The 143,059-nt window shown below is 46.0% G+C and overlaps 3 protein-coding genes, 3 long non-coding RNA genes and 1 pseudogene across 14 annotated transcripts in view; 4 read left to right on the top strand and 3 right to left on the bottom strand.

Annotated features, from left to right (window-relative positions):
* The window catches only part of LOC105740246, a 13,951-nt gene extending 52 nt beyond the window's left edge, over positions 1-13,899 (top strand). The window contains exons 1-3 of the long non-coding RNA XR_001116269.2: positions 1-49; positions 4,124-4,554; positions 12,989-13,899. The exon at positions 1-49 is cut by the window's left edge and continues 52 nt beyond it. This is a non-coding gene — a long non-coding RNA (uncharacterized LOC105740246). The remainder of the gene's footprint in view (positions 50-4,123; positions 4,555-12,988) is intronic.
* Positions 13,900-18,626: 4,727 nt separating this feature from the next.
* LOC100583085 lies at positions 18,627-19,292 on the top strand (annotated as a pseudogene). Its single transcript, XR_004031501.1, has one exon. The product of XR_004031501.1 is annotated as a tubulin beta chain-like (transcript).
* A 12,096-nt stretch (positions 19,293-31,388) lies between these two features.
* Positions 31,389-40,720, bottom strand: LOC115836338. Of its 2 annotated transcripts, none has more exons than XR_004031335.1 (3): positions 40,358-40,720; positions 39,849-39,932; positions 31,389-31,428 (listed from the first exon to the last, which is right to left on the bottom strand). It is a non-coding gene; the product is annotated as an uncharacterized LOC115836338 (long non-coding RNA). The 2 variants fall into 2 exon arrangements; XR_004031336.1 differs by having other exon boundaries at positions 40,593-40,720.
* Positions 40,721-40,776: 56 nt separating this feature from the next.
* On the top strand, positions 40,777-44,975 carry TUBB2A (tubulin beta 2A class IIa). Its single transcript, XM_003272203.4, has 4 exons — positions 40,777-40,938; positions 42,199-42,307; positions 42,616-42,726; positions 43,720-44,975. The coding sequence occupies exons 1-4, from the start codon at positions 40,882-40,884 to the stop codon at positions 44,778-44,780; spliced, it is 1,338 nt and encodes a 445-aa protein (XP_003272251.1). The 5' UTR covers positions 40,777-40,881; the 3' UTR covers positions 44,781-44,975.
* A 901-nt stretch (positions 44,976-45,876) lies between these two features.
* BPHL (biphenyl hydrolase like) lies at positions 45,877-82,815 on the bottom strand. 3 transcript variants are annotated; one of them, XM_004088721.3, is made up of 7 exons: positions 82,629-82,815; positions 76,755-76,858; positions 73,273-73,439; positions 71,498-71,651; positions 60,078-60,209; positions 57,056-57,179; positions 45,877-46,422 (listed from the first exon to the last, which is right to left on the bottom strand). In XM_004088721.3, the coding sequence occupies exons 1-7, from the start codon at positions 82,739-82,741 to the stop codon at positions 46,335-46,337; spliced, it is 882 nt and encodes a 293-aa protein (XP_004088769.2). In that variant the 5' UTR covers positions 82,742-82,815; the 3' UTR covers positions 45,877-46,334. The 3 variants fall into 3 exon arrangements, with proteins under 3 accessions (XP_004088769.2, XP_030673107.1, XP_030673106.1); XM_030817247.1 differs by lacking the exon at positions 82,629-82,815 and adding an exon at positions 81,962-82,085; XM_030817246.1 differs by lacking the exon at positions 60,078-60,209 and having other exon boundaries at positions 46,095-46,422.
* Positions 82,816-82,903: 88 nt separating this feature from the next.
* On the top strand, positions 82,904-118,507 carry LOC115836337. Its single transcript, XR_004031334.1, has 3 exons — positions 82,904-83,006; positions 94,865-95,059; positions 118,423-118,507. It is a non-coding gene; the product is annotated as an uncharacterized LOC115836337 (long non-coding RNA).
* On the bottom strand, positions 86,211-134,564 carry RIPK1 (receptor interacting serine/threonine kinase 1). Of its 5 annotated transcripts, none has more exons than XM_030817244.1 (12): positions 134,376-134,468; positions 121,672-121,894; positions 120,611-120,767; positions 117,285-117,422; positions 115,745-115,858; positions 115,045-115,273; positions 112,808-112,957; positions 108,588-108,664; positions 97,350-97,440; positions 95,605-96,174; positions 90,439-90,591; positions 87,349-88,340 (listed from the first exon to the last, which is right to left on the bottom strand). In XM_030817244.1, the coding sequence occupies exons 6-12, from the start codon at positions 115,241-115,243 to the stop codon at positions 88,054-88,056; spliced, it is 1,527 nt and encodes a 508-aa protein (XP_030673104.1). In that variant the 5' UTR covers positions 115,244-115,273; positions 115,745-115,858; positions 117,285-117,422; positions 120,611-120,767; positions 121,672-121,894; positions 134,376-134,468; the 3' UTR covers positions 87,349-88,053. The 5 variants fall into 5 exon arrangements, with proteins under 5 accessions (XP_003272250.2, XP_030673104.1, XP_030673105.1 ...); XM_030817245.1 differs by lacking the exon at positions 134,376-134,468 and adding an exon at positions 129,757-129,931; XM_003272202.3 differs by lacking the exons at positions 115,745-115,858; positions 134,376-134,468 and adding an exon at positions 129,757-130,383 and having other exon boundaries at positions 86,211-88,340.
* Positions 134,565-143,059: the final 8,495 nt, after the last annotated feature.

Raw genomic sequence — 143,059 nt, 5'->3', positions numbered from 1 at the left:
AGTTCCCTGAGGCCTCTCCAGCCATGCTTCCTGTACAGCCTTCGGAACTGTGACTCAATTAAACCTCCTTTCTTCATAAATTACCCAGTCTCAGGTAGTTATTTACAGCAATCCCAGAACAGACTAATACAACCATACATAATATGACTGGCCACCGACATTTCCAAGCTGTTCTTTGCATATAATATTGCCGGGAAAAATGGCTTTCAGCAACACCCATGAGCTTGAATGTCATTAATATTTATTTCGGAAGAGAGCTGCTCATAAAAGCAAAGTGCCTTTCAGCTTCTCAGTAAAGTATAGAGGCAATGCTTCGGTTGGGTGGAGATCAAATTGTTAAAGGCGTTAAGGGAGTGGGCTGCCGTGACCCTCATTTCCCTCGCTTGCTTAGTCCTTCAACCTAGACCTGTCTCTTGCAACAGGGAAAGGAGAGCAAGTTCTTTAAGTCTCTGTGGCCCTCTGCAGAGACCATCACAGGACGGAGCACAATAAGCAAAGAAGCCACACCAAGATGAATAGACCTTGTGACCCAGAGTCATGCCGGCCCTGGGCCTTGTCCTGGCCAGTCCCAGGGCCGGGGACCGGCGGACTCTGCAGAGCCCTTTGCCTATCAGGGGAGTGGATGGGTTGCTCAGATCCTGGCATTTCTCGAGGGGCACAGGCTCATGTGAACAAGGAGGAGTACTCACTCCTTGCTGTGAGAACAAAAAGCCTGGGAGAAAAGGAAAAGGCAGGGGAGTGAATAAAAATAGAAACAGGCTCAGTGCTCTGACAGGCAAGATCCTCAATGAATCGGGCCCTTCAGTGAGTGGAAATATCTCATTTGAACTAGAATCCCACGGATAAGCTTTGGGGCTGTTTTCGCCACATTAACGCCCTGACAAAGGCCTGCACTATTGTTGATGCAGGAAATGAGAGGCGCTGGCTGGATTCCCCCTTCCTCCCTATTTATGCAGACGGTCCTGGAGGCTGTGTGGTGGTTACCTAGGAAACAGCTTGGATGTGAAACTTCAGAAAATGTGCTGTCAGGCAGCAGGGGATGCGATTGCTGATTTTTTGCAGGCATTGTGTGATGCCAGGCCATTTTATTAACCCCTCTGAACCAGCTTCCTCACATGTAAGCAGGAGATAATATCTACGTCTCTCTCTGTGTGTGTGTGTGTGTGTGTGTAGCACCATAGCTGGTTGTAGAACCCAGAAGACGTTATGTAGATGTTTTTCCCTTCTCTTCTACCCACCTCACAAGCTTGCTGCACTTAACAGGCACCACTGAATAAATAGGATATAGATATGATATAGAAACAGCTTTGGCAATGAATGAGAAGTTAATTGAATTTGTGTAACTGGAATTACATTTAAAGTGTAATAAGTAAGTTCCTTATATGGTGATAGATGATCAATCTTTTGTAAATTGAAAAGTCATTTAAGATACAAATACTTCTAATTTGTCACTTTGGTAAGCTTAAAAATTTTTAAATGCAGGCCGGGTGCCGTGGCTCACGCCTGTAATCCCAGCACTTTGGGAGGCCAAGGTGGGCAGATCACGAGGTCAGGAGATCGATACCATCCTGGCTAACACGGTGAAACCCCGTCTCTAAAAATTAAAAAAAAAAAAAAAAAAAAAAAAAAAAAAAAGTTAGCTGGGTGTGGTCGCGGGCGCCTTTAGTCCCCAGCTACTCGTGAGGCTGAGGCAGGAGAATGGCGTGAACCCGGGAGGTGGAACTTGCAGTGAGCTGAGATCGCACCACTGCACTCCAGCCTGGGCCACAGAATGAGACTCCATCTCAAAAGAGAAAAAAGTTAAATGTGATAGTCTGGATGTTCTTTGAATAAGCACAGCCACACAGTAAGGGTTGAGGGGCCTTATAACAAGCACCCCTTTTGGAGTTGAGACCCAAAAGAGAGATGGGTGTGGGAGTCAGATCTAGCAATAGCGAAATGCCTGCATAATCGCTGATGAAATCCATGTTACCGACTTGTGCAGCAACAATAGGCCTTTCAATGTCACCCTCCTACCCCCGAACCAGAGAGACTTCACAATCTCCCCACAGACAGTGCTGGGTGACTGTGGCCACTGCCGGCCTCAGCACTGAGCTCCCTGATCCGGCTTTTGCTGCACGGCACGGGAGCCCCAAGCACACGCTGTCTGCCAGCCAGACACCTGTCTCCCCGTGGTGAGAGTCAGAAGTATAACTAGAGGTTGTTGACCAAGTGAGCATTAAAGACTTCAAAGAAGTCAAAACTAGAAGCTTCCAGTTTAACAAAGCAAATGTTACATGGACCACAGACTCCCCCTTCATATTCTCCCAGCTGCTGGGAGTTGGGGCCACTGCTGGCCCTCAGAGAGCCCCTCTCTTAGAGTCATCTTCAGCTAAAGTGAGCAGCCCACCCACAGTCACAGCCCCTCCTCGGGGACGGCTTAGTGCAAGTGCTGGGCACTGGGGGATAGTACAAAGGGTTAGTTCCCTTGCCTCAGTTCGGGGCAACTCTGAGGGTCATCTGAGCTCCAGAGATACTTGGGACAGACCGAGACAGTTCCTGGGAATGCACCACCTGACTCCTGGCATCCCCAGTCTTCCATTCTTCATTCTCTGACATGCTTCACATGCAAATCTCCTTCTGAGTCTGTTTCCCCAGGAACCAAACTGAGACAATTCATTTTAAAGTAACTACATCATATGTGCAGATTATAAGAAGGTGATGGACTTCATCACATAGAATTGTATCTGGAAACTCATGTTCTTTGGTCATTTTTCTTGATACACGATCATGTTTCTCATTTTTAAAAATCATTCTCGGCCGGTTGCGGTGACTCATGCCTGTCATCCCAGCACTTTGGGATGCCAAGGCAGATGGATCACCTGAGGTCAGGAGTTCGAGACCAGCCTGGCCAACATGATGAAACCCCGCCTCTACTAAAAATACAAAATACATTAGCCGGGCATGGTGGCAGGCGCCTGTCATCCCAGCTACTTGGGAGGCTGAGGCTCAGGAGAATTGCTTGAACCCTGGAGGCAGAGGTTGTAGTGAGCCGAGATCACGCCATTGCACTCCAGCCTGGGCAACAAGAGCCAAAACTCTGTCTTAAAAAAAAAAAGAAAAACTATTCTCTGCAGAATTCCTGTCTATCCAATGTTGGACCTCCAGCCCAGTTCTCATTTTCTTTTTTTTTTTTTTGAAACAGAGTCTTGCTCTGTTGCCCAGGCTAGACTACAGTGCCATGATCTCAGCTCACTGCAACCTCCACCTCCCAGGTTCAAGTGATTCTCGTGCCTCAGCCTCCCTAGTGGCTGGGATTACAGGCGTGCACCACCATGCCCGGCTAAGTTTTTGTATTTTTAGTAGAGAAGGGGATTCACCATATTAGTCAGGCTGGTCTCGAACTCCTGACCTTAGGTGATCCACCCGCCTTGACCTCCCAAAGTGCTGGGATTACAGGCGTGAGCCACTGCGCCCGGCCAGTCCTCATTTTCTTATCAGTTCTTTCCTGTTTTCCATCTCCTTCTGTTCTTACTGCACTTTCTAGGAGACTCACTTGACCTATTTTCCAAGGTCTCCATGTGTTCCCTTGTGTTTTTATATAGTTCTCAAGAACTTTTCTTTATTCTCCAAATTTTATTTTTTACATCTTCCTATTCTTATTTCATGGATTCTCTATCATCTCTTATCTGAGGAAATTCATGAGGTTTTCAAAGATGTTTTCCTCCCCCTACATAATTTCCTCTATGTTTCCGTTTTTACCTCTGTTTGCTTGTTTGGGTATATAGATATATTTATTTATTTATTTATTTTTTTGAGATGGAATCTCTCTGTTGCCCAGGCTGCAGTGCAATGGTACGGTCTTGGCTCACTGTAACTTCCACCTCCCAGGTTCAAGCAATTCTCCTGCCTCAGCCTCCTGAGTAGCAGGGACTACAGGCACATGCCACCACACCCGACTTATTTTTGTATTTTTAGTAGAGATAGAGTTTCACCCTGTTGGCCAGATTGGTCTGCCCTACGATGTCAGGCTCTGTTTGTTCTGTTTCTGGAGAATCCTGACTGATGCCTACACCTTTGAAAGGTGACTCTGCCACTTTGTCAGTCAAGAGCTGGAGCCTGCTTCCCTATCTCTTCAACCTAGGTTTGACCGCATGATTTGCTTTGGCAGATGGAACATTAGCAGCTGGGGACCTTTCTGCCACCACAAAAGCCTAGATTATCCTGATGGACGATGGAAGACACATGGCCGTTGTTCCAGCTGACATCAAGCCAACCACTGGATGAGACAGGGAGGCTCCCATAGAACACAAAGGCCCAAATGAACTGGCCTGGAGCAGAGAAACTGCTCAGCCAAACTGCAAAGCTGTGATTAACAAAGGCTTCATCTTAATCCACCAAATCTTGGGGTGGTTTGTTACACAGCAAACACTGACTGATATAGTCATTGTCATTAGGTCTTTCTTGAGCTGATCATATTCCCCAGAGTAGAATAAGCCAATATCCTGCTCCTTGTTCCTGGCTGCCAGCACTGTAAGAGCTGAGGGGAAGGCTGGGGTTTTCAGCACTCAATATGTAAGTATTCCCTTCATTTTCCAAGCAAGTTAGGGCAATTTATGAAGCTTTAGAGGGCACACGGTGTCCACATAGAAGACTGCCCTCATGTCTGACATCACGTACAAGTTTGGAGGGTTCCCAAACCACCCTCAGCGTCAACAATTTGCTAGAAGGACTCACATAACTCACTGAACGCTGTTGTACTCACAGTTATGGTTTATTGCAGGGAACAGAACACGGCTTAAAATCAGCCAAGGGAGGAGACGCATGAGGTGGAGACAAAGAGGGGCCCAAATGCAAAGGTTCAGGTTGTCCTTTCCCGGTGGAGTCCTGCACACTGTTAACTCTGCCCTCACCGGCTTTGATGTGTGACAACGTGCCCAGAGCATCACCAACCAGGAAAGCCCACCTGAGCCTTTGGGGCCCAGCATTTTTTTCCGGGCTTAACCACACATCACCCACATGGCTGGCCTTTACTGCTTAGCCCCTCCTGGAGGCAAGGCTGATACCTTTTATCTCCAGTCCCTGGGAGATTGGAACTGATGTTATGTGGCACAAAGCATGTGTCGTGAATCACATTGTTAGGCTGTCTGGTGGCCAATCCCCCCAAAGCAAAGACACTCCAGTTAGTCAGGACATTCCAGGGGCCTAGAGATCACCTCCTAGGTGCCAACGGCAAAGGCTGGACCTCTCTTTGGGCAAAATCAATTTTTCACTACATAAGCTACCCTCTGGCATTTGGCCAAGGCTTTCTTATACAGCAAAACAATCGTCTTTGTTTAGGCATCTATAGTTAGTGTAGTGTTTATTAGACAGATAGAGCAATAGTGGGCAACTCGTCTGTCCTATAAAGCCATTACATACATTTTCATATTTTTATACTGTTAATAATTTGATATTACTCTTTTCCTCCCTTGATCTGCTGTTATTTGTACGTTCTGATAAATTTATACTGAGTTATTTAGCATAGAAATTAGGTAATAGTCAGCTAAACCCAGTTCTTCCTCAGGTCAGCCATTTTATTACAACCTGAAGAGGTTTTAACTCAATCTCTCAATATATTTGATCATCAATATCAGCATTATTCTAAGACTTGTTTATATAAGGTAGTTGACTCTTATTGGTAGCAAGGCCAGTGTTACACCACATCACAGTATGGTAACCCAAAAAATAGAAGCCAAAAGATATCACCACATTACCAGAGTCCTACTTCGTCATTATCAATTACTCCAGTTTCATCATATGACCAAAATGTCCATCAATCATCAATCAAATGACCACCAATCATTATATCATATGACCAAAATGTCTCCCGAATGCTAACACTCAGGTTTGCAGACTTTCATTCGACATGGTCAGGTTCCAAAAGCACATGCAGTCTCAGCAATCCATAGCTCCACCTTTTCAGGCATCAGGTATATAACTGTGGTAAGAGACGGTATCAGCCAGGAGCGGTGACTCACATCTATAATTCCAGCGCTTTGGGAGGCCAGTGGGCAGATCACTCGAGGTCAGGAGTTCGAGACCAGTCTGGCCAACATGGTGAAACCCCATCTCTACTAATAATACAAAAATTAGCCAGGCATGGTGGTGCATGCCTGTAATCCCAACTACTTGGGAGGGTGAGGCAGGAGAATCGCTTGAATCCAGGAGACAGAGGTTACAGTGACCCGCGATCACACCCTTGTACTCTAGCCTAGGCAACAAGAGTGAAACTCTGTCTAAAAAAAAACAAAACAAACAAAAAAAGAGACAATATCACCTCTCGCTCAGAGTCTTTCTTGAAGCGCCAATGTAAATATCAGATCTCCCTCATGGCATAAACCATTTATTCATCCCTTTGCTCTTAGCTGCCTTTCCCCTTCTCTCTATCATTTTATTTTTACCAGTGTTTCCATCTTTGGAAAGGATGTTAGGTTTGGCCGCTATGCTGGTATAGACTGCCAGAAGCAAGCACGGTGAATCAAGGACTTCTGCCTCAGTCGTTTCCCACTCATATAGCATAGAGGCACACAGGCACAGAACTAGTGCGCTCTCCCAACAACCAGGTAACACAGCTGCATTCAACGCTAACCCCAATTTTGCCAGACAGGGTGAAGGCACAGCTCACACCATCAGGCCCCCAGGAATTCTGACACAAAGCTTTAAAGGCCTGGTTCTAGCTTCTTGCTTAGGGATCATCCCTCCTTCTGGCACCTACCATTGCTGCCATGATCCTGCAGCCGCTGCATGAGGTAGGAAAAACGGAAGGTGAAGTGACATAGGGAAGAACTGTGTAGTCACATTAGCATCCCCCCATCCCTGCCTCCCCAGATCCCACAGAAAAGTCGAGGACTGTGGCCGGTGTGCACTCCCTTGGGCCCCTCTTGTGGAGTGTGTGCGTGAAGGCGTGTAAGCCAGCCCTTCCTGCCTTTATCACCCTGTTTTAGACAACACACATTTCAATTGCCTGTTCCACTTCTCTATCAAACTTTTATTCTGAGGGTTAAAGTGTGTTCCAAAGAAATGTAATTGCCTGATTGGTCCATCCTGCCTTCTGACCAGAAAAGCCAATGCATTGAGAACAGCAGGTTTCTTTCAATAGAAAAAGTTTAACGGCCGGGTGCAGTGGCTCACACCTGTAATCCCAGCACTTAGGGAGGCCGAGGCAGGCGGATCACCTGAGGTCAAGAGTTCAAGACCAGCCTGGCCAACACGGTGAAATCCCGTCTCTACTAAAAATACAAAAAAATTAGCCAGGCGTGGTGGCGGGTGCCTGTAATCCCAGTTACTCAGGAGGCTGAGGCAGGAGAATCGCTTGAACCTGGGAAGCAGAGGTTGCAGTAAGCCAAGATCGTGCCACTGCACTCCAGCCTGGGCGACAGAGCGAGACTCCATCTCAAAAAAAATAAACAAATAAACAAAAGTTTTAACTATCACAAGGCTGGCCAAGAGGAAAGAGTTGACTACTCAAATCACTCTCCTCAGAAATTCAGAGACTAGGGCTTTTAAAGGAGAATTTGGCAGCGAGGGTGCTAGGGAACGGGGAATGCTGATTGCTTGGGTTGAGGATAAAATCACGGGGTTGAAGCTGTCTTCCTACTGTTCTCGAGTTCCTTGGTGGGATCGCAAAACTAGTTCAGCCAGTTTCCCATTCTGGGTGGTGCCAGCTGGTTCATCAGGATGCAGTTTTGAACACCAGTTTTGGGTTTGACAATAGTGATGTTATCTATAGGAGCAGTTGGGGAGGTTATGACTCTTATGCCCTCTAGAACAATGGCTGGTTATTGTTTCACTATGCCTACATCTTAGCAGAGTTCAGACCCCTTCCTAATCTTAATCCGCGGCCTTTCATAGTGTTAAAAAAGCAATTTGATCTTTGAATAAGGAAGGGTGTAGTTTTAGGAAAGGGCTACTATCATGCTTACATTAAGGTTAACCCATGAACTAAATTCCTCTCTAGGTTAGCTTAGCCCATGCCCAGGATTGAACAGACAGCTTAGAGCTTAAGAGGCCAGACAGAGTCAGCTATGCCAGGTTTCTCTGTCATAATTTTGCAAATACAGCTTGAGTGATTAACTGGTATAAATTGGGGCAATATTTTCAATTCTAGTCCTTTTGTGGTAACACCTGCATCTACCACTGCTCAACACCCAGTCCAGAGCCAGTGCCTGTTCTGGTCAAGACCCGTTTGTAGACGCCAGGGGCTTGTGTCCTGAATTGGTGGGCTCTTGGTCTACACTGACTTCAAGAAAAACTGCACAACCTCGCAGCGAGTGTTCCATCTCTTAGGGTGGCATGTCTGGGGTTTGTTCCTTCTGATGTTAGGATGTGTTTGGAGTTTCATTCCTTCTGGTGGGTTCAGGGTTTACGCCAGCTCAGAAGTGAAGCTGCGGACCTTGCAGGTGAGCATTACAGCTCTTAAAGCAGCGCATCTGGAGTTGTTCGTTCCTCCTGGTGGGTTCGTGGTTCTCGCTGGCTTCAAGAATGAAGTTGCTGACTTTCACAGTGAGTGTTAGCAGCTTATGAAGGCAGATGTGAAGCCAGCGAGCGAGGAGCAGCAACACTTAGCGCAAACAGCAAAAGAACAAAGTCACCACCATGTGGAAGGGGATACAATCGGGTTGCCGCTGTTGGCTTGGGCAGCCTGCTTTTATTCTCTTATCTGGCCCCACCCACATCCTGCTGATTGCTAGAGCCGAGTGGTCTGTTTTGACAGGGCACTGATTGGTGCGTTTACAATCCCTGAGCTACACATAAAGGTTCTCCACGTCCCCACCAGATTAGCTAGATACAGAGTGTGGATTGGTGCATTGACAAACCCTGAGCTAGACACAGGGCACTGATTGGTGTGTTTACAAACCTTGAGCTAGATACAGAGTGCCCATTGGTGTATTTACAATCCCTGAGCTAGACACAAAGGTTTTCCACCTTCCCACCAGATTCAGGAGCCCAGCTGGCCTCACTCAGTGGATCCCGCACCAGGGCGGCAGGTGGAGCTGCCCGCCAGTCCCGCGCCGTGATCCGTACTCCTCAGCCCCTGGGCGGTGGATGGGACCGGGAGCCACGGAGCAGGGGGCGGCGCTCGTCGGGGAAGCTTGGGCTGCACAGGAGCCCATGGAGCGGCGGGTGGGGGGAGGCTCAGGCATGGCGGGCTGCAGGTCCTGAGCCCTGCCTCGCGGGAAGGCAGCTAAGGCCCGGCGGGAAATTGAAATTGAGCACAGCAGCTGCTGGCCCAGGTGCTAAGCCCCTCACTGCCCCGGGCCGGTAGGGCCCGCCGGCTGCTCTGAGTGCAGGGTCCGCCGAGCCCACGCCCACCCGGAACTCGCGCTGGCCCGCAAGCACCGCGCGCAGCCCCGGTTCCCGCCCGCACCTCTTCCTCCACATCTCCCTGCAAGCCTAGGGAGCCGGCTCTGGCCTTGGCCAGCCCAGAAAGGGGCTCCCACAGTGCAGCGGCGGGCTGAAGGGCTCCCCAAGTGCCACCAAAGTGGGAGCCCAGGCAGAGGAGGCACCGAGAGCGAGTGAGGGCTGCCAGCATGCTGTCACCGCTCAGGGCCATCAGCATCAGACCAACTTGGCAGCTCCATGTAGGGCCTTGCCCTGGAGAATCTGCCCCACCACCATCCGCATCCCTGTTTCTCTTGCTGGTTGGCTGAGCAGCTGGTATTGTGTGCCTCAGAGAGCACAAGAGGAACATGTGTGGATTCAGCCATGTCTACACTGCAGCATCCCCACTACCCCCATCCACGCCTTCCATAAACCCAGATGGCCACCCAAGCAAGTGCACAGAATACCCACTTGCCAATTCCAACCACTTTCTCATCCCGGAAGGGCATTCTGATGGGCACTGACATGTCCTACTTCAACGTAGCCCTCAAATTCTCATAGTGATTTCCACAGGGCTGTGCCCCATATGGGCATCCCTTTAAGAGGCCAGCTTTCCATTGCCACCTGGCTTAGTCTATGGCCAGGCCATTGGCTACTGCCCATGAGTCGGCAAAAACTCAAACAGAGGGGCAAACAGCATGCATCTCAGCCCACTGAGCTGATTTGTTGGTACCTTTTTCAGTCAGAATGGCGCCTTCCAAATAGGATGCTATCTGCTCACATTGGAACTGCCATCCATAAACCAAGTAGCTCTTTGTTGATCAATAAAAGTTGTTAAGTTGTTTATAGGGTAACACTTAACTGGTTATACGGCCCAGCAGCTCCTCGGGTGGTTCCAAGTCAATGCTAGGGGAGAAGAGGCTCCTTGCTCGCAAGTGCCTCCTCCTTGCATTCCCCTGGTACCATGGTCCTGTATAAACCAATTCCATTTTACTACGGAGCTTTTCTGAGCACTCTTTTCTCCATTAGAGTGTTTCTCTGACATTGTCTAAGACATTCTGAATATTTCAGGTTTTAAGATCAGTTTATGTCCTTCGGTCATAGGGCAGCTTCAATTAATGTCCAGTAGAAGGTTAGTAACTCATTGCCTTTTGAATGGAATTTTCCTAGTCCAAAATCCCAGTAGTCATCACTGGGTGGCTCTCAGAGGCTACTGCCATAAGTTCCAACCTGCCCTCCGCACAGGCACATTGCACAGATAATCTGTCCCCGTCATTACTCTAGTAAAATTAACAACCTGCATAGGCTCAGGTAATTTTCTTGATTCCTATTTTTGGCATGTTCAGCCAATATTGGCTGAAGGGTAGATTTACATGCTTAATGTCTTGTAGTACTAGGTGAGGGAAGCAGTCCCCAGTCAGACTCAATATCCATGTGCTTAATAAACTCAGGTAAAGGAGATACCACCACTTCACATAAAGTCCGTTCAGACTTTCCAAATTTCATCCAAACTTTCACTTAATTTCTTCAATATTTCATTCCCATATCCTCTCAATCTAACTGTAGCCCCTTAGAACTTGAACAGCTTTTTGGAATCACAGTGCATGGGCCTCCTGTGTCAAGGAGTCCTAGAAATATCTTCTCTCCACCTGCTGACCATTTACCCACATGCACGCATATACCCTCAGTTCCCCAGCTGAAGATGGGGCTAAGGGACTCAGGCCCTTTTGTCAATCTTCATCCTGATTAGATTGTGAGACCATTGTCTCAATGATTGAAAATCAGGTTTCTCATTGTCATCCTTGCTTGCTGGCTTTTAAAATTTCTCCAAACTATGAAGCAGAGTTTGTTTAAAGTGAATAAAGCAGATTTATTTAAAGCCCTTCACAGCCGGGCACGGTGGCTCATGCCTATAATCCCTGCACTTCGGGAGGCCGAGACAGGCAGATCACCTGAGGTCAAGAGCTCAAGACCAGCCTGGTCAACATGGTGAAACCCCGTCTCTACTAAAAATACAAAAATTAGCCAAGCATGGTGGCGGGTGCCTGTAATTCCAGCTACTTGGGAGGCTGAGGCAGAAGAATCGCTTGAATCTGGGAGGCAGAGGTTGCAGTGAGCCAAGATCACGCCACTGCACTCCAGCCTGGTTGACAGAGCAAGACTCTGTCTCAAAAAAAAAAAAAAAAAAAAAAAAAAAATCTTCACTGCTGGGGGATAAGCGGGGGCTCCCATCAGTCCCTACAGTTTCTGAGAGTGCTGCATTAAGGCTTTTGTCTTCACTCCATCAAGGTCTGCTGTATTCATCCCATTAATAACCACTGAAAGATTTCTGCCCTGCTGGGATGAGTCCTTTGACTTTCTCCTCTGTCCTTCCCCCATTGCCCTGCACATCTTAGCTATTGGTTGCATCTGCTTAACTGTTCCCTCTGGTAGCAGCACTGACGTTAGTGGCTCTAGCTTGGGCCCACCTGAATACAAGCTTAGAACAGCCTCAGGATCCATCCCAATACTCTTACTTTTATTTTAGTTATTACAGATAACAATAACCAAGAGATTGGTACTAGCTTGTTCCTTGTTACTTTTCATTTCCTTATTTATCCAGTACCAACTCCTCAGAATTGGAGCCATTATTTCTGAATTCCTTTGGTAACTTCTGCCTCCAGCAACTAACTGCAGGACAACACCATTTCCGTACCACTAGCAACCCTGTGGCCATCCAGTAATCAAAGGCTCATTACTTCCAACCATTTAATCACCCCCAGCCCTTTCCTCCTTCTTCCTCTCAAATCACATGTTTCAGCGAGTCAGGGTGGGGCTAGTGAATCCCACCTATGACACCAACTGTGAAGTGTTTTGGCGACCTGTAATGTCAGAGGGAACAGTCACTAAGACCACTGTTGCTTCTGAAACCAATTGCAAATACAAGGGTCTCCAAGATCACCCTTAGGTTTGATAATTTACTAGAAGGAGTCACAGAACTTAACTGAAATCTGTTATACTTACAGTAATGATTTTTCTTTTACATGGAAAGGATACAAATCAAAACCAGCCAAGGGAAAAGTGCCTACAGTGACGTCCAGGGGAGTCAAATGTAGTTTTTTTTTGTGGAGTCAGGGCATATTACTTTCCCAATATCAACATACGACGACACACATGGAGTGTTACTGACCAGTGAAGCTCACGTAAGCTTTGTTGTTCAGCGTTTACTGTGGTTTGGGTGCATGTTTGTGTATGTCCTGGACTCCGCATCCGAACTCCATCACTTTCACAGGCAGCTACCCCTGCAACCCCTCTTGATTCCAGGGGTGCACGCTACAGGCATGGCCTACCCTCAGGAGGACTGACCCAGAGAGAAGTGTTCTCAGGCATTGGAAGTGGCTTCTGGGCAATCTGAGAACGACATTCAAGAACCATAATATTTGGAACGTGGTCCAGAACAGGAATGCAAGCTTTGAGTGAACATGACCTCTTTGATCTACAAATTGTCTCCTATGGGAAGGGGGCTGGACAGGAAAGGAAAAAGCATGCCTGCTGGTTGGAATAGATCCTGTTATTTAGCTAATCCTCTTTGTGCTTTTCAAATCTTTAATTAGCCCACCTTCTCTTCTTAACTACTACTAGATTATCACTGATTTAAGTTTTTCAGGCACTAGACAATACAAAAGATCTACAAAAACTTTACATCTACAAGCCAAGGCACAGAATATCAGCCCCAGAAAGAGACTGTGACCTTCCTTCCTCATCAGGATCCCAAGAAGCCATAGAACAAGAGGCTAAGAGGTTGGAAGGACACTGGAAAGGCTTCATGCTGCTGTAGGTCGCGGACAGACAAGCTTTGTGTCTGGAGCTGCTGCTAGTGGGCCACTCAGTAAGTTCACCCAGGCTCCCACATTCTCCATGCTCTGTTTCAGGAAACAACCAGAACTGTGGACAATCTTACCAAAGATGCTAACATCATCACCAGAGAATTAAAGAAATCCAGTGAGTGGCCCACAACAATTGGCCGGCATAGGACATGATCCTAGCTTCCCACAGGGCACTTGGGATTGTGCAATCAGAAGTGACTGATGTGCATATGTTTCCACAGACCTCTCTGATGTCTATGCCATCACCAAAAATATTCAGACTGCAAACCAGGAAATGCATTGAATTGCCACTATTGTCCTTATACTTCTGTTTAAGGACACTCCAGGCCCAACGTCTCAAGGCCTTTTAGGCTAGCTTCCTTCAAACCTCAAATCTCGGTTTCTGTCTAATTTAACCTTTAACCCTTTTCCCATTTGCCCTGAGAACACTTGCCGGCAGCACTTCTGGCTGCAGCATTTACCCAAAGATACCTTTGCCAGGAAAGACCTTGCTTTTATTATTACTTTTGCATTTCTCTAGCATATTGACATTGGAAACAGAAGACATCATTCTATTTATAGCATTCTGTTTTTAGTGGTGGTAGTTCCATTTACAAAATATAGTAATTCTTGATCGCTGAAAATGTCAGAGCCTAGAAAACACAGCATTCCTATGCGTGATGTTAACATCATTAAATAGCTGTTGGCCAAAGACTCATGTGATGAATACAGTTTTTCTAAAATAAATGGCTCAGATGATTCAGATGATTCTGATATTAGGTCTGTTTAGAAATAAAACTTCAAAAACAGTTTTTATATTTTACCTCCACATTGAAAATCAGTCAGATTTGCTTTGGCCTCAAAGAATGTGTTTATGTAAAATTAAATGAGCACTAGCAGCCAGCTGTACTTTTTTTTCCTAAATGGGAAAAGGGTTAATAATTATTATTTTAATCATATGCTAGGTATACCTCTCTTGAATGCTTATCTCTAAGACTCTCTAACACCTGTCATTCTAGAACACAGTCAGCAGATGACACAGCCAGATCTTCCGGGCCATTGAGAACACGAAGGCCAGCGCACCCCTGAGACCTCATTGAATCCGCCTCAACCTTACAGTGAAGGCTATTCCATCCCTAATGGCATTGAATACAGTGAAAGTTATTCCATCCCCAGTAGCATCGAATACAGTGAAGGTTATTCCATCCCCAGTAGCATTGAATACAGTGAAGGTTATTCCATCCCTAATAGCATCGAATACAGTGAAGGCTATTCCATCCCCAGTAGCATAGAATACAGTGAAGGTTATTCCATCCCAATAGCATCGAATACAGTGAAGGTTATTCCATCCCCAGTAGCATCGAATACAGTGAAGGCTATTCCATCCCCAGTAGCATCGAATACAGTGAAGGCTATTCCATCCCCAGTAGCATCGAATACAGTGAAGGTATCCATCCCCATAGCATTAATACAGTGAAGGTATCCATCCCCAGTAGCATTGAATACAGTGAAGGCTATTCCATCCCCAGTAGCATTGAATACAGTGAAGGTTATTCCATCCCCAATAGCATTGAATACAGTGAAGGTTATTCCATCCCTAGTAGCACTGAATACAGTGAAGGTTATTCCATCCCTAGTAGCACTGAATACAGTGAAGCTTATTCCATCCCTAATAACATTGAAGGACAGATTTTGTCTGTCGGAAACAGTGAGAGAATAACCACGGGCTCACAGTTGCCAATTTTTTACCAACGACTTTGGCTTGACCAAACTTCAATTTGGCTTTTACCCATAAATCCCTAAATGTTGCCTTTCACGCAAGCACTCAGAGGCGCACTGTCTTCCTGAAAGGCTCAGTTGCACAATCAGCTGAGTACAGAGAAAAATATTTCCTGTCCAAGAGACCTGATTTTGCCACCTGTCTACCCATCCACTTGCCCTCCTCCATAACAAAGCTTCTGCAAGTCCTGCTTACCCCACCCTACTAAAGAAAAGCTTTATCTAGTTGATTTTGGATACACACAGGTTAATAAAACCAGAGCATTCTCTTTATTTCAATAGGCTATTTGGTTAGTTTTTTTCTTTTTTTTTTTCTTTTCTTTTTTTTTTTTTTTTTTGAGACAGAGTTCACTCTTGTTGCCCAGGCTGCAGTGCAATGGCGCCATCTCGGCTCACCACAATCTCCGCCTCCTGGGTTCAAGTGATTCTCCTGCCTCAGCCTCTCGAGTAGCTGGGATTACAAGCATGCACCACCACACTCAGCTAATTTTGTATTTTTAGTAGAGACGGGGTTTCTCCATGTTGGTCAGGCTGGTCTCAAACTCCCAACCTCAGGTGATCTGCCTGCCTTGGCCTCCCAAAATGCTGGGATTACAGGCGTGACCCACCGCGCCCACCCTAGTTTCTTTTTATTTAAGTCTGGATTTCCTTTTTTTTAAGAGACAGGGTCTCACCGTGTTGCCCAGGCTAGATTTGAACTCCTGGGCTCAAGCAACTCTCCCACCTCACCCTCCTGAAGAGTTGCAAGTCTAGTCAGGTGCCATCGCTCCCACCTTGGATTTGTATTTATCTGACCATTGGGTCATCTGACACCCACAGGTGAGGGTGGCAGATAAATTGCCCTGCTCACGCCCTGTCTAGACACGATGACATACACCATGATGCTCTTGCTGCCCATCCCCAAGGCAGCAGGTGACAGCACTGGGTGGGGGCTATAATTACATTACCAACCTCAGCAGGGGAGGCAGCAGCGGGTCTGGTGCATGGGTGGGGGTGGGCACCTGTACAAGGACGTGGTCTCTTTGAGAACCACCATGTTGCCCACCCAACTCCCTCACCCCCTCCCTACTGCAAATTCACAATGGAGCCAGCGCCCTCACAATGGCCAGCTCCCTTCGCTGCCGCCCAGGAACCCTCTCAGTCCCTCCGGTGGTCAGTGCCAGCATGTAGATCGGTGGCTGAAACCTGCATTGTTGCAGGGGTGCCTGGGGTCTGTATCAAGAGAGCTTGATCCTTGGAGGCAACCATAGGTGGGTCCCCTGTCCTTGGTCCTGCCACGACCCATCAATCATCCTGGATGCAATGGCATTCAGCCCTGCCTGGAGTGACAGAGCCTCCTTGTATCCCTGTCCCACCTCCCCACCCTCTCCCTAGAAGGACTTCTACTGTGTCCCCTCCTCCTCCAGGGCCCCTCCCAACCTTTCAGTCTATCCTCATAATATGGCCGATGCTCTGCGGATTTTCAAGGCCCTCAGCAGCGGCTGCTGCAGGAAATAGGGGGTGCAGCTCTTTGCTCTCTCTCTAGCATTTACTGACCACAAAAGCCCCTGTTCCAAGGACACGGGAGGAGGACAAGGACATCCTTAGTGACATTCAGGATGCCGGGCCATGGTGTGGTTCCTTTTTCATTTCAGTTTTGGGAGGTCATCAGCGATAAGCATGGGATCGACCCCACAGGCAGTTACCATGGAGACAGTGACTTGCAGCTGGAGAGAATCAACGTGTACTACAATGAGGCTGCTGGTGTGGGATGTGTGTGCCCAGGAATCCTTGCTTTCCATGATGTGGGAGATGAAACGTCCTAGGAACATGCACGTGACAAACGCATGCTCCTCACATATTCATTTCAAATGCCAACTGCTGGAAAAACATGCTTTATGCTTTCCTAAGATTCCTGCCTGTTTTCGCGCTCTGTTGCCCAGGCTGGAGTGCAGTGGCACGATCTCGGCTCACTGCAAGCTCCGCCTCCCGGGTTCACGCCATTCTCCTGCCTCAGCCTCCCGAGTAGCTGTGACTACAGGTGCCCGCCACCATGCCCAGCTAATTTTTTGTATTTTTAGTAGAGACGGAGTTTCACCATGTTAGCCAGGATGGTCTCGATCTCCTGACCTTGTGATCTGCCCACCTTGGCCTCCCAAAGTGCTGGGATTATAGGCGTGAGCCACTGCGCCCAGCCAGGACCTCCTTTTTCTTAAAATCAGAAAACCTCCTCTTTTCCTTTTGTCTCAGATACTGGAATTGAATGCTGCTCTGACTCCCTCCCCGAGCCAGGTCTAAGTCAGTTCTCATCCCAGCAGGTAACAAATATGTACCTCGGGCCATCCTGGTGGATCTGGAGCCTGGAACTACGGACTCCGTCAGGTCTGGACCCTTTGGCCAGATCTTCAGGCCAGACAACTTCGTGTTCCGTATGTAGTCATGATCACTGGGAACTGGCCAAATGACACACCTTCTTCCTAACAGCCCTGCAAAGCACAGTTCTTAGTGTTCAGTGCCAAGGCGACACTGTCCACGGCAGCCCTGAGTCCTGGCCTAGCTCCATGCAGTCCATGGGCGGTCATGGCTCACAGATCAACGCCAGCCTGCAGAGGGCTGCTGCAGCCCTCCCATTGCAGAGCAGCCTCAGACTGGAAGGAAGAAAGAGCAAGGAAAAGCTTCAAGCCAGGCTTCACAGGCTATAGGCAACTTGAAAGGACTTCAAAGAGCCAGGGGCCTTGGGAGGCCAAGGTGGATGGATCACGAGGTCAGGAGATCGAGACCATCCTGCCTAACACGGTGAAACCCTGTCTCTACTAAAAATACAAAAAATTAGCTGGGTGTGGTGGCGAGCGCCTGTAGTCCCAGCTACTCGGGAGGCTGAGGCAGGAGAATGGCGTGAACCCAGGAGGCGGAGCTTACAGTGAGCTGAGATCGTGCCACTGCGCCACTGCACTCCAGTCTGGGCAACAGAGCGAGACTCTGTCTCAAAAATAAATAAATAAATAAAGAGCCAGGGGCCAAAAGCACAGGTTATGACCAGAGCTAGACAGATGCTGAGGCCACCTTCTCTCCTGGTCACACTGCCTTCACCTTGCCTGTTTAATTGTACTAGAGTATAAAGGGAATGCCTCTTAAAAATGTATGTATTTCAAAACCAATTAAGTTTTCTAACCCTATCCTCTTCCTCAGTCAACGGCCTCAGATTTGCTAAACTTACTTCTAACTTTACTATGATCCCGAAGGTTTTTGAGGGTCACTCACGTAGAAAAATACTTCTGGCCAGGTGCGGTGGCTCACACCTGTAATCCCAGCACCTTGGGAGGCCGAGGTGGGTGAATCACCTGAGGTTAGGAGTTTGGGACCAGCCTGGCCAACATGGTGAAACCCTGTCTCTACTAACAATATAAAAATTAGCTGGGCATGGTGGCAGGTGCCTGTAATCCCAGCTACTAGGGAGGCCGAGGCAGGAGAATTGCTTGAACCTGGGAGGCAGAGGTTGCAGGGAGCTGAGATGGAGATGCTGCACTCCAGCCTAGGTGACAGAGCACGACTCCATCTCAAAAAAACAAAAAAGAAAAAGAAAAATATTTCTTTAGGTAAAAGAAGAGTATTCAAAAGAGAAGAGTCTGCCAGTCTAAGACCAGTCCTACCTTCTCTTCCATAGTCAAAATGACAGATTTTGAAATTCCTTATGTTTTAGTGTCTAATGTTCACTTTCCCTCCGGCAGGCCAGAGCGGAGCCGGGAATAACTGGGCCAAGGGCCACTACACAGAGGGAGCCGAGCTGGTCGACTCGGTCCTGGATGTGGTGAGGAAGGAGTCAGAGAGCTGTGACTGTCTCCAGGGCTTCCAGCTGACCCACTCTCTGGGGGGCGGCACGGGGTCCGGGATGGGCACCCTGCTCATCAGCAAGATCCGGGAAGAGTACCCAGACCGCATCATGAACACCTTCAGCGTCATGCCCTCACCCAAGGTGTCAGACACGGTGGTGGAGCCCTACAACGCCACCCTCTCTGTCCACCAGCTGGTGGAAAACACAGATGAAACCTACTCCATTGATAATGAGGCCCTGTATGACATCTGCTTCCGCACCCTGAAGCTGACCACCCCCACCTACGGGGACCTCAACCACCTGGTGTCGGCCACCATGAGCGGGGTCACCACCTGCCTGCGCTTCCCGGGCCAGCTGAACGCAGACCTGCGCAAGCTGGCGGTGAACATGGTGCCCTTCCCCCGCCTGCACTTCTTCATGCCGGGCTTCGCGCCCCTGACCAGCAGTATCAGGCGCTCATGGTGCCCAAGCTCACCCAGCAGATGACCTGCCCTTGCCTAGCATCCATACACTAAAAGGAGAGGGGCAGGGAAAGTGAAATATTTTTCAGCAGCTGCACAAAGAACCGGGACAGCTTCCTGTGAGTCACCAGTGTGATGAGGCTCTCCAGCGGTGACGTAATCAGACCTGCATCGTCCCAGCCTTCAGACAAGAACAACTAAATGAGTGAGAGCATCTCTGGCCTTTGCATTCAGCTCTGAATCCAGTGCCTCTCTAGATTACAAAGTATTTAAAATCCTGCTTCATGGTGGGTCCAGTGAGGGACTGGAAATGCTTAGCTAGTGAGGAGAGCACTGCTGCTGCATGCAAATGACAGGAATCTGAATGGTAGCCGCAGAAGACAGACATGTTAACTAAGGGGACACAGCAGGGCCAAAGGCTGAAGGCCACTGTCAGTAGATACAAGGACTTTCCCATCAAAATTCTTTGTAGCAGACACTGTTGGACCCACCCTGTGCCTTTGGCCGTTGTTTTTCTCAGACCTGCTGATGGCTTCTTACTGAAAAAAACTGTGACCTGCCCCAGGGCTCATTTGTGCAGCAAGGTAAACCTCTTTCTGGAGGCTAAATAGCCAGCTCCCCTCCACTCAGGTGGGGCAACGCAGAGTGAAGCTCTGCCTTGTCTCTGACAGATGCCCCTGGGTTGAACTCTTGCCACCTGCAGCAGTAACCTGTTCTGAGGCAGCCCCTTGGCTTCCTTCTCTTTCCTGGCTCTGTACCCCACAGCACTTCAGCGCTTCCCAGGACAGACACTGCCCTCTTCAACTTCCACTCAAATCCTAGCCTCAGGGTGTGCTTTGGGGCACATGACCTATGTCACCCATCAAAGAAGAAATCGTGTACTAGTTTGCTATTGTAACAGGTTACCACAAAGTCAAGCAGCTTAACACACCACGATCACCTTACAGTTTCCGTTGGTCGGGAGTCCAGCAGGGCTGGGAGGGCTGCACTTATCAGGAGCTCAGGGGCTTCTCCCATGCTTGCTCACGTGCTCAGCAGGGGCCAGGTCCTCACGGTGATAGGCGGAGGTTCCTGTTTTCTTGCTGGCCTTTGACCAGAGGCTGCTTCCTGCTCCTGGGGGCTGCCTTCTGTTCCCTGCCACATGGCCCTCTCCATAGCAGGCTAGCTGATCCTTCAAGGTCATCAGGAGGGGGTCTCTACTGCTTCCAAACTCGAATATCCTCTCTGTCAATGGGTGGAGAAATCCTCTTCTTCAAAAGGGCTCATGTGATTAGGGGAGGCCAATGAGATCATCTCTCTATCTTAAGGTCAACTGACTTGGAAACTTAACTGCACCTGCAAAATCCTGTCACAGCAGTACCTAGATTTATGCTTGATTGAACAACTGGGAAAAGGTGAGTGTTGTCAAACAAAAATAAAATTCTAAGGCTCCCCAACCATCTGAATAGAACCCTTGTCTCAGCCAAGGTCATTCAAAGTTAACCTGAAAAACTCATTCAGGTAATGATGGGAAGTGGGAGCTGGACATGTCTCTGCATTCCCTCCTCCCTTTAGGAATTGCTGAGAGAACAGACTCTTAAAGTCTGATGAGAAACATTTACAATCTATTCTCTCTGAAGCCTGCTACCTGAAGGCTTCATCTGCATGATAAAACCTTGGTCTCCACAACCCCTTATCATAACCCAGGCATTCCTTTCTATTGATAACTCTTTCAACCAATCGTCAGTCAGAAAATCTTTGAATCTATCTATGACTTGAAAGCCCCTCTCCCTCCAGTTGTCCTACCCTTCCAGACCAAACCAATGTATATCTTACATGAATTGATTGACGCCTTTTGTGTCCCTAAAATGTATAAAAGCAAACTGGACCCTGACCACCTTGGCACATGTTCTCAAGACCTCCTGAGGACGGTATCATAGGCCATTAGTCACTCATATTTGGCTCAGAATAAACCTCTTTGAATATTTTACAGAGTTTGACTCATTTTGCCAACAGTATATACCACGAGCCAGGTGAATCTTGGGCTACCTTAGAGTCCTGCCTACCCCAGAGTGGAAACAGTACAGCCTCTGGAACAAGATGAACCTGTGTTCCTAAAGTCAGTCTTTTTTTTACTTCCTAGTTGTATGGTCTTGGGCAAGGATTTTAATCTCTCTGAGCCATAACTTCTTTGTCCAAAAAATGGTGATCATGGTGCCACTTCAGAAGGCCATTATGAGGATTAAATGAAATGCACATGTAAATTATTTGTCACATATGTGTGCAATCACTGGCTCTGTGGGGGCACTTTGTCAAGGGAGGTGTTCAGGGATAGGCTATATCACTTCCTGTCAGGGATTCTGCAAAGAGAAACCATGATAATCTTGGACTATCTTTTAATTTTTTTTTTTTTTTTTTTTTGAGACTGCGTCTCGATCTGTTGCCCAGGCTGGAGTGCAGTGGTGCGATCTCAGCTCATGGCAAGCTCTGCCTCCCGGGTTCAACCATTCTCCTGACTCAGCCTCCCGAGTAGCTGGGACTACAGGCACCCGCCACCATGCCTGGCTAATTTTTGTATTTTTAGGGGAGACGGGGTTTCACTGTGTTAGCCGGGATGGTCTCGATCTTCTGACCTCATGATCCACCCGCCTCGGCCTTCCAAAGTGCTGGGATTACAGGCGTGAGCCACCACACCCAGCTGGAATATCTTTTAATTTTTAAATATACAACCTTTGGGTTTTTTACAACGAGGAAAAGTCTGTGGCTCCATGTAAACATTCTTGAAGGAGCTTTTCATCAGAAAAAGGCCTTCATTGACTGGTATTAAATTATTTCCTTGGGGCTAGGTGCAGTGGCTCACACCTGTAATCCTAGCACTTTGGGAGACTGAGACAGGAGGATTACTTGAGCTCAGGAGTTTGCGACTGGCCTGGGCAACATAGTGAGTAAAATGTTCTTGTATTGATTCGAACCCCAAGAGTGCGCCAACAGACAACACGAGGCGGTGTGGAGCCACACACTGTTTTAATGAGTGTCTGGGTGGAGGCGGGCTGAGGCCTAAAACGCCGTCAGCACCAAATGAGGACAGGGCAGGGGTTTTATAGTCTCTTTTAAACAGGAAGTGCGTCAGTCTGATGTAACTGCTACGTGGTAACCGCATAGCCTCTCTCTCTCGGTCTTCAGGGGATACGGGTCTTCCGGCCAGCTCTCTTCCTGCTTCTGCTATCTTGCTGACACACGCTGCTTGGCACAAGGGGCCTTGCACCTTGGGATGGGCCTGAGAAGGGAGGAGTTCTTCATTCCCTTAAGCTTTCAGGCCCCAGGGAGTATCTTTCAGTGAGACGTCGTCTCTACAAAAACTAAAAATGAAAATATTGGCCAGTTGTAGTGGCTTGCATCTATAATCCCAGGTACTTGGGAGGCTGAGGCAGGAGGATCACTTGAGCCCGGGAGTTCAAAGTTGCAGTAATCCATGATCATGCCACCACACTCCTTCCTCGATAACACAGCAGGGCATTGTCTCTTAAAAAAAAAAAGTATATAAGCTGGGCGCAGTGGCTTACGCCTGTAATCCCAGCACTTTGGGAGGCTGAGGTGGGCGGATCATCTGAGGTCAGGAGTTCAAGACCAGCCTGGCCAACATGGTGAAACTCCGTCTGTACTAAAAATACAAAATTAGCCGGGCGTGGTGGTGCATGCCTGTAATCCCAGCTACTCCGCAGGCTGAGGCAGGAGAATTGCTTGAACCCACTTTCACTCGTGTTTGTGTGAAGAGACCACCAAACAGGCTTTGTGTGAGCAACAAGGCTGTTTATTTCCCCCGGGTGCAGGTGGGCTGTGTCCCAAAAGAGAGTCAGCAAAGGGAGATAGGGGTGGGGCCGTTTTATAGGATTTGGGTAGGTAAAGGAAAATTACAGTCAAAGGGGGTTGTTCTCTGGCGGGCAGGAGTGGGGGTCACAAGGTGCTCAGTAGGGGAGCTTTTGAGCCAGGATGAGCCAGGAGAAGGAATTTCACAAGACAATGTCATCAGTTAAGGCAGGAACAGGCCATTTTCACTTCTTTTGTGGTGGAACGTCATCAGTTAAGGCAGGAACGGGCCATCTGGATGTGTACGTGCAGGTCACGGGATATGATGGCTTAGCTTGGGCTCAGAGGCCTGACATTCCTGTCTTCTTATATTAATAAGAAAAATAAAATGAAATAGTGGCAAAGTGTTGGGGTGGTGAAAATTTTGGGGGGTGGTATGGAGAGATAATGGGCGATGTTTCTCAGGGCTGGGATTAGGGGCGGCGTGGGAACCTAGAGTGGGAGAGATTAAGCTGAAGGAAGATTTTGTGGTAAGGGGTGATATTGTGGGGTTGTTAGAAGAAACATTTGTCGTATAGAATTATTGGTGATGGCCTGGATACGGTTTTGTATGAACTGAAAAAAGAACGGAATAAGACAAGGAGAAAAACAGGTATTAAAGGACTAAGAATTGGGAGGACCCTGGACATCCAATTAGAGAGTGCCTAAGGAGGTTCAGCATAGCCCTGCCAGCAAAGATTATTTATTTACTTTAAAAGGGAGTTAAGAATGGTGTTTGGGGATAGCACCAGGAGATATCAGCTGTGATGGCTTGGAGAAACAGTGAAAACTGGCAGTGTAAACAAGAGCAGGGCATTTATGAGTAGTTGAGAATGGTGAATAGGAGTATGACTAGACAGAAGATAGTAGGGATGACAAGTTTTTTGGGGCACAGTCCAAGTTGGTCTGGTGTCTGGAATGAGACTGGGGCCTAATAAAAAGGAGCGTCTATACAGGAGCTTAAATGTGCTGTACCCTGTAGCATTCTGAGGACAGGTCTGACTTCTGAGAAGGGCAAGTGGTAAAAGTATTGTCCAGTCCTTTTTAAGTTGGTGGCTGAGCTTGGTGAGTTGTTTTTAAAAGACTATTAGTCCGTTCTACCTTTCCTGAAGATTGAGGACGGTAAGGGATACAAAGGTTTCACTGAATACTAAGAGCCTGAAAAACTGCTTGGGTGATTTGACTAATAAAGGCTGGTCCGTTATCAGACTGTATAGAGGTGGGAAGGCCAAACTGAGGAATTATGTCTGACAGAAGGCAGGTGGCCTTCTCAGACCCTGTGGGAAAGACTTCTACCTATCCAGTGAAAGTATCTACCCAGACCAAGAGGTATTTTAGTTTTCTGACTCAGGGCATGCAAGTAAAGTCAATTTGCCAGTCCTGGGCAGGGGCAAATCCCCGAGCTTGATGTATAGGAAAGGGAGGGGGCCTGAATAATCCCTGAGGGGTAGTAGAATAGCAGATGGAACAGAGAAGTGATTTCCTTGAGGCTAGATTTCCATGATGGAAAGGAAAATGAGAGGTTCTAAGAGATGGGCTAGCAGCTTGTAACCTACATGGAAGAGGTTATGAAATGACGATAGAATAGAATGGGCCTGTGAGGCTGAAAGGAGATATTTTCCTTGAGTCTAAGAACCATTTGCCTTGTATGGGAAGAAATTGATAGGTGGAAGTTTCAGCGGGGGAGTAAGGAGTGACTGATGTGAAGGAGAAAAACTGGCCATGACGGACAGAAGTTGGAACGGTAGTTGCTTGTCTAGCCACCTTATCAGCATTAAGCGTTCATCTAGAGCAATGGGAGTTTGTGTCCGAAATTGGTGGGTTCTCGGTCTCATTGCATTCAAGAATGAAGCCGCGGACCCTTGCGGTGAGCGTTACAGCTCTTAAGGTGGCGTAGCTAGAGTTTCTTCCTTCCGGTGGGTTCACGGACTCACTGGCTCAGGAGTGAAGCTACAGACCTTCATGATGAGTGTTACAGCTCTTAAGGTAGCCTTAAGGTAGCACGTCTGGAGTTGTTCATTTCTTCCGGGGGCTCGTGATCTCACTGGCTTCAGGAGCCAAGCTGCAGACTTTCACGATATTACAGCTCATCAAAGCAGTATGGACCCAAAAAATGAACAGCAGCAAGATTTATTGCAAAAGAGGAAAGAACAAAGCTTCCGCGGTGTGGGAGGGAACCCGAGCGGGTTGCCACTGCTGGCGCGGCAGCCTGCTTTTATTCTCTTATATGGCCCCACCCACATCTTACTGATTGGTAGAGCCAGTGGTCTGTTTTGACAGGGCGCTGATTGGTGCATTTACAATCCCTGAGCTTGACACAAAGGTTCTCCACGTCCCCATCAGATCAGTTAGAAACAGAGTGTCGACACAAAGGTTCTCCAAGGCCACACTAAAGTAGCTAGATACAGTGTCGATTGGTGCATTCACAAACCCTGAGCTAGACACAGGGTGCTGATTGGTGTGTTTACAAACCTTGAGCTAGATACAGAGTGCTGATTGGTGTATTTACAATCCCTGGGCTAGACATAAAGGTTCTCCATGTCCCCGCCAGACTCAGGAGCCCAGCTGGCTTCACCCAGTGGATCCTGCACCGGGACTGCAGGTGGAGCTGCCTGCCAGTCCCGTGCCCTTCATCCGCAGTCCTGAGCCCTTGGGTGGTCGATGGGACTGGGTGCTGTGGAACAGGGGGTGGTGTTCATCGGGGAGGCTCGGGCCGCACAGGAGCCCATGGAGGGGGTGGGAGGCTCAGGCATGGCGGGCTGCAGGTCCCGAGCCCTGCCCCGCGGGAAGGCAGCTAAGCCCTGGTGAGAAATCGACAGCACCAGTGGGCTGGCACTGCTGGGGGACCAGTACCCCCTCCGCAGCCGCTGGCCCGGGCGCTAAGCCCCTCACTGCCCAGGGCTGGAAGGGCCGGCTGGCTGCTCTGAGTGCGGGGCCTGCCAAGCCCACGTCCACCCAGAACTCCAGCTGGCCCGCAAGCGCGGCGCGCAGCCCCGGTTCCTGCTTGCGCCTTTCCCTCCACATCTCCCTGCAAGCTGAGGGAGCCGGCTCCGGCCTTGGCCAGCCCAGAAAGGGGTTCTCACAGTGCAGTGGTGGGCTGAAGGGCTCCTCAAGTGCTGCCAAAGTGGGAGCCCAGGCAGAGGAGGCCCCGAGAGCGAGCGAGGGCTGTGAGGACTGCCAGCATGCTGTCACCTCTCAATCTGACGCCTTTTGATGCCCCTTGCAGTGAATGACTCCAGCTTCTTTTGGAAGTAAAGTGGCCTTGAGCAGAGTTTTTACTAAAGAGGCATTAATGTGGCTGGGCGCGGTGGCTCACGCTTGTAATCCCAGCACTTTGGGAGGCCGAGGCGGGCGGATCACGAGGTCAGGAGATCGAGACCACGGTGAAACCCCGTCTCTACTAACAATACAAAAAACTAGCCGGGCGTGGTGGCAGGCGCCTGTAGTCCCAGCTACTCGGAGAGGCTGAGGCAGGAGAATGGCGTGAACCCGGGAGGCGGAGCTTGCAGTGAGCCGAGATCGCGCCACTGCACTCCAGCCTGGGCGACAGAGCGAGACTCTGTCTCAAAAAAAAAAAAAAAAAAAGAGGCATTAATGATGCAGGACCCTTGCATACTGAGGAAACCTCTTTCAGCCCATATAACCGCATGGTGGTGCAGAATATGGAAGGCAAATTTAGAGTCAGTATAATTATTGACGTGTAGTCCCTTTGCAAGAGTGAGGGCCTGAGTTAAGGCAACTAGTTCGACTTGCTGAGAGGCAGTGGAGGGGGGCAGAGCGGTAGCCTCAATGATAGATGTGGAAGATACTATTGCATAGCCTGCCTTTGCTGGTGAGTGGCGATTAGGCCTGGTGGAAGTGCCATCAATAAACCAAATGTGATCAGGGTGAGGAACAGGGAAGAAGGAAATACGAGGAAATGGGCTGAATGTCAGGTGGATCAGAGAGGCAGTCATGAGGGTCAGGTGTGGTATCTGGAATAATGTGGGAGGCCGGATTGAAGTCCAGGCTAGGAACAATGGTAATTGTGGGAGACTCAACAGAGTGAGTATAGCTGAAGGAGCCGGGGAGCAGAAAGTATATGGTCAGGTGTGAGGAAGAAAATAGATTTTGGAAGTTATGAGAGCTGTAGAGAGTGAGGTGAGCATAGTTTGTGATTTTGAGGGCCTCTAAAAGTATTAGGGCGGCAGCAGCTGCTGCATGGAGACATGATGGCCAGCCTAAAACAGTGAGGTCAAGTTGTTTGGATAAAAAGGCTGCAGGACGCGATCCCAGTCCTTGTGTAAGAATTCCGACTGCACAGCCCTGCACTTAGGCTCTGTGTAATGAAAAGGGCTGGGATGAGTCAGGGAGAGCTAGAGCGGGGGCAGTCTCTAAAGCTGTCTTCAAGGAACGGAAAGAGGAGTGGGGAAAGGATTTAGGATCCATGGGGTCAACTAGATTTCCTTTTGTGAGTTTATATAATGGTTTTGTTAGGATGGCAAAACCAGGTATCCAAAGTCGCAAGTATCCAAGCATGCCTAGAAAGGAAAGGAGTTGTTGTTTTGTAGAAGGTATTGGGGTTTGAGAGATCAGTTGGACATGATTGGCAGGGAGAGCATGTGTGTTTTTATGAAGAATTATGCCAAGGTAGGTAACGGATGGAGAAGAAATTTGAGCTTTGGAGGGGGATACCCAGTATCCTTTGGAAAATAAATGCTGAAGGAGCAGAAGGGTGTCTTGTTGAGAAGATTCAAAGGAGGGGCTACAAAGTAGAAGGCCATCAATATATTGAATAAGGTGAGAAGAGGAGGGGTGGAAAGAAAGTAAATCATGAGAAAGAGCTTGGCTGAAGTAATGAAGGCTGTCCCTGAAACCTTGCGGCAGCACAACCCAGGTAAGCTGCTGGGACTGATGGGTGCCAGGGTCAGTCCAGGTGAAAGCAAAGAGAGGCTGGGACGAGGGGTGTAGGGGAATAGTGAAAAAAGCATCTTTAAGATCAAGAATGGAATAGTGAGTTGTGGAGGAAGGTATTGAGGACAAAAGAGTGTACAGGTTGGGCACCACGGGGTGGATAGGCAAAACAATTTGGTTGATAAGGCGCAGATCCTGAAGTAATCCATAAGACTTGTCCGGTTTTTGGACAGGTAAAATGGGGGAATTGTAAGGAGAGTTTATAGGTTTTAGAAGCCCATGATGTAACAGGCGAACGATAACAGGCTTTAATCCTTTTAAAACGTGCTGTGGGATGGGATATTGGCATTGAGCAGGGTAAGGGTGATTAGGTTTGAATGGGATGGTAATGGGCATGTGATTGGTTGCCAGGGAGGGAGTAGAGATGTCCTATACTTGTGGGTTAAGGTCAGGGGATACGAGAGAAAGACGCAAAGGAGGCTTTGGGTTAGGAAGAAGGGCGGCAAAGAGATGTGGCTGTAGTCCAGGAATAGTGAGGGAAACAGATAATTTGGTTAAAATATCTCAGCCTAATAAGGGAACTGGGCAGGTGGGGATAACTAAAAAAGAGTGCATAAAAGAATATTGTCCAAGTCGGCACCAGAATGGGGGAGTTTTAAGGGGTTTTGAACTTGGCCGTCAATACCCACAACAGTTACGGGGGCAAGGGAAATAGGCCCTTGAAAAGAAGGTAATGTGGAGTGGGTAGCCCCCGTATTGATTAAACAGGGGATGGACTTACCCTCTACTGTGAGAGTTACCTGAAGCTTGGCATCCGTGATGGTCCAGGGGGCTTCCGAGGTGATCAGGCAGCGTCAATCTTCAGCCGCTAAGCTGAGCAGATCTAGGAAGGAGTCAGTCAGACAGCCTTGGGCTAGAGCTTTAGGGGCTCTAGGAGAAGCTGCTGGATGAGCTGGGCAGTCTGATTTCCAGTGGGTCCCTGCACAGATGGCTTGGGAGGAATCCTGGGCTGTGGGCATTCCTTGGCCTAGTGGCCAGATTTCTGGCACTTGAAGCAAGATCCTAATGGAGGAAGTCTTGTCGGAATGCTTGACTGCTGTAGCTTAGGCGTGTGCAGCTTAGGCATTTTGAAGTCCTTGTGTGCTGGAGGTGTGGCTGGGTTTTGTCTCACAGCAGAGGCAAGTAATTGTAACTCAGAAATGCATTGCCGTCTGGCTGCCTTCTCTCTATTATTGTACACCTTGAAGGCAAGGTTGATTAATTCCTGTTGTGGGTTTGAGGGCCAGATTCTAATTTTTGAAGTTTTTTCTTAATGTCGGGAGTGGATTGGGTGATAAAATGCATATTAAGAATAAGGCAGCCTTCTGGCCCTTCCGGGTCTAGGGCGGTAGAGCGTCTAAGGGTTGCTGCAAAGCAGGCCATGAACTGGGCTGGGTTTTTGTCTTTACCTTGGGTAGTTTCTTTAAGCTTGTCATAATTAACAGCTTTGTAAGCTACCTTTTTAAGCCCTTCAACTAGGCAGGAAATAATGTAATCTCGCCTAGCTATACGTGGGGAATCTGCCTGGTAGTTCCATTGGGGATCCTCTCGGGGAACCGCTGTAATGCCTTCCTGGAGGTCTGGCTCATGAAGCCGGCGGTTATCAGTGTGAGACTGGGCTAGAGAAAAAGCTCTTTCCCGTTCATCTGGGGAGAGGGTAGAAGTCAGGATGACATTTAAGTCACTTAGGTTAAATTGTAGGACAGAGTTAGATATTGGAATTCCTGTATATATTTAGTGGGGTCTGATGGGAAATAGCCTAATGCTGACTGATCTGAGAGATCTGATAGAGAAAAAGGTACGTGTACCCTGACTATGCCTTCAGCTCCAGCCACTTCTTTAAGAGGAAATTGTTGGGCAGGTGGGAAAGAGCTAGTCACCGAACTAAACTGTAAGCCAGACTGGGTGTGAGGAGGGGAGGTGATAGAAGGATTATAGGGTGGAAGAGTGGAGGCTGAGGAAGAATTGGGACTTAGCTCAGCCTGGCGACAAACAGCCTGGGGAGGAGGGGAGAGGTCAGATGAGTATGTAGAAAAGGAAGACTGGAAAGACTCAGCGACACTTGGGGTTGGGACTGAGGGGACAGGCGGGAGAGAAAGGAGGATTTGGGAGGAATCGCACTGGGAACAGAGACTAGGGAGGGAACGAAGTGTGAAAAATGCCTGGATGTAAGCCACCTCGGACCATTTGCCCATTTTTCGACAAAAATTATTTAGGTCTTGTAGGATGGAGAACTCGAAAGTACCGTTTTCTGGCCATTTAGAGCCATTGTCAAGTTTGTATTGGGGCCAAGCGGTGTTGCAGAAGAAGGGGTAGAGACACAGAGAGAAGGGGTCGGGGGGTTCTTGCCCTCCAGAAAAGCAGAGTAAGGGTAGAGACACGGGGAGAAAGCGTTGGGGGGTTCTTGCCCTCCAGAAAAGTGGAGAAAGTGTAGAGACATGGAGAGAAGGGGTCGGGGGGTTCTTGCCCCCCAGAAAAGCAGTACTTACCACTAAGGGTGAAGGAACAAGGCAGGCATCCCTGCATGGTCAGACACCTCTGAAACGTGGGTGAATAATCAGGCAGCCATCCCCATGTGATTAAACACCAAGGGAAGACTGTCTTCCCAAGTCCGTGACTGGTGCCAGAGTTTCAGGTTCACGGATAAAATGTGTCTCCTTTGTCTCTACCAGAAAAGGAAAGGAACTGAAATTAAGAGAAGGGAGAGATTGAAGTGTGGCACCAAGATTGAAATAGAAAGAGGTTAAGAGATAGTGAGAGAGGTTGGAGAAGAGAGTAAAGAGAGGCCGCTTACTTGATTTAAAATTGGTGAGATGTTCCTTGGGCTGGTCAGTCTGAGGACCTGAGGTCATAGGTGGATCTTTCTCACGGAGCAAAGAGCAGGAAGACAGGGGATTGATCTCCTAAGGGAGGTCCCCCAATCCGAGTCACAGCACCAAAATTTCACTCACGTTGGTGTGAAGAGACCATCAAACAGGCTTTGTGTGAGCAACAAAGCTGTTTATTTCACCTGGGTGCAGGCGGGTTGAGTCTGAAAAAAGGCGGGGAGAGTCAGCAAAGGGAGATAGGGGTGGGGCCGTTTTATAGAATTTGGGTAGCTAAAGGAAAATTACAGTAAAGGGGGGGGTTCTCTGGCTGGCAGGGGTGGGAGTCACAAGGTACTCAGTAGGGGAGCTTTTGAGCCAGGATGAGCCAGGAGAAGGAATTTCACAAGATAATGTCATCAGTTAAGGCAGGAACAGGCCATTTTCACTTCTTTTGTGGTGGAATGTCATCAGTTAAGGCAGGAACGGGCCATCTGGATGTGTACGTGCAGGTCACAGGGGATATGATGGCTTAGCTTGGGCTCAGAGTCCTGACACCCAGGAGGTGGAGGTTGCAGTGAGTTGAGATTGAGCCATTGCACTCCCGCCTGGGCAACAAGAGTGAAACTCTGCCTAAAAAAAAAAAAAAAAAAAAAAATTATGTCCTTAGAGTACAGAATTTAAGGGGGTGGAGCCTGTTTGCCCAAAATGGTGGGAGGATAATGAGAGGCATAAAAGAACTCTAAATCAAAGAAAATGACCAAGGTGAGTCTCAATCATTTTAGAGGTTTATTTTGCCAAGGTTGAAGACTCAGTCAGGGAGAATAAAGAACACAAAACCATGGGAACATCTGTGATCTGCGCTTTTTCCAAAAAGGGTCTGGAGACGTCAATATTTAACAGAGAAAGAGTGGCAGTGGGGGAAAGAGGAAAGAAAAAATGGGCGGGTAGATAAAAGGAGAGCAGTTGCATTCTTTTGAGACTTTGATCAGCTTTCACAGAATGCACATTTTACATGTGAAAGGAGGAGGTAGAAGGCCAGTCAATTATGCATTTGTCTCAGTGAATCTGCAGTTTTACATTAGATAAAGTAATCACAGAGTACAGGAAGCAGCCAAACATGCATTTGTCTCTAGTGAGCGGAGGGAGGATCTAGTCCTGTCTTTGTCCTTTACCTATGAAGATGAGCTGTGGATTTACATTGTCAGGGTGAAATTCAACAGAACTGTTATAGGCTAAAGATCTAGGGACCTACAAGGAATTTCATCATGGGCAAATCATGTGGAAGGTCCCCTAGGGAGGTCTGTGGCCTTCTATCTTTGTAGCTATCTGCTTAGGAACAAAAGGAAGGCAGTCTTTGCATGACTCAGTTCTCAAGCTTTTCCCTTTGACTTAATGAGTTTGGGGCCCTGAGATTTTTATTTTCCTTTCGCAGAACAAAAAGGAGATGTAACCACCCTTACAATGTCACTGAGGACTAGTTCTGGATTGGTAAGCTAAGTTTACAACTGCAGGTAGCTACAGTGGAAATTTCTTTCTCAGGCTGGGCTCAGAGTAGCAGCAACCTGGGTTTCTCTGAGTCAGCCCTGCAGGGCAGAGGTCTCCTTGTAACCTACCTCTGACATATACATCCTAGCCTCTTCGTCCTGCTTCCCCATCAAGGCCTTTCAGCCAGATCTGAGATTGTGTCACAGATTCTGATTCTTGCATTAATCTCTGGTCATTTTTAGCAGCTCGTTTGTTGACTCAGCTCCAGAGCCGTTCAGCCTCTGTCCTCACTCCCTCTTCCCATCCTTAGCCTGGGCTTTCCCCACCATGGATGGCCTCAGCCTATGCTGTTTTCAGCTTCATTTCTCCAACGTCAGTGTGATATTGTGAAGTATATGTTCAACCTTGTTTTTTGGCGTACAGCTCCTAAAATCCTTAAAATCTCCAAAGTGATGTCTTTTTTATGCTAATGAGTCAGCTGGTGGCTGGCAGCCCCTAGGTAGCTTCAGGATGGGGCTGGCACTGGAAAGACCAAGGCATGATTAGAGGGTTGGGACTTTCAGCCCCATTCCCTAACCTCCCTGGAGAGGAGAGGGCCTGAAGGTTAAGTTGATCACCAGTGGTTAATGATTCCCAAGGAGGAGACCCTGGAATCCCGGATTTATAGCCAGTTGGTCAGAGGCACAGGTAAGACAGCCTGGCACTTGCAATTGGCATCTGAAGGTGGTGGGGAGAGCCTGGGGGACTGAGCCCTCAGCCTGTGGGATCTGACATTATCTGCTGGTAGATGGTGTCAGAATGGAATGGAAGTTGAGGACACCCAGCTGGTGTCTACGGCAGAATTGATTTCCTGCTTGGTGTATGGGGAAACACCCCTACACGTTGGGTCACAGAAGTCTTCTGTGTTGGCTGTTGTGCTGTGAGAACCGAGGAAAAACAATTTGTGTTTTTTCACTCACAGAGTCAGTATTGGCCTCTCAATGAGATTCATAATGCCTCATTAATTACAAAACTATCCAACCCTAAATGGCGTCTGTAAATTATGTCAGTATACAAGTATTCATGAGTTAACAAATTTTGAATTTTGAAAGACCAAGTACATAGAAATATCCAGTTGCATATTGCCTCTCTATTCTATCATGCACCCTAACTCTCCCCTCTTCCCCTAACCCATGTACAGCAACCAAGCTGCTCTTGGCCTGTGAGCCCCCTGAGGCTCAACGAGGGGAATAACTGCCCACAACCCCTGACCACATACCCGATTTCCTCCCAAGGAAACTGGGCACTCAAGGAGCACCTCCCCTTCCCCTTTCCAAATTAGCTGCTCTGTTAAATCGCCCTCAGAGGGTGTTTCTCCTGCATATTTGTCTCCATTTTCCTTAATCTCCTTCTTTCAGTTATTAAAAAAATTCTGGGTGGGCGCAGTGGCTCACACCTGTAATCCCAGTACTTTGGAAGGCTGAGGCGGGCAGATCATTTGAGGTCAGGAGTTTGAGACCAGCCTGGCCAACATGGTGAAACCCTGTCTCTACTAAAAATACAAAAATTAGCCCAGCATGTTGGCAGGCGCCTATAGTCCCAGCTACTTGGGAGGCTGGAGCAGGAGAATAGCTTGAACCCGGGAGGCGGAGGTTGCAATGAGCTGAGATCGAGCCATTGTGCCAGCCTGGGGGTCACAGTGAGACTCGGTCTCAAACAAAATTCTACTCATTTCTTGATAACCAGAAAATGATACTAAAAGTGGGTGATGCATGGAGCCAGCTCCAGCTCTGGAGGTCACTGGGACTCTTTTAGAGGAACTGTCCCATATCGTATTAAATATGTTTCATTTTCTATTTCAACTTTTTACATTAATTATAATTTATACATTACAATATAAAAGTTGAGTTGTCTTTGACTAATTGACATGATATATTCTGTAGACAAATAAACATTCATTTTACTATTGCAATTTTCCTTTTATTTTGGAGTCATCACTCCCCCTATACCCCCACATCCCAACCCTGATCTCAAACGTTTTCTTAGGTCTGGAAAACTAATTAGCACTGTGCTTGTGGTGACTAATGGTAAAACTGACCATGCCGGGCAAACTTTAGGTAGTGGAAGTAACAAATGTTCTTCCTTATTAAGAAGAGACACAGAATATATACACTAGCAGCACTTCATTAGCTGCCAGCCATTGGTGGCATTTCATTAACACTAGCAACAAAATGTGGTGGCATGAAAAAGTAAATTTAACAAAATTAGCCCATCCCCATTCAAATGTTCCCTGTTGTTATTTTTGTACTACAGGGCTGTTAGGCGGAGGCGGAGGTTGCAGTGAGCCCAAATCGCGCCACTGCACTCCAGCCTGGTGTCAGACCAAGACCCCATCTCAAAAAAAAAAAAGTACTTCGATATTCTCTTATAGCTACAAAAAATAAAAGGCAAGTCCTATTTTGAGCGCATTTCCCGCCTAGTATTTCATGAATTTGTGGGGTTGGTTGTTGCTCCCGCTGCAAAGGCCGTCCGATCTTGAGACAGAGGATCAGGCGGTGCCGGCGACAGGCAAGGAGGGGCGGTGGCGGCCTCCAGGCGGAACCCGGGTCTTAGGGCGGGGCGGGGCGGCAAGGGCCTCCAGGGGGCGCAGCTTCGCCCTCCCTCTGCGCCGCGGCCCCGGGACCCCAGTGCCTCTCCCGCCCGCAGGAGGCCCCGCCCCGCCGCGCCGCGCTCTCACCGCGGGGAGGGGGCGAAGCTCAGCCTTTCCCGAGCTACCGTTTGACTAGAGCGTGAAACGGAGCGGGTCGCGCGCCCGGGCGCTCCAGAAGGAAGGAGAAGGCAGCGTGGCGGCCCCACCGCGAGTCCCTGGCAGCCCAGACCTGGCGGAGGGTGAAGAAGCCTGGGTCCAGAACTAGGTGGTCAGGAGTCAGGTAGTAGGAAGCCACGGAGCCGGCTCTCCCGGGTGCCTCGCGCCGCCCAGCGCCCTCTGCCCTGGAAAGTGCAGAGGGGCCCTGGACCTGCAGACTCTCGGCGTCTGGGTGGGGGCAAGAGCGTTCCGATGGCGCCTCGGCTCGCGCTTAGCGATCCTGCGCTCGCTCACTCTGCTGCGCCAGCCTCGGGATTAGGGGCGAGGAGTGCAGTGCGGAGCTGTGTGCAGAAGAGCGTGCGGCCAGGACACCGCAGTCTCACCGCACCGGAGCCTCGCAAGTGGCGCTGGAGTTGAGTCCGGATTCAAGAAGAGCTCCAGGGAGGGAGGGGAAGGAGGGAGAAAAAAAGGGAGGGGCGGGGGAGGACGGGATTAACCAGTTATAATAGCTAGTATTTATATAACCTGTGGGGCAGGTGGTATTGTAAGTGCTTTCACATATTCATTCAGTCTTTATCACAACCCCAGGAAGCGGGTACTATTATTTCTGTCACTTTACAGATGAGGCAACTAAGGCAGAGAGGTTAAGTAACTTGCCGAGGTCACGCAGCTAGGAAGTGACAGAGTGAGGATTAGCACCCAGTCCATCAACTCTAGGGCCTGTGCTCTTCAACAGTCAGGGAACGCGGCAGGAGGGCACTGAGTCCTCTAAATGGCCTTAGTCATGGGAAGCAGAGATGAATTTGCTCTATAGATAATTCAGTGTGGTCTGGACGCCTCAGATTGTGGGGAGAATGATAGTTGGGAGTAGGTTACATATTTTTGAGAATTTGTGAGATTATGTTTAAGTCATAGCAGAAGAAGATATAGTATTTCTTCATAATGTTGAAGGCAAAAAAAAAAAGTTATAAAGGAACAAAAACACCTAAACAGCCCATGAATAGGAAAAACAAAAAGGAATATAATACATCAAGCATTTAAAAAAATCTCCAGAACAGTGGATACACTTGTGCTCTTTAGTACTTTCTAAGTGTTTCTAATTTTATAATCAGAAAATATGTATATAAGATATGAGGCCGGGCGCGGTGGCTCACGCTTGTAATCCCAGCACTTTGGGAGGCCGAGGCGGGCGGATCACGAGGTCAGGAGATCGAGACCACGGTGAAACCCCGTCTCTACTAAAAATACAGAAAAAACATTAGCCGGGCGTGGTGGCGGGCGCCTGTAGTCCCAGCTACTCGGGAGGCTGAGGCAGGAGAATGGCGTGAACCCGGGAGGCAGAGCTTGCAGTGAGCCGAGATGGCGCCACTGCACTCCAGCCTGGGCGACAGAGCGAGACTCCGTCTCAAAAAAAAAAAAAAAGATATATGTATATATAATTGCTGTGTACATTGTATGTATTTAAAAAAAATTGGGGGGGGTATAGCTTAATGAGAATTTGACATCAAGAATACCATCTTTGAAACCAGCCTGGCCAACATGGCGAAACCCTGTCTGTACTAAAAATACAAAAATTAACCAGGCATGGTGGTGCACGCCTGTAATCCCAGGTACTCAGGAGGCTTAAGTGGGAGGATCGCTTGAGCCTGGGAGGCAGAAGTTGCAATGAGCCAAGATCATGCCACTGCACTCCAGCCTGGTCGAGACTCCGTTTCAAAAAAAAAAAAAAATGACATCTTCAGTTTTGAAAGGCCCCAGATCAACACTTGTAATATGAATGTCACATTCTGGGCATGGCCCATTCCAGAAAGTGGCTAAAAATATTCTATATATTTACTCTGTATTATTATAGTCATCTGATGCAAAAAAAAAAAATTGTAAACTTTGGTGGGGTTGATATTTTACAATTAAATTTAATTGGAGTTCAGACTGTTTTATTTTAGGTAACCTTTTGAAAAGGTTACATCCCCTTAAATGCTTTGAACAAAATTCTCCCATCTTCATAAGCAGATGCCTTTATTTAAAAAATAGCAGACAGGGGCTGCACTGGATGAGTTTCATGGGAAAGAGAAGTTGGAGCGGAGGGTGCGGCTAGTTCTCTGAGGGCACAAACAAACAGGATGCAAGACTGTTCCATACAAATTTAGACAATTGTATTGCTGGGATGGTCCTTGGGTTTTCATCATTGTGCAGAGGAAACTAGTGTTTTTGAAGTTCCAGGACTCTTACTTGGACCAACTAAATCTATTTCAACTAGATCGTAACTGTCACCCTTAGAGATGGCATCAGTGAACAGTAACGATATTATCATAACACCACATATTTACAGGGTACTTTTCACTAGAACATTCTCACCAGGACCTTTCTTGTTGGGCCGCCCTCTGAAGCAGGAGACAGGAAGGGCAGGCAAAAGGGTAAGAGCTTCTGTCCTTTTGTAAAAGACAGATGTGGCTCAGCCTCCTACCGGGAACACATTCTCTAGTCTGAATTTTGTCATTACGCCTGCCCTTCCCCCCCCACCCCCGCCCCGACAATGATGCCTTCAGGGTAGGGGTGGCTCAGACACTGTGAGTGGCATCCTGTCTAAAGCAGGAAGTGACGAGGCTGGAGGAGGTTGGTCCTCTTCCCCTTCCCCATCCCTGGCCCACCCAACAGCCAGTGGAGCTGCTCCTCTTTAGACACTGAAAAATAGATGAAAGGGGAGAGACTGGTCCTCAAAAACCTATTCTAGGGAAGGGGAGAATTAGCAGGCTCCATTTCCTCCTGTTATTATCTGCATCGGTGCTGTACAAGGTCGAGTTGCTTAGTGACAGCGAGGTGGGGTTGGGGATATCTACACTTGCCACGAGGGAGGGGACAGCAGGAACTCACAGCCTCAGATGAGTCACCTTAGGCAGGGCAGGCATTATTTAAAATTCTGCGTCTGAGTTTCTCTCATTATAAACTAACACACATCACGGGCGGCACCGAGGGAGGAGCGCGTCAGAGAGAAGTAGGCTGGGCGTGAGCTGCCAGGCAGGAGAAGGCCGACTTGGGCAGAACATTCACTGCCAGCGATCCAGAGCAGACAGGTGCCTGGCCTGCGCCCGTGAACGCTGCCATGGATTTATTTTCTGTGCGCTCACTAATGTCCAGTTCACGCATAGTGCCTCTCAGCTTCCCAACGTAAGAAAAACTCATTTCCATTCTTCAGATATGGTGAGAGAAGCTCAGAGAGGTGCAGTGACTTGCTGGAGGACTGAGCTAGGAACAGCAGAGTGGGCACATGCTCCACAGGCCGGGAAACGCCCAGCTGCTAGGGGTCCCCAGTGCTGTCCCTTTCAGGTCTCATCCTCTGCTCCTATTTGGCCTCAGATTTCACGTTGAATTAAAACACAAAGGCCAAGAAGCAATTATCTCTGGAAAAATCTTTTCAGAACTGTGTAATGAGCGAAGCTACCCCAAGGAGAGCCATTCTCTGGAGAGGTTCTGGAAGGCTCCGGCTGGTGGTAAAGAGCCAAGATGTGAGAGTTGGGGTGGGGGTGGAGAGAAGGTGGACGCCAAGCCCTGGGTACCTGGGAGTAGCATCTGAGGGACAGGCTGTCCACTGGGGGCCCAGCAGCAGGGAGAGGGGAGAGAGGAGGAGAAATTCTAGGAAATCTGTCCCCACCCTGAGAAGAGGCACTAGGCACCTGCCTACCTACATGCTGGGAGCATGCTGGGCGATTCCTAAAGCTGGGGTGATTAAGACCTAACTTGGCCTAAGAGGCTACTCACAGACATCTGGCCTTAGTTTCCACCTCCGATACAGACCAACTATTGAGGTGGCAGGTAGGGTGCACATTAGGAATGACAGCATCATCTTGGGTTTTTTTATTTTTTATTTATTTTTATTTTTTTATTGAGACGCAGTCTGGCTCTGTCGCCCACATTGGAGAGCAGCGGCGCCATCTCGGCTCACTGCAAGCTCCGCCTTCTGGGTTCACGCCATTCTCCTGCCTCAGCCTCCTGAGTAGCTGGGACTGCAGGCGCCTGCCACCATGCCCGGCTAATTTTTTTGTATTTTTAGTAGAGACGGGGTTTCACTGTGTTAGCCAGGATGGTCTCAATCTCCTGACCTCGTGATCCACCCGCCTCAGCCTCCCAAAGTGCTGGGATTACAGGCGTAAGCCACCGCGTCCGGCCCATCACCTTGGGTTTTACCGAGGCATTTTTGCCCCATAAACTCAATGTGCTTTCATATATGGCTTCTCATTTCCTACCACAAAGCCAGCTCCGAGGCACCTGTAATTATCATAATTATATAGTTGGAATGTGCTGGGAACCAAAGGCAGTCTCCAGGCCCCTGTTACCTAGTCCACCGTGCAGGGCCATCTTTGTTAATAATTCAGGCTGGTCCTTACCACAGCCCACCCAAGCCTTTAAAACTCACCTGGGCTTTTTCTTTATGCAAAGACTTTAGATTCCTTCCCTTACTAGCTTTGTGGCTGGTCAGGTCTTTCAACCTCGCTTTCTGAGCTATGAAATTGGGGTAATAATAATGCTTGCCACAAGCCGGTGGTAGTCCACAAAAATATGCGTAAGTGAGCAGCAAATGGAAACCAAGTATGTAATTTTACATTTTCTAATTTCAAAACAAGTCATTTAACACAATGTATCCAAAGCACTATTATTTTGATAGACCATCAATATTTAAGAATCAGTAATGAAATATTTCACATTATTTTAACTTACTGAGCCCATAAAATCCAGTGTGTACTTCACACTTAACAGCACATCTCAGTTCAGATTACCTACGTTTCAATGCTCAGCAGCCACCATGCCTAGGGTCTACCGAACTGGACAGCCTAGCTCCGAAAGCTTCTGTGAGGATCAGGCGACCTAAGGGGTGTAAGGGGCAGGGCCATCAGCTGACACATCAACGTGGCAGATGTGTCCTGTCTTTCCTCACACACACACACACACACACACACAAACACGCAGAATTTTCCACATTTAAAAGGCGTTTACAAGGACGCAGGAGCCCAAAGCGGACATGTGACAAATCCAGCCCTTTTCTAGCCCCCCCAACCCCCGCCCCCGACCAAGCCATCTTCCTCCCCTGCAGGGGCGAAAGGCCGCCCACCCCGCCGTCCTGGCATTCCTTTCAGGCAGCTGCCCGTCGGCTCCCCGTGGCCCCCCACTCCTCTCCACGCTGCCCACCCCACCCCCACAAACGGCGTCCAAGACCCTGCCCAGGATGCGGGAAACCTTTGCCACCCGCTGGAGAGCCCACTGCAAATGGGTCTTCAGTTTCCAGCTCCCACCTCCAAAGGGTACTCGACGCCTCTTCCCGTCCCTAGGAGGCGAGGACCCTGTTCCGAGGCAGCCCCTCCCCCTGGTTCCGGGGCCCCCGGTCCCCAGCCCCCCTCGAGGGTCCAGAGTGGGCGGGTCGGGGTGGGGATTGCGGCGTGAGCGGAGGACCCAGCGCCAGGGGTCGCCCGCGCCCGTGGATCGGGCAGGGGGCTGCGGCTGAGCCCGAGGCCCGGGCACCGCACTCACCGCTGGACCGCGGGGCCGGCCGCCCACTCAAGACCCAGCGGCAGCAGCAATAGGGCGAGCGCCCCCACACCTCGCACCGCGCCCCGGCTCCCCCTCGCGGTGCCGCAGTCCCAGCCGCACCGCCCCCGCGGCCGCAGCCCCGCCCGTCATGACGTCACCGGGCAGGGCGGGTCCCCGGGTATAAAAGACGGAGCTGGGGGGCGGCGGCAGGTCTCTGCGCAGCCCAGCCCGCCGGTCCACGCCGCGCACCGCTCCGAGGGCCAGCGCCACCCGCTCCGCAGCCGGCACCATGCGCGAGATCGTGCACATCCAGGCGGGCCAGTGCGGCAACCAGATCGGCGCCAAGGTGGGCTCACCGCCACGGAGGGGCCCGGGATTGGGACCGCGGGTGCGGGCTGGGGCCGGGGCGGGGGCTGGAGGCCGCGGCGGCCCCGGGCTGGCCGGGTGCACATTCTGCGGCGAGGCCGCCGGGCGGGGCCTGGGAGGCTGCATGACCCGCCAGGATGCCCGCAGCGCCGTAGCTGTGTGTGCGTTTAATCGGGGCGCTTTCGATTTCCCTGGGACACAGCCCTTCTGCGGGACGCGGTTGGCATTCCCCTGGGTGTATTTGTCTCAGAAACTTGGGTCGGGGCTACGGTCATATTTATTGCGCTAGCTTCATGTGAATTTAATTTGTATATTTTTCTCTACGGTTTGAATGAAAACATGCAGTGTCACTGGACTGACAGATGTAACAGAGGCTTCCCTTGGGGTCGTACAGGCGAGGGTGTTAGACAAATTCCCTTGCTCGGGCACTGTCTTGACATGATGACATACAACGCGATAGTCTTGCTGCCAGTCCCCGAGGCGGCAGGTGACTGCGCTGGGTGGGGGCTGCAATTACCGACCGCTGTGTGGGAGGCAGCAGCGGGTCTGGTGCATGGGTGGGGGCGGGCGCCAGTACAAGGACGTGGTCTCTTTGAGAACCGCCATGTTGCCCACCCAGCCTCCCCGCCCCCTCCCTGCCGCAAATTCACAATGGAGCCAGCGCCCTCACGATGGCCAGCTCCTTCCACTGCCGCCCAGGTGCCCTCCCAGGCTCCTGCTGCCCTTCGCTCAGTCCCTCCGGTGGTCAGTGCCAGCATGTAGATCGGTGGCTTAAACCTGCACTGTTGCAGGGGTGCCTGGGATCTGTGCCAAGAGAGCTTGTTCCCTGGAGGCAGCCACAGAGTGGGTCCCCCTGTCCTTGGTCCTGCCACGACCCATCAATCATCCCGGATGCAATGGCATTCAGCCCTGCCTGGGGTGACAGAGCCTCCCTGTACCCCTTCTCCACTTCTCTACTCTTCCCCACCCTCTCCCTAAAAGGGCATCTGCTGTGTCCCCTCCTCCTCCAGGGCCCCTCCCAGCCTTTCAGTCTATCCCCATAATATGGCCGATGCTCTGCAGATTTTCAAGCCCCTCAGCAGCGGCTGCTGCAGGAAATAGGGGGTGCAGCTCTTTGCTCTCTCTCTCTAGCATTTACTGACCACAAAAGCCCCTGTTCCAAGGACATGGGAGGAGGACAAGGACATCCTTAGTGACATTCAGGATGCCGGGCCATGGTGTGGTTCCTTTTTCATTTCAGTTTTGGGAGGTCATCAGCGATGAGCATGGGATCGACCCCACAGGCAGTTACCATGGAGACAGTGACTTGCAGCTGGAGAGAATCAACGTGTACTACAATGAGGCTGCTGGTGAGTAGCAGGATGTGTGCGCCCAGGAATCCTTGCTTTCCATGATGTGGGAGATGAAACATCCTAGGAACATGCACGTGACAAAGGCATGCTTCTTGCATATTCATTTCAAATGCCAACTGCTGGAAAAACATGCTTTGTGGTTTCGTAAGATTCCTGCCAGTTTGCCACGGCTAAGCACACTCAGGACCTCCTTTTTCTTAAAAGCAGAAAATCTCCTGTTCTCCTTTTGTCTCAGATGCTAGAGTTGAATGCTGCTGTGAGTCGCTCCCCAAGCACAGGTCTGAGGCAGTTCTCGTTTTCTGCAGGTAACAAATATGTACCTCGGGCCATCCTGGTGGATCTGGAGCCTGGCACCATGGACTCCGTCAGGTCTGGACCCTTCGGCCAGATCTTCAGGCCAGACAACTTCGTGTTCGGTATGTAGTCATGATCACTGGGAACTGGCCAAATGACACACCTTCTTCCTAACAGCCCTGCAAAGCACAGTTCTTAGTGTTCAGTGCCAAGGTGACACTGTCCACGGCAGCCCCGAGTCCTGGCCTAGCTCCACGCAGCCTATGGGCGGTCATGGCTCACAGATCAACGCCAGGCTGCAGAGGGCTGCTGCAGCCCTCCCATTGCAGAGCAGCCTCAGACTGGAAGGAAGAAAGAGCAAGGAAAAGCTTCAAGCCAGGCTTCACAGGCTATAGGCAACTTGAAAGGACTTCAAAGAGCCAGGGGCCAAAAGCACAGGTTATGACCAGAGCTAGACAGATGCTGAGGCCACCTTCTCTGCTGGTCACACTGCCTTCACCTTGCCTGTTTAATTGTACTTGAGTATAAAGAGAATGCCTCTTAAAAATGTATATATTAGGCCTGGCGCGGTGGCTCACGCTTGTAATCCCAGCATTTTGGGAGGCCGAGGCGGGCGGATCACAAGGTCAGGAGATCGAGACCACGGTGAAACCCCATCTCTACTAAAAATACAAAAAATTAGCCGGGCATGGTGGCGGGCGCCTGTAGTCCCAGCTACTCCGAGAGGCTGAGGCAGGAGAATGGCGTGAACCCAGGAGGCGGAGCTTGCAGTGAGCCGAGATCGCGCCACTGCACTCCAGCCTGGGCGACAGAGCAAGACTCCGTCTCAAAAAAAAAAAAAAGGATATATTTCAGAACCAATTCAGTTTTCTAACCCTATCTTCTTCCTCAATCAATAGCCTCAGATGAGCTAAACTTACTTCTTACTTTATTATGATCCCCAGTGTTTTTGAGGTCACTGACATAGATAAATATTTCTTCAGGTAAAAGAAGAGTATTCAAAAGAGAAGAGTCTGCCAGTCTAAGACCAGTCCTACCTTCTCCTCCATAGTCAAAATGACAGATTTTGAAATTCCTTATGTTTTAGTGTCTAATGTTCACTTTCCCTCCGGCAGGCCAGAGCGGAGCCGGGAATAACTGGGCCAAGGGCCACTACACAGAGGGAGCCGAGCTGGTCGACTCGGTCCTGGATGTGGTGAGGAAGGAGTCAGAGAGCTGTGACTGTCTCCAGGGCTTCCAGCTGACCCACTCTCTGGGGGGCGGCACGGGGTCCGGGATGGGCACCCTGCTCATCAGCAAGATCCGGGAAGAGTACCCAGACCGCATCATGAACACCTTCAGCGTCATGCCCTCACCCAAGGTGTCAGACACGGTGGTGGAGCCCTACAACGCCACCCTCTCTGTCCACCAGCTGGTGGAAAACACAGATGAAACCTACTCCATTGATAATGAGGCCCTGTATGACATCTGCTTCCGCACCCTGAAGCTGACCACCCCCACCTACGGGGACCTCAACCACCTGGTGTCGGCCACCATGAGCGGGGTCACCACCTGCCTGCGCTTCCCGGGCCAGCTGAACGCAGACCTGCGCAAGCTGGCGGTGAACATGGTGCCCTTCCCCCGCCTGCACTTCTTCATGCCCGGCTTCGCGCCCCTGACCAGCCGGGGCAGCCAGCAGTACCGGGCGCTCACGGTGCCCGAGCTCACCCAGCAGATGTTCGACTCCAAGAACATGATGGCCGCCTGCGACCCGCGCCACGGCCGCTACCTGACGGTGGCTGCCATCTTCCGGGGCCGCATGTCCATGAAGGAGGTGGACGAGCAGATGCTCAACGTGCAGAACAAGAACAGCAGCTACTTCGTGGAGTGGATCCCCAACAACGTGAAGACGGCCGTGTGTGACATCCCGCCCCGCGGCCTGAAGATGTCGGCCACCTTCATCGGCAACAGCACGGCCATCCAGGAGCTGTTCAAGCGCATCTCGGAGCAGTTCACGGCCATGTTCCGGCGCAAGGCCTTCCTGCACTGGTACACGGGCGAGGGCATGGACGAGATGGAGTTCACCGAGGCCGAGAGCAACATGAACGACCTGGTGTCTGAGTACCAGCAGTACCAGGACGCCACGGCCGACGAACAAGGGGAGTTCGAGGAGGAGGAGGGCGAGGACGAGGCTTAAGAACAACTCAGCTCAATCGTGCATCCTTAGTGAACTTCTGTTGTCCTCAAGCATGGTCTTTCTACTTGTAAACTATGGTGCTCAGTTTTGCCTCTGTTAGAAATTCACTGTTGATGTAACGATGTGGAACTCCTCTAAAAATTACAGTATTGTCTGTGAAGGTATCTATACTAATAAAAAAGCATGTGTAGAAAACCTTGTCTCTGTTCTCACTTCAAATAATTTTATTCTTTCTCTAAATGCATAAGTATAAAGTTTCAAGGTTTAACTTGTTACTGTTGTGGTAATCAAAGTTTAATTTTAATAGCAATGTAGGATTTCTGCTTTAGTGTTTTAATTAGTAGCATTCCTGCCCTTTTAATACAGAGTGATGAAAATATATATTTTGTTTACCTTTACTGGTCCAAAGTATTCATCTCTCAAAAGTGAACCAGGAGAGGGATATGGGGTAAAGCAGACCTGCCCCTATCTGCTGCTGTTCTGGACATTCTATGATCTTAGAATTGAGGACCTTGGGCACGGACTCTCCCTATTTCTCTTTGAATATGATAGATAAACACAAATAAAAACACAAGTGAAGCTTGAACCTCTCAGATAAAAGGTACAGTATAAATTCAAGATGTCTTAACATCTGCAACATTAACACTACACATTCTCCACCTAAAATTTATTCGAAAATAAATTATGGCAGGAATTCACCTGGTAAGACAATGGTATAACTTGTCACAACTTCATGTTAGAAAATCGGATTTGCCGGGCGCAGTGGCTCACGCTTGTAATCCCAGCACTTTGGGAGGCCGAGGCGGGCGGATCACGAGGTCAGGAGATCGAGACCATGGTGAAACCCCGTCTCTACTAAAAATACAAAAAAATTAGCCGGGCGTGGTGGCGGGCGCCTGTAGTCCCAGCTACTCGGAGAGGCTGAGGCAGGAGAATGGCATGAACCCGGGAGGCGGAGCTTGCAGTGAGCCGAGATTGCGCCACTGCACTCCAGCCTGGGTGACACATCGAGACTCCGTCTCAAAAAAAAAAAAAAAAAATCGGATTTAATTTTCATAGCTATTGAAGTTAGAGGCTTTATTCCTTTTTTATTTTATTTTTTAAAGACAAGGTCTTACTCTGTTGCCCAGGTTGGAGTGCAGTGATGCAATTACAGCTCACTGCAGCTTTGAATTGGGCTCAAGTGATCCTCCCACCTCAGCTTCCTGAGCAGCTGGGACCACAGATGTGTGCCACTTCGCCTGGCTAATTTTGAAAAACTTTTTTTTGTAGAGCCGGAGTCTCCCTATATTGCACAAGCTGGTCTTGAACTCCTGGGCTCAGGCAATTCTCCCACCTCAGCCTCCTAAAGTGCTGAGATTATAGCTGTGAGCCACGGTGCCCAGCCTGAAGCTAGAGGCTGTTTTCAATATGTCATTATTCTCATTTGGTTAGGATAAGATTGAAGGGAGGGGTAGAAAGTTTCAAAGGCGGAGAGTTTCAAAGGTATCATGGTAACAGGCAGCAACATGATCAAACCCCACACGAAGGAACCACCGACTCCAGTGTGCATTCTCATTGTAGGAAGTCTTCTGCTAACTTGTTGAATTCATCTGCAAAACGCAAATGCAGGTTGTGTTTGCCTTCTGGCATCAAATGCAGCCTAAAAAAAGGAAGAAAAAACGCTTTGGGTCAATGGCACACCACTTAAGAACAAACCCCTCACTCTCCCCAACATTTCACAACATCTAAAGTGAAAAACTGCCACATTTCCCCCGTGACCACTATCGAGGAGAAAAATGTAACCCATCAACCTTCTAAGAAATATAGTCAGAAACGTGAAACTCTTGGAGTTTATGACCACCCTTGAGGTTGACTATAAGGCAATGACTTAACAGTAGCAGACACACATTATATTTGGAATTGAATCAAGTAACAAATGGTTTGACTGGAAAACGGACTGAGAGTAGGGGAGGTGATTTGGTGGTTACTCTAGAAAAATCCATTTTAATGAAGCTGATTTTAAGAGAGAAGGTTGGTAAGAAAATAAAAATAAGAAATGTTCATAATGCACTGGGATGGGGCAGGTGAGTTTCTTGGGGTGTTGATGTAGTGGGCAAATGCAAAGCAGAATTCACAGCCTCCCCCAGCCTGCTGCTCAAGGTTCCAAATCACCCTTCCATTTTTGGATTACTGAACAAATACTTCTGAATACAAGCCGCCAGACAAATGGCTGTGAGGGTGGTGAGCCCACGCCAGCAGCCCTGTGCTCCAGGAGCCGCTGCTGCAGCTGTCACGGCTCAGCGTTGTGGCAAACACTGTCCTCGTAAGGCTTCTTCAACAGGACTGTGATCAAATGGGACAGGTTTACAGTTTCCTGAATAAATGCAGCCTTCTCTTCGTTCTACATTTGACTTATTAGCTATGAAAGTATAGAAACAGTAAAGGTGGTAAAGCTTCTAGGATGAAAGCCTAAGTTTAAGCCACTTTGTCTACAATGATAACTGGACATTAAAAGGACAGTATTAGGGCAGAATGCATTATGTTGCCTCATTTTTTGACTTTCAATACTGGGGGGCTGACAGCTCAGAACCTCAGTAGGTACGAGGGAGGAACTGTGGGGCAGGGAGCTGTGCTTGGAAGATGCTGGGCCTCTTCCAACTCAGCCACCACATTGGGGGTGGGAATGGGGTACCAAGAGAATCAACTTGAATGGAAGACATATTGTTGGGAGCTTTCCGAGGGCCTTGGACAATTAGTAATGCTATTACTACCAACCAGAACATTCTAAATTCAACACTATTCAGAAAAGGAGGATGAGTTGCACCCACCCCAAAGATAGGATCCCAGTTGCCTACACAAGGAACAGGGCTTGTGGGGACACTCAAGGCCTTTGTTTTCAGGGAACAGGAAAGAACCAATTGCCAAGGATGCTGAGAGGTCACAGAAGGTCACGTATAGGCTAAATTGCATCCCCTAATCTGCACTAAGCTGGACCGGGAGGCAGGGAATCCCCAGCCTGCCACATGTGAAGTCTTCCTCTGTAGACAGTCCAGCCCATCTGGCTATGATTTGTTGGTTTCCCATAAGGAAGGAAGGAGACCCTCACTGGGAATCCTTTCTTTCTAGCCGTTCAGCACTGTCTGCACTCTTCCTAATCTCTAGATCTTGGGGAAATAAAAATTTGGTTCCCTTCATTAAAATATGGGAGACCTGCTCTGAATGCTGGATGGATGAATGGATGGACAGATGGGACAGAGAGACAGAAGAGAGTATGAAGACAACTGTTCTCCTTGGTATCTTTCAAGGGTCATTTCAAGCTCCTTAGCAGCCCTTGCCTCCTTTAGGTCTGACACAGGTTTCACTGCACAGAAACTCTATTGTGTGTTCCTCTTTGGGAACAGGACCACAATAGATGGGCACGAATATTAGCTGTCAAGGCAAGACAGGAGCTCTGTAGCTGACCTAGATTCTCACCTAAGTAACAAAAAGATCTAATCACATGCTCTGTGGAGAGCACTTTTCAAACAATAACATTCTCCGAAAAATTAGTAGGAAACCCCCAACTGCTAAACACATGGCTCAGCTGGAAACGAAGGGGCCTCAGAGGATGAACACGAGTTCTCTGCCAGGGCAGGTTCCTCATTGCATGTGGCACCTTCAGAAAGAGACATGATTCCAGATATTTCAAGGAACTAGAAGCTGTCTAACCCCAAGGTAAATGTATGGGTCACTTTACCTCTGTTGATATAGCTCTTTTAGGTCAAAATGTAATAGGTGAGATGCTGGCCTCACGATGCTACCTTTCCTGCCCCGCCTGGAGCCCTTTTCGTCTTTAGCTGAACTTTCATCTGTAACTCAGGGAGTCACAGACAGTAACAAGGCCACAAGTAACCGGCTGTGGCGTGCCTTCACCTTGGATCAATGTAACAAAACTTGATCTATGAATCCATAAAGTTATCAGTAAGTCTGTAATCCGTAGGGTGCCAATATGTACTTTTGTTTTAACTGGAACCCAAAGCAGGCCTCTGGATCTTTGCACAGGATCTCTTCCAGTGTGAAACTGGGCAGCAACATGGCATATCAGTTCTTCAGGCATTCCTTCTGATGACATCCAAACCTGGTTGCCAATAGCCCATTTTTATTCAGAAACTAAATATTCTTTTTCATTCTGCTTCTTCTAGAAAGCCCCACCTAAGAAAAAGGTACTAGACTGGGCACGGTGGCTCACGCCTGTAATCCCAGCATTTTGGGAGGCCCAGGCAAGTGGATCACTTGAGGTCAGGAGTTCGAGATCAGCCTGGTCAACATGGTGAAACTCCATCTCTATTAAAAATACAAAAATTAGCCAGGCATGGTGGTGCATGCCTATAATCCCAGCTACTCGGGAGGCTGAGGCAGAATCACTTGAACCCAGTAGGTGGAGGTTGCACTGAGCCGAGATCCTGCCACTGCACTCCAGCCTGGGAAATAGAGCAAGGCTCTATCTCACAACAAACAAACAAACAAACAAACAAACAAACAAACAAACAAACAGGTAATGGCGGTCAAACCACAAGCTCCTTGCTGCTGATGAAGCTGGGGCTGCCCTTGCGGGCCAGGCTCTCCTCTGGTTAGGGCTGACCAGGCCTTTGGGGATGGTGGGGGCAACAGCTCACTGAGAGGCTCCATTTCTCAAATGCAACCATGTCTCAAGCATTAGACACAAGCATTAGAGGCAAAACTGCCCCAGAGGCTACTTTGTGGGCAGTGTGGCGGCTTGAAGTGGGCTGCTAGAGGACCCTCGGGCTGCTGGGTGGGTGCTTTTAAGTGGTGTATGGAGGATAAAGCCTTTCCAAATCTGCTGTGACTGTGGGGAACTAGTCGGGCCCTGGACTGCAGGAAAGCTTTCTTCCTGTGACAGTTGGATGTAAACTGGAGGCATCATCGTTGGAGGAAAACACTGGCTTTACCAGGCCAGGACATGTTTTGTCTAACCAGCACAGAGTCCACACTGACAGGCTACATCCATCTCCCTGAGTCACAATTCCTCATCTGGAAAATGCGGACAGTAATAGAATCTACCCCTTAGAATGATTCTGAGGATGAATAAGATAGTAGATTCAATGTATGCAGCATAGGGTCCTTGGGTACGTGGTAAGCTTAATAAATGTCTGCTGTTATTTTATTAGCATATTTGTATTGTACTTTACAATGTGCAGAATTCCTTAAGGTGTTAATCTGTGCAGCATATTAAACAATGACTGACTCAGGGGAGCACAATTAATCTACATTTGTTGGCTAACACAACACCTCCAACTGGAGGCTTCTTCTCTTAAGAGAGGTTTTAATATAATCTTGTAGGTAAGATTTGTCTGGAAAGGTTCAGACCACACTGTTTTTGAAATATTAATACAACAGACTCAACTTGATGAGAACTGGCTAATTCTGTGTGCAGTAAATCCTGTAACGAGCCCGCAAGCAGCGTGTGGAGCTGACGGTTTTCCCTTCCACCTGAGCAGCAGCTGGGAGGAACTGAAAGCAGCACTGGGAAGAGGAGGGCTGGGATGCCAGTGGTGGGGAACTGTCACCTGGGGCAGTAGCAGAGGAGCAGGCAAACCACTGCGTCCAGGCTGGAGGCAGTCCAGAGCGGAAGCTGCAGCCCTGGCTGCCTGCAGCATCTGCCTCCCCACCAGAACCTGGCTTCACTTTTCTATAGAGCTGAAAACGAACCATTGTCACTGGTGTGAATCTTTTCCACCTAAGCCAATTCATTTCACTCCACCTAGTGGGAAGGCCCCCACTGGCCTGCCTGGGAGGACTAGCGCCATCTTACCTCTGGTGGCCCAGATGAAACAGCCAAGGAAGGGGCAGAAAGAGGCCCTTCCTTCCCTTCTGTGGTCCAGACCGAGGACAGTGACTAGCCCACTGCATGGACAACCCAGGCCTGATCCCTTGCTGCCAGCCTGCCAGCACACCCTCTGGTGGACCCAACACAAGGCCCAGAACTCCGCAGAGATGGCATCCATCAGCCCTTCACCCCGTGACTGTACACTTTGTGTCAACTTGACTGGGCTACAGGGTGCCCAGATATTTGGTCAAACATTATTTCTGAGTGTGTTCATGAGGGTGTTTCTGGATGGGTTAGCATTTGAATCCATTGACTGAATAAGGCAGAAGCCCTCCCCAGTGTGGTGGGTCTCGTCCAATCTGCTGAAAGCCTGAGTAGAAAAAGAAGGCTGAGAATAGGGAATTCCTTGGCCTTCAGTCTGCGATGTTGGCTTTTTCCTACCTTTGGACTCAGGCTGAAACATTGGCTCTTCCTAGGTCTCAAGCCTCCTGGCTTTCACACTAGAACCACACCATCACCTCTCCTGGCTGTCAGGCCTTCAGACTTAGACTGGAACCACACCTTTAGCTCTCCTGGGTCTCCAGCTGGCCAACTAACTCTGCAGACCTTGGGACTTGTCAGCTTCCATACTCCATGAACCAATTCCCTATAATGAATCTCGTTTTTCTACCTATATATACATACACACATATACGTCTTGTTGGTTCTATTTTTTTTGAGAACCCAAATATGCCCACATACCTACACTAATAGTGGTGTTGTCTTAGCTATTCAGGAGGCTGAGGTGGGAGCATCCTTTGAGGTAAGGAGGTTGAGGCTGCCAGGAGCTATGATCGGGCCACTGCACTCCAGCCTGGGCAACAGAGCGAGACCTTCTCTTAAAAAATTTAAAAATAACACAAATAATAATGGTGCTGAAAGTTGGAACAGATGGCAACTTGCCTGACCTAATTTCAAGCTATGCCCCAATGTCCTCTGGGGGCCCTATTCACCTGTATCCATACCAGCATTCCATCCTCAAAAGTGGCAGCTACTGTCTGTTGAGTATTTTTTTTTAATTTATTTATTTTTGAGATGGGGTCTCATTCCTATGTCCAGGCTGGAGCGCTATGGCATGATCATGGCTCACTGCAGCCTCCACCTCCTAGGCTCTGGTGATTCTCCTACTTCAGTCTCCTGAGTAGGTGGGACTACAGGTGCGTACCACCATACCTGGCTAATTTCTTGCTTTTTGTAGAGACGAAGTTTCAGCATGTTGCCCAGGCTGGGTGTGTTAAGTCTTAAATTTAAGTCCAAATGTACAAATACCTCCTCATTCATTCCTCAAAAACTATCTTGAGATGATAGGTATTGTCATGCTCATTTCACACAACAGGTAACAGCGGTACAGAAATATTACACCCAGCACATGGTGACCAAAGCAGCACTTCAACCCGAACCAGCACTCTGACCCAAACCAGCACTCCGACCCGAACCAGCACTCCGACCGGAACCAGCACTCCGACCGAACCAGCACTCCACCCCACACCAGCACTCCGACCCCACACCAGCACTCCGACCCGAACCAGCACTCCACCCCACACCAGCACTCCACCCCACACCAGCACTCCACCCCAAACCAGCAGTCAAACCCAAACCAGCACTCCGACCCACACCGGCACTCAAACCGAGGTCTGTCTGAGTCCCCTGCTGGTGCTCTTAACCCCTCTCCCTCTCCTTTAGTTGACACGAAGCTAAGGTGCCAACTCTGTGCCACATGGACTTTCCCACCGGGTCTGGCCCTCAGGCCTGGGCTCAGAACATGCAGCTGGTCCTGCACTGGTGACCCCGGCCCATCCACAGAGACATGGCCCTCTGTGCACCTCTCGCTCTCCCTCTCTCTCTTTCAACATGCACTCAGCATGTTCAGATGCTCTAGACCACATCCTGGGATAGGCGGTGGAGTGTTCAACAGGGGAAGAATTGCATTCACGTTAGCAGCTGTTAGAGGTATGAATAAAAAGGCCGGGTGCAGTGGCTCACACCTGTAATCCTGGCACTTTGGGAGGCCAAGGCAGGAGGATTGCTTGATCCCAGGAGTCCAAGACCAGCCTAGACAACATGGCAAGGCCCTATCTCTACAAAAAATACATACACAAAAAATTAGCTAGGCGTGGTGGTACGTGCCTATATCTGAGCTACTTGGGAGGCTGAGGTTGGAGGATCACTTGAGTCCAGGAGTTCAAGGCTGCAATAAGCCGTGATCACAGCACTGCACTCCAGCCTGGATGACAGTGCAAGACCTGTCTCTTAAAAAAAAAAAAAAAAAAAAAGAAGGCCAAGCACAGTGGCTCACACCTGTAATCCCAGCACTTTGGGAGGCCGAGGCGGGTGGATCACGAGGTCAGGAGATCGAGACCATCCTGGCTAACACAGTGAAACCCCGTATCTACTAAAAATACAAAAAATTAGCTGGGCGTGTTGGCGGGCGCCTGTAGTCCCAGCTACTCAGGAGGCTGAGGCAGGAGAATGGCGTGAACCCAGGAGGCGGAGCTTGCAGTGAGCCAAGATCGCGCCACTGCACTCCAGACTGGGCGACAGCGAGACTCCATCTCAAAAAAAAAAAAAAAAAAGAAAAAGAAGAAGAAGAAGAAAAAAGGTATGAATAAGGAGCCACATGACCTCAGACAGGTGAGCGCGCAACTGGAGGTGCACGCAGAGGCAAGGAAGCCTCACTGAGGAGCTGCCTGAGGCCTGGCGTAAGGGGTGAGCACACACCAGGCAGGCAAAGGCAGGGGCTGAGGGATGGAGAGGGGCTGCTGGCGAGAGGCGAGGGAGTCATCATTTGCAGTCGAGTCTGAAACCCAGAACCGGGCCTCTGGTTCCTGGGATCTGAGCGCCTCCTCAGACGCACTGTGATGGGCTGAATTGTACCCCTCATATTGATATGCTTAGATCCTGACCCCCAGCATCTCAGAGCGTGACCTCCTTTGAGTAGTGTTTAAAGAGGTAATTAATTTGAAATGAAGTCCTATGAGTAGGTCCTAATCTATTACGACTGCTGTACTTATATGAGGAAATTTGGACACAGGAGGCAGAAAGGCAAAGCCGGCTCCCCATCACTGCTGTCGTCTGAGCAGCTCTCATTTTGTGTTTCGTATCTCAGACTTCGGCACAAGAGCTTGTCAGAGGAAGGGCTTCAACCGACTAAAAACACATTTTAAAATCACTGGGCTTGAATGATCTCTAAGGCCCCTTTGCTTAAAATAAAAATAAGCAATTCTTATTTTTCTTCTACCACAAAGAGAGAAGAGAGAAAGAGACAAATTAACATAAGCTGGAAGCAGATCTGATGAGCCACTCCACCCTTCGTTCAGCCTCCTTCTGAGGCAAGAAAGGCAGTTTGGTGTTTGCTTCACACAGAATCTGTATTTCTTGGTAAAAATCTGGGAAGGAGGCCGGGTGCAGTGGCTCACGTTTGTAATCCCAGCACTTTGGGAGGCCGAGGCAGGCGGATCACGAGGTCAGGAGATCGAGACCACGGTGAAACCCCGTCTCTACTAAAAATACAAAAAAATTAGTCGGGCGTGGTGGCGGGTGCCTGTAGTCCCAGCTACTCAGAGAGGCTGAGGCAGGAGAATGGCGTGAACCCGGGAGGCAGAGCTCGCAGTGAGCCGAGATCGCACCACTGCACTCCAGCCTGGGTGACAGAGCGAGACTCCGTCTCAAAAAAAAAATCTGGGAAGGGATAGTCTGTGCCTTTAAGTGTTTATTTGTTGTTTTTTTTCCAGACAGGGTTTCGGCTCTTGTTGCCCAGGCTGGAGTGTAGTGGCGTGATCTTGGCTCGCTGCAACCTCTGCCTCCCAGGTTCAAGTGATTCTCTGCCTCAGCATCTTGAGGAGCAGGGATTACGGGTGCCCACTGCCATGTCTGGCTAATTTTTGTATTTCTAGTAGAGACAAGGTTTCAGTGATGATGGCCAGGCTGGTCTTGAACTCCTGACCTCAAGTGATCTGCCCACCTCGGCCTCCCAAAGTGCTGGGATTACAGGTGTGAGCCTGTAAGGGTGTTTTTCTCCTATACTGATGTACTGTGTTGCTAGGAGATGGGCCTAAATTAAACTTTAATTCCTAAATTAAACTTTCTTGTAGACTGACTTTAATTGAAGCTGGCTCTTTAAGGGCACATACCACATTTACTATGTGTGTCACTGTGCAAAACCTGTCATTTCTGAAGCTGGAAGACAATTAACCAGGTCACCTGGTATCTTATTCTAGGCATGTTACCATCATACATATTAAGAGATAAGTGGCAGCTGTGCTATGGTGGAAAAGCACCATATTAGGAGAAAAATCTAAGATTCATTATTTACCAGCTACACAACCTAGAAAAATTGCTTAACATTGCTCAGTGGTGATTTCTCACCTGTAAAATGGATAATATTTTTCATAAATGTGTCATAAATTATAACTAGATACTATATATAAAATACCTTTTAAAATGTTAAGTGCTATATGGAGATATCACTTTGTACACTGCAAAGGTATACAATCAAAAGCACAAAAACTGAGATTGTATAAAAAACTTTTGCAGGCCGGGCATGGTGGTTCATGCCTGTAATCCCAGCACTTCGGGAGGCCCAAGCGGGTGGATCACAAGGTCAGGAGATCGAGACCATCCTGGCTATCACAGTGAAACCCCGTCTCTACTAAAAATGCAAAAATTAGCTGGGCGTGGTGGCACATGCCTGTAATCCCAGCTACTCAGGAGGCTGAGGCAGGAGAATCACTTGAACCCGGGAGGCAGAGGTTGTAGTGAGCCGAGATCGCGCCATTGCACTTCAGCTTGGGCAACAGGAGAGAAACTCTGCCTCAAAAAAAAAAAAAAAAAAAAAAAAAAAAAAATACTTTTGCAAGGATTAATAAGAAAGTATACTATTGGAATTTTGTACCATAACTTAATATTATAATTTTATAAAGTCTAGTTTGAAAATACCTTTTATTCTCTACTAAATTTATATTTATTTATTTATTTATTTCTGAGACAGAGTCTCACTCTGTCACCCAGGCTGGAGTGTAGTGGCATAATCTTGGTTCACTGCAACCTCTGCCTCCCGGGTTCAAGCGATTCTCCTGCCTCAGCTTCCTGAGTAGCTGGGATTACAGGCGCCCGACACCATGCCCGGCTAATTTTTGTATTTTTAGTACAGATGGGGTTTCGGCATGTTGGCCAGGCTGGTCTTGAACTCCTGGCCTGAAGTGAACCGCCCGCCTCGGCCTCCCGAAGTGCTGGAATTACACGTGTGAGCCACTGTGCCCAGCCCCTACTAAATCAATTTAAAAACTCCAAGCTGGGCGCGGTGGCTCATGCCTGTAATCCCAGCACTTTGGGAGGCCAAGGCAGGTGGATCACGAGGTCAGGAGTTTGAGACCAGCCTGGCTAACATCATGAAACCCATCTCTACTAAAAATACAAAAAATTAGCTGGGCGTGGTGGCGCACACCTGTAATCCCACCTATTTGGGAGACTGAGGTGGGAGAATCGCTTGAACCCGGGAGGCGGAGGTTGCAGTTAGCCGAGATCACCCCACTGCACTCCAACCTGGGCGACAGTGTGAGACTCCGATTCCAAAAAAAAAAAAAACTCCTCCATTAAACCTCTTTGTCCACCGGCAATATAATCCTGCCTAACTCCCACCTTTGCTCTTCATGGACTCTATGCTCTCACCAAAGGAATTATTTGTTATACAGGCTCATGTGTATTTTTGATTCATGGCTGAAGTGGTATAGGAGGAATGTGTGGAATAAAGAGATGCTGTTAACTTAAAAGATGCTAAATGGATATAGCATTATCCATTATGGATATAGGAATTATAAAGGTTTATGGTAATTGTATTTTATTATAGAAAAGAAACTTTTTTTCCTCATTTAAAAATTCTTTGAGAAATCCGTTGTTAAATATATCCTAGAACAGAGCAACAAGGAAGCAGTGGAGCTGTTTCTGTGCCTGCTTTCCCTGCTGGCCTGGGGGCTTTAGGGACAGGGAATATTACCATTAACCGTGCTGAGCGGGGCTGGCTGTCAGCAGACATCGGAAATTTGGTTTAACAGATTTTTTTAAATTGGGTGGTCAGTGCTTTTATAATGATAAAAAACTAAACTGAAAATTCCCAAATTGTGTGAAACTGTTTCGGTTAATACTGATGGAAATAAATCTAAACTATTACCAAGTGACAGGGCTTAGCACCTATGGGCATGTTTGCCACTCATAAAAGTAAGAGCACCTTTCCTTCTGGTTATCGTCACCCAGAGTTCAGGGCTTCTGTCTTCCGTGGTACCCTAAATAAAGTGGTGCTACTGACGCATTGGCAAAAAGGGGGGCTGTGTACTCCAAAACTCCAGCTCCTCTTGGTTCTTTTCCTTCCAGTAGCTTTGCCCATTGACTCCGAGGCTCTGGGGGGGAGTGTGAAGGTGGTGACAGGACTTACCGTGAGCCTTTCACGTGCTCATGAATGAAGTCGGCATGAAACCGCGGGACCAGAGGATCCTTCTCACCGTGCACAATCAAGGTGGGGCACTGGACCTGGGGCAGCAGGTGCCGGCAGATGTTACCTGAAGGATACATAGCACGAGGAATCTGCTTTAGTGCAACCATTCTACGCGGTCAGAGGAAGCGAAACTCTGAGAGCCCTCCTTGGCCCTCAGTTTCCCTATCTGTAAAAACTGCATTTTGGATTTGACCGTGCCTGGGTTTCCTTCCAGCTCTAACATTCTTTGGGTTCCCTTTTCTGTTTCTCTCTGTTTCTTGTTTGTTTGCCTGTTTCTGAGTTCTACTAGTAAATAAGTAGCCTGATTTAAATTCACATAAAATAGTAGGAAAATCAAATAAATACCCCACCACTGTATTCCACAGTGGCGGTTCCCACCGTGAAAACAGTGGTAGGTGCTTGACACCTGTAGAGCTTTTCCCTGGAAATCACGTTTCAGATGAGGGTAGGGGCCCCGGCCAGCCCTCAAAGCATATGAACCGCACAGTGAATTTATTATACAACTTGCGCATGGTAAAGCAGCTTCTCCTTATCACTGATGCCTCTGTGACACTCCTGACTAACACACTTTGGAGAGACTGTAAGGACTTATCCCCATTTATGAGAACTTTCCTGAGGCAATAATGGACAGCCTGGACCCTAGTCCCTGTACTGCAGTTTCCTGCCTCTGTGAGACTGTGGTGGCTCCTTAACCACTGGGAGCTTCAGCCACAAACAGGAACAATCACAGTTCCCTGGGGCTGTTGTGGGGCTAAAAAGAGAGTTGCATCTAAGGTTCCCGGCAGCCCTAAGCTAGCTCTTTCCTTCTCCTCCCTTCCTTCTCCGTGTGTGTCAAGAGGAAGGCACTGCAGCTCTGAGAAGGCTGGGAGAAGCCCCCACAGTGCAGTGCTCCCCTGCCCTGCACGGCCCCAGGCCTTTCCCTCCGCTTCAATGGGAAGTCACTGCCTGCTAGGTGAGAAGGGGACCCGTTGACTAGGGAAATACTTCTCCAGGTCTCTGACACTTCCCTCTCCTGTCCTGAGATGACACACACCAGCCAACTGCATCATCACGTGATGATGATCAAAGTCAATATTCCTGAGTACTCACTTTGTGCCAGGAACTGTTTAAACAATTTCGTATCTGTTAAACACAGTAGTTACACATTTTAACTCATTCAGCATATAAAAATGTTTGTCCATTAAGTACTTTTGTAATAACAGTAATACCAACCCTTCATTAGGCACTTACTCTGTCTTTGATCCTGCACCAAAGCTGAACAGATAATATCTCATTTTATCCCCGCAACAGCTTTTCGAGGTCACAGATAGGAAACGGAAGCTTCAAGAAGCTAAGTTACCTGCCCAGATCCATTCTAACAGCAAGCTGGGGGCACAGCCAGAATGCACACTCAGGCCCCTCGCACTCCAGAGCCGTGCAATGCAGTGAATCCCTATGCTGTACCAAGCATCCATAAACCTGAGAGGACAGTAGGAAAAAAGGGCTCCTACCAAATTAGTCAGCACAGAAGGGGGACGCATCATGAAGGGTCTCGCTGTGAGACAGTTTATACACTGCTACAGCCTCTGTATCATGAACGTATTTTTGAATTGCTGATTTAACCCTATTTCCACCTTTAAATCTTCCCATGTTTTCACTACTCTCTTCAATAAAACATACAAGTTTACATTTTACAAACGTGCCCTCTTTAATGGAGAACTGTCTTAAACATTGTTTTATGGCATTTTTTTGTTCTAAGAGCAGAGATTTCCAGGGCTGTTTCCATGGGTGGATGCTGCATCTGAACAGGAACATTATAAGGCATAAATTTGATATATTTGCTGTTTTCAACTCAAACCAGAAGAGCGACATTTCCAAATGTCCTTTTCATTGTGAAAGTTTTGGCAGATGATTCACCCAGGAAATGATTACCTAATAGATCAAATTGGTCCTTCAATCACAACCATTTTGTAACAATGCACTCCAAGATTAGATCTTAGCTACTCTATTTTCCAGCAATTAAAAAAAAAAAAGAAAAATGAGATTATAAACATAAATAGCTGTATGAAAATAAACTATAATTCAGAATTTCTCTTAAAGATGTCAATTCTTACTTTAACTGGAAATCTTGTTAATTTTTCAGATAAAGAATAAGAGGCTGGGCACGGTGGCTCAGGCCTGTAATCCCAGCACTTGGGGTGGCCAAGGTGGGCAGATCACAAGGTCAAGAGATCAAGGCCATCCTGGCTAACACGGTGAAACCCTGTCTCTACTAAAATACAAAAAAATTTGCCTGCGTGGTGGTGCACGCCTGTAATCCCAGCTACTTGGGAGGCTGAGGCAGAGGAATTGCTTGAACCCAGGAGGCAGAGACTGCAGTGAGCTGAGATCATGCCATTGCATTCCAGCCTGGTGACAGAGTGAGACTTCATCTTAAAATTAAAAAAAAAAAAAATAGGAGATATTTGTTCATAGTTAAGGTCATATCACTTAGTTCTGAAGATGGGGAAAAAAATTGAATATTTTCTTCCCCATATTAATTCCATTGAGATTAAAGATTAACAGCGTCCTCGTGGGGTGACACATCTAAATGTGTACAAAGGAAAAAATATTGTACATATTATGGCCTATTTATTTTCGAATTACTCATTCTGGAATTAGAAAATAGAAACTGTTTAAGGCTTCTGGATAATTATTTTGTCAATGCACACACACCAAGGATTAGAAGGAAAAAAGAACAGTCTGCTATTAAAGACTCAACACTGTGAACCTTTGGACACGCAGTCCTATCTCTACGTTAAGCCAGACTGACTGCACAAGAACTGGCACAGTATACAATAACTAGTATTCTCTGTTCTGTTCACACATGAGCGTGTGAGGGCGATGGGCAGATTCATGAATCACTGAGCAATTCTGGAACACTGGGGAGGAACTTGAGCACCCTCTATGACAGGCAGAGAGCCCTTCAAGTCCAGTAACCTACCATCTGGGAGATTTTTAAACTGTCTTATGCCATCCACCCACTTTTCACAGGTTCTGGCAAAGTAGTCATACCCATAGAGGGCTTCTAGAGGCTTTCTTGTTCGCTCACTCCATTTAGAAACATCTCGGATGCCTGAAAAACAGAAGTGTAGGCAAAGAAAGGTTTAGCTTCATACTCAAGTATTGTCTTTCAGTATTCCGAGCAAGGGCCACTGCTGAGCCCATGCGCTCACTGTCTCGTCTGCCTGGAATGCCTCCCTCCCTCCCTCTGCTCGGCTTAGCCCTGGCTGCTGCTTTGCGGTGCCTTCCGGACCCACGGCTGAGTGCCCGCCTCCCACTAGGACATGTGTGCAGTGTAAGGGACTTTGCTTTGCTCCTCACTGTACCCCAGGGCCTACACTAGTGCCTCCCACAAAACAGGCCCACAAATCAATGCTTACCAAGTGGATGAAATTAGAGCTGCACTTACTGCTTTCCTTTAAAGATACAAGATAAAAGAAAATATGACCCTAACAGGGTCACCTGAGGAAGAGCGACAATGTTGGCAAAAGAGGAGTTTTGTTCTGCATTGCATTTGTACGGACATTGAAAAATGCACACAAATTATTCATTCTAATTTCTGCTACCGAAGAAATATGGGTGTAAAAGGCTAAGTACCAAACTTCAAACTATATTGTAGATGATTCACTAGTAGGGAAGAATAGCTAAAAACAACCATTGACATGAATCAACAAATGCAATTCCTTAGGCCAATCTCTTCCATATTTCTTTGAATACACTGTGATAAGTAAAGATTCCAATGCTTTTGAGCATATTAAATATTACTGAGAGCTACGTGTTACACATGGAAGAAATGTAACACTAATGGCATGAACTCACATGAACAACCATCTCCACAGAGTCCCAGACAACGTCAGGCACCTGGCAGGCACTCACTGTGCGCTTAGTGAATTTAAATCACCAAATAAAGGAAAAACTGCTATTTACAATCACAACTGCCTTCTGAGGAGGGCGGACCCCCCATTACAGGACAGTGCCTGGTGCCTGACTTCGCTTCTGCTGACTGGCTTAAATATTCAGAGGTAGGCCCCATGTGAGATGAAGATTAAGGCTGAAGAGGATGAACTGCTCTGTACAAGAATGAAAAGACTTGAATGAGGTATGTGGAGGCAGCCTGAAGAGGTGGGGAGAAGATGTGGGAAGAAGAAAACGTTTAGGGGCGGAGGGTAAGGGAGACAGAAGCAAGCAAGACAGTGTGAAGATGGCTAGTAAAACAGCCCTGCACATGCTTCTACTTTTGGCTGTATGGCAGACGGTACCCTCTGAAAGGCCTTCTTGCAGGGGAATAACTAGATCTTTCACAAAACAGAATTCTGTGGCATTGCTGAAGTTGCAGCGGTTAATGGAAACTGGGGTGTGTGTGTGAGTGTGTCTGCGCATGAGAAAAAGAACCCCGAAAATACAGCAAAGGAAGTAAGCCAGCTCCAAAGGCAGGCCTGCTCTGGGTGGAGACGCAGTGTTCGCAGGCAGGCCGGGGGCCCAACCTGAGACTCCTGGATTAAGCTGAGCTAAAAACGGCCCCAACCTGGTATGATCCTGTGGTTCCCAAGAACAACAAATGCAAATCTTCTCGGAAGGAAAGCGCTCTCGAGTTATGCTCACTGTTTAGTTTGTTTTCAGATTAAGAGTAAGCAAATATTAGCTCCTAACCAAAGGTCACAAAACAAACAGGATTTTTATAAAGTTAATGAAAAAACTAGAAAATTGGAAGAGAAATCTTAAGAAATTATGCAGAACACCATGCAGAGACAAGATGAAGAAGAGATAAGGAAGATGGAAAGATGAGGTCTACAAAAGTCCACTCATCTCAGAAGAAGAGAATGAGAATGAATGAGATGCCTATTTGAAGAAATAATGGGTGGGAGAGTTTTTCAGAATGAACCAAAGAATCCACAAACAAAAACGCAATGTATTCCAAACAGGATAAGTAAAATGAAATCTGCACTTGGACAGAATATATTAAAACAGCAATATATCAAAGATAAGGAGAAAATCTGCAAAACAGCCAGAGAGTTATGACACATCACTCAGAAGCAGGAACCACGTAGACAGACAGGAAACTTCTCAACAACAAGATGGAAGGCAGAAGACTGCAGAATGGGGGAGATGATGATTTTCCACTTTCATTTCCACACTCAGCTAAACAGACTTGCAGAAAAGGTAGGTGAAAGAAAAGATACTTCTTGGTAAAAACTGAGTTGACCATTAACAGGCTGCCCTTAAATAACTTCTAAAAATAACTTCAGGAAGAAGAGAAGATAAATGCTTTTAGAAGGAACATTTGAGAAGAAAGAACAGGTGAGTAAACAAATGGGCAAACATGTTGGTGGATCTAAAATCAAACACAACCAGCCAAACCAATGAGAAAATAAAACATTGTGAGGCCAGGCATGGTGGCTCACACCTGTAATGCCAGCACTTCGGAAGGTTGAGGTGGGTGGATTACTTAAGTCCAGGAGTTTGAGACCAGCCTGGACAATGTGGCAGAACCCTGTCTCTACAAAAAATACAAAAATTAGCCCGGTGCAGCAGCACGCGCCTGTAGTGCCAGCTACTCGGGAGGCTGAGGCAGAAGAATAGTTTGATATTGAACAAGCAGGCTGCAGTGAGCTGAGATGGTGCCACTACATTCCAGCCTGGGCAATAGTGGAGACTCTGTCTCAAAAAAAAAAAAAAGGAAAGAAAAGAAAAAGAAAAAGAAAACATTGCGGCATTTCCTTGCATTAAGTAGTTCTGCCCATAAAGAAAAAGGCAAGCCACCCACTGTGAAAAGGTGTTTCCAACACAGTCACCCTCAAAGGGGTTATTGACTACGATTAGATTATGTTTTAAGACTGCACAGCAGTAACACTGGGATAACATTGAAACTGTTCTGGTGCAGAGTTGGGTGGAGAGTGGCGGGGTTGTTTTGTTGTTACATTCCATACTGTATACCCAAACATACTGTATACCTAACATACTGTATACCCAAACATACTGTATACCCAAACATACTGTATACCCAAACATACTGTATACCTAACATACTGTATACCCAAACATACTGTATACCTAACATACTGTATACCTAAACATACTGTATACCTAACATACTGTATACCTAAACATACTGTATACCCAAAACATACTGAATAACTAACATACTGTATACCTAAACATACTGTATACCCAAACATACTGTATACCTAACATACTGTATACCTAACATACTGTATACCCAAACATACTGTATACCTAACATACTGTATACCCAAACATACTGTATACCTAACATACTGTATACCCAAACATACTGTATACCTAACATACTGTATACCTAACATACTGTATACCTAACATACTGTATACCCAAACATACTGTATACCTAACATACTGTATACCCAAACATACTGTATACCTAACATACTGTATACCAAACATACTGTATACCTAACATACTGTATACCTAAACATACTGTATACCCAAACATACTGTATACCTAACATACTGTATACCAAACATACTGTATACCTAACATACTGTATACCTAACATACTGTATACCTAACATACTGTATACCCAAACATACTGTATACCAAACATACTGTATACCTAACATACTGTATACCCAAACATACTGTATACCTAACATACTGTATACCCAAACATACTGTATACCTAACATACTGTATACCCAAACATACTGTATACCAAACATACTGTATACCAAACATACTGTATACCTAACATACTGTATACCCAAACATACTGTATACCTAAACATACTGTATACCAAACATACAACATACTGTATACCTAACATACTGTATACCCAAACATACTGTATACCTAACATACTGTATACCAAACATACTGATACTAAACATACTGTATACCCAAACATACTGTATACCTAACATACTGTATACAACATACTTATACCAACATACTGTATACCTAACATACTGTATACCCAAACATACTGTATACCTAACATACTGTATACCCAAACATACTGTATACCTAACATACTGATACCTAAACATACTGTATACCAAACATACTGTATACCTAACATACTGTATACCTAACATACTGTATACCCAAACATACTGTATACCTAACATACTGTATACCCAAACATACTGTATACCTAACATACTGTATACCTAAACATACTGTATACCCAAACATACTGTATACCTAACATACTGTATACCTAAACATACTGATACCCTAAACATACTGTATACCTAACATACTGTATACCCAAACATACTGTATACCTAACATACTGTATACCCAAACATACTGTATACCTAACATACTGATACCTAACATACTGATACCTAAACATACTGTATACCTAACATACTGTATACCAACATACTGTATACCAACATACTGTATACCCAAACATACTGTATACCTAACATACTGTATACCAACAACTGTATACCAACATACTGTATACCACATACTGATACCTAACATACTGTATACCTAACATACTGTATACCCAAACATACTGTATACCTAACATACTGCATACCTAACATACTGTATACCCAAACATACTGTATACCTAACATACTGTATACCTAACATACTGTATACCCAAACATACTGTATACCAAATAAAAAATACTGTAACCAAAATACTGTATACCAACATACTGTATACAAATACTGTATACCCAACATACTGTATACCTAACATACTGTATACCTAAACATACTGATACCAAAAAACAACTGTATACCTAACATACTGATACCTAACATACTGCATACCTAACATACTGTATACCCAAACATACTGTATACCTAACATACTGATACCTAACATACTGTATACCCAAACATACTGTATACCTAACATACTGTATACCCAAACATACTGTATACCTAACATACTGTATACCCAAACATACTGTATACCTAACATACTGTATACCAAACATACTGTATACCTAACATACTGTATACCCAACATACTGTATACCAACCATACTGTATACCTAACATACTGTATACCCAAACATACTGTATACCCAACATACTGTATACCCAAATACATATACCTGAAATACTGTATAACATACTGCATACCTAACATACTGATAAAAAAAAAAAAAAAAAAAAAAAAAAAAAAAAAAATGATACCTAACATACTGTATACCAAACATACTGTATACCAAAACAAAACATACTGTATACCTAACATACTGTATACCCAAACATACTGTATACCTAACATACTGTATACCCAAACATACTGTATACCGAACATACTGATACCCAACATACTGTATACCTGAACATACTGTATACCTAACATACTGCATACCTAACATACTGTATACCCAAACATCCTGTATACCTAACATACTGCATACCTAACATACTGATACCTAACATACTGTATACCTAAACATACTGTATACCTAACATACTGCATACTAACATACTGTATACCCAAACATACTGTATACCTAACATACTGTATACCTAACATACTGTATACCTAACATACTGTATACCTAACATACTGTATACCCAAACATACTGTATACCCAAACATACTGTATACCAAACATACTGTATACCTAACATACTGTAACCCAAACATACTGTATACCTAAACATACTGTATACCCAAACATACTGTATACCAAACATACTGTATACCCAAACATACTGTATACCTAACATACTGTATACCTAACATACTGTATACCCGAACATACTGTATACCTAACATACTGTATACCTAACATACTGTATACCCAAACATACTGTATACCTAACATACTGTATACCTAAACATACTGTATACCTAACATACTGTATACCTAACATACTGTATACCCAAACATACTGTATACCTAAACATACTGTATACCCAAACATACTGTATACCTAACATACTGTATACCCAAACATACTGTATACCTAACATACTGTATACCCAAACATACTGTATACCTAAACATACTGTATACCTAACATACTGTATACCCAAACATACTGTATACCTAACATACTGTATACCTAAACATACTGTATACCTAAACATACTGTATTGTATGTATCAATTACTACATAATAAAAAACTTTTAGCCAATAAAAATTCATGAATATATATAACACAGAAGAAACTCAAATGGTGGATAAACACAGATTTTCAATCTTATTAGTAATACGAAATGCAAATTAAGACCCCAATAAGATAACATCTTACACCCATTTGATTGGCTAGTGAATTAAGAAGTCTGAGAATTTCAAGTTTTTGTTGAAGAGCTAAAAGTTAAGGAATCTCATCTATTGCTGGTGGAAGTGTAAATTTATTTTGCTGGAAAATAATCTGTCACTTGTAGTCTATCTGCCCACAACACTCAGCAATTTCACTCATGGACTTAGACCCTAGAAAGATACTGTTGCTCCTACACCCCAAGAGACGGGTACAAGAACCAGCCGTCCACCTGTAGCAGAGTGGCCTGTGCGCTCACAGGGGCAATGGAGAGAGGGTGGCGGAGGTGAGGGCTTCCTAGAGGATGGAGTGCTTGGGCCATTCTGGGAGAAGAGAAGTCAGCAAAAAAGTGAAGGAGTGGGAAGGGAGAGGGAAGGGCCTGCACTAGGAGGCAGGAGCCCGCCACCTGCCGCAGGGGGCCAGGTGGTCTCGGATGGCTGGACACTGGTGGTTGGGAGGGGAAAGTGAGGGAAGGGGACCTGGAGAGGCAGAGGCTGGGCCACTCATTCCGTGAGCAAAGTGAAGGAGCCTGAACTTTATCAGGAAAGTTGTGGGGAGTCCTGGAAGGCTTAAGGTAAGATACCATGAGATTCACATATTGCTGAATTGCTCTCAGAGCATCATGGAAGGCAGACTGATAGGGGGCAAGGACCTGGACCGGTTGGAGAGGCACAGAATCAGCCCAGGCGGGACCAACGAGGCTGGCGGGAGCCTGGTGGGAGGGAGAGAGGGGGAGGGCAAGATGGGACCCCTCACAGCCCAGCAGAAGAGTGGAGTGGGCTGCAGGCTGCAGTGTGGGGGATGTGGTCTGGAAGGTTTCCTCACTTTTGTGAGCCCGTTTTTCACTTGACAAGCAGGCTGAGTATCAGAAACCTTATGGGGATATCACACGGTTAAAGACTTTAGCTCATGGCAGGCACTCAATAAATAGTAATTTAAATATTATTTTCAGGGAGAAAGAGTATTATTTATAAACACAAGAAATTCAGCAGAAGGGACAGGCCTAGAGAGAAGATCATGAATTCAGTATTAGACAGACTGAATTTAAAGTATGTGTGAGACAACCAGATAAGAAAATTGAATAAAAAGTTGAATAAGGCAACATAGTAAGAACTCGTCTCTCTTTTTTCTTTCTTTTTTTTTTTTTTTGTTGTTGCTGTTGTTGGGACAGGGTCTTGCCCCTGTCACCCAAGCTACAGTGCAGTGGTGTCATCACAGATCGCTGCAGCCTCAACCTCCCCGGCTCAGGTGATCCTCCACCTCAGCCTCCCCAATGGCTGGGACTACAGGCACATGCCACCACGCCTGGCTAAGTTTCGTATTTTTTGTAGACATGGGGTCTTGCTATGTTGCTCAGGCTGGTCTTGAACTCCTGGGCTCAAGTGATCCTCCTGCCTTAGCCTCCCAAAGTGCTGGGATTACAGGTGTGAGCTACCATGCCCAGTGAGAACTTGTCTCTTAAAAAAAAAAAAAAGCAACAGTCAAATATGTGGGGTTTGAGAGTTAGGTGGAGCAAGGAGCTGTGTGAAGCTACTCAGGTGTGAGGGTGAGAGGGGAGCAGAGCACTGAGGGTGACGCCTGGAGGACCCCAACACTGTGGCCCACATGGGGGAGCAGGCACGTGTCAGCCAGGGAACAGCCTGAGAGAGGAGGGGAAGTTGGGAGAACACAGTGGCAAGAACTTCCAGACACAGAAAGCTTCAAGAAGAGGGGTGTGACCAATGGCGCAACTTCCAGACACAGAAAGCTTCAACAAGAGGGGTGTGACCAATGGCGCACACATCATGAGCATGTTCTCAAACGCTGCAGAATGACCAAGGAGCCAAGAGGAGGTGCATGGTGGGGGCTTGGTCTCCAGCACACTGGCGGGCCACAGCCATCTTGACACAAGTTAGGAGAGAATGGGGGATGAGAAAGAAAGGATGGCCAGGAGGGGAAGCAGTGAGATGTCAGAGAGTAAAGAGCGCTGTCCTACTGAGAGACTCTTGCTTTCATAAAGGAAAGTCAGAGCAACTGCACACAGTGAGTTCCCACTGCAGTGATCGAGGCAAGGGAGCAAGTGCTGACAGTGCCCGGGATGAAGGGCCGTGACACAGGCACGTGCAATGTGTGGCGGGGTCCAGGAGGGAGAGCACCGCCAGGTCTCAGGGCTCTGGGACGCCATCCCAGATGCTGAACCCCAAGGAGCTGTGTCAGGGGTAAATACGCCCTGGCAGAGGATGTGGCTGAGGGGAAGGCTGGTGCAAGCTGGCACAGCAGCAGTTGCAAAGGCAAAGAGGCATGAGGGGGAAGCTTGTTCCAGCAATGGCTGTTTATTCCATGTGGGAGAGGCACCGGAAGGATGAGGAGAAAGGGGAGATGGGAGAATGCCCGGGGAGGGGCTGGCGGGAGGGGCCAGCCAACTGCGCGGACTTCGCTGGTTAGTGAAGGATTTTCAGTCCTCTAGTGGAATTGATTAGATTTTTGCCTTACAAAGGAAGCTCTCCCATGGAGAACAAACTACCATATGAAGCTGGCGGCCTAAACCAGGAGAATGGGGGGAAGGAAGAGAGGTGAGGATAACTGGAGGGGTATTATGCACATGGTAACAACAGAAAGCATCGCAGTTCAATGAACAGGGCAAGGTGGGCAAATGAAGAGGGAAGAGGAGGACTGGGCTGTCGAGGGATGCATCTGGGGCTCTGCCTGGATGCCGGGTCATCCGCAGGCCATGAACTGAGATAGCGATTATGGGAAAGAACAAGTGGGCAGGGGTGAGTGAGAAGAGTTTCAGGAGAGGGGGCTAGAATGGGCCAGAGAGGGAGATGGGGCAGAATGGACTAAAGAAGGAAGGAGAGGAGGATCCCTAGAAGCAGGGGATGCAGGTGGCTCTTTACATAAGTTTGTGGGAAAGAATAAAGAATGGGAAGATCGTAACCACAGGTAAGAGTGGCAACTTTCTTTTTTTTTTTTTTTTTTTTTTTTTTTTTTTTTTTTTTTTTTTTTTGAGACGGAGTCTCGCTGTCGCCCAGGCTGGAGTGCAGTGGCGCCACCTCGGCTCACTGCAAGCTCCGCCTCCCGGGTTCACGCCATTCTCCTGCCTCAGCCTCTCCGAGTAGCTGGGACTACAGGCGCCCGCCACCACGCCCGGCTAATTTTTGTATTTTTTAGTAGAGACGGGTTCACCGTGGTCTCGATCTCCTGACCTCGTGATCCGCCGCCTCGGCCTCCAAAGTGCTGGATACAAGCGTGAGCCACCGCGCCCGCCAAGTGGCACTTTCTGAAGGAAGAATTGTGCCCACTTTTGCAGGCTGAGAAGACTGACCCAGTGAAGAGAATTCAGGGATACAGGAGAGGGAGGAAGAACTCAAGGCAGCCTGTCCTAGAGGCCGTGGGAGGGGACAGACCCTTAACAGAGCGGAATGGCTTACTCTGCTCCAGGCAGGCGCAAAATAAGGAACTGGCAACCATATCAGACTCACCGTAGGAGCTTCACATTCATTTAGAAAACAGAAAGACTGTGAAGAATTATGATTCTACAACAGAACACTGCCACTAAGTAGCTTACTTAAAAGTCATGTGAATTGCAGAATAGCTGAAAAAGACTAGACTTGTGATATTCTAGCGAAGAGATCTGTACACCTTTTATGTAAAGGGCCAGAGAGTCAATAAACATCTCAGGTTTTGCTGGCCAAGAAGCAAAATCAGACACATTATGTAGATACACGTGAGGAGAGAAAACACCTGACCCGCCTAGTGCTAAGTGTCTGGTGAAGGCCATCTGGGATCCACTAGAATCACACTTGGGACAAAAGCTAGTGGCCTAAGGAAGGGGGTCCTGGTGGGCCAGGCTGGCAGGTGGGGGTATAGTAGGGTAACGCAGGTCAGTTTCACTTCTTGTCCCAGCAACCCCTGGATCCTGGTGCCCCCTTCTTTCCTCCCAAGAGCCTGGTCATCTCCATTTGGGCAGATTGCTGAAGGCTAAGCAACTCCTGAGTTGCTGACTGAAATTCCATGACTAGGTGCCTGCTCATTGCCAACAGTCACCCCTGTGTAGTGACCACCAGTGCAGATCTGGGGCAGCAATGCTGGGTGATAAAGGGACACCCCAGCTTGGTCTCTGTGACTCATAGCACTAGCCACCTCGATTGGTACATGGGCTGCACAAAAGTGGGAGGCAGGCTAGGTTTAATGCACAGGCTGCAGTTTGCTGGCCCCTATTCCAGTGCCTGTAAAAACCTCAGGCTGGGCACGGTGGCTCACGCTGGTAATCCCAGCACTTTGGGAGGCCAAGGTGGGTGGATCACCTGAGGTCGGGAGTTCAAGACCAGCCTGACCAACATGGAGAAACCCTGTCTCTACTAAAAAATACAAAATTAGCCAGGCGTGGTGGCACATGTCTATAATCCCAGCTACTTGGGAGGCTGAGGCAGGAGAATCGCTTGAACCCAGGAGGCAGAGGTTGCAGTGAGCTGAGATCACGCCACTGCACTCCAGCCTGGGCAACAAGAGTGAAACTCCATCTCAAAAAAAAAAAAAAAAAAAAAAACCTCAAAGACAGACAACCTTAAAGCATGCAAATAGCAGAGAAATTCTTTTAATCAAAATAAAAGGTTTCATATTTGAATCCAGTGATTCTTTTCCACAGTCAACATTACTTTCTTTCCTCCCCGATCTCTCTCTCTCTCACTCCTGTCACCCAGGCAAAAGTGCGGTGGCACAATCATGGCTCACTGCAGCCTCGATCTCCTGGGCTCAAGTGATCCTTCTGCCTTGGGCTCCCAAAGTGCTGGGATTACAGGCATAAGCCACTGTGCCTGGCCTCACATTATTAATAAGATTATTAATAACACTTCATACCACCCCATCCTTCCTTGAAGTTCATTATCAGTAGTAGTAAATGGAAACAGTGATTTTACTTGGCCTTTTCCTGAGCCATGGAAGTTTCACTCCTGGAAATAGAAAGCTTTCAAACTCAGACTGGTGAAATTGCATTACTTTTCTGAGAACTCGTTATTCTTCCTACCTGAGAGTTGAGAACTAGAAGCAGAAGAGATATAACTTGTCAACATATCTCACAATAAGAGATGAGATGCGGGGAGAGGGGAAGGATCTGCTGCCCCGGCATCTCCCCTTCGCAGAACCTACCCTCGTATATCATGCTGTCTTCGTCAGTGACGTAGGTGTTGGCGCCCCAGATCACCATCTTGTGGATGTAAGACGGATATTTTGCAGCAGCAACGAGTGCGGTTATGGCCCCATCACTCCACCCCAGCAGAGAAACCTTCTTAAACTTCAGCGCCTATGATCATACGACAAAATGCACAGCACAGGTTATTGCTCCTCTCTGTTAAAAGAAACTGAGTCACTGATTATCAGAATCAATACAGGTGTGGGGCTGGAGTATCAATTAGTCAGAAAAGAAAAATCCTAGAGTCCACCATTTGATGACATCATGTTTTCTCTTAATTACTTTTAGTGGAAATTGTCACAAAAATCTGAGTATACGGTGTGGGTTTGAATTAGGAGGGAACTACATCTTCTGGTTGGATAAAAAGCTCAAGGAACTAGAGTCAGTGGAGACCAACTACTTAAATATGACAAATATAGTGTGCGTGTGCGCACGTGTGCATATGCATGCCTGAGCAAGGACCTTGAGAACAGTTCCGTAGATCAGAGAGGGGACTCTGAGCTCTGCTGGATGAAGTGAAGCAGGGTATCTGGTAAAGCAACTGTGGGAAGAACTGGCAAGAGCCAGGCTGTCAGAGAACAGCGTCATGGGGAGGTTATGTGAGTCCGCGGATGAATCAGAGAGGGTCTGGACATGTGTTTGGCAGGGAAAATGGACAAAGATTACATCTTAGAGAGGCTGCCAAGAAAAAAGAACAGAATGACTGGAAAATTAAAGGTAAAGAATTAATATTGCTGCCTGGACCATAAAATGGTATAACTATTGTGGCACTATCCTGTAAAATGAACATCTGGAACTTCTATCACCTAGCAAATTGTCTCCTAAATTTGTATGAAATTCTCCCACGTGTGCCAGGAGCTCAGTCCAGGGTGTCCACAACAATACTGTTTATAGTGGCAAAAAAATGAAAATGGCCACGGGCAACACCATGTTTACTGCCTGCTATTTATAACAGCAGAAAAAGGCAACTTAAAAATTAAGTTAATTATCTACTATTAGAAAACCGGTGAAATAGGCCAGGTGTGGTGGCTCATGCCTGTAATCCCAGCACTTTGAGAGGCCAAGGTGGGTAGATCAGGAGGTCAGGAGATTGAGACCGTCCCGGCTAACGCGATGAAACCCTGTCTCTACTAAAAATACAAAAATTAGCTGGGTGTAGTGGCGTGTGCCTGTAATCCCAGCTACTCAGGAGGCTGAGGCAGGAGAATCGCTTGAACCCGGGAGGCAGAGGTTGCAGTGAGCCAAGATCGCGCCACCGCACTCCAGCCTGGGTGACAGAGCCAGACTGTCTCAAAAAAAAAAAGAAAAAAAGAAAGAAAATTGGTGAAATAAGATACAGTACATCCATATAATGGAATAATATGCGCCTATCATACAACTAGTATAAATGCATATTTTTTGACATGAAAGTTGTTTTCTTGAAAAATTGTTCAATAAAAGTAGTAGGTTAGAAAAACGTTAGGTGTAGTACGATGCCATCAATGTGAAACTGCGTTTGTGATGCAGTAAGACTGGCCAGAAAGCAGAGCCGCCAAGACTTGCTAGTGTCTCCAGAGAGCTGCACTGTGGGCTCTTTCCACTTTCTTCTTTATACCTATTTGAACGCTTGGAGTTTTCTATAGCAATTACATGGTATTGTTTTGTAGAAAAATATAACAACAAAATTTAAACAAAATAAATGAAGACAGGCCCAGCCACCTTTCCTCCCCTAGCCCTTCCCTCAGAGACCTGCCTTCATCAAGTCAACAGCATCTTTCGCATCCCTTTCAAAAAAGTCTGCTGGGAAATCACGATCTGGGGGCCTGGAATGTCCGTAGCCTCGAGGATCCCAGGCGACCACCGTGAAGAGCTTCTTATTGAGGTTCTCGAGCTGAGGTCCGAAATCAGTCTCTCCACTTCCTAAAAACAGCCACTTGGTTACCCTCAAGTGATCGCTTTCACCTACCAAACACATTACCGTGAAAACAGAAGCAATAACAATCTTAAAGCAAAGTAGTTTCTACTCAAAGTGGTCAGAATGTAATCAGGAAAGCAGCCTTGCAATGACTTAATCCATCTACTCGAAGAAAGGAGGCAGGCTTGCCGGTTGCGCCTGTAATCCTAGCACTTTGGGAGGCCGAGGCGGGTGGACTGCCTGAGCTCAGGAGTTCGAGACCGGCCTGGGCAACAAGGTGAAACCCCATCTCTACTAAAATACAAAAAAAAAAAAAAAAAATTAGCCGGGCATGGCGGCGTGTGCCTGTAGTCCCAGCTACTCAGGAGGCTGAGGCAGGAGAATTGCTTGAACCCCGGAGGCGGAGGTTGCAGTGAGCCAAGATCGCGCCACTGCACTCCAGCCTGAGCACAGGGCAAGACACAGTCTCCAAAAAAAAAAAAAAGGAGGCGGGCTTCCTTTCCCGGTGGAGGCTTCCTTTCCTGGTGGAGGGCAGGCCTGCCTCCGACCTCCCCCTGGTGGCTATTTTGAGAAGGACAGAGCCCCTGGGTCTTCCTTTGGTTCTGGATTATTTCAGCACTTTCGAAACCTCTTTGGCTTAATCTTCCTTTTCTAAAGAAAAGAATTAATGAAACTGTATAGAAATTATTTCACAGATATGCTTCTGGGTTATCTTTTCTTCTTAAAACAATGACTTACACATGAGAGGGATCTCTATAATATCTGCAAAGAAATTTATGAGATTTGGTCCAAGTTATTCAAAGTAGAATTCTAAAATTCCAGATTTTTAATTTTTTTTTTTTTTACTAAGCTAGGGTGAATAGCCTAAAGATTTTATTTTGTAGTTATAATTAAAAACCAGAAAAACTAAACGAAAACACTGAAATGCAGAAGGGGTATGGAGGAAAGAAACCAAATCAGTTTCATCAGAACAGTATGAAACAGCCGATGCTAAAAGCTGAATTCTATTAGTGGGCCTGCAGGGAGCTTGGCCGCTAGTCCACAGCCCACCACGTGGTCACTGTAGGTGTGGTGTGTTCACACCTACTGTGCACAGTGCAGAAGGCCACTCTCAGAGCCCAGTCCAGGGGCAAGTCAGCATTTTATCAGTGAAGTCTGCTGATTTCTGAGGACTTCTATCTCAGGCCACAAATGACTACTAACCACTTTGCCTGATAAACTATATTAGAAAATGTCTTTCAAGGTGGTGCAGTATCATTTAACATTGTCAAGGCCTATCATTTTTCCTGGCAGGATATATCTTTCTCAAGATCAAGTAAACCATTCAGAAAATTCAAGCCAAAACCAAATGAATAGATCTCCAGCCCACATCTGCTGCTGTGACCCATGAGGCTTCTCTTCTGCCTCTGACCTGGAGGGGTTCTGTTGAGGGAAGTACCCTGAAGGAGGGGCAGGAGGTGAGAAGATGGGAAAAAAGAACAGTCTAAAAGACCAATTTCAGAAACAAGAAGGCATTTGCTCCCTGGTACACATGTACACATTTGAAGACCAGTGCCAAGAATATAAGACTTTAAAAAACATTTAAGGAATACATGTACATAGTTATCAGCATGTAACACCTGAGAGGCCTGTGCGGAGGGGAACTGGGTGCTGAGGATATGACAGAAGAAAGAATCTCCTCTGGTCCATTTTTTTTTATGTTGGAATCATGCTAATACTTTACATAAACAAAAAGTAAATTGGGGACAGGTGCAGTGGCTCACGCCCGTAATCCCAGCATTTTGGGAGGCCAGGGCGAGTGGATCACCTTAGGTCAGCAGTTCGAGCCCAGCCTGGATAACATGGTGAAACCTCGTCTCTACTAAAAATACAAAATTAGCCAGGCATGGTGGCTACTCAGGAGGCTGAGGCAGGAGAATCACTTGAACCTGGGAGGTAGAGGTTGTGGTGAACCAAGATCGTGCCACTGCCTGCAGCCTGGGCAATAGAGTGAGACTCCCTCTCAAGAAAAAAAATTAAATTGGTAAGTTTTTAGCACCTGGACAATGACTGCAATACTGAAATAATGGAAAGCTAAGATGGGAAATGTTTTTACAGATAACTTTAGCTCCCCATCAGCCATGAGAGTCAATGTCCTCGTTCATCAGGTTAAGGAAAACAAAGGTACCAAACACCATTTAGACACACGTGCCTCACTAGCTGCAACAGTCCCACGATCAGCTGAGGCTCAGTCAAGTGGAACCTTTTTAGCTCTTCACTTTTAGAAAGAAGCAAATCACAAAGAAATAAGTACAGGCAGCCTTCCTATCCATGGGTTCTGCATCTGTGGATTCAATCAACCTCAGAACAAAAATATTTGGGGAACAAAATGGATGGTTGGGTCTATACTGAACATGTACAGACTTTTTTCCTTGTCATTATTCCCTAAACAATACAAGATAACAATTATTTGCACAGCATTTACATTGCATGAGATATGGTAAGTAATCTAGAGATGACTTAAAGTATACAGGAGGACATGCATAGCTTCCATGCAAATATTGAGCTATTTTATATCAGGGACTTGAGGATCCTCAGATTTTGGGATCTGAGGGCTTCCTGGAACCAATCCCCCATGAATACTGAGATTAAATATTAGGATTATTTAACTAAATCAAAAATAAAGCAACAACACTAACACCCTTAAAACCAGATTTCGGATGTCCTGGAATCACTGGAAATTTTTTCCTTGAACTTTCTACATCTGAACTCCAGTTCTGCAAAATGAGATTGAGATCCAGTAGGCTTTATTATGGCCCATACATTGAGAGAGGGTAATATGCCAAGCTAACTCTGATTTCTAAAAAGATTCAAACTGAGTTTTTTTTTCTTACCTCTTGTTTTAACTGAATATATTATCAACCACGACAAGTGATCAATCCACCCTAGTTTTAGCACTGGAAGTCCCACATCCTGGAAAATCCTCCAATGCCAAGCAAACTAGGATGACTGATTACCCACTCACCTTCTTCCTTTATCTACCCCTTCTTCCCACACCCCTTTCCTTGACCCCTGTCACCCTCCCAAATTATGGGCAACTGTGATTTCATAGAGTACTTGCATAGGAAAAACTGGGTACTTTACTAAAGGAATAAAAAATCCAATTCTGAACAGCAGTAGAAAGTTACCTACTTTTCTAAGTCATTTAAGTTTGATTGCAGCAAATATGAAAACATTTCAGAAAAGCACTAAAATTAATAATCAATATTTGGCATCTAGTATTGTGAATGCATCATAGATTTTACAGCATGCAAAAACATTCCATTAAAAAGTGTCCAGACCCAACATCCCAGGAAGTAGCAGGACTGTGTGATCTCCCTCTCCAGTCTGCTGGTAATGCAGCTGAACGCCATTCACAGCCACTTTGGCAGAGGTTACCGAGGTGCTAGAAGAGAAAAAACCCATCCCCACAGGGGGAAAGGGGAGATGGGAAGATTTCTTAGTTGATTCAAAATTCCAGCTAGACAGGAGGAATAAGTGTTAGTGTTCTACACCGCTGTAGTATGACTACGGCTAACAATAAGCAATAGTTTAAAATAGCTAGAAGGAAGATATTGAATGTTCCCAACACAAAGAAATGATAAATGTTTGAGACGATGGATATGCTAATTACACTGATCTGATCACTACACTTTGTACCTATCGAAACATCACCATCTACTCCATAAACAGGTACACTTATGTCAATTAAAAAATAAAATTTGAAAAATGTTTAAAAATCCACCCCCAAAGGAAAATCATTTAACAGCACAAATTTAATATGATAAAATTGTCTTTGTATATGAACGAGTCGCCTCCAGAACACTTCTCAGGCTCCTTGGGTTATTTTGATTTTTCCAATTCTGAACAGTGACATAAGTTTGAATCTTCTTTACTAGACTGCCGATTTGAACTGTGCCCTCAGGCTTGAATACACTATCGTGCCCAGCCTGGGGCTCACCCTACAAAAACCCTAGGAGGCTTGCTCAATCAATGGCCACAGAGGCTCATGGCACACACCGGTGAGCTGGAGGCCAAGGGTACTCAAGTGCAGGCTGGCGTGGGGCTGGGTGCAGTGAAATGAGGGTGGACATCAGGGGCAAAGACCCTGGAGTCACTCGTCTGCACCTCAGCAGGCCCAGAGGACCTACCCAGACCTTCAGCAGCCTTGGTGACATTCCCAAAGATGAGACTGGTCCCAAGGTCTCGATCTCCAGGCTGGTCTTTAGCTGTAGGGTATCCTGTGTTGTCTGGCCTGCTGCAGGAGGGCCATAGTCAAGAGTGCCCATCTGCACTGATAAATCCTACTGTTTTTTAAAATGGTAAAATATGTCTGTGTCAACGGCTAAGTAGCCCTGTCCATAAGCCTCCATCTCAAAAGCCCTCCTTCCTGCCACTCACCCGCCTTGGCCTAAGACCTCCTAGGATCCTGCATCTAACTGGACCACGCTTAGCACAGGACAATGCCTCAGGGCAGGCATAATGCCAGTGTCTGTCCTGCCTGAATTATGGGTGCTGTACAGGTGATCTGATTAACCTCTCCTCAGCTGCTCTTCAAGGAGTGCCAGACTGTCCTGGGATATACACCAGTGGGGCACACAGACGACCCCTGCACCAGGACCAGGCTCCATCAGCCTTCCCGCAGGTTATCAGACAGATGACTGAGTGTAGCACAGGAGGGACATGACGGCAAGCCAGGACAGATGCCAGAAGGAGGCACTCTCTTCTCCCGTTGGAGTGCCAATACAATGAAATCAACCACCATCTCCTTTTATTTTTATTTTTATTTATTTATTTATTTATTTTTTGAGATGGAGTCTCGCTCTGTCGCCCAGGCTGGAGTGCAGTGGCAGCTCTGCCTCCCGGGTTCACACCATTCTCCTGCCTCAGCCTCCCGAGTAGCTGAGACTACAGGCACCCGCCTTCACGCCCAGCTAATTTTTTTGTATTTTTAGTAGAGACGGGGTTTCACCGTGTTAGCCAGAATGGTCTCGATCTCCTGACCTCATGATCTGCCTGCCTCAGCCTCCCAAAGTGCTGGGATTACAGGCGTGCCCGGCCCATCTCCTTTTTCTTCTACATACTCCCTACCCCTACCTCTGCCCTTAGTCAAATGATAACTGAAATACAGCCCTTTTGAAAAAACGAGGTCCTGTTTTCTCTTTTGGTTTAATCTTATTTGCCAATCTCAAGTAAAAAAGAAACAAACGTGGAAACAGATGTGTTGAATACGGGTACATCTAATCTTAACACACAATTTCTGGAAAAATAAAAGACAGAATTGGGTAGTAATAAGGTCTGACCAAACTATAAGCTCCTTATCTACAGAAATATTATTAGAGGGGCATCAATGAAGTCACCAAGCAATGGCAATACTGACCCTCCCATTTACTTATTATGATTACTGCCCTATTCCTCTGAGAAATTCATTTCTACAGTTAAGATAGCTTAGGATCGGCCAGGCGTGGTGGCTCACACCTGTAATCCCAATACTTTGGGTGGCCCAGGCGGGTGGATCACGAGGTCAGGAGATTGAGACCATCCTGGCCAACATGGTGGAACCCCGTCTCTACTAAAATACAAAAAAAAAATTAGCCAGGTGTGATGCTGTGCACCTGTAATCCCAGCAACTCGGGAGGCTGAGGCAGGGGAATCGCTGGAACCTGGGAGGTGAAGATTACACTCCAGCCTGGTGACAGAGAAAGACTCCGTCTCAAAACAAAAAAAACTGCTATTACAATTGCTATTACAATATTGTATATTCAGCTATTTCTTTTGTGTATGTTTTGCAAAGTAGTCATTAAGTATTTGCTACCTTCAGGGCTTGAAATTTACATGAATCTTCATGACTTATTTTTACATCTCTTATATATTATATAAATATTCCCATTGTGCCTACTAATTACTTCATGTTTATTATATCCCCAGGCTTTTACATTCATTGTTTCAAATCCTCACAAAAACGCTGCAAGGCAAGAGGCTCAGAGAGGTTGAACAATCTGCCCACATTCACATAGCTAGGAAGGGGCCATGAGGCCACGAGAACTCCAGAGGCCATGATTCCTCTCTAACCTCATGGCTGAACAGAGTCCTAAGAGGGCTCAGGCACTGGAGCCGCACTCTGACTGCCAGATACAGCGTGGTGGCAAACATCGGCAGAAGGACAGTCCCTGATTCTCTGGCAGGGCATCCCAAGGTTGAACTTGGAAAATATTTTTTAGGAAGATTGTTAGGTTATGTGAATTATTAATATTTATAGCACATAATATACAATTTGGTAGAAAAGGCTTTTTTTGACCTGACCCAGGAATAAATCACCTTACAGACTTTGAAATAAGGGTCAAAGTTCCAAACAGCAGACTTACAAACAAGTTTTTGGAACATAAGTCAATTGTAGGTTGGGCACTGGCTATTCTGAAGCAAAGTTTTTACATCAATCCTTTTACCTACTGACACTGAGCTACAGCCGCGTTTCAAGATTAACTAATACCACTGCTTGTTTTTCCAGATTATATGTCATATCAACTTGCAGCTGCATTTATAAAATGGCAGTAGAAAATCCAGAGAAACCTGTTTTTTCAGAGATATTTTAGGAAGAACGATCTGCAATGCAACTAGGTGGATGGGGCCTTCCTCAATCATTAAATAACCTATCAGAACTATATTGGTAGGCTGAGAGCGGTGGCTCACGCCTGTAATCCCAGCACTTTGGGAGACCGAGGCAGGTGGATCGTTTGAGGTCAAGAGTTTGAGACCTGTGGGCGGCAAGCTACCCAGGCGCCGAAGCAAGAGACCGAGGACACGAGCTGTTCCAGTATAATAAAATATAAAACAAGAATAGTTATACCAGATATAGATCTTAGATATGATTATATATCAATATCAATAATCATTAGTTGGCAGCAATTACTCTTTATTCCAATATTATAATAATCCTCACTCTATAATCATAACCTAGGAAAAACCAGGCCATACAGAGATAGGAGCTGAGGGGACACAGTGAGGAGTGACCAGAAGACAAGAGTGTGAGCCTTCTGTTATGCCCAGACAGGGCCACCAGAAGGGCTCCTTGGTCTAGCGGTGACACCAGCGTCTGGGAAGACGCCCGTTGCCAGGCAGACTCGTGGTCTAGCAGTAGTGAAAAGTGTCAAGGAACAACACCCGCTACTTAGTAGACCGGGAAAGGGAGTCTCCTTTTCCCCGGGGGAGTTTAGAGAAGACTCTGCTTCTCCACCTCTTGTGGAGGGCCTGACATCAGTCAGGCTTGCCCGCAGTTATCCGGAGGCCTAACCGTCTCCCTGTGATGCTGTGCTTCAGTGGTCACGCTCCTAGTCCACCTTCATGTTCCATCCTGTACACCTGGCTCTGCCTTCTAGATAGCAGTAGTAAATTAGTGAAAGTAGTAATAGTCTCTGATATGCAGAAATAATGGCGTAAGCTGTTTTTCTCTTTGTCTTCTCTCTCTCTCTCTCTGCCTCGGCTGCCAGGCAGGGAAGGGCCCCCTGTCCAGTGGAAACGTGACCCACATGACCTTACCTATCATTGGAGATGACTCACAGTCTTTACCCTGCCCCTTTTGCTTTGTATCCAATACATAACAGTGCAGCCTGACACTCGGGGCCACTACTGGTCTCCACACATTGGTGGTGGTGGTCCCCCAGGCCCAGCCGTCTTTTCTTTTATCTCTTTGTCTTGTGTATTTCTACAACCTCTCATCTCTGCACACGGGGAGAGACCCACCGACCCCGTGGGGCTGGACCCTACAGAGACCAGCTTGGCCAACATGGTGAAACCCCGTCTCTACTAAAAACACAAAAATTAGCCGGGCATGGTGGCAGGTGCCTGTAATCCCAGCTACTCAGGAGGCTGAGGCCACGAGAATCACTTAAACCTGGGAGGCAGAGGTTGCAGTGAGCGAGATCACACCACTGCACTCCAGCATGGGCAAAAGGTGAGAGTCCATCTCAAAAAAAAAAAAAAAAAAACTATATTGGTACAATCACAGTAACTTATTTCAATGCCTTTCTGCACACAGGGAACTGGAAAAAATAATCATTTTCACTGTTAATTTATACAGCTGTAGCCATTGACATGTTTTTCTATCTATCAAAATAGCCCTGACCATCTTACAATTCTGAAATTAAAAGAGCTAGTTAATTGCAATATGAAATTTTAAAAGCTGGTCAGATTAGCCCTCTTTTCTCCTTCTAAATCAAATTTTCAAACTAAAAGGTTCTATGTTGGATCAAGTAACGTTCTAAACGCTGTGCACCTATCTAGTACTGACTTCATGAAAGTAGCCCATCAACAGTTAACTGCGCGCATGCACTGTGTACGTTCCTTGTATACGTGTTTGCATGTGTGTAGGGATGTATGCAGAGAATAAAGTAAAACAAGCTTCATGCTGCTCTATCCATCCACATTTCTACCCAGTATCTCTTGGGACCAAGAGTACCCATTTTCAAGATAGAAGGTCAGAAATTAATCCAGTTTTTTGTTATTGTTTTACCTGAAATGGGGGGACAGGTGGGAGAACAAAAGAGAATAAAGCAGATTCCTGGGCATCTCCACACATGTAGATCAGATCCTCTGGGAGTGAGGCCCAGGATTCCGAATTTTCACAGTTCCCAACGTGATTCTTTTGCATATTAAGGTATGAGATCAGCAAGCAAAGAGAAGATTTAGGGTTCTCAGGACCCGTGATTAAAGCCTTAGCGGTACTCAGGCTCAGGCTGACTTCTGACATAACAGGAAGAAGAGATTATTGTCCTTATCCCCTCGGTGTGGACTCTGGACAGAGCAATGGACTAATAAGGGCGTTGGGATTCTAATCCGTGCTCCGTCACGGGTGAGTCTACACTACAGGCAAATGTATCTCCCTGGGTCTTTCTGGTCTGCACACTGAAGGGGCTGCACTCCATAGCCCAAGCCTCCACGGCTCCAGACTCCTTGAACTGAGGCTGACCGAGGCGCATGCACGATAGAGAGGCTCGAGCACCAAGTGCGGCTGGCCCCCAGGATCGGGGTCTCGCGGCACAAAGGGCAACAGGGCGGCCAGGCCGCGCCCACGCCCCGTGCCCGCGCGCCGGGAACTCCTGCTGTCGGCACGCGCCCCTCCCGCCTCCCCTCGAGCGCGCTGACGCTGGGGATCCCCGGGGCGAGGTGGCCGCCATTACCCGAACGCGGCCGCGGCCGCGGGTCCGGCCCGTGGGACGTGGATCCCGGGCTTCAGCGCTGTGAGCAGCAGCCGCAGGCGCAACACGCCCCGGTCACCCAGCACAGCCACCATGGTCACAGGTCGCGTCGCTGCCGGGAGCGCTCATGCGCTAAGACCATGCGCGGTACCCGGCCCACTCTGCCCCGAAGCCACGCCCTCTGCTCCGCCCACCTCGCCGCTCCATCCTGCTCCGCCCTCTGCCCGCCCCGCCCCCGAAGCCACGCACTACCGGGAGCTTTCCCGTGGGCAACCGAAACTCAGCTCGTGGTTTCGCAGTCCTGGAACGGCCGGCACCCGCATAGACCGTCCCCTCTCGGTGCTGGCTCTGGCTCCTGGGGTGAGTGTCCCAGTCGGCGCTACCCCGCCCTCGCTCGTCGCCTCAGCGACCATGGCCTTTCCAGGAGGCGAGGCCGCCAGCCATAGCGCCCTCGCTGGGTGGGCGTCCAGGCGGGGCTCCGGAGTGGGCGGGGCTCCGGAGTGGGCAGGCTGCTAACGGTGGAAGTGTATTTGCTTTTTCAGAGATGATGGGATCTAAATTTTCTTTATACCACTTCAAACCCATTAGGATGGCTACTAGCAAAACTCCCAGAAATTAGTGGTGGCGAAGATGTAGAGATAATTGAAGCCCTTGTATATTGCTGTTGGGAATGTAAAATGGTGCAGCCACTGTGATGAACAGTATTGCGGTTCCTCAAAAAGTCAGTTATATGATCCAGCATTTTCTTTCCCGGGTATATAACCCAAAATAATTTAAAACAGGGTGTACAAGAAGAAATCTTTTTACACTCATGTTGACAGTGGCACTATTCAAGATAGCCAAAAGGGTGGAAGCAATTTAAATGTCCAAAAACAGATACTTGGATAAGCAAAATGTTGTCTGTGCATGCAAGGGAACATGTTTTAGCCTGAACAAAGAACGAAATTCTGACACATGGTACTACATGGATGAACCTGGAGGACGCTATGCTGAGGGAGGTAAGCCAGTCAAAAAAGACAAATACTGTGTGATTCCACTTATATAATAAGGTACCTAGAGGAGTCAAACTTATAGGGACTGAAAATAGAATGGGGGTTGTTGGGGGCTGGTGGAAGGGGGAATGGAAAGTTGGTGTTTCATGGGGACAGAGTTTCAGTTTGGAGAGATGAAAAAGTCCTGGAGATGGATTTTGGTGATACCTGCATTACATTGTGAGTGTACTTAATGCCACTGAACTACACACCTAAAAGTGGTTTAAGTGATAAGTTTTATGTATGTTTTACCACAATTTTTTTCTTTGACTGTATAATTGCAGCTTTATAAAGGTTATAGACATTATCTAATTGAAAGCACTATTGCTTTTTAAGTCTATCGTTCTGCCTCAATTGGAAATAACTGGCAGATTTGTGTCTCCTGTTGCAGCCTTGGCTTGAATAATTGGAGACAACAGCTTCTTTGCATATTGCATTTCTTTTCCTCCAAGAGACCTTTTTGGTGTAACAGTCAGTTCTGTGAGCACAGTGCTTGTAGGTGTTACACTCATAGAAATTTCTGTCACCTGCAGTGTCCTTACTGGCCCATTGGAGTTTCTTGAGTAGTAAAGGCAGTTTGGGCCTAAATACAGACTATGCAAAAGTTGTCATATTCTACTCTCAACATAAATCTATCACATTAATTCCTGCATAAAAGGAAAGAGACATATATAATGTTTGAGTTTAATATCATTTGACTTTCAGAAATCTTTGGTGAGGTTATTTCCTTTTTTCCTGATATGTTGATTGGGGTTTCATCTCAGAAATGATAAAAATAGCTGTCTGTACAGTTTCAACACCAGTTACCCTTGTGCTAATAAAAAACAGTAGCACTGAGTTTTTAGGTTATTGGTGTCACTATTTTTTTTTTTTTTTTTTTTTTTGAGACGGAGTTTTGCTCTTGTTGCCCAGGCTAGAGTGCAATGGCGCGATCTCAGCTCACTGCAACCTCCACCTCCCGGGTTCAAGCAATTCTCCTGCCTCAGCCTCCTGAGTAGCTGGGATTACAAGCATCTGCCACCATGCCCGGCTAATTTTTGTAATTTTAGTAGAGATGAGGTTTTGCCATGTTGGCCAGGCTGGTGTCGAACTCCTGACCTCAGGTGATCCACCCGCCTCAGCCTCCCAAAGTGCTAGATTACAGGTGTGAGCCACCGCGCCCAGCCTGGTGTCACTATTTTTAAGTAACATACCTGACAACCAGTTCTTTATATATAGCAAGATTGTGCAGTTTAAAAAACTGCCATTTTTGTGCCAGGCACCTTATGATGCATCATATTTCTTTAATCTTCACATCAGCCTTCTGTGCTATTGCACTCTCCATTTATAGATGAGGCAAGTGAGGCTAAGGAAGGTTAGGAAGCAAGTCCTAGGTAACACAGCTGAAAAGTAATTTTGAGCTGCCCAATTTCAGGACTCTATACTTGGATAATGATGGTGAAAGGCCAGGAAGCAAGCCCTGGGTAACACAGCTGAGAAGTGGCAGAGGGGAGTTTTGAGCTCTCAATTTCAGGACTCTATACTTGGATGATGATGATGATGATATTATTATTGAGGCATGGTGTGATCACAGCTCCCCACAGCCTCAAAGTCCTGGGCTCAAGTGATCCTCCCACCTTAGCCTCCCAAGAAGCTAGGACTACAGGCATATACCACCACACCTGGCTAATATTTTTTAATGTTTTTGTGGAGATAGGGTCTTGCTATGTTGTCCACACTGGTCTCGAACTCATGGCCTCAAGCGATCCTCCCAGCTTGGGCTCCCAAAGTGCTGGGATTATAGGCATGAGCCACTATACCTGGTCGTATACTTAGATTATTACATATTGTAAAAATCACTGTAGTAGCATTAACCTTTCAGTGATTTCTCTGAAATCAGCTGCTTCTAAAATCTTGAACATTTACACTCCTAGTTTTGCCTTTATTATAATTAGAAAACCCTTTTCCTTTCAAAAATACCACACATTAAAATGTACATCAAAATACTGCCTAAAATATTTTGTGATTAAACATTTTATTCCTGAAACCCTAACCTCACATGACACACCCAAAGCAAAGATGATGATTGTAGCAACAAGTGGAAAATCTACCAAGCAGGACTGTGGGAGCTGGAAGTAGGTCTCAATTACCAGCAATAACCTAGGGTGTGAATTACCTGTTTCCAAACCAAGTGTGGACAGTCTCGGTTCTCCTTTGCTGGTCTGTGTCGTCATGCTCACTTGGCTCTGCCCATTAACAGCAGTGTTCTTGTGGAGCTTGGGCAAACTTGGTTCTTCTCACCATGGTGCTGAGAGAGTAGGGGTGAAGGGAAGGCCCCAGAGCCAGGCGCAGGGACAGCAGTGCTGCAGGCCTCTCATCCTGAGGGCCAAAAGGCACCAGCAGGGAGGTGTTCTTCTCACCATCAGCATCCCGTCTCCTGCTTGGCAGCAGGAGGGTAAAAGGGGATTATGCTCAGGAAACGTGGCCTCAGTGGCAGAGGCACCACGGAGAATCCCCATCTGTCCCAGTGACACATCACATCAATAGCCTAAAGTTGTGGTATAAAATTTTATTTTAAAAAGTGCCTTGCCCTCTTGCCTTTTAATATTAATTATTCAACCTCTTTGGAATCTAAGAGATTTGAGAACACCATTTGGATGGTGGTACAAGGAGCAAACAGAACTCACCCAGGCTCCTCCAGCAAAGCCTGGACCCTCCCTCCGTTCTCCCTTTTGGGCTGTAGGATCCAAGGCTGCGTGGGGGCCAAGTAGTAACCGGGCAGGTGCGGACAGGAGAGCCGAGGCTCATTATTTTACAGCAGTGCTCTTCTCAACCGGGGCAATTTTCCCCTTTCCTTGGACCATTTGACAATGTTTAGAGACATTGTTGTCACAACTGCGGGGGAGTGGGGGGAGAACAGTGCCCCTGGCATCTAGTAGGTGGGGGCAGGGATGCTGCCAAACATCCTAGGAGGCACAGGACAGTCCCCACAACACAGAATTACCCAGCCCGAGGTGCCGACAGTGGCAAGGCTGAGACAGCCTGCTCTGCAGCCCCATTTCAGGGGTGTGTATGTGTCTGCTAGAGTTGAGGCGATTCACAATCAGAATCAACAACACTGTTATCAGCCCAAGACACCAGAATCTGCTCCCACAGCCAGACTGACCATCACCACACCCTTCTCACCCTCCCTCTGGGGAGAGCTAAGCACACAGCCTTCCTTGTCGGTTTAGCAAAATGCCAGTGGAGACGCTGAGCGGCCCACCCAGCCTCTGTCTTCTATTCTAGTTCTTCCATCCACCCCCAGGTTTCAGGTGGGCTTTGAAAGGTTGGGTGCTAGAGGCACAATTACCACACTCTGAAGCTGTCCTTTTTCACTCTGGCACACAGAAAAAATATGAAAATACTTTCACAGTACACAGAGTAAACCGAGAAAGCCACTCAACAGTATCAGCCCTGAGGTTCTGGTCTCACCCAGGGGTAGAGATCAGCATTTCCTGTTCCCTCTCCAGGGCGCCCAGGCTGGGTGAAGGTACCAGAATGCCAGGAAATAACTTTAAAAGTCAATCAAGAATTTGTGCTGTAGTCACAGTTAGTAGCTATTCCTTGCAACAACTGCCCGGGAAATTCTGATGTTTCCCCCTCCTTAATACCCCTTTAAATCCATTCCGTTAATTTGAAAACTGAATATAAATTCAATTAATTTAAAAAATAATCGATAATTTAATGGACTGAAGACGGCATGTGATTCTTAGAGCCTAGAGTGACTGATACAGTGTTTGATATTAATGTTAACAAACCCTGTAATGTGGCAGTGAGCTGCAGTTGTGATCCAAAAAGTCTCTGAACGGGGCTTAGAATTTTACTACACTTCGTTTATAACGGGAGCCTACGTGAAGAAGAGAGCACACAATTTTAAAAGTTGATTTTATGTTCTCTGAGTTTTTCTTCTTGCTTCAACAAAACTCTAGGAAATGCCATAAGCTGAAAGAAAATGACCTCCCTCAGACATCTCTTCTCTCCCTTTCCAAACAGTTAGGAGTCATTTTTTTTATTGGTACTACGCCATTAAGAGGTCTGCCTGCTTCCGCTTTCCTCAGAGCGGATTGTTGGCTGGGCGCAGTGGCTCAATGCCTAATATCCCAGCACTTTGGGAGGCCGAGGTGGGAGGATCACTTGAGTCCAGAAGTTTGAGACCAGCCTGGGCAACAGAGTGAGGCCCCTTTGCTGCAGATTTCTTTCCCCATTCTCCAGCTATGAAGTACAGGAAACAATATTTCTGCAGACACAGAACCCCTATCAGTGAGGACAGAATTCTGAATGCTCTGAGGCAGCCAGCTTTCTGGGGTTATTCACTAAGTCAAGCGTCCGCTTCAGCTGCCGTAGCCCATCCAGGGTTAGTTCTGGCTGACGTAAATCAAGTTGTTCAGAAGGTCGATCCTGGAACACTGGTGGAGCGCCTGGGCCAGCTTCCCCACTGTGGCTCCCTTAATGCCTTCCCTCATCACCCACTTTTGGAGCATCTGGTAAACCTTTTCTTTTAGTCCATCTCGCTCATAGTCATGGTCAATTTCATCAATCTGAGATTGTGTGAAGCCCAGTTTACGGGCACAGTTTTTCCAGTGCTTTCCCAGATTTTCTCTGATTGGGTCCAGGTGTTCATCCGTCAGACTAGTGGTATTACCTGCCAAATGGGAAAGAGAAGAAGGTATCAAGCTAAAACCCATTCAAACATTCCAGCTTCCTGAATTGCTAAAAAACCCAAGTGAAATGAAGAGTACCAGAAGACAGTGAAAAAGATAACTTCTTAGTTATATAGCCGTTGATGCACTGGCAGACATTTCACATGCCTGCTAGCCCACATGGAGTCTTTATGTGAATTAGAATAGGGCATTCCTGGCCTGGCGTGGTGGCTCATGCCTATAATCCCAACACTTTGGGAGGCCAAGGCAGGAGGATCACTTGAACCCGGGAGTTCGAGACCAGTCCCGGGCAACATAGCAAGACCCTGTCTCTACCAAAAAAAAAAAATTTTTTTAATTAGCTGGGTATGGTGGCACATGCCTGTAGTCCCAGTTACTGAGGAGGCTGACACACGAGGATCACTTGAACCCAGGAGTTCAAGGCTGCAGTGGGCCATGATTGTGCCACTGTACTTCAGCCTGGGCCACACAGCAGGATGTTGTCTCAGAAACAAAACAAAAAAGAATAAGGCATTCCTCCCTCCTCGTGGACACATCCCTGAGCCACAGCTGATGGCTCTGTGAACAAAACCCCTGTGTGGCTATGAGGCTGGGTGTTCTATTCAATCTTAGCCAGTGACCCTGTTGGTATTAGACCTTCCTGGATGTAAAGGGAAAACCACCATTTTTGTTCCTTTTAGACATTCTCCACTTACATCTGGCCAGAGTTAAAGCCACTCAACTCCTGACCACCACCCCCGCCTAACAGTTCACTTTCCTCTTACTTAATCAAGGAATTGTCCAGCAGGCGGGAACCCATTCAGTTACAAAGCCTTCCTTGTCTTTCAAGCGACGAGGTAACTATACTCTTCAAGGTCTGTTTTTGGTCCCTTCCTCTCCTTTACCCCACCCCACTGCCGACCGACATTGCCTCTTCTCCGATAGCCATAACCTCTCTCCTTCTACTGGTTCCTTCCCTTAGCCCTTCATAAAAATAATAAAAGGAAACAAATAAAAATGTACAACCACCACAATAAAAAAGATTCCTTAATCCCCTCACTACCTCATTAAACAGAATATAAGGAAGAAAACATTTCATTCTTCCTTTCAACCTCTCTTCTTTCCTCAGCCCTCTGTGATGTGGCTCTCTCTATCCATACCTTATAGATTGTCAGCAGTCCAAGAACTTCCCAAGATATTTTCCAAATTTTGTCAATATTTCTGTAGGGGGTAGATCCTGGGTTTCATTAGATTCTCACCGGTGCCCTTGACCATTCAAAAGTTCTGTTCTAGGTATTTTAAAAGCTGTCCTTCAAATAGGTTAGACCAGGGGTTGGCCAACTATGGCCTGTGGGCCAAATCTGGCTCCCTGCCAGCATTTGTAAATCAACTTTTATTGGAACACAGCCGTGCTCATCCATGTACATATTGTCTGTGCTTGCTTTTGCACTACAATAAGAGAGTTGAGTAGTTCCAAGAGAGACCTCAAAGCCAGCAGGGCCTAACATTTACTATTGGTTCCTTTACAGGAAAAAAAAAAAAAAAAAAAGCCAATCCCATGGTTAACTAGAAAGCTGAGTTCTTAATCAAGTTGTTTTGGCCTCACGACTTTTTCCAGACTGTACTTTGGGATTAGCATTATGGGTCTGCACCATAGAACCCTATAAGAGATAGCCCTCTTGATTTTATTACAGAAGTGCTGTGGAGGGCACAGTCTTCTATCTTTTACAGGATCTCCTTCGATGAGGGCCTGACACAGCTATTTCTTCCGGGTCTGAGAAGTAATACTGATGATGATAATGATGAAAGTTTAACACTTCTTATAGAACTTACTATGTGCCAGGCAGTGTTCTAAGCTTTTTATACATATCAACTTATTTAATTTTCACAACAAATCCATAAATTAAATACTGTGCTTATCTCCATATTAGAAATAAATGACAAAGGAATTACATGGAAATTACAAAGATATTTTGCAGAAGTAACGTGAGAAAACTTTCAAGAAGAATTATCAGAGAAACTTTAAGATTCCACTATGTCCTTCTCACAAGTAAGAAAGTTCAAGGTTGCTAGGCGTTGGGTCCTTCCAGGGTATCTTACCAAAGATAGCTTGGTACTTAGAAGCTGGCTCTCCTTTAAAGTTCATATTTGTGCTGTCTAGTAGTGATGAACTCGTCCCACCAATCTCCATATAATTGTAGGCTCCAACCTGAATGCCAGTACTATTGTATATGGTACATTTTATAGATTCATCTGAATAGAGAGAAACACACAGGTAAGTAATTCTAGGTCAAAAGCAAGAGAAAAAAATACAGCATGGCAAAAAAGCAGGGCTTTACCCCAAACATTAAGTTAATTATCCTATGCCACCCTTTAAACTTTTCTTCTTTAAAATCTGGCTAAACCACATCATACCCATTAGGATGCCTACAATTAAAAAAAAAAAAAAGAGAAATAACACATATTGACAAAGATGTGGAAAAAATGAAGCCCTTGTGCACTGCTGGTGAGAATGTGAAATGGTGCAGCCGCTGCTATAAAGAGTATAGTGGGCCGGGTGCAGTGGCTCACACCTGTAATCCCAGCACTTTGGGAGGCCGATGCGGGTGGATCACCTGAGGTCAGGAGTTCGAGACCAGCCTGGCCAACATGGTGAAACCCCATCTCTACTAAAAATACAAAAATTAGCCAGGCGTGGTGGTGGGCGTCTGTAATCCCAGCTACTCAGGAGGCTGAGGCAGGAGAATCACTTGAACCCAGGAGGCGGAGCTTGCAGTGAGCCGAGATCGTGCCACTGCACTCTAGCCTGGTGACAGAGTGAGAGTCCGTCTCAAAAAACAAAAAAGTATGGTGATTCTTCAAAAAAATTAAAGAGAGAATTACCATATGATCCAGCAATTCCATTTCTGAGTATATACCCAAAAGACCTAAAACATGGTCTTGAAGAAATATTTCTACCCATGTGTTCATTGCAGCATTATTCACAATAGCCAAAAGGTGGAAGTAAGCCAAGCACCCATGAGCAGATGAGTGGATAACCCAACTGTGGTCTAGCTACACAGTGGAACAGTCAGCCTCGCAAAGGAAGGGAATCACATCACCTGCTACAACACGCATGAACCTTGGGGACAGTTCCTAAGTGAATGAAGCCAGCCACAAAGACAAATACTGCGCGATTCCACTCATATGAGGCACCCAGAATAGTCAGAGTCACAGAAACAGAGAGCAGAATGGTGGTTGTCTGGGGCTGGGAGGGGAGCTGGGGAGTTTGTGTTTAATGGATACAGAATTTTAGTTTTGCAAGATTAAAACAGTTATATAGATAGATGGTGGTGATGGTTGCAGAACAATGTGAATGTTAGATAATGCCACTGTAAAAATGGTTAAAATGGTAAATTTTATGTTTTTGAATTTTACCATAAAAAAATGTGGCTAACACCAAGTCAGAAAACAGAGGTGGATGAACAACACAGCAAAGCTCAGCCACACTTCCCAGCAGGATCCCACGACTCTGAACAACATCTGTGAAGGGTCCTCCTCCTTTACCTGATAAACTCAAACCTCTCAGGTTCAGTATTCAGAAGCTGGCCACAGCTATCTCCTCCTTCTCTCCACTGCAGAGACTCCACTCCCACCAGATTTCCCACTGATCTGCTGACATGATGCTCCTGCCTCTGCCTGGACTGCCAACCTCCCCACATGTTTCTCCCTGCTTGTGAGTTTCGGACACAGGCCCAGCACAAATTCCACCTCCTTCCATGAGCCTGCACTGTAATCCTAGACTCAGCACTCTGCCCTGGGCCGCTCTGTATCCGAGCTGGGTCCGTTTGACTTCTCCACTAGAATGTGAGTCCCGAGAGGGCGGCAACCACACCCACTTGTTTTTGTACCCCTTACACTTGCTAGCCTGGGACTTGGTACTGGGCATGAGCTCAGTGACATTCATGCTAAGCTGAATTTGTCAAGTGTCGGTACTGTCCCTAAAGAGCGCTTGGCATATCTTTGTAGGAGAGAGAAGGTGGTCGAGAAGACAGTTCTGAGGAGGGAGGGAAATGAATATCAGCTCTAGGTACCTCCGTCAACACACCTGGCCCTAAGGTAGGCTGTCCTCTGGACCAGGCACCGTGCTCATTTGTTGCATTTTCTGTGAGGAAGCCAAGGAAACTAGGGACCCTCTCTACTGAAAGGTGTAAGAAATATAGGATGTGAGCACACACGCCATCTGTGTGCAATTCAGGGTGTTCGCGAAGCTGCTGAAACTGGGGTCCTTGGAATCCTAGCAAGGAACCCCTGTGACAGTCTGAGGTGCCTTCCAGCGCTCAAGGCTGTCTAGGTGTTCTTTGTTAACAATGCTAATAACAGCAGCAACCATTTACTGAGCACTTACTCTGTGCATCGTCAGGCACAGTGCTAAGCTGCCTTACCCTGTTTAATCCTCCTGGCCCACTACCTCCAGCTTACACTGACACCGTGTTTGTCACTCACAGTCTGCGCTCACCACGGGCTTACATGGAGGTTTACCCTGCACCTCTCTACTTGGAAATTTGTGTTTTTGAATCAGTGCTTTCTGCCCAAATCTGGCCACTGGAAAAACCATGAAAGTTATGAAATGGAGAAACTAATGGAATATTAGAAACATACTAGAGCTTACAATGTATACATTTTCAGTTGTAACATTTTCATTTATAATTGAGGAGAATGAACTCTGGAGAGGCAAACGACTTTCCCAAAGTTACCCATATAGTGACTGGCACAAGCAGGACTAGACTTGGCTCTCCTGACTTAGCCCAGTGAGCTTTCCTTTTCTAACTTCGCTTCAAGCAGCACAGTGAATAAAAAGCAGTGGGTCTAAGAGCTCTTTCACTGAAAGGAAGACATTTATTTTCCTGTTGTACTTACTGGATACATACACCCTTCTATGGTATGGCAAATTAGAAAACTCACATTTTGGTACAGAGTTCGGACTTTCTGATGATAACAAAAGCAAGCAGAAGACTTATTTAAATTTGCAAGGAGAGGCCAGGCGCGGTGGCTCACACTTGTAATCCCAGCACTTTGGGAGGCTGAGGTGGGTGGATCACAAGGTCAGGAGATCGAGACCACGGCGAAACACCATCTGTACTAAAACTAAAAAAAGTTAGCCGGGCGTAGTGGCGGGCACCTGTAGTCCCAGCTACTCGGACAGGCTGAGCCAGGAGAATGGTGTGAACCCGGGAGGCGGAGCTTGCAGTGAGCCGAAATCGCGCCACTGCACTCCAGCCTGGGTGACAGAGCGAGACTCCGTCTCAAAAAAAAAAAATTTGCAAGGAGAAACTCTGCGTGTTCATTTACTAGCTCAGTACTTGGCAGGATCCTCTTTGGGAGCAGAAACACAGAAAATTATATTATTTATTGTGGATCCAAGTGCCCCTTCCCCACTGAAAGCATCTCAGAATCCTGAAGAAGCTGCATCCCTGTACATCTGTCACTGGCAGAACCAGGAACCAGAGCGAGAGTGCAAACAGAAAGAGATTTCTGGCACTAAACTAGTCTATTTGGGTTGCTCATGTAGAAAGAAGATAAAAAAATGACACATTAAATATTGGTTTAGGGTCTGCCTTCTGTCCATTAGGATTTAAACTGTATGAGGGAAGGGACTCGGGCTGTTTGTTCAGTTATAGCTCCAGTGCCTGGAGAACTGCATGGCACAAAGTGGGAAGAGTTTTGGAATTTTTTCTTTTTTTTTTTTTTTTTTTTTTTTTTTTTTGAGACAGAGTCTCGTTCTGTCACCCAGGCTCTAGAATGCAGTGGTGCGATCTCGGCTCACTGCAACCTCTGCCTCCTGGGTTCAAGTGATTCTCTTGCCTCACCCTCCCAGGTAGCTGGGATTACAGGCACATGCCACTAAGCCCAGCTATTTTTTTTTTTTTTTTTTTTTGTATTTTTAGTAGAGATGGGGTTTCACCATGTTAGCCAGGATGGTCTCAATCTCCTGACCTCGTGATCTTCCCACCTCAGCTTCCCAAAGTGCTGGAATTACAGGCGTGAGCCACTGTGCCCAGTCAGTGGAATTTTTTTTTTTTTTTCGAGACACAATCTCTCTCTGTTGCCCAGGCTGGAGTGCAGTGGCATGATCTCAGCTCACTGCAACGTCTGTCTCCAGGGTTCAAGTGATTCTCCTGCCTCAGCCTCCCTAGCAGCTGGGGCTAAAGGCATGCGCCACCACACCCGGCTAATTTTTGTATTATTTAGTAGAGACAGGGTTTCACCATGTTAGCCAGGCTGGTCTTGAACTCCTGGCCTCAAGTGATCCACCCACCTCAGCCTCCCAAAGTGCTGGGATTACAGGCATGAGCTACCACGCCTGGCCAACCATGGCCCCAGCTGAAATTTTTATTGTCTCAATCACGAATGAATAAAATGATATGGCAATACTAATAAAAAATTTTATCCCCAACATGAACGAAACAAAAGGACATTCTGCTCATAGGATTATACATGACTTGGATACTGCTTAATGTCTAATCCAATATTTTGCATTCTACAGATCTTATCATAAAACCTATGGAAAAAAATCGAGGATGTTTGCATAGGACGTTTTTGGAGAATTTGGCCTTTTGAAAGAAAATGTAACTAAGCTCTGTGGTTCTGAAAGCTTCCTCTACCTGAGTTGATTTCAAGATCTCCAGGACACCTGTGGGTATCATTGGTGGATGCCGTTCAGGTGGTTAAGGTGATGTTGGTGAGTATTATTTGATAAAAATGCTGGATATTACATTAAATCACTTCCATTCTAGACTGCCAGTAACTACTATCACCTACCTTTTACTTCACCCGATAGAGATATGGGAGTTAAAAGAAAATTTTTCATCACTAATGGTAGTCTTTGAGCTATATAAGGTAAGAAACAAAAATATCCAAGACTGATTTCTTACCTTCAAAAAACAGCAAGCAAGGTAAAAGCAAATGAGCAGATAACTTCCCGTTTATCAGAGATTGGGTGAAATAGGACTACCATGCACTCCAGGTTAGAGTCAAAGACGCCTGCCAGTCACAAGGACCTGCAACCCGATGCTTGTGGGCATCTGTGATGAATCCTAGCCCCAGATGAAATACTCCCAGACCAAGTGGCCTGGCGGAGTCCATTCCACAGGGCAGTTTGCATCTGGCAGCTGACGATACCCTCTGTCCCCATCATAACCCACAATCTACAACAGAGCTGCTTGGTTGCTTTATTTTCTGAAAAATAAAAAAAGACAAGATTGTGACTATGGAAGACCCATTTACCTGTTGGTGGCAAGGAGCTGAATGGCATGGTGGGTGCGTTTCCTAGATAGCTGGTCTCAGGCACTGGGATATTATACAGACTAGGCATATGACTTGGAATTGGCCTGTACCAAACCCTGGGACCTGCTGTTCCTGGATCCAGTGGTCTTGTTCCAAAGCCATGTGAGCTATATAATCCATTGTTCTGATACAGTACTTGAGGTTGGCTGGTGAGCCCTGAGGGCTGGTGCACTGCATTACGATGACTGGCTGCACTGGAATAAGCAGTGCCTTTTCCCTCTGTATTCTGAAAATTCTCATAAGGTCTTTGCTGTGCAAAAGGGTCATGGGAGACCCTGCGTCTCCTTTCCTCCTCTCTGTTGTAAGCCACATTCTGTCTGGGCTGCTGTTTCGTCTGCATGTCCATGCGGCTGCCATAAAGATGGTAGTTGGCTTCGTCCTGGAGTTTACTCTGCAGGCTGGGCTCATTCTCTTCTTGCTGGTGCTCCAGGGACGGGGCAAACCAGGACTCCTCCACAGGACCCATCCCAAGTCCCTGGGAACTGTGCAGTGAACCAGGCTGTTCTGTGGCTGAGAAGAAATGATCAACATTAGAATGGGTTTCATGAAACATTAAAAAGTAAAATAAAATCTGAGCGCCGTCATGAATCTGTATCTCAAAGTAACACACAGAAAACAAGTAAGAGACCAGTCCAAAGCATTTAGGAGATGGTCCTCTTCCCACAAGCTTTACAAATAATAATAGGAGCTCCTCGCTGGCAGTGAGAGAGTACTAGGAAAATTATAGCAAGCAAGAGAAAAGCGGCTGTTGCAGGGATGATCAAGGAAAAAAGGACTTGGTTTGGAGCAGAGAAGGTAGTTGTCTCCTTGGAGCAATTCAGGTGGAAAATAAGATCTGCAGCTGGGTGCAGTGGCTCACGCCTGTAATCCTAGCACGTTGGGAGGCTGAGGCAGACGGATCACCTGAGGTCGGGAGTTCGAGACCAGCCTTGCCAACATGGCGAAACCCCATTTCTACTGAAAATACAAAAATTAGCTGGGCATGGTGGTGCATGCCTGTAATCCCTGCTGCTTGGGAGGCTGAGGCAGAAGAATCGCTTGAACCTGAAAGGCAGAGGTTGTAGTGAGCCAAGATCACACTACTGCACTCTAGCCGGGGTGACAGAGAGACTTTGTCTCAAAAAAAAAAAAAAAAAAAAAAAAACAAGATCTGCAGCAGCTCTGTCCTAAGCACGTCCCATGAATTCTTTCATTCTTGAAGAGCCCTATGAGAGGAGGAGCAATTATGATTTGATGGGTGAAGTTTAGAAGAGGTTAAGTAATTAGCCACAGATCAGGTAGCTAAGCGGCTTCAGTATCCTGTACTCTGCCATCCCTTTTGTTACAGTGAAAAAAGTATCCCTACTTGACCTGAGACCAGCCTCTCTGCTTGTATCCTGGTTCTAAGTCACTCGAGCTCCTCAGGGACTTTGCTCTCACGTATGTCCCCTTCCTTCTTCTGAACCGTCACTTCTCCCCATCAGATATATTAGGCCTTTTGTCCAGAACACTCTATGCCACTGTTACTTCATATTTCAAATACACATAACTTGACTCTCGAATATTATTATAAATTCGTGTAAGGCAGGTGTTCACTTTTATAGTTTCTTCTGTTTCCCATATGGTCCTAAATAGTCTTTTAGAGAGTGGAGTGAATGAGTAACCAAACAAATAAACGAATAGATTTTGGCCATAGTGTAATTTACCTGAATTTGACCGGCTTGGAGGTACTGCCACACAGTCAAGTTGAAGAGACTGCATTCTCTTCACAACTGCATTTTGGTTTGAATACTCTTTCTATAATTAAGAGCATAAATACACACTGTAGTGAACAGCAGGAAATAATTGAGTCTCAGAAAATTTTAACGAGAAGAATTCATATTTTCAGAAGGTATAAATTTCACATAGATCTTACAAGTAGTAATTTTTTTTAATTAATGTTTTTCCCAAATAGCCAAAATGATCTTTAAAAAGAACAAGGTTGTAGGACTCACACTTCCTGATTTCAAAACTTACTACAAAGCTACAGTATTCAAAACAGTGTAGTACTGGCATAAAGACAGGCACATATGCCAGTGGGGCAGAATGGAAAGCCCAGGAATATACCCTCCTATAAACGGCCAATTGATTTTTGACAAGGTTGCCAAGACCATTCGATGGGGAAAACTGAATATACACATATGAAATAATGAAGTTGGACCCTTATTTCATACCATATAAAAATTAACTCACAATGGATCAAAGACTTAATTTAAGGGCTAGTGCCACAAAAATTCTTAGAAGAAAACACAGGGAAAAAGCTTCAGGACACTGGACTTGGCAGCGATTTCTTGGTTATGACACAAAAGCACAAACAAAAGTAAAAAGTAAAAATAATACATCAAAATTAAAAGCTTCTGTGCATCAAAGGATACTATGAAGAGAGTAAAAAGATAATCCACAGAATAAGGAAAAAATACTTTGGGAGGCCAAGGTGGGTGGATGACAGGAGGTCAGGAGTTCGAGACCAGCCAGGTCAACATGGTGAAACCTTGTCTCTACTAAAAATACAAAAACTAGCCAGGAATGGTGGTGTGTGCCTATAGTCCTAGCTATTCAGGAGGCTGAGGCAGGAGTATCTCTTGAACCTGGGAGGCAGAGGTTGCAGTGAGCCAACATTCCACCACTGCACTCCAGCCTGGGTGGTGACAGAGCAAGATTCTGTCTCCAAAAAACATAAATAAATAAAATAAAATAATGGGGAAAAAATTGCAAACAATCTATATCTGAAAATGGATGAAATCCAGAACATTTAAAAAAAAAAAAATCCTACAACTCAACAAAAAACAACCCAATTCAAAAATGGGCAAAGAACTTGAATAGCAGTTTCTCCATAGAAGATACATAAATGGCCAATAAACCATGAAAAGATGCTCAACATCATCAGTCATAGGAAATGCAAGTCAAAACCACCATGAGGTGCACTTTCACACTCCTTAGAGTGACTGTAATATAAAAATGAGAAATAAAAAGTGTTGGTAAGATGGTGGAGAAATTAGAATCCTTGTGCTTTGCTGATGGGGAATATAAAATGGTGTAGCTACTGTGTAAAACAATTTAACAGTTCTTAAAAGTTAAACATGGCCAGGCATGGTAGCTCACGCCTGTAATCCCAGCACTTTGGGAGGCCAAGGTGGGCAGATCACCTGAGGTTAGGAGTTTGAGACCAGCGTGGCCAACATGGTGAAACCCCCATCTCTATTAAAAATACAAAAAATTAGCCGGGCGTGGTGGTGTATGCCTGTAATCCCAGCTACTCGGGAAGCTGAGGCAGGAGAATCGCTTGAACCCGGGAGGCAGAGGTTGCAGTGAGCCAAGATGGTGCCACTGCATTCCAGCCTGGGCAACAGAGTGAGACTCTGTCTCAGAAAAAAAAAAAAAAAAAAGTTATACATAGAATTACCATATGATCTAGCAATTCCACACCTGGATATATACCCCAAAGAACTGAAGGCAGGAACTCAAAATATGGTGCAGGTGTAGTATCCCTTATCCAAAATGCTTGGGATTAGAAGTGTTTTGGATTTTGGAGTGTTTCCAATTTGGGAATATTTGCATGTACAGAATGACAGATCGTGGGCAGAGGACCTAAGTCTAAACATGAAGTTTATTTGTGTTTCATATACACCTTATACACATAGCCTGAAGGTCACTTTATACCATATTTTAATAATTTTGTGCATGAAACAAAGTCTGAGGATACTGAACTATCAGAAAGCAAAGGTGTCAGGTGTGGTATTTTCCACTTGTGGCATCATGCTGGCACTCAAAACGTTTCAGATTTTGGAGGATTTTGAATTTTGGATTTTGGGTTTAAGGATGTTCAACCTGTATATCCATATGATGAAATGTTATTCAGCCATAAAAGGGAATGAAATTCTGATACATGCTATGAAACAGATGAACCTTGAAAACATTATGCTAAGTGAAATATGCCAGACTCCAAAGGAAATACATTGTGTGATCCTTTTGCTAGGAGCTACCTAGAATTCAGAGACAGAAAACAGAATAGAAGCTACCAGGGGCTGGGAGAGGGAGGAATGGGGAGTTATCATTTAGCAGGTACAGAGTTTCAGTTTGGGATGATAAAAAAAAGTTCTAGATATAGATACTGGTAATGGCCGCACAACATTATGAATGTACTTAATGTCACTGGATTGTTCACTTAAAAATGGTTAAAATAGAGAATTTTATGTTAAGTATATTTTGCCACAGTAAAAAACTTTTTCCTTATAGAAGCAATAATCCTCATTATAGAAAATATAGAAAATTATATATCCTTAAAACCTATCCATAGTTTTGCCCTACACCCAAAGATAAAATGTTAACACTTTGGTATTTTTCCTTCAAGTTTTTTTTTCCTAGTTTTATTTGTATTTTGCTCTTAACAGATTGTCTGCTATATAAATAGGTGGTCAAAAATATTAGCTAAATGAATACATGCATGATCTAGGGGAGAATGACAGAGGGTATTATGTTCACACTTTGTAGCATTCTATATATTGTTTTTGTCTCTTTGTGTGTTTATTTTTAGAGACCGAATCTCCCTCTGTCGCCCAGACAGGAGTGCAGTGGCATGGTCATAGCTCACTGAAACCTCCAACTCCTGGGCTCAAGCAATCTTCCCAGCTTGTCCTCCCAAAGAGCTGGGATTACAGGCATGAGCCGCCTCACCCAGCTGTATGTTTATTGTTTTTAATTAATATGAAAAGGGTTTTTTGTTGTTGTTGTTGAGACAGAGTCTCACTCTGTCATCCAGGCTAGAGTGCAGGCTCGACCTCCAGGCTCAAGAGAGCCTGCCACCTCAGCCTCCTGTGTAGCTGGGACAACAGGCATGCGCCACCACGCTTGGCTAATTTTTGTATTTTTTGTAAAGATCGGTTTTTGCCATGTTTCTGGTTTTGAACTGGCCTCAAGAAATCCACCCACCTCAGCCTCCCAAAGTGCTGAGATTACAGGCATGAGCCACTCCGCTTGGCCTAATATGAAAGTATTCTTGTTATTTTAATTTTATAAAATTGATTTTCTTTTTATAGTTATTTTTATTACACAAATATGTTAAGTACAAAGTCCTTTTGAAAGATTCAAACAGGCCAGGCATGGTGGCTCACGCCTGTAATTCCAGCACTCTAGGAGGCCGAGGCGAGCAGATCACTTGAGGTCAGGAGTTCAAGACCAGCCTGGCCAACATGGTGAAACCCCATCTCTACTAAAAGTACAAAAAAATTAGCTGGGTGTGGTGGTACACGCCTGTAATCCTAGCTACTCGGGAGGCTGAGGCACGAGAATCACTTGAACCCAGGAGGTGGAGGTTGTAGTGAGCCCAGATTGTGCCACTGCACTCCAGCCTGGGTGACAGAGTAAGACTGTCTCAAAAAGAAAACCAAAAAAACCCCCAAAGATTCGAACAATGCAGAATCACATAGAATAACACCCAAACATTCCTTCAGCACCTACTCTTCTATTCCCTAGAGGTAAGCCTTATCCAGAGTGTGATGCATATCACTTATTCTCTCTTTAGGAATTTGCACACACATTCCAGAAATATATATATATTTGAGACACAGTTTCACTCTGTTGCCCAGGGTGGAATGTAGTGGCACGATCTTGGCTCACTGCAACCTCCACCTCCCAGGTTCAAGCAATTCTCATGCCTCAGCCTCCTGAGTAGCTGGGATTACGCAAATGCACCACCACACCTGGCCATTTTTTTTTTATTAGTAGAGATAGGGTTTTACCATGTTGGCCAGCTGGTCTCCAACTCCTCACCTCAAGTGATCTGCCCACCTCGGCCTCCCATAGTGCTGGAATTACAGGCATGAGCCACTGCACCCGGCCAAAATATATATATATATATATCTTTAACATTAAAAGGACCACACTATAAGTATTGTTTTGTGACTTATTTTTTTCACTAACAGGTAATCTTGAAGATCTTTCTATATCATTACATGTTAGTTTTCACCTCTTTCTTTTAAATGGCTATTCGTATTCTGTAGTTTAGATGAATCATAATTTAGGGCATTTACTTATGGATATTTGAGTTGTTTCTAATTTTTCACTCTTATAAACTAAGGTGCAAAGAATGGAAATTACATCTTTGAGTGCACGTGAGCAGTATAGATTACTGAGAGTAGAACTGCAGCCAAACTTATGGGCTTGTGGAGTTCGTTGGGTGCCTCACCTTCTAATAAACTTCGCCACTCTTACCAATACTGCAGAAGACTGCTTGTTATTCTGCATTTTCACCAACACACTGTATCACTAATCTTTCGAAAATTTCAATCTAATGGATGAAAAATTGTAACGGGTTCATTTTGCCTTTCTCTATTGGCAAGGCCAAATATCTTTTCAGAAGTGTGTTGTTCAGTTTCTTTTTTGAATTGTCTATGTTCTTTGTCTATTATTTTTCTTTTATTTTGTTTTTTTTATTTGTTTTTTTGAGACGGAGTCTCGCTCTGTCGCCCAGGCTGGAGTGCAGTGGCTCGATCTCAGCTCACTGCAAGCTCCGCCTCCTGGGTTCACACCATTCTCCTGCCTCAGCCTCCCAAGTAGCTGGGACTGCAGGTGCCTTCCACCACGCCTGGCTAATTTTTTGTATTTTTAGTAGAGACGGGGTTTCACCATGTTAGCCAGGATGGTCTCGATCTCCTGACCTCGTGATCTGCCCGCCTCGGCCTCCCAAAGTGCTGGGATTACAGGCGTGAGCCACCACACCCGGCCTATTTTTGTTTTTTATCGGTAGGCACTCTGTGAAATATTCTGGATATTAATCCTTTGCTAAACACAATTTCTCCTTTTCAACTACCTTTCCATTTTTATGAGGTCACATACAATCATCTTTTTCTTTATACCTTGCGAATTTTGTGTGTAGCTTAAGAAACATACATGGATTGATTTGGGACTTTGTGGTAGACACAGGGATGGGCCTCTCAGACTCCCCCTCAAGGAGGGATTTGCTGCCCTGTTGCAAGGAGCTGAGTGAACAAACAGCCTGCAGCTGCGAACTTCTCTGCCCCAGGTACTCCCCTTCTGAGCCAGTGACTGAGAAAGGCGAGGGGATAAAGCCTTGGCCATTTCAGTCTGACGTGGGACAAGCGTGAGGGGCATTTGCTCCGTGCTCCCCGCTGCTAGAGCTCTCTGTCAGGCTTCGTTGCCCTCTGACTTCTTCCTCTGCTCATTCCTGCTTCCCACTCCTTCCTTGCACCCCGATCTCCAACTCAGTGGCTGCTTCTGGAAAACCCAACCTGCAAAGACTCACCTTTTCTATTAATCTATTTGATTATCCTTGCTGTAGTCTACACCGTTCTGATCTCCTTCTTCAGAATTTTCTTAGCCATCTTTGTATATTTTTTCTTTCACACAAACTTAAGAGTCAGCTTGTTGAACTCCATAAAGAATTTGGTTGTGCTTTTAATTAGGATTGCACTCCTTTTATAAATGATGTTGGGGAGAATAGACAGCTTTAGCATGTCAAGTCTTTCCACACATTTCACTGTTTATTTGGATTTATTTCATGTTGTTTAGAAAACATGTTTGCCAATGTTTAGACACATAATATTATCTTATTGTAGTTTTAATTTGCATTTCTCTAATTACCAGTAAAGTTGTGCACTTTTTTGGTATATTTATTCTCTTTGGTGAAGTGCCCATTCAGCTATTTCATCCCTGTTTTAACTGGGTTGCATATCTTTTCCTTTCTGATTTATAAAATTTCTCTAGATTTTATATATTCAAGTCCTTTGTCAGTTACATGTGTGTTGCACTTCTCTCATCCTGTGACTGGTTTGTTTATTTATTTATTTATTTATTTATTGGAGATGGGGTCTTGTTCAGTAACCCAGGCTGGAGCGCAATGGCACAGCCTCCCGGGCCCACACAGTCGTCTCATCTCAGCCTCCTGAGTAGCTGGGGCCGCAAGTGCGCACCGCCATGCCCAGCTAATTTCTTAATTATTATTTGTAAAGAGGAGGTCTCACTATGTTGCCCAGGCTAGTCTCGAACTCCTGGCCTCAAGCGATCCTCCCACCTTGGCCTCCCAAAGTGCTGGGATTATAGGCATAAGCCACCACGCCCAGCCTATTTTGAGGAATAAAAGTTTTAAAATGAATTTATATATCCATTTAAAAATCTTATAAATTTGTAAACATATAAAATAAATTTATAATTTATAGCATTTTACAATGAATTCATTTATAAATTCGTTTTAAAAATTCATATAAAATTTTATAAATTTTAAAATTTATCAGTTCTTACCACTACAGCTAATGCTTTTGTATACTGTTGAGGATCCCCTACCCTGAGGATATGGACAAATTCTCCTATATTTTCCAATAGCTTTATAATTTTATCTTTCACATTTCTGTCAGTAATCAACCTGGAGCTGATTTTCTGGTATGGTGTAAGGTAGAAGCCCAATTTCATTTCTGTACCATGTGGATACCCAGTTGTCTCAGCACCATTTACCAAAGACTGTCACTTCCCACCACTCTACAGTGCCAGCTCTGTCAAAGTCAAGTTTCTAGGTATGTGTAGAGCTATGGGTTTTCAACTCCATTCCAACAGTATTTGTCCACCCTACACCAATACCACTGTCTTTTTAATATAGCTTTATAATAATTCTTGACAAGAATCTGATAATGCAAGCCCTTCACTACTAGTCTTGTCCTTCTTCAAGGGCATCCTGGCTGTTCTTATTCTCTTCTTTTTCATGTGGATTTCAGAGTGGGTTTGTCAAGTTCCACTCCTCACACCCACTTGCCACACACACACAAAAATAAAAGGTTGAGATACAGGCCAGGCGTGGTGGCTCACACCTGTAATCCCAGCCCTTTGGGAGGCCAAGGCAGGCAGACCATTTGAGGTCAGGAGTTCGAGACCAGCCTGGCCAACATAGTGAAACCCTATGTCTACTAAAACTACAAAAATTAGCCGGGCATGGTGGCGCACGCTTTTAATCCCAGCTACTTGGGAGGCTGAGGTAGGAGAATCGCTTGAACGTGAGAGGCAGAGGTTGCAGTGAGCCGAGATTGCGCCTCTGAACTCCAGCGTGGGTAACAGAGCAAGACTCTGTCTCAAAAAAAATACTTGGCTGGGTATGGTGCCTCACGCCTGTAATCCCAGCACTCTGGGAGGCTGAGGCGGGTGGATCACGAGGTCAGGAGATCGAGACCATCTTAGCTAACACGGTGAAACATCGTCTTTATTTAAAAAAAAAAAAAAATTAGCTGGGCGTGGTGGTGGGCGCCTGTAAGGCGTCCCAGCTACTCGGGAGACTGAGGCAGAAGAATTGTGTGAACCCGGGAGGCGGAGCTTGCAGTGAGCCGAGATCATGCCACTGCACTCCAGCCTGGGAGACAGAGCGAAACTCCGTCTCAAAAAAAAAAAAAAAACTTGAGATATTGGTTGAGATTGCATTGATTCTATAGATCAATTTGGGAAGAGCTGACATCTTCATACTATGGTGACTTCCAAATCACAAAGTAAATGGTACATTTCTTCACTTACTTCGGTCTTATGTCTCTCAATTAAGGTTATACTTTTAGAGTTACTACATACCTTTTGTAAGATTTATTTTTATATATTGATTTTTATAACTAAACTATTATTAATTTAAAAGATACTTTTGAGTTTTTCTATGTATACATCCTATCACCTATGAACAGTTTTGTTTCTTCTTTTCCAATCCTATATCTCTTCTTTCTTTTTCTTGTTCTACTAAAATAGCTAGGGCCTCCAGGACCATGCTGACCAGAAATAGCGGTGGTAAGTAGCTTGGTCTTGCATATTATTTCAAAGAAAGGTGGGCTGGGCACAGTGGCTCACACCTTGTAATTCCAGCACTTTGGGAAGCTGAAGAGGGCAGATGGCTTGAGCTCATGAATTTGAGATCAGCCTGGGCAACATGGCAAAATCCTGTCTCTACAAAAAATACAAATTAGCCAGGCATGGTGGTGCACGCCTGTGGTCCCAACTACTCAGGGGGCTGAGGTGAGGATCACTTCGGCCTGGGAGGTCAAGGATGCAGTGAGCCTTGATCACGCCACTGCACTCCAGCCTAGGCAACAGAGTAAGACCTTGCCTCAAAAAACAAAAAAAAGGCTGTTAACATTTTGTTAAAATAAGTATAAAACTTCTGTTCAAGATACCTTATCAGAAAAGGAATTTCTTTTCTGACTTGCTAGCATTTTTAATCATGAATAAACATTACATTTTATCAACAGATTTATCTGCATCTATTGAAAAGATACATCTTTCTCATTTAATAAGACAATGTAATAAATTATAATGACAGATTTTCATAAAGTTAAACTAATTTTGCACTCTTGGAAGAAACTCAATTTTGCTAATGTTCTTTGATGAATTGAGTTTGTTTATAGTTTTTTATTTAGAACTTTTGCATCTACACTGTTAAACAAGATTGGTCTGTAATTTTCCTTTCTTGTATCTTATTTTCCAGTTTTGGGAATCAAGGTTATGCTTACACAATGTGAATCTGGAAGAGTTCTCTCTTCTCTATTATCTAGAGAAAACTGTGTAAGATTGACATAATTTCTTCATTGAATATTTGGTAGAAATCATTGATGAAGCTCTCTGTGGGATTTTCTCTATAGGAAGTTGTTTTTTTATCACTGCTTCTTTTAATAGTTACAGGAATATTCAAAGTTTCTATCTCTATTTGAGTTAGCTTTGCTAAATTGTACTTTTTTAAGACATTGGTCCATTTTATCTAAATTTTAAAATAGTTAATGAAAAGTTGTTCATAATATTCTCTTAATACCATTTGATGTCTGCAGGACCTATAGTGATTCCTCCTTATTCATGGATTTCAATCTCATCTCCTTTTTTGTCAGTCTTTTTTTTTTTTTTTTTTCTTAGACGTAGGTGGGAGTGCAGTGGCATGATCATAGCTTACTCCAGCCTCAAACTCTTGGGCTCAAGCAGTCCTCCCATCTCAGCCTTCGTGGGACTACTGGCACATGCCACCATGTCTCATTAATGTTTTGTTTTATTTTTTTAGAGATGGGGTCTCACTATGTGGCCTAGGCTGCTCTCAAACTCCTGGCCTCAAACGATCCTCACCCCAGCCTCCCAAGTAACTGGGATTACCTCACACCTGGCTCTATCAGTCTTAATTAGTCTATTTTATTAGCTTTTCGAATAACCAATATTTGGATTTTTTGATCCCCTATTAGTTACTTTCTACGTCATTAATTTATGCTCTTTTCCTTATTATTTACTTCTTTTTTCTCTAGGTTTATTTCGCTATCTTTTTCAGATGATGTTTGGCTACTTAATTTTCAGCCTTTCTTCATATATATATATGAAATATTTATTTATTAAGGTTATATTAAGTACTCCTTTGCAAAGTGCATTTTATAATTTTAATATGTAGTGTTTTGTTAGCCTTCAGTGAAAAATATTTTCTAAATACCATTGTGATTTATTTTTTTTGACCCAAGGGATATTTAAAAGTATATTTCTCTACTTCTAACCACATAAGATTTTCCAATTACTTTTTTAAAATTAATTTTGAGCATAATTGAAATACAGTCAGAGGACATTTTTATGACTACAATCCTTTTAAATTGAGACTTGTTTGATTTCCCAGCACATGGTCAGTTTTTGAAAATGCTCCGAGTCTTCTTGCAAAGCCTTTAAAGGTAGGCGCGCTGCAGTTATTAGGCACGGCAGGTAGGCGCGCTGCAGTTATTAGGCACGGCAGGTAGGCGCGCTGCAGTTATTAGGCACGGCAGGTAGGCGCGCTGCAGTTATTAGGCACGGCAGGTAGGCGCGCTGCAGTTATTAGGTACAGCGTATCCTGTGTTTCCATTAGGTCAAGTGTGTTAGTCATGCTCTTCCTGTCTTCTATATCCTTACTGATTTTTGTTTGCTTGTTCTATCAATTGAAGAGAGATGTGTATTAAAATCTTCATTTGTAATTGTGGATTTGTCAGTTTTTCTTTGAGTTCTGTCACTTTCGGCTGTGTTGATTTTGAGGTCATGTTATTGAAGGTAGATCCACATTTAAAGCGGTTATACTTTCCGGATGAATTGGGCCTTTTATCATTATGAAATATTCCTGATTGTTTGAGGGAATGCTTTTTTGCCTTAGAGTTTATCTTAGCTGATTCCAATCTCTTTTTTAAATTATATTTTAAAATCTCTGTTTGCCTGTTTTATTTGCCGTAGTCTCCTGTTCATGATTATGGGGGTAAGTTGCTGGAAGATGTATGGCAGTAGCTTGATTCCAGAGTCGGCAGGGGGGCGGGGTGGTCTCCATTCCTCTTAGTTGAGAGGTTCCTAACTGGGCCTTGTCATGCCCCTCTAACCCCAGAAACCACCTCCTTGCTTCAGTCTTGGGCAGATGCTGCTGCCATCTGTTGCTAAGTACAGGGGAAGGAGGGAGAGAAGCCGACTTTCCTAAATAGCATGAATGAGGTTCTCAAATGACTCCCCTGTTAACGTCCCAGGTGACTGTGCTGTAACTTCTGTACACTGACCCAAGACTGCCCCTCCAGTACTGTTTCCTCCGCCTTATGTCTTGGGCTAGTATTCCTTTTCTGTTACATGTCTCAGCAGAATAATTCTGTGGTCTTTCTGTCTTTCAAGAATTCCTCAAAATGACTGATCCCCTTATGGTACTTTCCAACCTTTGCCAGTGACGTTGTGCTTTTGTTTTCATATTGCTATATATGTTTTCTCTCATTTCATGAGTTTTGAAGGAGAAATGGGTCCAGTATGCCAACAGGATGATATTTGCAGACAATTGCTCATTTTGTTTTATATGTTTACCAAGCTAGCTTACCTCAAATCTCAATAACAAATATCTTTGTTTTGGTTTTCATGATTGACAGTATATATTTTGATATGTTAATATTTTGAGCATCTGCTATATTGCCTACCTTTAAACGCTTCACGTCCTCTTCTACACTTTCTTCTAATCGACTTAAATAAAAAGGCCTAAATTTTTCTTCAATGCCTGTAAGAATAAAATGTACTTTAAATTTCTTTTTTCTAACATAAAATAAAAATATTAGCCATCTATTATCTTTGAATTACTTACCTCAATCTGTGGGCAAAGCAGTAAAATAAAAATTTAAGCTCCAAATCACTGACCTGATAGAGACTAATCAGATTAATAGACAGAACAAGGGATAGGCGAACACGGGAAACCAGGGGTTTCTGCCTAAATAGCCTGTGCTCTTTGTGCTTTTTATTCATGCTGCAGTTTCTCTGACTGCAACACAAACCGCTCCCTGATGTGAGTTCATCTCCAGCTGAACAGGGATGGGCGAACTCCATGTTTCTGTCCCTCTGGCATCAAATTTATGAGAGGTCAGGATAGTCAGAGCAAGGATTTAGTGTAATGGGTTACAGCTGTTAGCCTTAAAAGAAAAAAGAAATTTCCAGGTCCAGGAAGATGGAGTAGACATACTTTTTTCTTATTCTTCCTTCTAAGTACAACAAAAACATCCTATATATTATTTATAAAACAAACATACAGAGTCTCTGAAAGGAGAAGAGAAGGAGGCAGACCAGCAGGAAACCTCAGGATCAGATGAAACACACGACAGTGAGTTCACTGGATTTTCTCTTTTCCTCATATATCTCAGACTTGGCTGAAAAGGTGGCAACCTCAAACCATCAAGAGCCAAGATAAAAAAAAATCTCCAATCAAAGCCTGCTCTTTCTAGCCAAAGAACTAAGCGAGGGGCAGCAAGGGACAAGAGAAAACCTTTAGTCAGTCTACAGCCATGCCATCCTGAATATGCCCAAGCTTGTCTGATCTTGGAAGTTAGGCAGGGTCAGGTCTGGTTAGTACTTGGATAGGAGAAAACTTTTAGTCAACAACCATTCTGTTGCAGCCAACCACCGCAGAAAAAACCCTGTGGCTCCAACCCCACCCACAGCAGCTGTGGCCAAGTGGAGAGCCTCGACATCCAACCGCGTGAGACAGTAACAACGTAACCCAACACCCCCACCGGGGTAAAGTCAGAGAAGGCCCAACAGGAAGCCAGGGCTGTCCTACCTGCCAGCTGATAATGAGCCCCTCCACTCCCATGGTGTCAGGAAAACACAAGAATAGCCTGGATTTGCCCCACATGGCAGTAACAAGACCACCCTTCCCTTCCCCACTGGGGAAGTGTCAAAGGAGGTCTAGTGGAGAATCAGGACTTTTAACATTGTCCAGTAGTAATGAGGTGCCTTCACCTCTGTGTCAGTGGAGACTATGTGGACTCTGCCAGAATTCCCACCCCTGACCAGCAGTGAAGAGGAGCCTCTGACCTTGGGCGTCAATAAGGGCTGAGCGGAGAGGCTGAACTTCTGCCTCCACCCAGCACTAATAAGGTGGCCACCACTCTTTCCATGTCAGAACATTGTCAGAAAAGTTCAGCTAAAACAGAAGGCTTAAAGAGGATACAGAATCTCAAAACAGAGTAAGAAAATGTACAAGTTTCAACAGAAAAATTACCCATTCTATTAAGAATCGGAAAGGTCCCAAACTGAATGAAATAAGACAATCAATAGATGCCAACACTGAGATGACAGCAATGTTAGAATTACCTGTCAAGGATTTTAAAACAGCCATGATAAAAACGATTCAATTAATAGTTATGAACCTGCTTGAAACAAATGAAAAATAGTCTCAGCCAAAAAGAGGAGAATATAAATTTTAGAGCTGAAAACTTTAATGACCAAAACGTAATAAAAAGCTCAGCAGGATAGGCACGGTGGCTCACACCTGTAATCCCAGCACTTTGGGAGGCCAGGGCGGGTGGATCACGAGGTCAAGAGATGGAGACCATCCTGGCTAACACGGTGAAACCCCATCTCTACTAAAAATACAAAAAATTAGCTGGGTGTGGTGGTGGGCGCCTGTAGTCCCAGCTACTCGGGAGGCTGAGGCAGGAGAATGGCGTGAACCCGGGAGGCAGAGCTTGCGTCACTGCACTCCAACCTGGGCAACAGAGGGAGACTCTGTGTCCAAAAAAAAAAAAAAAAAGCTCAGTAGACAGGTTCAACTGTGGAATTGAGAAGAAACAGAAAAATCAGTGAACTGGAAGACAGAATGATAGAACTTATCCAGTCTGAACAAGAGAGAGAAAATTAACTGAAAAAAAAAAAAAAAAAGCCTCAGAGACCTGTGAGACTATAACCATAACCAAAGACATAGCTTTTATGTTGTCAGAGTTCCAGAAGGAAAAGAGAAAGAGCGTGGGGGTTAAAAAGTACTTACAGAAATAATGGCTGAAAGCTTCCCAAATATGGTTTAAGAGGCATAAACCTACAGATTCAAGAAGCTGAGTAAAACCTAAACAGAATAAACCCAAAGGAATCCATACCAAGATAAATAACAACTAAATCTCTGAAAAATAAAGACAAAGTCTTGAAAGCAGCAAGAGAAAAATAACACCTTCCCTATAAGGAAAAAATTTTAGAATGACAGAGTTCAGACATATCCTAAAAGAATGATTAAGGAAAGTTCTTTAAACAGAAAGGAAACAATAAAAGAAGACACCTTGGAGAATCAGGAAGGTTTGGTTTTGTTCATGGCAGGTAGCACCTAAAATCCTTGGAGTCTTCTAAGAGTGTCTTTTGGGTGGGGTCAGAAAACTAGGCAGCTTCAGAATGGGGGCTAGCAACCAGAAAGACCAAGCTATAATTAGAAGATTGGGACTTTCAGCTTCACCTTTGACTTCCAGTGAGGAGAGAGGGACTGGAGATTAAGCTCAAGCACCAATGACCATGATTTAGTCAATCATGCGTATGTAATGGAACTTCCATAAATCACCTTAAATGGTGAGGCTTGGAGAGCTTCAGGTTGCTGAACACACAGAAGCACTGGAATGCGGTGTGTGTTGAAAGGCTATGGAAGCTCTGCACACCCTCCTCCCATACCTCACCTTGTACATCTCTTCCATTTGGCTGTTTCTGAATTGTACCCACTACAGTAAAAGGGGAGACATAAGTAAAATGTTTTCTTGAGTTCTGTGAGTCTTTCTAATGAATTACCAAACCTGAAGTGGGGCTTGTGGGAATACTCAAATAAATTTGTAGTTGACTAAGCAGAAGTGTCAGTAGCCTGGGTACCCAATGCTGGTGAGGATGCAAGAACCTGCATCACTCGGACACCGAATATAAAATGGCACAGCCCCTCTGGGAAAATGTTTGGGAATTTTTAAAATAAACTGTACATGAAACTACCATATAACCTAGCTATTGTACTCCTGGGTATTATTCCAGAGAAATGAAGACTTATATTCACACAAAAACATGTCCATGAATATTTAAAGCTGCTTCAGTCCCGACAGTTAAGAACTGGAAACAAGTCTTTCAAGGAGTGAGTAGCTAACCAAACTGTGATACATCCACACCACAGAATACTGCTCAGCAAACATCTAGGTACCTTTCCTCATCCCTGTATGACAAGGCCAATCTAAATGGCAAAATACTTTCTAAAGATGCCAGCTAAACAAGGGAGGGGATGGAAATAAAAGAAGTGAAGAAGCAAGAAGGCTGGTCAAAGCCACCTAAATGCCCACAGATGGAAGAATGGATAAACAAAATGCACTCTATTCATACAATGGAATATTATTCAGCCTTGAAAAGGAAAGAAATTCTGACATATGCTACAACACAGATGAACCTCGAGGACATCATGCCAAGTGGAAGAAGCCAGACACAAAAGGACAAATATTGTATGGTTCCACTTATATAAGGCACCCAGTGCAGTTAAATTCATAGAGACAGAAAGTAGGATGGGGGCTGCCGGGACAGGGAGAGAGATGATGGAAAGTGAATGTACTATGGGACTGTACTTACTGCCCCTGAACAGTGCACTTGAAAACAGTTACAATGTTAAATTTAATGTTATGTATATTTAAACCCAAGTTAAAAATTACAAAGAAAGGAAACAAGAAGGCCTTATGTGCCTTTGTGCTTTTGAGAGAGAGGGCTTCTTTGCATTGAACAACATGTTTGAAATCAAGAAAATCAGTTTAAAACCACAAGTTAAGTCGAACTCAGTTTTCTGAGGATTCAAACCAAGTTCCTAACAATATGTTACTAGGAAAATCACCACACAGGATGCATCCTACACAGTCAGAAAAGATGCTCTTACCAGGAAATGTCGGCCGAGCTTCCGGATTCGCATCCCAGCAGAGCTTCATGAGACTGATAATTTCTCTTGGGCAGAACTCAGTGATGTCATCCACATCTGGCCTGTTCCCAGATTTTATGCACATTATCAACTGCTGCTTACGAATAGCATCTACAAAGCAAAGACTTTCTTTCAGGTCTTGCTCCTCTCTCAGGCAGGAAGGTGACAGAACTTGAACAATACTGCTCATTTTTGTCAGCCTCTGGTACAGCTGCCTCATTCCATAGAGTGGAATGGCCTTATGACAAGGAGCTGACATATTCCACTATAGAGTTGACCAAACAATATCTTAATGTCTGCAGATAAAATGAAATTCTCAACAAAGCTGCCTGCTGATGGAACAAAAAGATTATGTGGGCAAGGCCAATGGCATGCTGTATGTGCAAAGGCAAATACGGGGCAGTCCTTGTCTTTAGGAGCTCAGTTTAATGAGAGTGACTTAAAACACAGAGTGATCATTGCTATTCAAGAAGGATGAGGCTGGGCACAGTGGCTCACACCTGTAATCCTGGCACTGTGGGAGGTTGAGACAGCAGATCACAAGGTCAAGAGATCAAGACCATCCTGGCCAACATGGTGAAACCCCATCTCTACTAAAAATACAGAAATTAGCTGGGCGTGGTGATGTGTAGCTGTAGTCCCAGCTACTCAGGAGGCTGAGGCAGGAGAATTGCTTGAACCTGGGAGGTGGAGGCTGCAGTGAGCTGAGACTGCACCACTGCACTCTAACCTGGCGACAGAGTGAGACTGTGTCTCAAGAAAAAAAAAAAAAAAAAAAAGAAGGATGTACAAGTGGTTCCAGTAGCACAAACCTGACTAAAATGGTCCAGGAAGGCTTTGTTGAGTCCAGAAAAATTAGCAGGTAAAGAATGCGAAAAGGAGACTTAAGGAGGAGGACTCCAGGCAAGTTGAAGCAGGGTATCAACAGACTAGAAGTTACAGAGATCATGATGCATCCCAGAAATTCCTCACTCAGTGTAACTGCACACTGACAAAGAAGGGAGGATTAGGGACGAGGCCAGTAGAGAAGCAAAGGCCAGAACATGAAGGCCTTTTATTCCACACTGAGGAATTCGAACTTCATCCTGAAGACCACGGAGCATCTGGGAAGGATTTCCAATACATGAGGGAGAGGGTTGCCATGTGCCTTTTGGGACGACCATTTTGGCTGCCACATGAATGGTGGACGGTGGAAGGAGCCTGCCGCAGAAACGAGGAGGGTTTGAACTAAGCAGAGGCCAGTGGAGACAGACAAGGGCAGATGGGTTGCAGATATATCTTGAGTCATACATATATCTTGAATTCATAGGTTTTGAGATCTGATAGAATGTGGGAGAGAGAGGCAAGGGCGAGTCTGGGATGACTCTAAGGTTTCTTATTGGGCAACTTGGTAAAAGGATGGCAATGCCACTTCCCGAGCATATGAAGAGGGGTGAAGCAGGGCGAGCTGCAGGACAGTGTCGACAAGATGGGTGTGTTTGGGGGATGCTGCTTTGGAGGTTCCTCTGGTACCTGCGATGGATCTGACCGTTAAGACAGGTGGATATCCAGGCCAGAGCCAGAGACACAGATTTACGAAGCATTTGCAAAGAGATGATCATCAAACCATGGGAGCTGATGATTACCCAAGAAGAATATGTAGGAAAACATCCATTAGTTTATGCACTTAACAAACTGAAGAGTGTCTCTGTTCTCCTACACAGGCCACGACTTACTCATCTTTATATTCCCAATGCCGATTAGGGACTGAAAAGAAATCTTGAATGAAGGAGTAAGTGAATGAGTGAAAGTATGAAGTGTATGCCTTGTAGTGTGAAAGGCTAAGTCCTCACAAGCAGAAACAATCAACTTTCCTGTCTAGGAAGAACCCTGGAATTTCACAGCACCTCTCAAGCTAATGACACGCTATCGAGGTTCCTATTCATCCTATGACCACTGATTCCTAAATGGGATTACTCATTCATTCAACAAAAATTTACTGGGCACCTATTAGTTCCAGGCACAGTGCGTGTAGATGCTGAGGAGACAGCAGTGGATAAATCAGATGTGGTCCTTGCCCTCACGGAACTCACAGTCGAGCAGGTAAGACTGACGTTAAAAGAACAAACAATTATAAACCTTAACTGATTTCACCGAAGCCCATTATTTCATATAACAGTGTTGGTTCATATCAAAACCCCACTCCTCTAATGCCTTACTTTCATATGGCTCCTTATTTGCAAATATCGCCCAGAGTACTACAGCAAAGCTGTACACATCCGACTTCTCTGTGGGCTTCGTGTTGACGTCATTCAGGTGCTCGGGTGCCATGTAGTAGAGGGTGCCGCCATTCTTCTTCGAGGTGCCGTCCACTTCCCTCAGCTCATTGTGCTCTTCATTACTCAGTTTGCTCCACATCTTAAAGGAGGCAAGGCCGAGATCTGCGATCTGCGAAAGAGATGGAGCCACTGGGATGGTTTGGTGAAGGTCATAAGCAAATCAGATCCGACTTTAAATTTTGGGCTTATCCATTTTACATAAGGTATGGTAAATTTTCCAGAAATGGTTGCACTGGGCAGGTTCAAAACAGTGATTTCTCAACAGACTCATAGAAACTGTGTGTCTCCTCAGCCATTTGTAAAATCTCCCCGAGGAAACGTTCACATGAAATTCTGGTATCGTATTCCTTATGCAATAAGCGGGAGGGGAAAAGCAGAAGACGTTTCTGACAACAATATGCAATAAGCGGGAGGGGAAAAGCAGAAGACGTTTCTGACAACAATAGTAACAACCAAACATATTTATTCTAATTCCCCATTGACTCTGCCTATGTTTTTCAACTATTTCTGGGGCTTGGGGGAAAAATGGTTATTTTCTTCTCTGCACATTTACGTAGCAGACAGTGGCTAAGTACTACACCTTCTATTTCCCCAAATGGCGTCCAGAGGCCCGTGGATGCGAGTGTCCAAGGATCCCAAAGATACACTGAGGATAAGGACTGCAGTGTTGCTTGTTTTGAGCTGTAGCCTGAACCTAAGAGAAGATAGGGTGGAAAGGAGGAGAAAAACAGACAAAAAAGCAGAGAGAAAAATACCAAGGTCAGACACAGAACAAGAGCAGAGGTGGCGGGGCAATATGACAGAGCAGTACAGTTAAGAAGAGAATATAGGTGCCAGTTCCACTTCTGCCTCCGGGAATCCAAGCAAGCATGTGGGGATGAACTGTAGCACATGATTACCTAAAATCCACAGATTCTAACCCACGACATAAGAGGGAAGTCATGAATTTGAAGACAGGTTATGAATAAGGGATTTTTATTCCCAGTCCTTTGTCCTAGTCTTTTGTCTAAGACTAGGACAAAGTGCTAGATGCAGAACTGCTGGTGGAGAGAGGCCCCTGTGTCAGCAGCTCCTGGGTGCCTCCCCCAGGGCTGCTTCCCCTTCCGCTTCCCCTTTTGGATGCTTGTGCTTGGATTCCTGCTGCGGAAGCCAATTAGATATGACACTCCCCCTAGCTAAATCCTGCCCTTGAATGAACAAAAGAAAAATCCCTTTCACTTGTTCCCTTTACGACAATGGAAAGAATGTGTTCAAAGGAAACTGATTTTTAAAATACAGACAGAAGTAAACAATCAAATAAAAATATAAAACAAAATTTCAAAGTAGAGGTTTTTGATGCACTGCTGATCTTTTTTTTTTTTTTTTTTTTTTTTTTTTTTTTTTTTGAGGCAGAGTTTCGCTCTTGTTGCCCAGGCTGGAGTGCAATGGCACAATCTTGGCTCACCACAACCTCCGCCTCCCCGGTTCAGGCGATTCTCCTGCCTCAGCCTCCCGAGTAGCTGGAATTACAGGCATGCGCCACCATGCCCAGCTAATTTTGTATTTTTAGTAGAGATGGGGTTTCTCCATGTTGGTCAGGCTGGTCTCGAACTCCCGACCTCAGGTGATCTGCCCACCTCAGCCTCCCAAAGTGCTGAGATAACAGGCGTGGGCCACCACACCCGGCCACTGATTTCACTCTTAGGCCATATCTGAACTCTAAGGATTTTCCGCACACACCTTCACATTCCCCTGCATTTCCAGAGGAGGGGAGTCTTGGTGACACAGATTTCCTGGAGAACATTATGGCACCAACGGTCCATTCCAGGATGAAAAGGGCAACCCTTGAATGTTTCTAACAGAGGAGAAAAATACAATCTAGGAAAGAGGTCTTCTCATCTACCCCATTCAATTCCAGTCCTCCCCAAAAGATATGAGTTATCCTGACAGTTATCTCCCGATCCTTCAAGCCTGCAGCCTTCCTCTCAATCGCCAGTAGAGCCTTTCGGCACCATCATCACGACAGTTATAAGCTGAGCTAGGTCTTCCTTTAGCTTCTCCAACGTACAAGAATGGATTTACATCGCAGAATTAAAACTAAAATCACCCAACTTTCTGGAAGCCCACAGATGATGGTTTACCTTAATGTGGAAGTCATTATCAACAAGGATATTTGCAGGCTTCAGGTCCTTGTGTATCACGCCTTTTCCATGTAAGTAGCACATTCCTTCAATGATTTCCACAATTATCCTTCCTTTTACAGAAAGCGGGATACTCATCTAAAAACAAGTGATATTAAGTCTATGAAATGGAAAGGTTATCAAATAGGCCAAAGCAACTGTTTCATGAAAGGGTGGTGGGATCTGAGCCTGAGGAGAGGGTTACCAGGTTTCCTTCCAGCAGATGCACCACAGCACTGCTGTCACTGGGAAACAAGAAATATTTCATTCGGGGGGGCCAAAGGGTATTCACGTTGTATTTTGTTAGCGTAAAAACAAAAATCCCACAATAATTTGGTAATGCATAAAATACTATAAAATTAAGCTCCTTGAGAACAAAAATATATATTATTTAGGACTGTATCTTTAGAACCTAGGATTGTACCTGGAATGCTTGTTGAATGTATGGATGAATAAATATACAAGCAAGTATTTTCTATGGGATACTCATACGACGTCATACCAAGTTTACATTAAGGACACGAATAATGCCATGGAAATGTCATGTGTAAAATAACATTAAGAGAAAAAAGAATACAAGGGAACATGTTCACACTGATTACAATCATGGAAAAATCTGAGATAAACATGATGTTAAAACTACGCTTAAGTGAATTAATATCTATTTGATGACCTGGTAGCAGATACTTCAGGCTTTTGTAGAGTCTCAGGTCACTGGTTCTTACAATTGTATTCTTGTTACGTGAACATCGATATTAACAGAAACAATTCCAGTTTCTATTATACTGGTTAAGTTACAGTTTTGCTTAACAACAAAAAATCAGTATACAAACAACATGTTTCCTAAAAATTTATATGTATTTTGGTTGTTGGTTAATGGGAAAAAAATTTTAGTGACAGAAGTGAGATTCCCCCTCAAACCATATTTATGACATAACGATGTAGCTGAGCTACACCGTTAATAGCTTGATCACCACCATACAGAAAGTAGCAGAAAAGATGTTTTCTCTTCTTCCTTGGTATACCTTTGGACTTAGGAAAAACTTCTGAGGAAGCAAAGTTGGTCCCCCTCCCTCCTCTCTTTCTGCTTCTCTCTCAGGTCCTCCTGATGTCCTGACAGTCCAAACAGGCGCACCTGAACTTCCCCTGATCCTGCAGAATGCCTCACAAAACACGTGCACCTGAACTTCCCCTGATCCTGCAGAATGCCTCACCAAACACGTGCACCTGAACTTCCCGATCCTGCAGAATGCCTCACCAAACAGGTGCACCTGAACTCCCCCTGATCCTGCAGAATGCCTCATGTCCCCAGTGATTTCTCTCTCATCTCAGAAGCTAACCAGGGTTAGGCCTGGTTAGTACTTGGATGGGAGACCAAAGACTTATTTCCCAATCAAAATGTTTACTTCAAACAGCTGATCTTCTCTAGTTCTGGGGTGGAGAGCAATCTGATCAAACTATAATACCATGCATATAAGTGATCACCTCTTCTCCTTCCCAAAGGTATTTTTGTGAGATGTCTGTTGGCTTGGCAATTGTGGGGTGGGAGAAGAAAGTGCAAAAGTGGGAGTATCTGCCATAAAGGCAGCCATATCCCACCACCCCTCCCCATACCCTGTGCAATCTATGCTCTAGCCAAACCCAGGAATTTACGGTTCCCCAAATTTGGCAGTCTCTACGTGGTATTCTCTCTGCCTGGAACACTTGTTCCCTAATTCTCTGCTTCAAAACGTCTACTTGTCCTTCACATTGGAAGCCTTTCCTGTCTATTCCAGGCTGAGTGGGTGCCTCTCATGTGTACTCCCAGAGCAGACAATGAGTATGTCTATCAAAACACCATCAGCTGGGAGCGGTGGCTCATGCCTGTAATCTCAGCACTTTGGGAGGCCAAGGCTGTCGGATCTCGAGGTCAGGAGTTCGAGACCAGCCTGACCAACATGGTGAAACCTTGTCTCTACTAAAAATAAAAAAATTAGCCAGGCATGGTGGTAGGCGCCTGTAATCCCAGCTACTCAAGAGGCTGAGGCAGGAGAATTGCTTGAACCAGGGAGGTGGAGGTTGCAGTGAGCCAAGATCGTACCGTTGCACTCCAGCCTGGGCAACAGAGCGAGACTCCTCTCAACAACAAAAAAAATATCACCACACAGCTGGGTGCAGTGGCGCATGCCCATAGTCCCAGCTACTCAGAAGGCTGAGGTGAGAGGATCATTTAAGGCCAGGAGTTCAAGCCTGCAGTGCACTATGATTGTGCCACTGCGCTCCAGCCTGGGCAACACAGTGAGACCTTGTTCTATTAAAAAAGAAAAACCCCATCACACCATACCACTCGTTTAGTTATCTGCCTCCTTTTACTCGCCTGCATCATATTAGCTATTGATTCATGAGCAACTAGCACAAGGCCTTCATCTTAACAGGCACGTAAGCTTTTAAAAATGTTTTCAAATAATTTGACTTTGGTAAACAATTTTTATTTATGTTTTAAATCCTATCCAGTGTTGTTGCTGATAATCTTCTATATTTAATTTAAAATAAAACTTTGTTGAATGGTATCAAAGTGCAACCACTAATATTCTATCTGCTCTCATGGTCATTTTTAGTGTACATCCTTTCATTAATCAATCCATATTTAATTGTCATCCCATCATGCATATACTCCACATCAGATGATGTCTGCATCACGAAGACAGGGCTTGTCTCTGAACTATAGATTGCAGAGCAGCGGACAGGTATGGTAAACAGCCAATCACATTCCTCAGACACAGACTACGGAGGACTGTCCACAGGATCGAGAGGATGAAGAGACCACTCTCAGGGCAGTAGAAGGCAAGGAAGATTTTCTCTTTTTTTTCAGAGACGGGATCTTACTCTGTTCACATGCACCTTTTATTTTTTGTAGAGGTGGGATTTCACTGTGTTATCCAGGCTGGTCTCGAACACCAAGGCTCAAGTGATCCTCCTGCCAAAAGTGCTGAGATTACAGAAGTGACCCACTGAGCCCGATCAAGGCATAGATGTTTTAAGGAGAAACTGACTTCAGGAAATCGAGCCTGTAATCCCAGCTACTTGAGAGGCTGAGGTGGGAGGATCGTTTGAGACCAGGTGTTTGAGTTCAGCCTGGGCAACATAGCAAGACCTTGTCTCCATAAAAAAAGGAAAAGAAAATTCAAACTATCAAGCAATTTGCAAATTTTATACTAACAAGCTGCAAACAAACACCCCAAGGGCAGCCATAACAGACAGCCAGGGCCCAAGCGCAGGGGATCCCCGTGCGGAGGGGCACTCTCTACCTCAGCTTTCAGCACGTGCATCAGGTTGCCCTTCTCCATGTACTCCATCACCAGGGAGTAGTTCCCTTCCTCTATGATGACGCCCAGGAGCTTCACCACCCGGCTGTGTCTCAGTCTGTTCATCATCTTCGCCTCCTCCAAGAGGGCCTCATTGTGCCTGTGGGCAGGAAAGGTGCTATGCTGAGGGGCAGAGCCAGTACCTCAAGAGCCTGGTGCACACCTCCGACACATCACTCCCCCGTGCTGGGGTCATGCTTGGGTCTATACCGATCTCTTCCAGGCACAGGCCAGAAGTATTAGAAGGCAGAGCGGTTTCTCACTTCCTCACAGTACTCCTGCCCAGCAACTGGCAGTGCATGCTCAAAAAATGTAAATCAATGAAGGAATGAATGAATCAATGAATGAAAAGTACATGAACAGCAGCAAGGTAACCTGAAAAAAAGACCGTGATGGACAGTACGATTAAAAAAAAAAAAAGTCTAAAACATTGAAAAAGGAGAAAAAACCACTCGTAAAAAAAGCAAAAGAAGAAAACCCTTTCCTACAAAATCAAAATTACTGGGGGTGGTGCATCCTGTACCACTACTGGAGCTGAGGGGAGGAACGAGGGAGGGAGGAGTAAGCAAAACCCACCTCTGTAACTTTGGTTGCTTTAAAGGGAAGGCTCTCAGAACCTTTCAGGAATGAACTGCCTTTTTATTTTTATACTTAGGGCTGGTCTTCACTGAAAATGTGAAGCAAGTGAATAGGTCTGTCTTCACCCATCCTCCTGTTTCCTTTTCATTGTCCCCCTCAACCACGCTTATCTCTTTGTCTTTCTCTATTTCCTTCTTGTTCATGTCTTTTCTGTTACTTAACTAGCTGTGAGAGCCCTTCACTACCCAGTCTCAGAGTCCACATCAGCGACAATAACAATCCTAAGAGCCATCGTCACCCTGACATCTTGGCAGGCTCCCTCTCACTCTACCCACCAACGGCCCCACAGCAGCCAACGGCCCCACAACAGCCAACGTCCCCATCCCGCTCAGGGCCTAGCCCACCCACCCCTGTTCCCCACTCACTCAATGCAGTTGGGCCCCTTATACACTGTTTTCATGATCATGAGTCCCTGGGTTCTGTGGAAACACAGAGACACCTTCCCGAAGCCTCCGCTGTCCAGTTCTGCACTCTCCCGGAAGTCACTGGATTTCATCTTGATGACATTCAAGGACATGTCTTGTTGCATTCTGAAGCTCAAGAACGCCCAAAATGGTACCACTTTTCCCCCCCCGGCAGAGCCGTACTCTGTAAAGAGAACAGAGAGAACACCTCAGGGCAAAAAGATTATATATATATATATATATATATATATATATATATATATATATATATATAGTTTTTTTCTCCTTTGGAGACAGGGTCTCACTTTGTCACTCAGGCTGGAGTGCAGTGGCACAATCATAGCTCACTGGAGCCTCGACCTCCTGGGCTCAGGCAATCCTCCTCCCTCAGCCTCCTTGAGTAGCTGGGACCACAGGTGCACCCCACCATGCCCAGCTGATTTTTAAATTATTTGTAGAGGTGGGGGGGCCGGGGGTATCTCACTATGTTGCCCAGGCTGGTCTCGAACTCCTAGGATCAAGGGATCCTCCCACCTCAGCCTCCCAAAGTGCTGGGATTACAGGTGTGAGCCATTGCACCTGGCAGAAAGGATCATTTTTAAAAACTTTGTTAACATTCCACCACATGCTTGGTGTGCCTTGGATTTTTGAGGATAGACTTACAGTCATCTGATGAGCTATTTTTCATATTTTTAAGAATCAGAGAAGACTATAATATTTATTCTCTCAGCCTTTTTATTTCTGGCAATATGGAGCATTAGAAAATTTTAAGAACCCTCCGGCTATAAAGGACATAAGTATGTTGGACAACATAATACAAACATTCATTGAAATGCATACCAGAACTCCGTGGAAAGGAAAAGAACTCTAGGGACAAAAACAGGGCACCAGAGGCAGGCAGTAGCTCACACAGGGCAGTGCCAACCTCGCCATCCAGAAGTCAAGGTTTAAAGCCCAGCTGAGGTCAAGGAATGCAAGAAAAGCTGGTAGAATGAAGACTCCCCCCTTAACACAGCACTGCTCAATGTGCAACCCTTTGATGAAAGGATGAATAGAAAAAAAGCAGCCCGTGGCAAACAAACATATTTGTCTTGGAATGGGCACAAGATATTTAAAAAAAAAAAGTTTGTGCAAATTGATAACCTTGGGCCTGTCTTCAAATAGATACAGACTTTGAATTGAGAGGATCGCCTGAACTATGAACTGTTACACAGGAAGTGGCCACAGGCTGATGCCATCCTGAGGTTACAGGCTAAAGCAAACAACACCCTCAAGCCAGGCCAGACAGAATTCCCACAAATACAAATTTAACATGAGCTCCCTTTCCAAAATTATAAAACACAAAAGAAAAAATTCACCGTGAGACAGACCCTGCAGCTACAGCAAACAGCAGTAGTCAGCACCAAAGAACTTCAGTAAATTAACAACTGAAAGGCATTAGAAAATGAATAGGTTTAAGTAATTATGAACAAAAGAAGGAATCTGAAGAATATAAAAAGAACAATGCACACTCTAAGCTTAAAGAAAATGTGAAAAAGGAGTAGGATTTGGAGAATGTCCATCAGGGCTGTGAAGTATACAGTGTCAGATCTCAAAGCACAGCTATTTGCTTCATCCTTCCTCCCTTCTTTTCTTCCATTCATTCATTTTCCCCAAACTGAAATATAGAATAAAAACCCATGGAGAACCACAAGGAGACACCACTACACAACTACCAGGATATCCAAACACTGGCAAACATGTGAAGCAACCAGACCTCTCAAACATCATTGGTGGGAGTATAAAATGGTACAAACACTTTGGGAAAAGGGCTGGCAAAAAGCTTCATGGCAAAACAGAAACTCCATGCAAACCAACAGGACACGGACACACTGGTGTGTGCATGTGAATGTGCATGTCTGTGTTTTGATTTGAGAGTAGGAGGGCTATGGATGTTTTGTATTCCAGAAATACCCACATCCCGGCTGGGCGCCGTGGCTCACGTCTGTAATCCCAGCACTTTGGGAGGCTAAGGCAGGCGGATCACGAGGTCAGGAGTTCGAGACCAGCCTGGCCAACATGGTGAAACCCCGTCTCTACTAAAAATACAAAAATTAGCCAGGTGTGGTGGCACGCACCTCTAATCCCAGCTACTCAGGTGGCTGAGGCAGGAGAATTGCTTAAACTCGGGAGGCAGAGGTTGCAGTGAGCTGAGATTGCATGCCACTGCACTCAAGCCTGGGCGACAAAGTGAGACTCTGTCTCAAAAAAGTTAAAATAAAATAAAATAATAAATATCCACATGCAAATACAGACCATGAAAAATACTCTTTCTGGGGCATAAAATATTCATTGAAATTTCATAGGCATATATTTTGTTTATAAAACCACAAACACCTGCACTATGACCCAGCAATTCCAATCCCAAGAGAAATGAAAACGTATGTCGGAAAACACTTGTAAAATGTTCATAGCAACTTTATCTATAATAGCTCCAAACTGAAAACATTTCAATAAAGGATCATTTGACAAAAAAAAAAAAGAAATAGCTCCAAACTGGAAACAGCTGCCCATCAGTAAGAGAATGAGTGAACACACTGTGGTATATGAACACAATGGGATACTACTCAGCAATAAAAATGAACTACTGATACACATGAATGAAAACAGCATGATGGAAATGCAAAAACGTGATAAGTGAAAGTAGCCTTATACAAAAGCATACATACTATGTAATTCTATTTATATGACCGTTCAGAAGTCAAAACCAATCTGTGCCAGAAAAAGAACACTGGCCGCCTGTGAGCATGGTGAGGCTGAGTGGGCAGGGGCATGAGGGAACTTTCTGGGGTCATGATAATGTTATATCAATGGGGGCTAGGGTTGCAGGCATACGCATCTGCCCATACTCAGCAGAGGTACTCCTAACGACGGCAGGTAGATTTTACATCAAAAGACAAACCTGTAAACATACTGAACTCTAGCTAGTGGTATGCATGCTTAAGTATTTAGAGATGTGTACTGATGTGTACTTGGAAATACATCAAAAAGTCAGATAGAATGATGGACAGATGACGGGAAAGGAGATGGAGAATTACATGATGAAGCAAGCGTTGTTAAGACGATACTCGTGGTGGACATAACCTTCGGACTTTGGTGTTTTTCATAATAAAATGTTAGAGGGCAGGGAGTTAAAAAATGAAAAAAGAAATACCTTGGGGAGAGGGAATTCTGGAAACCCCTAGGCTGCCCATGGTGTTGTACAGTGGCCGGCTACAGGTGACTCGGGTAACCAGCCTTCTACACCTCATCTAAAGGCTGGGGGCCAGCTCTGTCTAGCAGAGGAAGCTCACACAGCAGCATCTATGGGCCTTCTTTCCTACGACATAAGACATTACCAAACAAGAGGAAGTGTCTCAGGAAACAAGTACATCGGTGAGACATGGGCAGTGGGTGGAGGTGGGGGGCTGTCTAGATGAAGGCCTGAAGACTGAGGGGTGGGGTGAGGCACACGCTTGAGGTAAGAGACCAGGAGCCATAGCTCCAAGAGCACAGCCCTCCACTATGAGCATCAACTCCAGCTCTGTGACTCACCAACCTGTCACCTTGGGGCACTTACTTATGCCTCAATTTCCTCATCTGCAAAATGAAACAAAAATGACCGCCTCACAGAAGTGGTAAGGATTATGAGAAAAAAAAAGTATATGTTTATGTATGTATACGTATAAATATACATATATTTGTATATGTATATATGTAATATATAATACAATGATATAAAAATGTGTATAGATATTTGTGTATGTGTATATATACATATATTTGTATATGTGTATAGGCATATATTATATATGTAGATATATAGCTATATTTGTCTATGTGTATATACATATATATAATTTGTATATACGTATATATGTACATATGTATATATTTGTGAAAACGTTTGTTGCCTGCTTTATGTCTCTGGCTATGGTTGGTCCGGCCGCCCACATGTGTTTATCCACACGGATGGTGTTTCCTTGGGCTTTGAGAATGCCAACATTCTCAGCTGGGATCACTCTGTCAGCAGGGCCCTACTGACCAATCCTAGTGAGAATGACGTAGGACGGGGTGGAGACAGAGGGCATAAAAGATAACACTGATTTTATGCCTCCTTTTTCATTCACTACAGATCACTGGAGCCTGCAGAACCCTGAAGGCTTCCCCATTCCATAAGAGTCATCCATCCCACCCTCTTAGGCCACATTCTTCCAACTTCTTGCCTGGTTAGGTGTCAGAGAACTGTCATTTTGTCAAGGAAGCCATCCTAAATCTTCCCATTAGACATTTTCATAGGTAAGACAGTACTGTAATTGAGAATTATTTCTCATGAAGTTCACAGAAGGCAGGAAACTTGTCTTGTGCACCATCTCCAGAGCCTAGCAGAACCCAACGTATGCCGGCCCATCATCAATTCAGTAACTATTTTAAAAAGAGAACTATTTAATTGTCAAAAAAATAATAAAAATAAAAATATTGTTAAATGAATTACGGCACACTCCTAACAGAATATTATATAGCCATTCAAAATTGTTTTTGACGAATAAATCTGTAAAAATTATATTCACATTTGTGTGTTTTATATATATATATATATAGATAAATAGATAAAGATATAAGTACAGAAAAAAAAGAAGACATAAAGGCACCAAAATGTTAACAAGGATTGTATCTTGATGGTAGGGTGATTTTTACTTTTTTACATTTTTACTATGTTATCCAAATTTTCCACAATAGACATGAATTAAATGTAAAATTAAAATTATTTTTTTAAAGGAATAATTCCTTGACTCAGTATTTCTTTACTCTGAGGGATCAAATCAGAGACGCTGATAAAGATTATGTGCAAAGCTGTTCCTGGTAGCATTACATAGAACAGCAAAAGTAGGTAAAACACTTAGCATGTACGGAGGAATCAGTTATGCCCATCAACACTGAAATATATCTAGCAGTTTGCAAAAGCGATGTTGTGAAAAGCGATGTTGTGAAAGAATGTTTAATAATATTTAAAAATGCTCACACACAGTAAAGAAACAGGCAGGAACTACAACACGCCCTGAAAAACGCCCTTTTGAGTAAAAGGTTTCTACTTTATGAGGAGTCCTATTTGGTATCTCTTCTTTAGTCTCGGCCACGTCTCCTCAAATTTGTCAAGACCAACTAGGACCTGTAGGTGCTCCTGTGTGCGGTGGAGTTTGGGAAGGCCTCTAGTTGGGTCCACTGGATTTTGGGAGCTTAGCTCCTGACGCAAGTCGGTTCTCCTTATAGTCTTGCGGTTTGCTAGTTTAGTCTGATGTTAATCTTTTGCATCTTCTGCACGGTTTTCAGTGATTTCTTTTGTTTTTCCTATCCACCCCTCTTTTATCCACATGAAAGATTCAACTTTATGAGCACTGAATATCTTAGGAAGGCCTTGTGAGTAGTTGAATGAAGGATATCCAAAAACAGTGAATTCAGGCAGCTTATTAGCTATATTGCATAACCATATTATTACAAAGCCATGTCACAGAGTAACAAAGACATGCTGGCCTGTTACAGCAATTAATTTTAACTAATAATTATGTCCATTTGAAGGAATTTGTAAATGTTTTGCATAAATATTCAGGGACTCAGGACAGTGAATTTTTTTCTATTGAAATTAATGTGAAATCTCAAGGAATTTCACGATTACCTTCTAAGGCAGGGTAAGTATACATATCAAAATATTCTAATTAACTTTTTCCCCATTTTTCTATGATGACCACACATAACAAGAGAATGGCAGAAAATGCTGGTTGCCCACCTGCCATTGCCCGCTTTCTTCCCACTAACAGAATTCTGATTTTGCTCAGCTATCCAAGCGACCAGAGGATTTCTCCAACTTCCTTGATTACAGCAGCCTGATGCTTTGCCTGGATAAACAAAAGCTCTGAGCAAGGAAGAGACTTAAGGACCAGCAACGAAGGACCAGCAAGAGACAAGAATTGAAACAGAGTTTAAACAAGCATCATAACCCCTGAAGCAAATTTTATCATGATTTCAATTTGCAAATAAAGAAACTAAGATTTGGAGCTAAATGATTCACCTAAAGTGGTAGGATCCTAGAATGAAATATTTGTCCCTTCACACCTGCAATCCTAGCTTCTTGGGAGGCTGAGGCAGGAGAACTGCTTGAACCCGGGAAGCGAAGGTTACAGTGAGCCGCGATCGCGCCACTGCACTCCAGCCTGGGCAACAGAGCAAGGCTCTGTCTCAAAAATAAAAATACATGGCTCATGTGTTTTTGAAATACATGGTTCAAAATCAATGTTCTACAGATTAATACAGTCAACCTTTTTTTGCCAGAATGTAATATCCAACTAAAGCATGGGAAGTTAAATATTTTCTTCAAATTCCCAGATCATATGGGTGTTAAGACGTTATAGATTAATAAGCACCAAAAAGTAAGCTGCCCAGTTTGAAAGAGGCTGTTTAAGAACTTTTCTTAATACTCATTAATATTCACAATCCAGAAAGTACAACATATCTCTGGGGCTCAGTATAGTGCAGACAGAGGAAAATCAGTATTAAAGTTATCATTTTTGCTATTTTATCAGTAATAATGATACACTCCAAATTTCATTTTAAACAAGCCGAGTCTTCACTTTTTGTGAATAGAAGAGCTGCAGTATTCCACATTTCTTTATTTTTTTTTTTTGAGACAGAGTCTCCCGCTATCACCCAGGATAGAGTGTAAGTGGCACCATCTCGGCTCAATGCAACTACTGCCTCCTGGGTTCAAGCCATTCTCCTGCCTCAGCCTCCCGCGTAGCTGGGATTACAGGGACCTGCCACCACACCCGGCTAATTTTTGTATTTTTAGTAGAGACGGGGTTTTGCCATGTTGGCCAGGCTGGTCTCGAACTCGTGACCTCAGGTGATCCTCCCACCTTGGCCTCCCGAAGTGCTCGGATTACAGGAGTGAGCCACCGTGCCCGACCCAGTATTCCACATTTCTAACATGACAATTTCCTCTTGACTCAGTCCATCTTCCTAGCAGTCACAGAACGCAGATGATTACTAAGTCACTGCACATTTCAAAGTTCACCTCCTGCCTTGGCTTCTTCAAGTGTAAGTCAGGGAAGAATTAATCATTGGAACAGCCTCCTGCTTTGCCCAAGATAAAAAAAGGAGCTCTGACTAAGGGAGAGCCAAATGGTCAGCAAGAGAGAAAGAAGTGAACAACCCCAGACCTCCCCCTGCCCCTGCAACCCCGCATCCCTGTGAGGCTTTGTCAAATGCTTTGGGAAGGAGGATGCAGCCTATCCTCTTCCCAACCCTCAAGAGGGTCCGCAGCACTTCACAAAAGCACCTGCCAGTGACAACCAAAGAAACCTGCTAGGGTTACCACATTCGTCCCCTCCGTCGTCCAAGATCACGCAGAAATGCTTTTGTTTTTGGAACCTGCTGCGGCCTCAAGCGCAACAGTAAAAGGCCCTTTCAAAGGGTTGGTAAGGGAAGAGCCCAAACTGTTTTTTCTTAATGATAGGGCAGTAAGAGCCCACCTTCTCCACCAAAACATTAATGGCGTGTGGGACTGCCTATTCTACCCTCACGCCGTAACCGCGGCTCGAAGGCAGGCCTCCACCCGCTACCAGCCCAGCGCCCCGACCTCTGGTGCAGAAGCGGCCAGCGGACTCCGGATAAGCAGAGACAGAGCGGAGCACCCCCGACTTCCGGGAGCGCCCGCGGCCCCGCCCACCGCCCGACTTCCGGTACGGGCGGGGCCCGCGCCGCGCGCAGCCGGGGCAGAGTCCCTCTCCTTCCGGGAAGCCCGCGGCCGCCCCGGCCTCCACGCAAGCACCCGAGAGTTACTTTCGTTTCCACGGCAAACGTCGGGAGGCCCGGGTGAGGGAAGAAGCGGCGGCGGAGGGTTGGGGATTACTCTGACGCCGCGGCAGCCTTGCCGGGGCGTGCTGGGGGAGGGCGCGTGAACCCTGACCAGGGTCACCAGGACTGAGCGTGGCGGCCTCCGGAGTGTTCCCCGCACGGTCCCAGCCCGCTCACCGCGCCCGTGTCCGTGGCCGCGCCGTCCAGCCAAGTCCCGCCGCGCTCCCTCGGCCCCGCCCGGATGGCCGCGCTCTGGCGCCCCAGCTGTGGGTCCTCTGGACTCGCCGCGCTCCGGCAGCTGACCCGCCGTCCGCCGTCCGCGTCGAGTGCGCCCGGCTGGAGGGCGTGGACTGCTCGCGCTGCCTCCTCCCCCTGTCCCGGCCCTTGCCTGGGAGGAGAACTGCGAGAGCGCCGCCCCGCCGCTCGTGGGACTTCGCGCCCAGGGTCTGAGTCCCGGAGCTCTCTTGCGGGCTAGAGGATCGCGGACTTTGTTTTCAAGCGAGTGGGGCGGGCTACGTAAAAGAGGAAACCGAAACCCCCGCGCGCACGAGAGGGAGAAGGGCCTGGAGGGAAGCACTGGGTGGATTACAGCGGGGCCCCTATCCCGAGGATTCGGAGCTCTGCGGGTTAGCATAGGCAAGTTAGCATTCCTCTCCCTTCATCTGTGAAGTGGGGCTGTCGAGGAGGAAATGTGGTTATTTTGCAGCCCTTTAAAATGGTAATTGTGAAGTCTCCAGCAAAATTGGAACTGCATGCTATTCGTGTTATATTAAAAATCAAGTAATAAAATTATATGCACATCAGGCCGGGCGCGGTTGTTCACTCCTGTAATCCCAGCACTTTGGGAAGCCTAGACGGGCGGATCACTTGAGGTCAGGAGTTCGAGACCAGCCCGGCCAACATGGCGAAACCCCGTCTCTAGTAAAAAAATACAAAAATCAATTGGGCGTTGTGGCAGGCACCAGCAATCCCAGCTACTCGGGAGGCTGAGGCAGGAGAATTGCTTGAACCTGGGAGGCGGAGATCGTAGTGAGCCGAGATCGCACTACTGCACTCCAGCCTGGGTGACAAGAGCAAGACTCCGTCTCAAAAGGATAAAAAAAAAAAAGCACAACAGGATTACATACTGTAAAAAGATATGTATGTCAGGAGAACGAGCCACATTCACAACACAAGCCACAGACTGGGAGAAAATATTTGCAAAAGACGTATCTGATAAAGGACTGTGACCCACAATATACCAAAAAAAAACCCTCTTAAAATGCAACAATATGGAAATGTGCAACCTGATTAAAAGTGGGCAAAAGCTCTGAACAGACACCTCACCATATGTATATGCATACGAAAAGATGCTCAATATCATAGGTCATTAAAGAATTGCAATTAAAAAAACTGAAATACTATTACACATTTATTAGAATGGCTAAAATAAAGAACACTCAACACCAAATGCTGATGAGGATCTGGAGTACAAGGAACTCTCATACATTCCTAGTGGGAATGCCTAAAGTTAGAGTCACTTTGGAAGACATTTTGGCAATTTCTTAACCAAGCTCTTCTTACAATAAGATGAAGCAACTCCACACCTTAAGTATTTACCCAAACGAGTTGACAGCGTGTGCCCATACAAACACCTGTACAAGAATGTCTATAGCAGTTTTATTCATAATTGCCAAAACTTGAGGGCATCCAAGATGTCATTTAATGGGTGCACAGATAAGCTGTGGTACATCTATACAATGGAATATTAAGTGCTAAAAAAAAATGAGCTCTGAAGCCACACACACACACACAAAAATCCTGGAGCAATCTCAAGTGTATAAACCTAAGTGAAAGAAGCCAATCTGAGAAGACTACATAATGCATGATTCCAACTATGTGACATTCTGGAAAAGGAAAAACTATGGAGATAGTAAAACAGATCAGTGGTTGCCAGGGATTTGCAGGGAAGGAGGGATGGATAGGTGGAGCACAAGGGATATTTAGGGCAGTGGAGTCTGATCTTACAGTGTTGGGTACATTTCATTATACATTTGTCAAATTATCTTGAATATACACAAAGAGCAAAACCTAACGAACTCTGGACTTTGGCTGATAATGTATAAGTTTTATCCATATTGGTTCATTTTTGTAACCATGAATCTATGTTGGTTCATTGGGTGTAACAAATATTCCACACTAATGCAGGATGTTGATGGTAGGGGAGGCTGTACGGTCCAGGATGTTTGTAGAAGGGGATATTTTCTTCTTAGTTTTGCTGTAAACTAAAACAGCTGTAAAAGTCTATTCATTATTTTTTAAAAGATGTACACATATCAAAAAAGACGAAAGGCAGAGCTATTCACTCAGCAAAACTTTCTATCTACTGTATGCCAAGCAGGTACTAGATACAAGAGTATCTGGTGATAGATACAAGAGATACAAAAAGGAATTCATTCCTTCAATAAATATTTACTGAGCACCTGTTCTAGGCACTGAAGACTCGGTTGTGAATTAAACATAAAAAAATCTCTATGTTCTGGCCGTGTGTAGTGGCTCACACCTGTAATCCTAGCACTTTGGGAGGCCAAGTCGGGCAGATTGCCTGAGCTCAGGGGTTCCGGACCAGCCTGGCAAACGTGATGAAACCTCGTCTCTACTAAAAATACAAAAATTAGCTGGGCGTGGTGGCGCACGCCTGTAGACCCAGCTACTCAGGAGGCTGAGGCAGGAGAATTGCTTGAACCCAGAAGATGGAGGTTGCAGTGAGCGAAGATTGCTCCAGCCTGGGCGACAGAGCAAGACTGTCTCAAAAAACAATAAAAAATAAAAAACTCTGTGTTCCATTCGTGGAGCTTGCATTCTAATGGGGAAGACAAAAAGTTATTGCCCATCCTGTCTTCTGGACATCATGTGACCTTGGGAGATTGGAAATGCGTTGTTTTTGCTTCATTTTGTTTTCAGTGTTCTAACTCAGAAACATTTATTTGGGAGCTTTACTCATTACTCCCAGCAAAAGCCATGAGTGTAGACTGTGCATGAGATGAAGGAACTGGTCCTTGAAGAACACCAGAATGGAAAAGGCAAGAAACAGCCCAAGGTGAGGAAGGAAAACCAGCGAGAACAAAGAGCTGATAACTATCTCTGAAGCCGGTGGAGGCTTCAGAGAGAGTATCACACTTCTGACAGTGTGAATGTGAGGGTGTGGGTCTCTTGGTCACAGGTCTGAAACCAAATGAACCCCCATCTCCAGACTGCAGTTCCCAGTGCACTTGGAAATGAGACCCTCACTCCTCCAGGTGAGCCTGGGAGACCTCCCTGACTCCTTTCCATCTCCCCCTCCTCCCCCACACCCATCCCCAAGGCCTGCCCTCTACGCCCACATTTCTTCCCACTTCGGGTCCTGTGCCTGGCCTAATGCCCAGGCCCCCTCCCGAGCCTCTGGTCTCCCTAGAGCCACTCCCCACTGTCGGGACACCTCATCTATGCTCCCCAAAACGCCACGCAAAGCACTGGAGAGCCTTGGACAATGAACACAACCCGCTTCCCCCAGCCACCACCACGCCACAGCCACACAGCACCTCAGAAAGCGGTGTCTTTTTTTTTGAGATGAAGTCTGGCTCTGTCGCCCAGGCTGGAGTGCTGGAGTGCAGTGCAGTGGCGCGATCTCAGCTCACTGCAAGCTCCGTCTCCCGGGGTTCACGCCATTCTCCTGCCTCAGCCTCCCGAGTAGCTGGGACTACAGGCGCCCGCCACTACGCCCGGCTAATTTTGTGTGTGTATATATATATATATATATATTTATATATATATTTTTTTTTTAGTAGAGCGGTTTCACTGTGTTAGCCAGGATGGTCTCGATCTCCTGACCTCGTGATCCGCCCGCCTCGGCCTCCCAGAGTGCTGGGATTACAGGCGTGAGCCACCGCGCCCGGCCAGAAAGCGGTGTCTTAATCCTCTTGTCCTTCCTCCTAAATCTCCCGGGGCCCTTAGGATCCGCTCAAAGCCACCTTGTTAAAACGGTTTCTTATCCACTTGCCCGCTCCCTTGATCTAGCCTCGCTCAGGTCACAGCCTCCACCTCTGGCCATTCTGAACCCCTCCCAAAGTCACCTCTTCGCAAACTCCTGGTCCCCCTTAGAAGGCCCCATGTCCATCACGGGATTAATTCCACTCACCCTCAAACACTGCGGCCCGGAGGCTCTGATTCCCACCCTAGAGAACCCCGCTGGCGCGAGCCTCCCCAGCACGACCCCTCCTCCCGAAGGTGATTCGTCATCTTGCCTGCGGTCCCCACTGACCGCAGGCCCTGCAGGCGAGGGCTGAGCCTGGCTCCGCGGATTCTCAGTCCCCGGAGGAGTGCTTCGGGGAAGGAAAGGCCCCATCCGTTTCGCTGAATTATTGAAAGAATTAGGATGGATAAGAGTGCTCGGATTTGGAACTGAAGACTGGTGACTTTGAAAGATAGAGAAGAATCAGGACAGACGTCATCCCAGAGCAGAGAGGAGCAGCGAGAAAACAGGGCCGGCAGGTGGGGAGGGGCTGCAGGGGAGGGCTTCGGCCAGGGAAGGGCAGCGAGGAGGCGTCGGGGAGGGCGGCGTCCGCGCTGGCTGGGAGCTGCAGAGGCGGAAACCGGCTGCGCGCTGCAAGGGACCCCCCAGAGACCGTTGCTGACCCCGCCGAGACACCACCGCCTCCCCGGGGCTCTTGGCTGAGCGACCTCTCCTGTCCTCAGGTCCCATCTTTCGGTGGCAGGCGGTGGACCTGAAGCTCGCCACTCGCGTCCCCTACCCCGGCCGTGCGCGGGGACGCCCTCACCTGCCACCTCGTCTCCGTGTCGCGCTCCGAGCCTGGACGCCGATGCCCGAGGCGCAGGACCCGGCCGTGCTGCTGCCCTCGCCGCGGACTCCCACTCGGGCCTCGGCGGGCACCGCCTTTTATAAGCTTCCTACAGAGATGTTCCCATACGTCACGAGCGGTCTAACTGGGGCTCCGCCTGCCGGGACTATCCGGGGAGGCGCGCGCGTTCGCGCGGTGGCGGAGGGCAGGGCTAGGAGCAGAAACAGGTCAATCAACTCCCAGTCCGCCCCGCCCAGGGCGATGTCCGCGAATGCTCCCGCCAGCCTGAGGCCAGCCTGGTTCCCAAGGCGCGCGCCCGGCCTCGCCCACCCCCAGCGCCAGGGCCTCTTCAGGACCGGGTTCTGACCCTGACATCCCAGAGAAGTAGGTTGGGAGCCTGCGGCGTCCAGGGCCTCCGCGCGAAAAAACAAGGCGTGTGCGGGAAAAAGAGACAGAGCCTGGAACTCTGGGCTTTTCTACTTAAGGAAGCGAAGGTCGGGTGACAGCGGAGCTCCATGTTTCAGTGGGAAGGCCCCATGGGTCTGTGTTCCACGCCTCTTGTCATGAATATGGGGGATTCACTTAGAACCAAAGCATTTGTTCCAGGTCCCACCACTAACTAGTAGTAGTCCTGGGCCCAGAACCAGGCGTCCTCACTCCTAGCACCCGAGCCCTTCTCTAGCCACAGGGGCTTGGGCTGCGGTGTGGTGTAAGCAGCCCCATTTTCCCGCAAAGTGATGGGAAGAGACAGAGTCACACGGGCTCAGGACACTCCTTGTGTCCTCTCTCAGGGGGTCCAGAGGCAGGGACTCGGGGGAGTTGATGCAGCAATTCATGATGTCATCAGATATCCCCCCACCCCCTTCCATCTCAGGCTGGACGCAATTGGAAGCATTTCACGTTGGCACGGTGACGTCCAGAGGAAGGGCACAGACAAATGGCTCTCTCTGGAGCACGGAGCGTCTCCCAGAAGCCGTGCCCTCCTGTTTCAAATTGACCAGAATTAGAGCTTTCTCCTGAGGGCTTGAATTAGGGAGAGGCAAGCCAGGTGCCTAGGGCACAAAATTTCAGGAGGGCCACACGCATAGGTGCCAACCCTGCATTTGCGCGGCCCTGAGAATCAGAGCCTCCTTCAATTTGACACCCTAGGTGCCTAGCTTGTTCTTACTAAGGTTGGATACGGTGGCTCACGCCTGTAATCCCAGCATTTTGGGAGGCCGAGGCAGGCAGATCACGAGGTCAGGAGTTCCAGACTAGCCTGGCCAACATGGTGAAACCTCGTCTCTACTAAAAATAGAAAAATTAGCCCAGGGTGGTGGTGCACGCCTGTAGACCCAGCTACTCAGGAGGCTGAGACAGGAGAATCGCTTGAACCCAGAGGCGGAAGTTGCCGTGAGCCAAGATTGCACCACTGCACTCCATCCTGGGTGACAGGAGAGACTCTGTCTCAAAAAAATAAAAATAAATAAATAACATATAAAGAAAATAACACCTTTAGTAAAATACAATTCACATACCATAATATTCATCCTTTTAAAGCATGCAGTTCAGTGGTTCTTAGTATATTGATGAAGCTGTCCAACTATCACCACTATTAGCTCCAGGAGATTTTCATCACCCTAGCAATTATTCTCCATTTCCTCCTTCCCACAATCCCTGGCAACCACAGATTTATTTTCTGTCTCTGGATTTTCCTATTTCGGGGATTTCATGCAAAATGAACCATACAATATATGGTCTTTTGTGGCTGCTGCTTTTACTTAGCATAACGTTTTAAATGTTCATTCATGATGGTTCAAGGTAGCATTTATCAGACCTTATTTCTTTTTATGGCTGAATAATATTCATAATAATATGTATACCTATATCCATTTTGTTTAGCGTTTCATCAATTGACAGACATTTGGGTTTTTTCCATCTTTTGTCTATTATGAATAATGCTGCTATCAACATTCATGTATAAATATATGTATAGATGTATATTTTCTTGAGCTTATCATGGATATATACCAATGGGTAGAATTGGTGAGTCATATGGTATAACTCTATATTTAACTTTTTGAAGAACTGCCAAACTTGTTTTTGCAAAGCTACTGTGCAATTTTACATTCCTGCCAGCAATATACAGGCACACCTCAGAGATATTGTGGGGTAGGTTCCAAACCGCCACAATAAAGCGAATACCACAATAACGCAAATCACACAACGTTTTAGCAGCCCTATGCATCTAATAGTTATATACTATACTGCAGTGTATTAAGTGCGCATTATGTCTCAAAAATGTAGATACCTTAATCATAACACGTTATCACTAAAAAAAAATGATGATAGTCATCTGAGCCTTCAGTAAGTCATAATCTTTTTGCTGGTGGAGTGGCCCGCCTCAATGTTAATGAACCTGACTGATCAAGGTGGTGGTTGCTGAAGGCTGGAGTGGCTGTGGCAACTTCTTTCTTTTTTTTTTTTTTTGAGACGGAGTCTCGCTCTGTCGCCCAGGCCAGAGTGCAGTGGCGCGATCTCGGCTCACTGCAAGCTCCGCCTCCCGGGTTCTCGCCATTCTCCTGCCTCAGCCTCCTGAGTAGCTGGGACTACAGGCGCCCACCACCGCACCCGGCTAACTTGTATTTTTAGTAGAGATGGGGTTTCACCATGTTAGCCAGGATGGTCTCGATCTCCTGACCTCGTGATCCGCCTGCGTTGGCCTCCCAAAGTGCTGGGATTACAGGCGTGAGCCACCGTGCCCGGCCGGCAATTTCTTAAAATCAGTTTGCTTCATCAATTGATTCTTCCTTTTATGAAAGATTTCTCTGTAGCATGTAATGCCATTTGATAGCATTTTGTTCACAGTAGAACTTATTTCAAATTGGTGTCAATCTTCTCAAACCCTGCCACTGCTTTATCAACTTAGTTTGTTATATCCTAAATCTTTTGGTTTTTGTTTGTTTGTTTGTTTTGAGACAGTCTCGCTCTGTCAGCCAGGCTGGAGTGCAGTGGTGCAATCTCGGCTCACTGCAACCTCCGTCTCCCAGGCTCAAGCAATTCTCCTGCCTCAGCTTCCCGAGTAGCTGGGATTACAGTCGTGTGCTAATACACCCAGCTAATTTTGGTATTTTTAGTAGAGACGGGGTTTCACCATGTTGGCCAGGCTGGTCTCGAACTCCTGACCTCAGGTTATCCACCAGCCTCAGTCTCCCAAAGAGCTGGGATTACAGGTGTGAGCCACCATGCCCGGCCCGTTGGCATTTCAACAGTGTTCACAGCATCTTCCCCAGTGGCAGATTCCATCTCAAGAAACCACTTCCTTTGCTCATCCATAAGAAGTGACTCCTTATCTGTGAAAGTTTTATCATGAGGTTGCAGCAATTCTGTCACATCTTCAGGTTCCATTTCTAATTCTAGTTCTGTTGCTATTTCCACCACATCTGCAGCTACTTCCTTCCCTAAAGTCTTCCATGAGCATTGGAATTAATTTCTTCCAAACTCCTGTTAATGTTGATATTTTGACCTCCTTCCATAAATCACAAATGTTCTTAATGGCATCAAGAGTGGTGAGAACCTTTCTAGAAATTTATCAGTTTACTTTGCCCAGATCCACCAGAGGAATCACTATATCTGGCAGCTAATAGCCTTTTAAAAATTATTTTGTATTTATTATTATTATTAGTAGTAGTAGTAGTAGTAGTAGTGTAGTATTTTGAGATGGAGTCACTCTTGTCACCCAGGCAGGAGTGCAGTGGTGCGATCTTGGCTCACTGCAACGTCCTCCTCCCGGGTTCAAGCAATTCTTGTTACTCAGCCTCCCAAGTAGCTGGGATTACAGGCGCCCGCAATCATGCCCAGCTGATATTTGTATTTTTAGTAGAGACAGGGTTTCCCCATGTTGGCCAGGCTGGTCTCGAACTCCCTACCTCAGGTAATCCACCCGCCTCGGCCTCCCAAAGTGCTGGAATTACAGGCGTGAGCCACCACGCCCGCCAGAAGTGTATTTTTTCAATAATAAGACTTGAAAGTTGAATTTACTGCTTGACCCATGGGCTGTAGAATGGACGTTGTGTTAGCAGGCATGAAAACAGCATTCATCTCCTTGTACATCTCCATCAGACTCTTGGGTAATCAGGTGCATTGTCAATGAGCAGTAATATTTTGAAAGGAATCTTTTTTTCTGAACAGTGAGTCTCAACAGTGAGCTTAAAATACTCAGTAACCTATGCTGTAAAGAGACATGCTGTCACCTAGGCTTGGTGGTTCCACTGAGAGGGCACAGGCAGAGTAGGTTTAGCATAATTCTTAAAGCCCTAAGATTTTCAGTATGGTAAATGAGCATTGGTCTCGACTTAAAAGTCACCAACTGCATTAGCCCCTAACAACAGAGTCGGCCTGTCCTTTGAAGCTTTGAAGCCAGGCATTGACTTTTCCTCTCTAGCTATGGAAGTCCTAGGTGGCATCTTCTTCCAATAGAAGGCTGTTTTATCTACATTGAAAATCTGTTTAGTGTAGCCACCTTCATCAATGATCTTAGCTAGATCTTCTGGATAGCTTGGTGCAGCTTCTCCATCAGCACTTCCGGCTTCACCTTGCACTTTATGTTACAGAGATGGCTTCTTCCCTTAAACCTCAGGAACCAACCTCTGCTAGCTTCCAACTTTTCTTCTGCAATTTCCTCACTTTTCTCATCCTGCATAGGATTGAAGAGAGTTGGGGCCTTGCTCTGGATTCGGCTTTGGCTGAAGGGAGTTCTGTGGCTGGTTTGATCTACGCAGACCACTAAACTTTTCCCCATGTCAGCAATAAGGCTGTTTTACTTATCATTCATGTGTTCACTAAAGTAGCACTTTTAATTTCCTTCAAGAACTTTTTCTTTGCATTCACAACTTGGCAGCTTGTTTGGTGCAAGAGGCCTTGCTTATGGCTTATCTTGGCTTTTGGCATGTCTTCCTAACTTTAATCATCTTTCACTTTTGATTTAAAGTGACAGGCATGCAACTCTTCCTTTTATTTGAAGATTTAAAGGTCATTATAGGGTTGGTTCTTCACTAACCTAATTTAAATATTGTTGTGTTGTCTCAAAGAATTTGGGAGAGGGAGAGAGATGGGGAAATGACTGCTTGCTGGCGCGGTCAGAACACAGAACATTTATCCATTAAGTCTGTCAACTTTTATGGGTGTAGTTTGTGGCACCCCAAAACAGTTATAATAGTAACATCACGGATCACTATAACAGATGTAATAATAATGAAAAGGTTTGAAATATTGTGAGAATTACCAAAATGTAACACAGAGACAAGAAATGAGCACATGCTGTTGGAAAAATGGTCCCAAAATCCTGCTTGACACAGTTGCCACAGACCTTCAATATGTAAAAAACACAGTAATCTTTGAATTGCAGTAAAGCAAAATGCAATGAAATGAGGGATGTCTGTATCAGACAAAGAGAAAATCATAAAAGCAGCAAGACATGTACACGGGATCCTCAATAAACTCCTATATCTATGGCCAAGGGTGCCAAGCAGTATTCAATGCAGGGAAGAATAGTCTCTTCAATAGATGATACGGAAGGACTGTATTTCCACATACAAGAGTAAAGTCAGACCCTGCTTCACACCGTATTAAAAAAACCCTCACAAGCAATGAACTAAATATAAAAACTACAATCATAAAATTCTTAGGAGAAAACATAGAAGTAAATCTTCATAATTTTGGGTTTGGTAATAGGCTCTTAGATATGACACCAAAATCTCTGGCCAAACAACAACGAAAAAACAAAAAGAAACAAAATCCACTGGGAGTATACTTCATTAAAATCTGAAATTTTGAGAACTCATGGACACAGGAAGGGGAACATCACACTCCAGGGACTGTTGTGGGGTGGGGGGAGGGGGGAGGGACAGCATTAGGAGATACACCTAATGCTAAATGACGAGTTAATGGGTGCAGCAAAACAACATGGCACATGGATACATATGTAACAAACCTGCACATTGTGCACATGTACCCTAAAACCTAAAGTATAATAAAAAAAAATCTGAAATTTTGTGTATCAAAGGATATTATCAAGAAAGACAACCTACAGAGTGAAGGAAAATTTTTGCACATCATATAAGCTGATAAATTCAGAATATAAAGAACTTCTACAACTCAACAACGAATAGGCAAACAATCCAATTAAAGTATAAGCAAAGGACTCGAACAGACATTTCTCCGAAGAAGTTATACAAATGGCCAGTAAATGCGTGAAAAGATGATTCAAGTCATTAGTCATTAGGGAAATGCAAATCAAAAACCCATGGAGATACCACATCACACCTGCTAGGATGGCTATAATTTAGGAAAAAAGAAGCAACATAACAAATGCTGGTGAAAACATGGAGAAATTGGAACCCTCATACATTGTTGGTGGAAATGTAAAATTGCACAGACAACGTGAAATGCATTTTGGCTATTCCTCAAAAAGCTAAACATAGGATGACGATGGAATTGTTATAATAACAATTCCATTCCTCGGTAGACACCCACAGTATTAAACGCAGGGAGTCACACAGATACATATAGGCCAAGAATCATTGGTGCATTATTCACAAATCTCAAACGACCTGTGCATTTTTAATATTCAGCCAAAAAGAAATGAAATTCTGACTCATATTACAACATTGATGAAACTTGCCAACAAGGTTTTCAAGGGAAATAAGCTGAGTGTAAAGGCTGATTTTGTAGGATTCCACTTATACGAAGTACATGGGACAGACAAATCACAGAGACAGAAAGTAGATTAGAGGCTACCGGTAATGAAAGGAGGGGGGAATGGGAAGTTATTTTACAATGAGTACCGTGTTTTTATTTGTTCTGTTGAAAAAGGTTTTGGAAATAAATAGCAGGAAAGGTTGCACAACATTGTCAATGTAATTAATGCTTCTGAACTGTACGCTTAAGAATGGATCAAACAGCATATCTTACGTTGTACATATTTGACTACACAAAAACAAAGTTAAAAAGTACAAAAAACTCTGTTATTAAGAGTCAGTTTCCCAAAGGGATGGAGATGCTGGTAGCAGAAGGGAAAGAAATCTCATTAAATAAAAAAAAGCAATGACCTCTTCAGGAGGTGGCTCAGCTAGTTTAGCCTTACCTTAGCACCATGATGGTCCATTTTATTCAGAAATAGAAACATGGGGCGTTGGGGTGAAGAGGAAATATGTACCTGCCTCACCTGCCTCCCTGCCCAGAATGCCGACTCCGACTCTTGCATTCCACTAAGGCTGGGGATTAAATGAAAGTGAGAATCTAGAAACCCCCAGAGATGATGTTTGTCGTTGGAGCTGATTTTATCTCGTTTTAGTACCATGACCTCCTCCTCAAACTCAGGATGCAATTATGGTCACATCTCATTTGTTTGCAGTAATTGCTCAGGCCCAACACCAGATTATCAGGAAGTTCTGTTATTTTCCTTTTGAGGATGGGCTCCTACTGAACTGTCCTAGAATCTACCGCCATTCAACTTACACCATTCAAAAGACCCAGGGAACGGCCAGGCGCGGTGGCTCACGCCTGTAATCCCAGCACTTTGGGAGGCCAAGGCGGGAAGATCACGAGGTCAGGAGATCAAGACCATCCTGGCTAACACGGTGAAACTCTGTCTCTACTAAAAATACAAAAAAAAAAAAAAAAAAAAAAAAAAAATTAGCCAGGCGTGGTGGCGGGCGCCTGTAGTCCCAGTTACTTGGGAGGCTGAGGCAGCAGAATGGCGTGAACCCGGGAGGCGGAGCTTGCAGTGAGCCAAGATCGCGCCACTACACTCCAGCCTGGGCCAGAGCGAGACTCTGTCTCAAAAACAAAAACAACAACAACAACAACAACAAAAGACCCAGGGAACTAGGCCAGTCCAGCTTGCAACCCCAAGCAGGGAGCAACTTGCTCAGTCCACGTTGTGATAGCTCCTCGCTGCCACAAGGTGGTGATGTTGCATCACAGACTCGCATGATGAGCGCGCAGGCGCCAACGCTCCCAGGACCTGCTGCTCCATTCCTAAATGAAAGCTGCTCCCAGGATCTGGACTCACAAGACAAGGCAGCCTGTTCCCTGCTGGGGAGCTCAGGGGCAAGAGGGCATCTCAGAGGGAGGGCACATTCTCACCTCTGAAGACAAGGAGAACATCAACACATAGACCCATGCCAGCAGTGCACCTTAGGATGGGGAGGGCCACTGTGAGTTAAAGCAAAATGAACGAATGAATGAACCAGTAAGTATCTGAGAGGGAAAGTCCCAACGACCCTCAGGAGGTGCAATCAAGAGTTGCAGTTATTTTCGTTAGGAACGTTCTAAACACAGGGGAAACCTTCCTTCCTTCTGCTCTATTGTTGGAGTGGGGCCATCCCGGGACACCAGAAATCAAGGTATAGAGTTTGGAGAAGGGACTTGGGGAGGTCACAGTGGCAGGTGACTGCCAAATGAGGGGGCAGAAGCCAGCAAGCGCTAGAAAAAAAGACAATGGGCCCAAACTGTTCGCCAGCACCGCCCCCCATAACTCCCCACCGGCTCTGGTTTCAAGACTTTCCGTTTTCTAGGTATTTCCTTGGCCTTAAACCACTTTCCTTTAATCGAACTTTTTCTGTGGAGCCATGCACCCTTTATCCGTTTTCCCCCAATGGTGGCATCTCACAAAGGACGGT

The sequence above is a fragment of the Nomascus leucogenys genome, chromosome 8 (assembly GCF_006542625.1).
Source record: "Nomascus leucogenys isolate Asia chromosome 8, Asia_NLE_v1, whole genome shotgun sequence".
Taxonomy (NCBI): Eukaryota; Metazoa; Chordata; class Mammalia; order Primates; family Hylobatidae; genus Nomascus; species Nomascus leucogenys.
This window is presented reverse-complemented; position numbering and strand designations above follow the sequence as displayed.

What these genes read in the sequence shown, in the direction of transcription:
- TUBB2A (XM_003272203.4), top strand. Translation starts at nt 40,882, where the DNA reads ATGCGCGAGATCGTGCACATCCAGGCGGGCCAGTGCGGCAACCAGATC. An exon ending in GCAACCAGATCGGCGCCAAG is followed by an intron (nt 40,939 to 42,198) that starts GTGGGCTCACCG and finishes TTTTCATTTCAG; the next exon opens with TTTTGGGAGGTCATCAGCGA. An exon ending in GCCAGACAACTTCGTGTTCG is followed by an intron (nt 42,727 to 43,719) that starts GTATGTAGTCAT and finishes TCCCTCCGGCAG; the next exon opens with GCCAGAGCGGAGCCGGGAAT.
- BPHL (XM_004088721.3), bottom strand. Translation starts at nt 82,741, where the DNA reads ATGGTGGCTGTGCTGGGTGACCGGGGCGTGTTGCGCCTGCGGCTGCTG. An exon ending in AGACAGCATGATATACGAGG is followed by an intron (nt 60,210 to 71,497) that starts GTAGGTTCTGCG and finishes TCTGTTTTTCAG; the next exon opens with GCATCCGAGATGTTTCTAAA. An exon ending in GTTTAAAAATCTCCCAGATG is followed by an intron (nt 57,180 to 60,077) that starts GTAGGTTACTGG and finishes TGTATCCTTCAG; the next exon opens with GTAACATCTGCCGGCACCTG.
- RIPK1 (XM_003272202.3), bottom strand. Translation starts at nt 130,213, where the DNA reads ATGCTAACCCGCAGAGCTCCGAATCCTCGGGATAGGGGCCCCGCTGTA. An exon ending in CGGCCACGGACACGGGCGCG is followed by an intron (nt 121,895 to 129,756) that starts GTGAGCGGGCTG and finishes TTCTCTTTACAG; the next exon opens with AGTACGGCTCTGCCGGGGGG. An exon ending in CAGCTCCTTGCCACCAACAG is followed by an intron (nt 90,592 to 95,604) that starts GTAAATGGGTCT and finishes CTCTCTATTCAG; the next exon opens with ATGAATCTATAAAATGTACC.